This window comes from Nicotiana tomentosiformis, chromosome 2, assembly GCF_000390325.3.
Source record: "Nicotiana tomentosiformis chromosome 2, ASM39032v3, whole genome shotgun sequence".
Lineage (NCBI taxonomy): Eukaryota > Viridiplantae > Streptophyta > Magnoliopsida > Solanales > Solanaceae > Nicotiana > Nicotiana tomentosiformis.
The window spans coordinates 27681454-27825632 of record NC_090813.1 but is presented as its reverse complement, the minus strand read 5'-3'; the positions used below and the strand labels follow the sequence as shown (position 1 = coordinate 27825632).

At 38.0% G+C, this 144179-nt stretch overlaps 4 protein-coding genes and 1 long non-coding RNA gene across 7 annotated transcripts in view; 3 read left to right on the top strand and 2 right to left on the bottom strand.

The window, feature by feature from the left end:
* Positions 1 to 70659: 70659 nt before the first annotated feature.
* LOC104109691 (nicotinate N-methyltransferase 1) lies at positions 70660 to 74613 on the bottom strand. Its single transcript, XM_009619035.4, has 4 exons — positions 74232 to 74613; positions 73255 to 73676; positions 72334 to 72398; positions 70660 to 71229 (listed from the first exon to the last, which is right to left on the bottom strand). Exons 1-4 carry the CDS (start codon positions 74540 to 74542, stop codon positions 70927 to 70929), a joined length of 1101 nt encoding a protein of 366 aa, XP_009617330.1. The 5' UTR covers positions 74543 to 74613; the 3' UTR covers positions 70660 to 70926.
* A 12966-nt stretch (positions 74614 to 87579) lies between these two features.
* LOC138906405 (uncharacterized) lies at positions 87580 to 131505 on the top strand. Its single transcript, XR_011413749.1, has 2 exons — positions 87580 to 87718; positions 131338 to 131505. It is a non-coding gene; the product is annotated as an uncharacterized lncRNA (long non-coding RNA).
* LOC104098079 (uncharacterized) lies at positions 89868 to 91856 on the top strand. The gene is made up of 4 exons (XM_018771432.3): positions 89868 to 89949; positions 90039 to 90100; positions 90179 to 90241; positions 90971 to 91856. Exons 2-4 carry the CDS (start codon positions 90064 to 90066, stop codon positions 91618 to 91620), a joined length of 750 nt encoding a protein of 249 aa, XP_018626948.1. The 5' UTR covers positions 89868 to 89949; positions 90039 to 90063; the 3' UTR covers positions 91621 to 91856.
* A 5124-nt stretch (positions 131506 to 136629) lies between the features above and the next one.
* LOC104087898 (uncharacterized) lies at positions 136630 to 139598 on the top strand. Of its 3 annotated transcripts, none has more exons than XM_009592470.4 (3): positions 136630 to 136918; positions 137622 to 137896; positions 139150 to 139598. In XM_009592470.4, the coding sequence occupies exons 1-3, from the start codon at positions 136717 to 136719 to the stop codon at positions 139249 to 139251; spliced, it is 579 nt and encodes a 192-aa protein (XP_009590765.1). In that variant the 5' UTR covers positions 136630 to 136716; the 3' UTR covers positions 139252 to 139598. The 3 variants fall into 3 exon arrangements, with proteins under 3 accessions (XP_009590765.1, XP_009590766.1, XP_009590764.1); XM_009592471.4 differs by having other exon boundaries at positions 136631 to 136918; positions 137625 to 137896; XM_009592469.4 differs by having other exon boundaries at positions 136631 to 136961; positions 137566 to 137896.
* A 1902-nt stretch (positions 139599 to 141500) lies between these two features.
* LOC104087899 (vacuolar protein-sorting-associated protein 37 homolog 1-like) overlaps positions 141501 to 144179 on the bottom strand; it is a 6483-nt gene continuing 3804 nt past the window's right edge. Inside the window, exons 5-7 of the mRNA XM_009592472.4 lie at positions 144092 to 144138; positions 143848 to 143968; positions 141501 to 142039 (exon numbers count right to left, since the gene is read on the bottom strand). Of these exons, the coding sequence (XP_009590767.1) occupies positions 141876 to 142039; positions 143848 to 143968; positions 144092 to 144138 (332 nt within the window). The 3' untranslated portion in view covers positions 141501 to 141875. The remainder of the gene's footprint in view (positions 142040 to 143847; positions 143969 to 144091; positions 144139 to 144179) is intronic.

The following is a 144179-nucleotide window of genomic DNA, read 5'->3' as shown; positions in this document are numbered from 1 at the left end:
TGAACGCATTAAGGTTTGCCAGTGTTATGGTCTTCTTTGATTTACCTTCGGGGCGGGGTGTTGTGAAATGGTACCTGAGAAGTGGTTGTCAGAAATAGCGGTGTGTAGCAGTTTTAGAATCAAATCGGTGTTTCGAATGCTGATAGCTCAAGAAAGATGATCTTCGAGGAGTCTTAGAGTTTGTAGAAATTTATTAGTTCAGGTGCTACAGAGATGGATTTTGATTTGATATAATATTTGGGTAGCGAAGGATGAGGAAGGACATTGCGGAAGGTGTCTCGCGGTGGTTGAATTGCTAGCGGGTCAAATATGAAAAGCAGAGGTCGAGAAGTTTCTTAAAAGAGATGGTTTAACCAAAGTGGGAGCGGCAGAGTAGCATATAGATTATGCGGTAGGATAGCCACATGCCCCTAGAAGAATTTAGAGTGATTTGGGAACCATGGTGGACAGTGACTAGGTCTATGGATTTTATTTGGGGTGATAACTACTGTACTGAGGAAGATTGAGTTTGGCAAAGAGGGGGGTTTGCTTAAAATGAAGAACAGTGTGAAAAAACACTTGCTTATCATTTTTGGGATGCAACGTGACTTTGAGTTTGGAATGTATTGTCGGACTTTCAGTTGATGTCAATGGGGAATGAACAGACTCTTACAGCTAGCGGGTGAGCATGGGCTCAGGAGGGTTTACTAATTTTGCGATAGTTGTACCCTGTGCAGCATCATTGGAAGATGTCAGTATGAAATTCCACATGTGGGCAATTTTCCGTGGACAAGTTACCGATTGCGTGATTTTGATGAACTTTCTACGAAGAGCTCTACTTACTACATGGCAGAGGGTCAAATATGCGATTGTGGTTATCTTTTTAATTGATTTTTAATGCCACAAAACTAAAAATTAATTATATCTCCTAAGATTTTATTAACTGATTTTATCTCCTAAAATTTCGGTAATTGATACATATGGATTAACTTATTTTTTTGTAGATTTTGGCTATCATTTTAATGGATTTTTAATGCCATAAAATTAAAAGTTTATTATATCTCGTAAAATTTTAGCAATTGATACATATTTAGTAACTTAGAAAATATTTCAAATAAAAATTATTTTCAGTTTATTGTTGTTTGGTCCTCCTTTCATCTTATTAGTAACTCGAGAATATCAATTCAGCTAAATTTTGTGGGTAGTTTTCACGTGGAACTAGGATTTAAAAGGATAAGTACACATTTTATTTTTAAAAAAAAGAAAAATATTTTTTTTTTAAAAAGAGAAAAAATAATTAGCTTACCTAAAATTAACTACTCAGACGTAGGTGAGGATTGATTTAGGTTAGTTAATTTCTTTGTTTATTTTTTTTATAATCATTTTCTTTATTCTTTTTAAAATAAAAAGTGGGGTCGGGTAGTAATGGTTTGAATCAGCATGATTGTGGCAATGATCATTTCCTTCGGTGTGTTAAGGTATACAAGTGGGTTGTGGTTGTACGTACGGGCTCCACAGCCATCATAATTTGCTTGATTTGGGAGGTATTTGATTCAAATGGCTTTGTTGTGTAAACGAATTTTCGGAAGGGTAATGGCGGCTTAGACCACGATTTGAGGTTTGTACTTTCTACTGTTATGGAAATTCAGTCGCGTGTTACAATGATTCTTCTGAAATGAGTTAAGTGAAAGGTTTCTAGATGATGAAGTGTTTATTCTATTAGTGGTTAAGGAGTCATGATGAAGTTCTTGTAATGTCGCGTAGCGGCATGACAGGTGCAGTGAGCGATATGGAAATTGAAAGTTGAGGAACAAGGTTACGGTTCAGTTTTGTTAGGGATGTACCGAGCTCGGAGGAGCGGGGGTGGGGAAGATTTAAGAGGTTCAAAGTATGCTGGCATTATTTTCGGGCAGTCTCAGGATGGTCTATTTGGGGAAGAAGTGTTGGCTATTGATATGCGGATGCTGGACTAGCACTATGGGTTTAACATTGCCGATAGCCATTGATGTTCAGATTTCACTACCTGATGCGTAATGTTGTGGGGGTATATCCCATGAGAAGATCGTATAAAGGTAACGTGTTAGCCATTCGATCGTTAGATATTTAAATCAGGTATGGAGATTTTGGTACTGTTGCCAATGGGAAAGGTTATGAATGGGAGGCGCTCTATTCCTTTGGTTGTGGACCATGTAGGTTTGTTCCGAATTTTACGACTGTCCTTATGTGTCATGAATAGGGTTATTGTGGATCCTTGAAAGGTTATTAGCCCAGCATGGGATAAGCAGAATTAGCTTGAGGTCCGGTGGTAGATTTACATCAAATCGGATGTGTTCATTCAGCATAGTACTATTATGGAGGAGTCTTTGGGCGTTGGATGTTATTCTCGTCGTCAGCTATTCCGTGTAATACTCTAATGTGCTAGGCGGGTTGTGAGATGGCTTGATTATTCGCACATGTGTTGTGATCTCGTGTAGTTTGTGGTGTTATATGAGCAAGATTGCTCTCGAGATGCAGGTCATTTATCGCACCTTAGTCGTCCTTGGGTTTTTGTAGCATATGGCGTTGTCCGTCTCCCCAGAATTGTATTATGCACTTGGCGTGTTTGTGGTCGATATTCTAGCATGTCGTAAGTATAGGCATTTTAGCTTGATGGGTGTTTCCTTATTGATTGTTATGTGTGGATCGGGTGGAACGCCACCACGGGTACATTGTTTGGATTGGGTGATACGCTACCACAGGTATGTTGTGTTGATCGGGTTGTACACTGCAACGATTTCATATTCGGATCGTGTTGCACGCCATAACAGTGTCATATTTGGATCAGGTTTCATGCCGCAACAACGTCATAGTTGGATCGGGTTGCACGCTGCAACAGTGAGGTGCTAAGTACGGTTCCTTATACTTATTTTGTGTACCTTGTTTCCCATCTCAAAGATAGAGCCATACTATCGGTTTGGCCATTTTATTCCTTACGCGGGGCAGGATGGTTCGTTGCCAGAGTTCGTTCTTCCTTATAGGTCATATTCGAGTGGTAGCTTGTTGGCGCTTTGATGGCGCCGTATGAGATTTTAGATGGTGTTTGAGGTGGCATATTGACCGAGCAGCTTATACTAGGTGAGACAAGATTATTGGACCTGAGATCAGTGCGATCGAAGTTATGTAGGGTATGGTAAAGAGCAAATATCGTTATTCAGTTCAGAATGGGGTAATGGTTCTTGTCCGGAGGAGAGATTCCATGACAAAAGTATGTTTGAGTGGTGGAGAATGTAACGACCTGACAGGTCGTTTTGAGCTCTAGCGCGTCGTTAGACGGTTTGAGGCCTCGACTAGCTTCACTTCAGATTTTATGACTTGTGCGCATGGTCGGAATTGAATTTCAGGAAGTTTAGAGTGGTTTCGGAAGGAAAAATTCTCAGTTCAGAAGCTTTAAGTTGAAAGAGTTGAACAAGGGTTGACTTTTGAGTAAACGACATCAGAATCAGGATTTGAAGGTTTCACTAGGTTTGTATGATGATTTTGGACTTGGGCGTATGTTCGGGTTGAGTATCGGGTGGTCCGGGAGCGTTTCGGCGCCTATTGTGGAAGGTTGGTATTTTAAAAGTTTAAGAATTTGTTAAGTTTGACTTGAAGTGAATTTTGGTGTTATCGATGTCCGTTTGGGGTTCCGAGCCTTGGGATAGATTCGTATTGTGATTTATGACTTGTACGCAGAGTTTGGCATAATTCTGGAATGTTTCGATATGATTTGGACGTGTTCATCGAAGTTTAAAAGTTTGAAAGTTTAAAGAAAGGTTTCGATCGTCAATTCGAAGTTTTGATGTTGTTTGGTATGATTTGAGACCCCGAATAGGTTCGTGTTATATTTTGGGACTGGTTGGTACGTTTGGATGGGGTCCCGGGGGCCTCAGGTTTGAAACAGATTGAAAATGGATTGAAACTTGGAATTTAGGACATACTGGTTTTGGCCAAGTTCTGGTGCAAGCGCACCAGCGAAAATTTGGCCGCAGGTGCGAGCCGGTGAAGCAGCAGACGAAGTACAAGAGCGCAACAGGAGCTGGGAGCAAAGGATCGCATGAGCGAAATTGGACTGGAAGGAAGGTGATCCGCAGTAGCAGAATGCTGGGCACATCTACGCGTCCGCAGGTGCGAGAGATAGCCTCCAGTGCTTCCCAGTAGAAGCGAGGTTTTTGTCACAAAAGCAACGCCGCAGGTGCAGGTAGATATCTGCTGGTGCGAAAGCTGCTGTGTAGAAGGGTTCTTTTAAATCGAGACTTAGCTCTCATTTCTCACTTGGATGGCCGATTTTGGGGAGCTATTTTGAGGGGGCTTACATCAAGAAACTCGAGGGATGTTTTTAACATGGAAGTTCATGGAAATTTAAGGAGAAACCTAGAATTGATAGTTTTGGATTTTTACCACGATTTTGGATATGGAATGAGGAATAAATTATATATTTGAGTTTGTAATGTTATGGGTAAAGCTTATCTTCAAAAAGTTTTGGAATCCGGGTACGTGGGCCCGAGGGTTGGCTTTATTGACTTTTCGAACAGAGTTGAGAATTGTTATAAACTGATTAATTATGAGTTTTGGAGTATATTTTTATTGAATTGCATATTATTTTGACTAATTTCGGATTGTTTGGCTTTGTGTCGAGAAGTTAAAGAGGCATTGGAGCCGGTTATGGAGCTTCGGAGCGAGGTAAGTCTCATGTCTAAACTTGTGAGGGAGGAACTACCCCCTAGGTGATGTAATTGTTATGTGCTACTAGTTGTGGGTGCTACGTATGCACGAGGTGACGAGAGTCCGTACATAGCTAAAGCATGTTTAAGTCTGGTGTCACGACCCAAAACCCTCTATAGGTCTCGATGGCGCCCAATGTCGCTGTTAGGCAAGCCAACAGTGAACTAATAACTCCGTTATTCATTTTATTATTTTCGAAATCATAATCGTAATTAAGTAAGGAGGTTTACACCTATAAAATCATGGGTACGTACAAAACTAGTAATCTGAAAAAGGAAATTAAAGGTGATAATAATATACAAATCCGTAGTCATCAACTAGAATATCCCAAAATTCGGTGTCACAAGTTCATGAGCATTTACTAAGGAATACAATAATGATACAACATCTGTTTGGAATGTAAATATGACAGGATAATGTAAGTAATACGATGGAGACTCTGTGGGCTGCGATACGTAGCCTGGAATTTGCAGCTCACCATAAAGTCCCCTCAGCAGTTGTGCCTATGCGCCAAGGTGACCACCAAATAAACTTGTCAGATTCTGCACATTTAGTGCAAAAGTATAGCATGAGTACGTAAATAAATGCATACCCAGTAAATATCTAGCCTAACCCCGAAGAAGTAGAGATAAAGGGTCGACATCAACACTTACTAGAGGTCGAATAAAGCAATATAATGAATATTCGGGCTGCCAGCGAAATAACGCACGATTATGCCGAGGTCGTTCGGCCCAATCCAAAATAATATGTACACTACCGAGGGTCAAGCGGCACGAACCATAGATGCATCTATCATACTACCAAAGCATTCGGCCCGCTCCACAAGAAAGTAAGGAAATTATCAAATTATGAGACACGTGCTTACAATACAGTACATGAGTACAAAGTGAATATAACCTTTACCATTTCTCAAGTAACTTGCCAAGTGATAATGCTCATCTCAAATAACTTGCCAACAACTCAAGGTGATAATGCTCATCCCATATATATATATATATATATATATATATATATATATATATATATATATATATATATATAAGGAAGGAATTTATCGAACTACGAGACACGTGCTTACAATGCAGTACATGAGCATAAAGTGAATATAACCTTTACCGTTTCTCAAATAACCGTTTCTCAAAGGTTTCTCCTTTCAATTCGATTTCGATCTGTTTCAAACCTGAGGCCCTCGGGACCCCATTCAAACATGCCAACACATCCCAAAATATGATATGGGCTTAGTCAAAGCCTCAAACCATGACAAACAACATCAAAATTATGAATCGACGATAGAAACCTTTTTTTAATCTTTCAAACATTCAAACTTCGCCGAACGCGTCCGATTCATACTTAAACATCTCGGAATGACGCCAAACTTTACGCACAAGTTATAAATCATGATACGAACATATTCTAAGGCTCGCAACACCAAACGGTTATCAATGACATCATAATCCACTTCAACCCAGATTTATGATATTCTAAAACCTTCAAATGCCAACTTTCCACAACAAGTGCTGATATGCTCACAGACGGTCCGATACTAAACCCGAACATATGCCCATGTCCGAAATCATCATATTAACATATTGGAACCTTCAAATTTCGATTCCGAGGTTGTTTACTCAAAAGTGAAACCTTTGTCAACTATTCCAACTTAAAGCTTCCGAATTAGAATTTTCCTTCCGAAACAACTCCGAACTTCCCGAAATTAAATTTCGACTATGCATACACACTAGAGCTTAAAACGGTTGGTCGGGTCGTTACATCCGGGTAGACTTAGGACTTTATCATGTAATATTTGAATTATTTGAACTCGTTCTGCTGGCTTAATTAATTGAATTTATAATTAAAATTGATTTTGAGATATATATATATATATATATATATATATTGGGATGAGCATTATCACTTGGCAAGTTATTTGAAAACGGCAAAATTTATATTCACTTTATGCTCATGTACTGTATTATAAGCATGTGTCTCGTAATTCGATAAGTTCTTTCCTTTCTCATATATATATATTGGGATGAGCATTATCACCTTGAGTTGTTGGCAAGTTATTTGAGAAACGGTATATATATATATATATATATATATATATATATATATATATATATATATATATATATATATATTGGGATGAGCATTATCACTTGGCAAGTTATTTGAGAAACGGTAAAGGTTATATTCATTTTATGCTCATGTACTGTATTGTAAGCATGTGTCTCGTAATTTGATAAGTTCCTTCCTTTCTCTTGGAGTGGGTTGAACACCTCGATAGTATAATAAATGCATCTATAGTTCGTGTCGATCGACCCTCGGTAGTGTACACATTATTCTGGATCGGGCCGAACGACCTCGGCATAATCGTGCGTTATATCACTAGAAGTCCGAACACTCACGAGATTATCTTTCCACTGATGCCCGGCATTTTATATGGAACTTCTTATCTGCTTGTTACCGTGACTTGATACATCTGAGTTGTTGATGTAGAATACAAGACTGAGAAATTCATACTTTAAAAGAAATATTTGGAAGATTAGGTAACTCACAGATTTACCCCATTATTGCTTTGTGCTTCACATCTACTTGTGATTTGTTATATTGCTTTGTTGGACCTCTAGTAAGTTAGATGTCGACCCTCGTCACTACTCCTCCGGGTTTAGGCCAAATACTTACTCAGTACGCGTTGATTTACGTACTCATGCTATAATTCTACACTAAATGTGCAGGTTCTGACAAGTTCAATTGGTGGTCATTTTGGCATGTAGGCGCATCTGCTGAGGAGACTTTATAGTGAGATGCATTCCAGGCTACGTATTGCAGCCCACAGAGTTTCCATCGTACCATTTACTTTATCCATATTATCTACATTCCGGATAGAGGTTGTATTATTATTGTACTCCTTAGTAAATGGTCATGCACTTATGACACCAAGTTTTGGGGGTGTTCTAGAATTTATTATGGATTGTTTTACACTAATTAACTTTCACTTATTATTTTAAAGAAACTATACATAACTACGATCTATTGTAATGCAATAACCTCGTTATCTAAGAAAGATTTATGCTTTTAAAAATGATAAAATGAATAATTAAGTGTTGACTTGCCTGACGACGATGTTGGGAGCCATCACGGCCAATAGTGGATTTTGGGTCGTGACAATACTAAACATTGGATAATATAATAAAGAAAAATACATCACAAAAAAGTTATTTCATGACTATATAAGTCTTATTTAATTTAATAGAGATTTTATTATTAGGTATATCGTATTGACAAATAAGATGATAATTAAAATTTATTAAAGCAATACGATCTAATACGTTCAAACAAGCCCGATCATAATTTAATTAAATTAATATTTTTTTAATATTGACCGCGCATCGCGCGTGTACGACTACTAGTTTCAACTAATAACCCAAAATTTAAAATATATCATAGACCCACTAGGTACTTTTTTAATATACTACACTACCTTATATATAATAAACTCCTTTCCACTAACTTAGTACTTGGGCAAATAGCTACAAACTAATTTAATTATCTAATATCACAATTAATAAGTATAAAAAAAATGAGTTATCACACTTTCAAAAGAGATATCAACGTCGACAATCAGAGTTTTAGTCATAACAGAGTAGCCAAAGAAAGATAGGAACATACACAAAATGTAACGACCCGACTGGTTGTTTTGATTTTTAGATTCCCCGTTCCACTAATTATGACTCTCCGTATGTGCTTTTACTATTTTATGACCTGCGGGGATGGTTGGTTTAGGTTTGGAAGGGTTCGGGTTGAAATTGGGACACTTAGTTCCTTAAAAATAACTTATAATGTTTAAGTTTGACTTGAGCCAACGTTTTGAGTAAACGACCTCAGGATAGGGATTTGACAGTCCCAATAGGTTCGTATGATAATTTTGAACTTGGGCGTGTATTCGGATCGGGTTTCGGATGACCCGTGAGCATTTCGACACTTAATATTGAAAGTTGGCGCGTTGAAGGTATTTCAAGTTCTTTAAGTTTGGTTTGGAGTATACTTTGATGTTATCGAGGTCCGTTTGGGATTCAGAGCGTGAGAGTAGTTCTGTATGGTGATTTATGACTTGCACACAAAATTTGGCGTCATTCTGAGTTGATTTGGTAGGAATCAGACGTGCGGAAGTGTTCTTTTAAAGGTTTTTGAGTTTCATGATTTAATTCATGCATTTTGGCATCCGATTTGTGATTCTAGATATTATTTCGATGATTCGATCGTGCGAGCAAGTTCGTATGATATTTTTAGACTTGTGTAGACATTTGGTGTGGAGCCCCGAGGGCTCGGGTGAGTTTCAGACGTGTTCGGGAGGGGAGTGGAAGGACTTCAGTTTTCTGGTTTTTTTTTTGCTGGTGCCTCAGGTATCGCGAGCTCGCATTTGCGAGGAACCTTTCACATTTGCGAAGTTGGGAAGGCACTGAGGATTTCGCATTTGCGAAGATCCTGCTGCTTTTGCAAACCTGCCCTCTTCGCATTTGTGAAGTTTTTGGTCGCATTTGCAACCATGGTAGAGATGGCCAGCCTTCGCATTTATGATGGTTTTGTTGCATTTGCGAAAAAATGACTGTTGCAAGAGCTTTTTATTACGGGACTTAGCTTTATTTTCCTCACTTCCCACTTGGTCTTAGGCGATTTTGAGAGCATTTTGGCGAGGGATTTCATCAACATCAAGAGGCAAGTGATCCCTATCAATTCTCTAGCTAAATACGCGAATCATAGGTAGATTTAACATGAAAAATGAGTGAAATTAATAGGATTTTGAGAAGAACCTGGGATTTTGGTAAAAATGCGATTTGATCATGAAATTGGTTATGGAATTAAGTAAAAATTATATATTTGCATTCATGAGGCTACATGTGATGTTTTTCTTCAAACATTTTACGAATCTGGGGACGTGGGTCCGGGGGCAAATTTTAAGAATCTTCCAGTTTGGGTTGGGTAATTACTTTAATAGCTAAATTATGAACTTTTGAGTATATATTAATTAAATTATACAATATTTGACTAGTTTCGGATTGTTCGGCATCGATTTGGAACTTTTAGGGTGGATTAGTGGACTGGAAGGTAGCTTGGAAACGAGGTAAGTCTCTTGCCTAACCTTGTAAAAGGGAAACTTATCCCTTTAGGTGTATCTTTGTTGTGTATTACTTGTATGGGGAACTACGTACGCACGAGGTGACGAGAGTCCGTGCGTAGCTATATTCCATGATATGTCCAGGTAGTCTTAGATCTACATCATGCATTTAATCGTACTGTTGTGTTTATCATGCATATCAACTGTCTTGAATAGAGCTGAGACTAGGGATTTAAAGTTGCAATTTTTGACTTAGCTTTCTTATTTTGGAAAATTGAGGAATACTTAATAACTATGAAAAATCCATGTCCTCTCGCATCGCAAGTACTTCCGCGATCAAGGTAAACTTCTCTACTCTAATGGGATCGGACTGTTCACCTCGGCAGTATAGTAACGCCACACTAATAGGATCGGGTTGTTCGCCTCGGTAGTATAGTAACACCACTCTTATGAGATCAGGACGTTTGCCACGGCAGTATAATGGTAACACTATTCTTATGGGATCGGGTCGTTCGCCTCGGCAGTACTGAGTACCACTATTCTTATGTGATCGGTCTGTTTGTCTCGGCAACTTCGTGCTTAATAATCGAAACGGGTTCCAGTTTGGATATAATTTAGTTAGGGTCTTCACGGACAGTTATGAGATGTTGGTGATGTGTTACGGACTCATGTTGTATTTATTGTAGTTGCTTTTATGTCTTTCATTGATACCTGTTGTATGCTCACCATGTCTACTTTATGCCCTTTTGTTATTATCATTGACCTCTAGTAAGTGTCAAGTCGACTCGTCACTATTTCTTCAAGGTTAGACTAGATACTTACTTGGTACGCGTTGTTCTTCATACTCACGCTACACTTTTGCACTGATGTGCAGGTACTGAGATAGGTTCCACCATTGGTCACGCGGGCGCGTAGCCGATCATCTACGGAGACTTAGAGGTGGGCTACTTTCCTTGCTACGATCTGCAGCACCGGAGTCTTCTTCCATCTTTTTTACTATTTTTGTCTATTACTTTCGGACAATAATATTAGTAGTTTTGTATATTCTCTAGATTTCTCATGTACTTGTGATGATGGGTTTTGGGATTTGTAGCACATATGTACTGTTGTACTTTGTCATTTCTATCACCGCATGCTATGTACTTATGATGTTGATATTTTGTTTAAAAAGACTCATCACAGTTGCATGAAATTTAGTGTAATTAAAAATATGTTGAAAAGGGATAAATAAATAGTAGATTCGCTTGTGGGCTTGCCTAACGGCGGTGTTAGATGCAGTCTCGACCTAGTGCAAAATTGGGTCGTGACACAAAATATATTGTCTATAACGACCACATTGCATATTTCTCAACGTACTACTTATTTCTTTAGTAGAAGTAATAATACTACCGATATCACATTTAACTAAACGAATTATCTTTGTTGGTTCAGAAGATTTTTAATCCTTTTGATGTCAAGTATTATATTTATATTAATGTAATAGTATTGATTTTTAGCATTCAAAAGATTGTTGTATTTTATCCACGTCAATTGCTGTAACGACCCGACTTATCGTTTTAAGAATTTATGCCCTATTCAATGACTTAAGGTTTTGAGCAGTCTCGCAATATATATTATGACCCGTGTGTGTGGTCGAGTTTGATTTACGGATGATTCTGAGTGATTTGGGACACTTAGTCCCTAAGACGGAAGCTTAAGTCTTAGGATTTTGACCGTAGTCAGAACTGTGTGAAGACGTCTTCGTAATGGAGTTCCGACGATTCCGTTAGGTGATTTTGGACTTAGGAGCGTATCCGGACTATGAATCTGAGGTTTGTAGCCAATTTAGTCTTGAAATGGCGAAAGTCAAATTTTTGGAGAATTGGACCGGAAGTGGAATTTTTGATATCGGAGTCGAAATGCGATTACGAGAGTTGAAACAGCTCCGTTTTGTTATTTGGGACTTGCCTGCAAAATTTGACGTCATTCCGGGTTGGTTTGATAGGTTTCGGCATGAGTTTTAGAAGTTGGAAGTTTTTGAAGCTCATAAGTTCGATTTGTCGTGCGATTTGTATTTTTGGCGTAATTTGATGTGATTTGAAATCTCGAGCGAGTCTGTGATATGTTGTGGGACTGGTTGGTATGATTGGACGGGGTCCCGAGGGGCTCAGGTGTGTTTCGATGTAGTTTCGGACCAAATTGGAGTTGTTTGGACTGTTGTTGCTGAAGTCTAGTTTCCTTCTTCGCGAACGCGAAGGGAGTCCCGCGTTCGCGAAGAGGAATTTGAGGGGCTGATGATTTGTCCTTCGCAAACGCGAAGCTGTGAATGCGAACGTGAAGAAGGAGCAGGGCAAGCCTTCGCGAACGCGGCCCAGGCAATGCGAGCGCGAAGAAGAAAGGAAGATAGGGGCCTGGGGTCGTTTGGCCTTCGCGAAAGCGAAGAACAGAACGCAAACACGAAGGAGTTGGTCAGCTGGTCATCGCGAACACGACGAGGACTTCGCGAATGCAACGAGGACTTAGAAATGATGGGGCAGAAACAACTGGCCTTCGCGAACGCGACAAGTGTCACGCGAACGGGAAGAAAGATTGGAGGCAGCTGGATTTTGGCGTTCGCGAACGCGAAGGAATGGTCACGAACGCGAAGAAAGTGTATCTGGGCAGAATTTTAAAAGTCCCAAAAAAATGGGGGTTTGAGTTCATAACTCAAAATCAAATTGGGAGCTCGGTAGAAGGCGATTTTTGGAGAGATTCTTGCGTGGGTGTTTGGGGTGAGTGATTCTTATTCAGTTTTGATTATTTTCCATGATTATGTCTTTGAATCCATCATCTAATTTGGATTTAATGGAGGAAAAATCAAGATTTTTGTAAAATCTTCCAAAAATAAAAATTTAAGATTTGGAAGTCGAGTTGTTATTGGAATTCGATAAAATTGGTATGGTTGAACTCATATCGGAATGGGTTTTCGGATTTCATGAAAATTTTGTCGGGTTCCGAGAGGCGGGTCCCGCGTTGACTTTTGTTGACCTTTTGGAATAAAATTTTAAGTCGACGTATTATTATCCGGAATTGTTTCCGATAAATTTTAATGAAGTTATACAATTATTTTGGATAGATTTGAGCTGTCCGGAGGTCAATTCAAGCAAGAAGGCTATTTTGGAATATCGGCCTAACTTCAAAAAAGTAAGTGTCTTGCTTAACCTCGAGTGGGGAAATTGTCCCTTAGGCATTGAGTCTTATGTGCAATTTGTGTAACTGAAAACCATGTACGCGAGGTGACGAGTATGTACTTGGTTTATATGTAAAAATTTTATTAAGTTAAAGTCTAGAGCATATTGTGTAGTAAATCGGATAACTGTTGGCATGTATTTAATCATCTACTTGTCGTGCCTAAATCCTTATTGTTGACTCTGTTGTTATATGACAAAGTGATGCGATTGTTATTTGATTATTATGAAATTTTGTGAATTTGCTGTTTGATAATTATTGGAACTTAATTTCATTTTGGATTTTTTCCTCTGCAAATAATTAATTAAATGAGCTTAAGAAGAGATGTTTATATAATTATTGAAAATTTGATCTTTATGAAGACTTTACTTTATGTTGAGTAATTTCTATCTCTATTTGATTGTTTTTGGGTGTTGTACACATTGTGTGGAGTATTTGGCTATTTGTTGTGAAATTAATTGACTTGGTTGTAGCTTTGGAATTTGGTTGTGGCCATTGGAAAAATTGTGATATGAATTGATTTCGTTATGTTGTTGTGATAATTTTTCGTGTAAAATTGTTGTGTTGTGTGAGTTGTTATTTTGGGGAGATAAGGGTGGCATTTCACCATTGATATTATGTGGTTATAAGGGTGGCATATCACTGTTGTTGTGTTTGTTAGAATATTGTCTGGGTGGAGCGATAAGGGTAGCTATAGGAGCGATAAAGGTGGCAATAGGAGCGATAAGAGTGGCTATTGATATTGTGTGGGCGGAGCGATAAAGGTGGCTATAGGAGTGATAAGGGTGGCAATAGAAGCGATACGGGTGGTTATTGTCAGGGACGATATGTGATGATGTGAAGTTGTGGTGTTGATGATTTTCATGTGATGTTGTAATTTTCTTGTGTTTATTTTTATACCTTGTGCATTTTGTCTTATTGTTGGTAAATTGACAATAATCTGATTTATGTTGAAATTGAGAGTCTATGGGCACGAGGTGCCGTGAGTAAATAATGAGGATATTTAGCACGTGAATTGTCCGTGCAGTTGAGATATCAAATGTGGGCACGAGATGCTGTGATAAAATGATAATGATATTTGGCACGTGATTTGTCCGTGCAGTTGTGATATGAAATGAGGGCACGAGGTGCTGGGGAAATATGATGATTTAATTATGGGCACGAAGTGTCGTGAAAACATGAAAAATGGGCTGAGACCCGTATTTATGAAAAATATAAAAATGGGCTGAGACCTGTATTTTTATTATTATGAAATGAGGTGTCACATGGTGACTTTTTAATTGAAAGAATTATATTTAAAATATTTATTTGGAAGGATTTATACTTAGAAAGTATTATATGAAAGAATTGTATTTGAAAGATATTTATTTGAGGAAATTATATTTGAAAAGATTTATTGAAAGAATTATATTTAAAAAATAATTATTTGAGAAAATTATATTTGAAAGAGAATTATTTGGAAGAATTATATGTGAAGACATTTATTTGAAGTACTTGATTTAATTGGGTGTAATTGTAATTATTAATAGTTGAGCGATATTAATTATATTCTTGTTGTCTGTTGTGCATATTACTGGTTGTTTCATGTTGCTCTGTTGTTATTATTTCCTATTATTTTGTATATTATATTGTACATGTTATTAGACTAGTGAGTGTCATGACTGTACCTCGTCTCTACTCCATTGAGGTTAGTCTTGATACTTACTGGGCACCGCTGTGGTGTGCTCACTCTACACTTCTGCACATTTCTGTGCAGAGCCAGGTATTGGAGATATCGGACTTGAGCAGAGTTAAAGCGTGATCATAAAGGTTCAAGGTAGAGCTGCTTGGCCGTCGCAGTCCCTTGGAGTCTTTTCATTTCATTGTATTGTTAATTTGTAATCAAACATTATTGTATATTCACTCATCGTGATCATTCCATGTATTCAGTTAGAGTTCGTGACGCAGTACTACCAGTCTTGGGAGGTTGTATATTCATATTTATTCCGTTGTTAGTTTTGGTTACTTATTTAATTTTAAAAACAAATGGCTTCAAAATGTAATAGAAATCGGCTTACCTAGTCTTAGAGACTAGGTGCCATTACGACGCCTGTGGTGGGATTTTAGGTCGTGACAAGTTGGTATCAGAGCTCTAGGTTCATAGGTTCTACGAGTCACGAATGAGTCTAGTAGAGTCTTGCGGATCGGTACAGAGACGTCTGTACTTATCTTCGAGAGGCTACAGAACTGTTAGGAAATTTCCATTTCTTTCAGTCATGTCGTGCGGAATTTGTTGAATTTGGAATTTGAACCTTTGTATCTCCATTATCTCACAGATGGTGAGGACACGTACTACTGGGTTAGCTGAGCAGGCATCCGCACATACTGCTAGGGCTGCAAGAAGCCGGGGCTGAGGTAGAGGCCGAGGAAGGGCACGTGATACGACTAGAGCACCTATCAGAACAACAGTTGAGGAGCCACCAGTAGCTCCAGTTGGGGGACAGGTACCAGAAGCACCTGTTGTTACCCCGGACTTCAGGAGACTTTGGCACAGTTCCTAAGTATGTTTGGTACATTAACTCAGGCGGGATTGATCTCTGTTGCACCAAACATTCCGCAGATTGGGGGAGTAGCTCAGACTCCTATCACAACTCCAGAGAAGCAGGTTCACGTTGGTCAGGTTTCGGGTGTAGTACCGGTACAACCTGTTATTCTGGTTCGGCCTGAGTTCGGGCCTGAGGCATCAGAAGAAGAACAAAAGAGACTTGAAAGGTTTAAGAAATACGATCCACCAACTTTTAGTGGCACAGCTACAGAGGATGCACAAGAATTTCTAGAAAATTGTCACCATATTCTCCGCACCATGGGTATTGTGCAGGTGAGCGGAGTTGCCTTTACTATATTTCAACTGTCAGGTACAGCGTATCGGTAGTGGCAAATCTATGAAGAAGGTAGACCAGCCGATGCCACACCACCAACTTGGGCTCAATTTTCGAAAATGTTCTTGAAAGAATTTGTTCCCCAGACTCTCTGAGATGCGTGGCGCATAGAGTTTGAATGGTTACGTCAGAGCACTATGACAGTGTCAGAATATGCTATCAGGTTCAGTGAGTTAGCCCGCCATACACCTATCTTAGTTCCTACAATCAGAGAACGAGTCCACAGATTCATTGAGGGCTCGGTTATGATATTAAAATATGCATGTCTCTAGAATTGCAAACTGATGCTTCATTTCAGCAAGTAGTGGAGATTTCAAGGAAGATTGATGGTGTTTTAGGTGAGGAAAGGGGGTCTAAGGAGGCCAAAAGGTCTCAAAAATCTAGAGGGTTCAGTGAATTTTACTCTTCAGCTAGAACCCATTATAGCGGAGGCTCGAGCAGTCGGTCAGCTCAGTCTGCCCATCAGAATACTCGGAGTGCTCCAGTTTACAGTGCACCACCGACACGAGATTTTTACAGTGGTTATTCCAGTTATCCGGCACAGACTCAGTACGAACAGCCGCGACCTCAGAGGGGTTGTTATGAGTGTGGTGATACTAGTCATATCATGAGAGATTTTCCCAGACTTGGGAGGGGTGGATTCCATCACAACACTCCAGCTACAAGCGTTATTCCAGTTGATACTCCACGTGCACAGTCAGCTAGAGGTGGAGGACAGGCGAGTAGTGGGCGCCTAAGAGGTGGAGGCCCGACCCATTGATATAATCACTATGATTTGGCTGGGGCCAATACACCAGATGGTGTCGTTACAGGTACGATCATGATTTTTATTATAAAAAATAATTTCCCTTAATTTGATTCGGTTCTAAATATTAAGGTAAGTCCTCCTATTATGCTCCACTTATGGGTGAGCTTCGTAAATTGGTGACCCACTTATATGTTATCCTTGTTGGGAGATTTGAAGGTGTGAGCCATGTCTGTCATTTTATTTTTGGTACACCATTGAGGGCTATAAGCCCAAAAGTAATTTTTATTATTCATTATAGTGGGTTTAATGTGTTTCGGAATAATTGATTCCAAATTTTTTTTATGTATTATACGCCCTACCGGTATGAGGGTTCATTATATGTTGTGAAAACTGTTTATGAAATATATTGAAAAGAAGAAAGAAAGGAAATTGAAAATTTAAGTTGGCACAATGTGCAACATAATTGTGATTCGGATTTGAGGACGAGATCCTCGCAATTTTACATGATGTGAAATTACGCAATGGAAGTTATGTAAGGACGAGGTCCTTGTGGTGAAATATTTATGAGTTCAAAATTTTCCCTTTGTGAAATTTAATTATACAACAGTATTAATAGGGAGTCATGCCTTTCAGGCTTATTGGATAATTCTTGTATATTGTTTTTTTGCATATTCAGCCATTTTGGTGCTGTAAACATTGATTTTTAACCTATGAGATGAGTACCCAGGTGGCATTAAATGTGACTCATTAACCCGAGTAAGCAATCATGAGGTCTTCATGCCTCACATTCTATTGTAAGTGTTGTAAAAATTGAAATGAGGTGGTGGTTAATATGAGGTTAATTGACGATGCTGGAATTAATTATAAACAGCTTTTAAGACCAGAGATATGATGATGAGCATACATATGATGTGCTTCATGTCCTGATATCATTATGATAAGGCAATGCTGAGATTAATGTTATTGATATATACCATGTGGTATTTTGTTGAATTATGGATATGTTGTTAGGAGTTGTTTGGGTGTTACTCTGGCAGGTGGATAGGGCTAATTACATGGGAGACTTTGCCGAAATTTCTGAAAATTTTGGGAGTTAGTAAAATTTGAAGGATTGAGAATTTGCAAAAGAAGAGATAAATATGTTATGTGTTTGAGAGCGAATGATCCTAAGCGGGGAATAATATAGCACCCCAGAGAAAGTTTTGAGTTACTTCAACACTATTGAGGAAATTTATATGTGCATAGGCACGAGTTGCTATAGCCAGTTGAGACTAATACTGTGCGTTGTTGTGAGAATTCATGCATTTTTGGAAATGATTGGAGAGTTAGGGATTTTGCTTTAAATCTTATAAGAATGGAGAAAAGAAATAATCTCAATTGAGATGGTGTTGTCGGACCCGTGTTAAATTGCGGGAATGTAAAATCACTCAAAAGTATGTGTGCAAGAATATACTCAGTAATTTAAAGTCCTCAGAAAGATTCTTAGCACGTTCGAGGACGAACGTTTGTTTAAGAGGTGGAGAATGTAACGATCCGACTTGTCATTTTAAGAATTTACGTCCCGTTCAGTGACTTAAGGTTTCGGGCAGCCTCACAATATGTATTATGACCCGCGTGTGTGGTCGAGTTTGATTTACGGATAATTCGGAGTGATTTGGGATACTTAGTCCCTAAGATGAAAGCTTAAGTCTTAGAATTTTGATCGTAGTCGGAACTGTGTGAAGACGACTTCAGAATGGAGTTCTGACAGTTCTGTTAGCTCCGTTGGGTGATTTTGGACTTAAGAGCATGTCCGGACTGTGAATCTGAGGTCTGTAGCCAATTTAGGCTTGAAATGGCGAAAGTCGAATTTTTGGAGAATTGGACCAGAGGTGGACTTTTTGATATCGGGGTCAGAATACGATTCTGAGAGTTGGAACAGCTCCGTTATGTTATTTGGGACTTGCCTGCAAAATTTGACGTCATTCCAGGTTGGTTTGATAGGTTTCGGCACGAGTTTTAGAAGTTGGAAGTTTTTGAAGTTCATAAGTTCGATTTGTGGTGCGATTTGTATTTTCGGCGTAATTTGATGTGATTTGAAACCTCGAGCGAGTCCGTGATATGTTATGGGACTGGTTGGTATAATTGGATTGGGTCCGGAGGGGCTCGGGTGTATTTCGGGGTGGTTTCAGACCAAATTGGAGTTATTTGGACTGTTATTGCTGAAGTCTGGTTTCCTTCTTCGCGAACGCGAAGGGAGTCCCGCGTTCGCGAAGAGGAATTTGAGGGGCTGACGATTTGACCTTTATGAATGCGAAGCTGTGAACGCGAACGCGAAGAAGGAGCAAGGCAAGCCTTCGCGAACGCGGCCCAGGCAACGCGAACGCGAAGAAGAAAGGAAGATAGGGGCCTGGGGTCGTTTGGCCTTCGCGAACGCGAAGCGCAGATTGAGAACGCGAAGGAGTTGGTCAGCTGGTCATCGCGAACACGACGAGGACTTCGCGAATGCAACAAGGACTTAGAAATGATGGGGCAGAAACAGCTGGCCTTCGCGAACGCGACACTTATCACGCGAACGGGAAGAAGGATTGGAGGCAGCTGGATTTTGGCGTTCGCGAACGCGAAGGAATGGTCACGAACGCGAAGAAAGTGTATCTGGGCAGAATTAAAAGTCCCAAAAAAATGGGGGTTTGAGTTCATAACTCAAAATCAAATTGGAAGCTCGGTAAAAGGCGATTTTTGGAGAGATTCTTGCGTGGGTGTTTGGGGTAAGTGATTCTTATCTAGTTTTGATTATTTTCCATGATTATGTCTTTGAATCTATTATCTAATTCGGATTTAATGGAGGAAAATAAAGATTTTTGTAAAATCTTCCAAAAATGAAAATTTAAGATTTGGAAGTCGAGTTGTTATTGGAATTCAATAAAATTGGTATGGTTGAACTCATATCAGAATGGGTGTTCGGATTTCATAAAAATTTTGTCGAGTTCCGAGAGGCGGGTTCTACATTGACTTTTGTTGACTTTTTGGAATAAAATTTTAAGTCGACGTATTATTATCCGGATTTGTTTTTCGATGAATTTTAATGAAGTTATACAATTATTTTGGATAGATTTGAGCTGTCCAGAGGTCAATTCAAGCAAGAAGACTATTTTGGAATATCGGCCAAACTTCAAAAAAGTAAGTGTCTTGCTTAACCTAGAGTGGGAAAATTACCCCTTAGGCATTGAGTCTTATGTGCAATTTGTGTAATTGAAAACCATGTACGCGAGGTGACGAGTACGTACTTGGTTTATATGTGCAAATTTTATTGAGTTAAAGTCTAGAGCATATTGTGTAGTAAATCGGATAACTGTTGGCATGTATTTAATCATCTACTTGTCGTGCCTAAATCCTTGTTGTTGACCATGTTGTTATATGACAATGTGATGCGATTGTTATTTGATTATTATGAAATATCGTGAATTTACTGTTTGATAATTATTGGAACTTAATTTTATTTTGGATTTTCCCCTCTGTAAATAATTATTTAAATGAGCTTAAGAAGAGGTGTTTATATAATTATTGAAAATTTGATCTTTATGAAGACTTTGCTTTATGTTGAGTAATTTCTATCTCTATTTGATTGTTTTTGGGTGTTGTACACATTGTGTGGAGCATTTGGCTATTTATTGTAAAATAATTGACTTGGTTATAGCTTTGGAATTTGGTTGTGGCCATTGGGCAAATTGTGATATGAATTTATTTTGTTATGTTGTTGTGATAATTTCCCGTGTAAAATTATTGTGTTGTGTGAGTTGTTATTTTGGGGAGATAAGGGTGGCATTTCACTGTTTATATTATATGGTTATAAGGGTGGCATATCATTGTTGTTGTGTTTGTTGGAATATTGTCTGGGCGGAGCGATAAGGGTGGCTATAGGAGCGATAAAGGTGGCAATAGGAGCGATAAGGGTGGCTATTGATATTGTGTGGGCGGAGCGATAAGGGTGGCTATAGGAGTGATAAGGGTGGCAATAGGAGCGATAAGGGTGGCTATTGTCAGGGACGATATGTGATGATGTGAGGTTGTGGTGTTGATGATTTTCATGTGATGTTGTGATTTTCTTGTGTTTATTTTTATACCTCGTGCAATTTGTCTTGTTGCTGGTAAATTGATAATAATCTGATTTATGTTGAAATTGAGAGCCTGTGGGCACGAGGTGCCGTGAGTAAATAATGAGGATATTTGGCACATGAATTGTCCGTGCATTTGAAATATGAAATGTGGACACAAGGTGTTGTGATGAAATGATAATGATATTTGGCACGTGAGTTGTCCGTGCAGTTGTGATATGAAATGAGGGTACGAGGTACCAGAAAAATATAATAATTTAATTATGGGCACGAGGTGTCATGAAAACATGAAAAATGGGTTGAGACCCGTATTTATGAAAAATATAAAAATGGGCTGAGACCCGAATTTTTATGATTATGAAATGAGGTGTCACATGATAACTTTTTAATTGAAAGAATTATATTTAAAATATATATTTGGAAGGATTTATACTTAGAAAGTATTATATGAAAGAATTATATTTGAAAGATATTTATTTGAGGAAATTATATTTGAAATAATTTATTGAAAGAATTATATTAGAAAAATAATTATTTGAGAAAATTATATTTGAAAGAGAATTATTTGGAAGAATTATATGTGAAAGACATTTATTTGAAGTACTTGATTTAATTGGGTGTGATTGTAATTATTAATATTTAAGCGATATTAATGGTATTTTTGTTGTCTGCTGTGCATATTACTGGTTGTTTCATATTGCTCTGTTGTTATTAGTTTTCTATTATTTTGTATATTATATTGCACATGTTATTAGACTAGTGAGTGTCTTAACTGTACCTCGTCTCTACTCCATTGAGGTTAGTCTTGATATTACTAGGCACCGTTGTGGTGTCCTCACTCTACACTTCTGCACATTTTTGTGCAGAGCCAGGTATTGGAAATATCGGACTTGAGCAGAGTTAAAGCGCGATCGTAAAGGTTCAAGGTAGAGTTGTTTGGCCGTCGCAGTCCCTTAGAGTCTTTTCATTTCATTGTATTATTAATTTGTAATCAAACAGTATTGTATATTCGCTCCATGTGATCATTCCATGTATTCAGTTAGAGTTCGTGACTCAGTACTACCAGTCTTAGGAGGTTGTATATTTATATTTATTCCGCTGTTAGTTTTGGTTACTTATTTAATTTTAAAAAAAATGGATTCAAAATGTAATAGAAATCGGCTTACCTAGTCTTAGAGACTAGGTGCCATCACGACGCCTGTGGTGGGATTTTGGGTCGTGACAATTCCTTTACATAAATTCTTTTTTCTTGTATATTTTAATTAATTTTATCTTTGTTCTTTCCCATAATAATTGATTGTAGACCTACGTGCAACGCACGTGCATAGAAACTAGTTATTATAAAATTACGAATGTTCTACGCTAAATGTTGAACGATAAAAATATTCTTAAATATTAGCTGCCTATTATGCTCCTCCATAATTAAATTATATCATAAATAGTAATGCCTAAAAACGGAAAAGCAATTCAAATATCATAGAGTCCAAGTCCAAATATCATTCTTAGAGTCCACTTCGTAAAGAAAATGTATTCATACATTCATTATTTTAATGGACATCAAATTCTATATTCATTGTCTATAGTTCTATACTATAAATATTAGACAATCAAGTGTGCAGAAAATATTATCTATAGTTTGGAAGGTTAATTATGGGCTGGAACCAAAACAAGTCAAATATTAGATATATTTCAATTCTTCTCTACAGAACCAAGTATAATATTCACCACAAATAGCAATGTTTACGCCTCAGGTTATCAAAGTTAATTCACTATGTGACATGATCACAAATTTTGAATATAACTTCCCATACGTGTTTGTTATATTCTCGAAGTGATTTTAAATCTTTTAACTATAACGACCCGACCGGTCATTTTGAGCTCTAGCACATTGTTCATCATTTTGAGGCCTTGAGTAGTTTCACTTTATGTATTATGACTTGTACGCGTGGTCTGAATTGAATTTCGGGAAATTCGGAGTTGATTCGGATGGAAAATTCTAAATTCGGAAGCTTTAAGTTGGAAGAGTTGACTGAGGTTGGAATTTTGAGTAAACGACCTCGGAATCAGGATTTGAAGGTACCAATAGGTTCGTATGACAATTTCGGAGCTGGGCGTATGTTCGGGTTAAGTATCGGACCTCCCGGGAGCATTTCAGCGCTTATTGTGGGAAGTTGGCATTTGAAGGTTTTAGAATTTCATAAGTTTAGTTGAAGTGGATTATGATGTTATCGATGTCCGTTTGGGGTTCTGAGCCTTGGAATAGGTTCGTATCGTGATTTGTGACTTGTACGTAATGTTTCGCGTCATTCCGGAATGTTTTGATATGATTCGGACGTGTTCGTCGATGTTTGAAAATTTGAAAATTTAAAGAAAGGTTTCGATTATTAATTCATAGTTTTAATGTTGTTTGGTGTGATTTGAGGTCTCGAGCAGGTTCGTGTTATGTTTTGGGACTGGTTGGTGTGGTTGGACAGGGTCCTGGGGATCTCGGGTGTGTTTCAGGATGGTTTCGGACCAAGTTTGGGTCCTTTGGATGTTGCTGGTTGTTGGAGTTGGTGTTGTGCATCGCGATTGCGAGGTGATGTGCATGATCGCGAAGAAGGAATTTAGGGGGCTACTGGTTTGTGCTACGCGATCGCAACTTAGGAACCGCGATCGCGGAGAAGGAATGATGGACTATGGATTTTGCCTTATGTGAACACAGCTTTTGGTTTGCGAACGCGTAGTTCTGGGAGGTAAAGCTTTGCGATGGCGTGTGGATGTTTGCAACCGCGATTGAGGAATATTGGGCAGTTGGTTGTTTTCTTTCGCGATCATGAGGGGATTTCTGTGATCGCGAAGAAGAACGGGCCTGGGCAGAATGATTTCAAGTCGGGGTTTATGCCCATTTCACTCATTTTATACTTGGTTGGGCGACTTTTGGGGTTCTTGAAGAGGAGATGTTTGTCATCCATTGTGAGTTAAGCTATTCTCATCTATTGTGAGTTAAATATATGAGTTATATACGGATTTATATATGAAAATTTATGGAAATTGTGGAATTTCAAGAGAAAACTTAGAAATTGATATTTTTGGATTTTAACCACGGTTTTGGAAATGGAATTAGGAGTAAATCATATATCTGAGTTCGTAATGTTATGGGTAAAGTTTATCCTTAAAAAGTTTCGGAATCCGGGCACGTGGGCTGACTTTATTGACTTTTCGAGCGGAGTTGAAAATTGCTATAAATTGATTAATTATAAGCATTAGAGTATATTTTGATTGATTTGCACATTGTTTGACTAATTTTGGGTCGTTTGGCTTTGAATTGAAGAATTGGAGAGGCATTGGAGCCGATTATGGAACTTCGGAGCGAGGTAAGTCTCATGTCTAACCCTGTGAGGGGGAATTTACCTCATAGGTGTTATAACCTTATGTGCTACTTGTTGTGGGAGCTACGCACATATAAGGTGACGGGTGTCCGTGCGTATGCTAGAAATCCTGATTATGTCCGGGTACACTTAGGTGCACACCACGCTATAATTGTACTATTTGAGTTATCTTTGCTCGTTTAATTCCTTTATTTCGCATTGTGACTTGAGACTAGACTTGCATAGGGTGATAGACTTGCTATTGTAGAGATGTGACGAGATACTTGATAATCCGCAGAATAATTTGTGTTTTCTCTTATGAAATTCTCGCATGTTGTGCGTTTTCATTGAAAAGCTTCTTTAAATTTCATAACTCACATGTATCTTCGTGAGTGGGGTCAAGGACCCGTTAAAATATTATATTCTCATGGGAGCGAATCGTTCGCCTCGGCAGTATAATAGATGCATCTATGGTTCGCGTCGTTCGATGATGGTAAGATATAATCTTGTGTTTTAGTCACTTATTACATTCCAATTTACTGCACTTTAATTGAGTTTGAGCGTTAACTGCTAGTGTTTTGCACTAATTGTGTATTTTATGCCTTGTAGGAGTGATTCCGGGCTATGTAGATGTTATGGAACTAATTCGAGTTAATTAGAGCTTTGAAGTCTGAGTAAAAGCCCAAAAGAATAAGCTGAAATCGTGTTCGGAGGTCGAGGATCACTTCTGGGTGTCAAAATTCAAGGAAGAATAATCTGCTGAAAAAAATGCAAGGTTGCGACGCACTGGGCGACGCATCAGTGTAAAAATCTGTTAGAAAATAGCAAACTTCAGAGATTGGATTTTTTGGGTCTGTCAGGAAAAAGCACTAATGTTACGCACCCTGCTACGTACAGTGCAACGCATGAAATACAATAAGTTTGCAAGTTTTTCTATTTCGGCTAGGAAAGGGTGATTTCGTTTGGGCCCGACCCTACTTGGTTTAAATACATAAAAAAATGTTATTTTGAGGAATTTTGACATATCTAAGACTTGAGAAGGCTAGAGAGAAGGTGGAGAAGACAAAGCACAAGGAATTCATCATTCAATCCTCACTCAAGACAAGAGTTTGGATCGTTTAATGCTTTTCTTTATATTTGTGATGAATTACTCCATATCTATAGAGTAGTTCTCTTTAGGGATTGATGGATTTGGTGTTCTGATAATTTTTTGTGGATAATAACTCTAGTTTTTATGTATTGAATTGTTTTGGGTGATTTAACTATTGCATCTATATTCACATGTTCATGTAATCGAGAGAGGCATAACTTGTGATATTTTTGCATCATCTTGTTAGTTGAATTCATTGATTCTTCTTAATAATCGAAAGAGGCTAGTTGAATTATTGTTTAAACCTAGTTAGGAGGATAATCGAAAGAGGATCTCAAAAATACCAATCCATTACGAATTCTTGCTTATCTTCACCGAGCTTAAATTAGTTCATATTGTGAGGTTGAGACTTGATTGAGAGAGGAGTTTTTACGAAACGTTTGAACTAATAATTGAGTGAATTCGATAGATTCACTTGAACATTAGGAGTAAATTAACTAGAGTTAATCCCAGACAATTATCTTGCACCTATCCAAACAACCCATATTTTCTCCTTTTGATATCTTCTTTGCTTACTTTTGTTGTGATTGTCATAGTCAATTAGCTCTAGATTCTTAGTTAATTTTAGTTTTTAATCATATAATTCTCAACTGTTGATCATCTTGGATAGCAACCAAGCTATAAACTACGAAAATTCAAGAATTAAGTTTTAGTTTGTAGTGATAATTCAAGAATTAGGTTTTAGTTTTTTTTCTTTTCTTTTTCCTTTTCTATTTTATTTTATTTATTAGTTAACTTCTTTTCAAGATTTATTTTGTAGTTCCTAATAAGTTGGAGAAGACACTGTAGATATTGAACTCTAAATGCTGTGAAGATGGAGTGCAACCAGCCTAAGAAAATATTTGAAGAGTTAGCAGCTGAATATTATTAGTGGTCTGCTATGTGTTTTAAATGTGGTGGAAATCATCTATGGGTTAATTTTCAAGCAAGTATATATTCTTCCTATGGTTCGTATTTTGAACAGTCTCACTCTATTTCTAGTCCGTACAGGTATGAGAATTCATATGGGCACAATCTTGACTTTGGTTGGGATGAATACCCTTATTATAACTAGAATGGAAGCGGAGTGAGACAACCACCTCAAGGGGAGAATGTTAGTTTGGAAGAGCTTGTGTATAATTTCATAAATAAGCCGGTAGAGGGATTTACACAAGATGATGAAGCATGAACAACCTAATAATGCAAGAAAGTCAAATAATAAGTACACTTTCAGAAAGCTTATTGCGTTGTGATGGTGAATATATAGAGGAGATACCCTGTGAGAATGAGCCTACCCAAGAGGATGAGCATCTACATAGAGAGCTTTTCACTGTTCAAGATGACTCTAATTCAATTGAGATGATTGAAAATAAGGATGTGGTTGAGTTAAGAGCAACGAAAGAAGAGTTCAAACCCCCATCCACCTTTCAACATTTGCAACATTTGGTAGAAGAGAATGAGAAACAAATAGTCTTGGACATACTAGAGGAATATTCACTTGACCTTTCTTCTTTGTTTTCTGATTCTAACCTTGATCATGTGGATTTTATTTTTGGGGATTTACATGAATATGTATGGATTGATCCTGTGAAAGAATGCATAAACAAGTTAAGGATCATCATGAATGAGCAATTCAATGCTCAAGATGAGGACAAGAAAGAAAGAAAAGAGCGGGTCTTGCAGGTATCCTTAGAAGAATTGGGCTTAATGAGCTCTATAAAGAATCCCAAGGAGCGAAAACGAGGAATGAATTCAGAATTAGGTGTGGAGTTCATAAGTTCTCGGAAAAGAAGAAAATTCAGGGAAGTTTTCTTTACCTTATGCTTTTTAATTATGTGTCATGGGGACATGCCACAACTTAAAGTGTGGGGAAGGGGATATTTGTATGTTGTATGTATATGTATTTTAGTTTTTGTTAATTTTAGTAGTTAGAGATAGAAAAAATTGAAAAAAACATAAAAAATTTTACTTTTCCCGATGATGGATATCATTCGACAGGTTTCTTGAGGGATTTAAGTCGAAAGAAAAAGACAAAAAGATTTTATTTTGTTAATAATTCCCATTGGTTTTTCTTTGTGTCGCAGTTCTTTTTCAAGAGTTTTGTTTGAACCGGGTGTAGTTAGTTTTTGTTTTTGGAAGTAGGAAACCTTGTGCTATAATTTGAAATGGAAGCAATATCTCTTGACTTGATCATTCCTTGAGAATAGTGAGTACTTTAGTTGTGACGCTTAGACTCAGTTTTTGACTCTTGCATAAGCACCTTAAATTGTATAAGTTTAACTTTGCTTAACTGCTTTGACTAGAGAGTCTTGATCATCCAATCTTGAGTGAGTTATGTGCCATGTGTGTGTGAGGTTTTTGTGTTATTCTGTGCATTGCATTTGATGTCTAGAGCTTGCCCCGTGTGTGTGCAAAGCGAAATAGTAGTTTGTTCAGTCTGGGAAGTGATATAGGCATTTCTTTGTTGGGCCAGTTATATGCTTTTACCCACCTAATTGTTATGTATCTTAGTTAACCCCGTTGATCCTGTAATCCTGTTTCTTTAGGCAACCACATTACAAGCCTTACCCATTTGTTTGAATTGACCATCTATTTGAACCATTTACCTCTTGTGAGCATTTGAAATTGTATGAACTTTGTAAAAGTTGAAGTGTGGGGTGGTTGGTTTGGCTTTTGAGTGGAACTATTAAAATAAGAAAGAAGGTGCACTGAATTGAAAAAGTAAGAGCTACTTGAATTGAAAAAGAAAAATAAAAATTTCTGTAGTTGTATGATTGTGAAAAATGATCTTTGATAAGTGGTAACTCTTGATGTAATTGTGCTTAAAGAAGAAGGGAGTTAATGCATATGATTTGAAGGTAGAGTTATGGTTTGACATAAGTGTGGGGTTTTGAATGTTAAATTGTTTGTATTAAAGTGCTTAGGGAGGTGTAGTCACTCTTATATCTAAATGTATCATACCCGTCCCGCAGCTTACATTACAACCAATGAAAGTCCTAGTTGATCCTTGACTGAATGGGCTCGATTAGTTGAGTAGTACACTACGAGCAAGCCTATGGTGCATCTTTTGTGGCATATGAATGTTATTTCTGAGAGTGAGTGAATTCTTTCTATCTTGAGTTCCTAATTATTCTTAACTTTTATTGTGTGTGGAACTACTCTCTATTATTGTGAGGGCACTTGATTCATGAAGGACATGCAATGTTGTTGACTTCTATGTTAGAGTAAGTGAGTGAGTTGTAAATAATGCATGAGGCTTTTGAGTCAATTCTTGAGGTGAAGATATTATACTATTGTGCTTAGTCTATTTTAAATATTCTTGGTGTAATGAGTTAGGAGAGTTGCTTAGTAAGGTTGTGTCTATAAAAGGTGTGGTGTGATTACTCGAGGACGAGCAATGGTTTAAGTGTGGGGTGTTGATGGTAGGCTATAATCTTGTGTTTTACTCGCTTATTAAATTCTAATTTACTGCACTTTAATTAAGTTTGAGCGTTAATTGCTAGTGTTTTGCACTAATTGTATGTTTTATGCCTTATAGGGGTGATTCCGGGCTATGTAGATGTTATGGAACTAATTCGAGCTAATTAGAGCTTAGAAGTCTGAGTAAAAGCCCAAAGGAATAAGCCAGAATCGTGTTCAAAGGTCGAGGATCACTTCTGGGCGTCAAAATTTAAGGAAGAATAATCTGCAGAAAATATTCACTGGTGTGGCGCACTGGGCGACGCACAGTGCAACGCATCAGGGTAAAAATCTGTCAGAAAATAGCAAACTTCAGAGACTGGGTTTTTGGGGTCTGTCAGGAAAATCACAAATGCTACGCACAGTGCGACGCATGAAATACAATAAGTTTGCAAGTTTTCCTACTTCGGCTAGGAAAAGGTGACTTCGTTTGGGCCCGACCCTACTTGGTATAAATACATGAAAAAATAGTATTTTTAGGACTTTTGACATATCTAAGACCTAAGGAGGCTAGAGAGAAGGTGGAGAAGCCAAAGCACAAGGAATGCATCATTCAATCCTCACTCAAGACAAGAGTTTGGATTGTTTAATGCTTTTCTTTATATTTGTGATGAATTACTCCATATCTATGGAGTAGTTCTCTTTAGGGATTGATGGATTTTGTGTTTTGATGATTGTTTGTGGATATTAACTCTAGTTTTTATGTATTGAATTATTTTGGGTGATTTAATTATTGCATCTATATTCACATGTTCATGTAATCGAGAGAGGCATAACTTGTGATGTTTTTGCATCATCTTGTTAGTTGAGTTTATTGATTCTTCTTAGTAATCGATAGAGGCTAGTTGAACTATTGTTTAAACCTAGTTAATAATCGAAAGAGGTTCTCCTAAAGACCAATCCATTATGAATTCTTGCTTATCTTCACCGAGTTTTAATTGGTTCATATTGTGAGGTTAAGACTTAATCGAGAGAGGAGTTTCTACAAAACGTTTGAACTAATAATTGAGTGAATTTGAGAGACTCACTTGAACATTAGGTGTGAATTAACTAGAGTTAATCCCAGACAATTATCTTGCACCTATCCAATCAACCCCTATTTTCTCCTATTGATATCTTCTTTGCTTACTTTTGTTGCGATTGTCATAGTCAATTAGCTCTAGATTCTTAGTTAATTTTAGTTTTTAATCACATAATTCTCAATTGTTGATCCTCTTGTATAACTCCAATCCCTATGGATATGATATTATATTATACTATATTTGACTAGCGAGCATATTTAAGTATGTGTTTCGCGCTCGTCATTCGACCCTCGACAGTGCACACATTAATTTGGGATTGAGCCTATCACAACCCCAATTTCCCTCCGTAGGATGTCGTGATGGCACCTAGTCTCTAAGCATAGGTAAGCCTAAGAAATATGCGGAATAACTGAAATATTAAGCTAAAACTCAAATGTCAACAACTGTAATAAATATAATCTGCAACTCAAGTATAAACAGCTTCCAAAACCCAGTAGATATAAGTCACAAACTCTAAAGAGAAATACTAAATATCCCCATACATCATAGTCTAATGAGAATAAGAAACAACATAATAAAGACAGAGAGGGACTCTGAGGTCTGTGGACGATGGCAGATGTACCTTGAAGTCTCCACGTATGAACTAGCTCACTAGTACCTGGTCTGGTACGTAGTACCCGGATCTACACAAAAGGATATGCAGAAACATAGTATGAGTACACCACAACGGTACCCATTAGGTGCCAAACCTAACCTCGGTAGAGCAGTGACGAGGTCAGGTTAGGGCTCTACTGGAAATAATAAGAAACAAGGTAGAAGATAAAATAATATAAATAAATGACAGAGAAGTGAAACAATGAGAATTTACAAAAGGTAATAACACTGAATCAAATAAAGACAAATACAACATGAAAGGAAAGCAAAAACCTTACGAGTTAAGGAAAGACAACTAATACAGCAAATAGAGGAAATCAACAGGGGAACTCCCGAGTCCCAAAAGTTAATATCTCACAATCTTTTCATATATCACCGCGGGAGCCTTTATATTTTGTTTTGAAAATTATTTTTCCGAAATAGCATCCCGCATTTTAGCCAACCTTATCACACCGCAAGACTTCTAGTAGTTACCCTACTAGCCACGCGTATCAAGCTCATCTTATCTCACTGCATGCGTTTCAATACCCAGACCTTATACCACCACATGCATATCAATAATCACAATGGTACGGCAGAAATCTCATGCAAACAATAACAACAGCACGGCAAAAACCTCCGGTACATTCCGTTTTGTTTCTCATCCCAGTCTTTCGCAACACTTCAGGTTTACTTCTTTTGTTAGGTCTCGACTTCTTCGCTATGATCTTCCCAGTAGTTTATATAGGAGCTATAGCCGTTTCATTCCTATTCGTTGTTATGATGTTCCATATTCAAATAGCGGAGATTCACGAAGAAGTATTGCGCTATTTACCAGTGAGTGGTATTATTGGACTTATCTTTTGGTGGGAGATGTTCTTTATTTTAGATAATGAAAGCATTCCATTACTACCAACCCAAAGAAATACGACCTCTCTGAGATATACGGTTTATGCCGGAAAGGTACGAAGTTGGACTAATTTGGAAACATTGGGCAATTTACTTTATACCTACTATTTCGTCTGGTTTTTGGTTTCTAGTCTTATTTTATTAGTAGCCATGATTGGGGCTATAGTACTGACTATGCATAGGACTACTAAGGTGAAAAGACAGGATGTATTTCGACGAAATGCTATGGATTCTAGGAGGACTATAATGAGGAGGACGACAGACCCACTCACGACAATAAGGAGAAGCAGTGGTTCGAATCCACATCGTGAGACCAGGACAGTGTGGAGAAGCATCGATAAATGCTATTAACATTGATGATACGGCTTAGAGGAATTCCTCTCTTGCTGCCGGACTGATTCCTTTCCTTTTGATGTGGACAAATGGGCATCCCTAGAATCAGCTGCTCTCCTTCCTGTTGGAGGAAGACAATGCGAAAAAATGCATATATTAGTAAGGCAAGGTGATTGTTAGGTAAACAGGTGAAATTAGGCTAAACATGATGACTATACATGCTAAAGTAACTCAGTTAAGGCATAAAAAGGAAACTACTTAGATAAAATCGGAATTTCAACATTTATCCCGTATACGCACTCGTCACCTTGCGTACACGGCCCTCACATATCACAAATTGTCACAACAATACCAAATCCTAAGGGGGGGACCCCACACAAAGTTAGGCATTCACTTACCTCAAACCTCGCTCAGTCAATCAATAAGAACGTCTTTCCCTCGACTTTACAACTTCAGTGAGCTCGAATCTAGCCAAAACAATTTCATACTATAAATATAACTATAGGAAACTAATTTAAATAATAAATTGATTATTTTAGCAAAGAATTGAAAAATCGCTCCAAAAAGTCGACCCGGACCCACATCTCGGAACCAGACCAAAATTATAAAAGCTGAATACACATTCGATATCAAGCCCAACCATACAAGCATTACTCAAATCTGACCTCAAATTGCCTTTCAAATCTCCAAATTTTAGCCTAAGAGGTTTTTCGAATTTCCCCCCAAATTTCCAACTAAAAACACTAATTAAATGATCAAAATAATAATAGATTCGTGTAATTTGACCTAAACCGACTTAGAATCTCATACCCCAATGATTTCCTTTCAAAACACTCAAAAGATCACCACAAACCGAGCTCTCTAGGTCCAAAAATGGATAAAGAAATCAAACCCTCGAACATAGGCCTTTTCTGCCTAGCGATTTTGCATATGCGAACCCTACAGCCGCATTTGCGGCTCCGCACCTGCAGAATTTCCATCGCAGGTGCGGACTACACTTAAGTCCAATAAGTCCGCTTCTGCGAGCAAAGGACCGCACATGTGCATGCGCGTCTGCAACAAAATGTGTTGCACCTGCGACCGCACTCGCTCTTGCACATTTCCCCACCGCAGAAGCGAAGCCGCTTCTTCCGAGCCTTTTTCGCACCTGCGAATAATGCCTGGACTACCCATTTTCGCACCTGCGAATAATGCCTGGACTACCCATTTTCGCTTCTGCACTTCAACCTCCGCACCCGCGATTCCGCACCTGCGGTCAAACCCTCCGCAGGTGCGATGACACCAGCAGGCCTAGGACTTCAGCAATTGCACAAGTCTAAAATATGTTCCGGATTCAATCTGAATCACACCCGGGGCCCCCGGGACCCCGTTCGAAAATACCAACAAGTCCTAAAACATCATACAAACTTAGTCGAGCCTTTAAATCACATCAACCAACACTAAAATCATGAATTGCGCATTGACTTAAGCCTAATGAACCGTAGAACTTCTAACTTCCACATCTGATGTCGAAACCTATCAAATATCAAATCAAGTCCGATTGACCTCAAATTTTGCATATAAGTCATAATTGACATTACGTACCTACTCCAACCTCCAGAATTGAAATCCGACCTCGATATCAAAAAGTACACTCCCGGTCAAACCTTCCAAAATCTTCCAACTTTCGCCAATTAACGCCGAAATGACCTACGGACCTCTAAATCAACATCAGGACACTCCACTAAGACCAAAATCACCATACAGAGCTATTGGAACCGATGAAAGTCCGTTCCAGAGTCATCTTCACACAAGTACAACTACGGTCAACTCCTACGACTTTAACTTTCAATTTAGGGACTATGTGTCCCATTCCACTCTGAAACTCTCCCGAACCCAACACCAAGCACCCTAGCAAGTTAAGTAACCAAAAAATGTGATAGAGGGAGCAATAAAGACGGGATCAGGTCTAGAACTCTCAAAACGACCGGCTGGGTCATTACATCCTCCCCCTCTTAAAACAAACGTTCGTCCTCGAACGAGTATAGAGACATACCTGAAGTGGTGAAAAGATGAGGATAACGGCTGCGCATATCATGCTCGGTCTTCCAAGTCGCCTCCTCTAATGGGTGACCCCTCCACTGAACCTTCACTGAAGCAGGACTGAGCTGAAGTCTAACACATGAGACGGATCGCCGTGATACTTCCGGAGCATGGAAATATGGAACACTGGATGAACTGCAGAGAGACTAGGTGGTAGTGCAAGTCTGTAAGCCACCTCTCCAACCCTCTCCAGAATCTCAAAAGGCTCAATATACCTAGGGCTCAACTTGCCCTTCCTCCCGAGCCTCATAACGCCCTTCGTGGACGAAACACAGAGCAAGACCCGCTCCCTAACAATGAATGCAACGTCACGAACCTTCTGATCTGCATAGCTCTTCTGTCTGTACTGGGCTGTACAAAGTCGACCCTGAACAATTTTAACCTTTTCCAAATCAACCTGAACTAAGTTTGTACCCAATAGTCTAGTATCACCCGGCTCGAACCAACCCATCGGGGACTGGAACCACCTACCATACAAAGCCTCAGACGGGGGCATCTGAATGCTCGACTGATAACTGTTGTTGTAGGCAAACTCCGCAAGTGGCAAGAGCTGATCCCAAGAACCCCCCAAATCCATCACACACGCACGAAGCAAATCCTCCAATATCTTAATAGTACGCCCGTACTGTCCGTCCGTTTAAGGGTGAAATGCTATACTCAACTCCACCTAAGTACCCAACTCATGTTGTACAGCTCTCCAGAACCATGATGTAAACTGCTTACCCCAGCTTAAGATGATAGATATCGGCACGCCATGAAGCTTGACAATCTCGCAAATGTAAACATAAGCCAGTTTCTCCGAAGAGTAAGTAGTAACCATAGGAATGAAATGAACTAACTTGGTCAATCTATCCACAATTACCCAAACTGCATCGAACTTCCCCTGAGTCCGGGGGAGCCCAACAATGAAATCTATAGTGATCCGCTCCCATTTCTACTCTGGAATCTCTATCTTCTTAAGCAATCCATTTGGCCGCTAATGCCCATACTTCACTTGTTGACAATTTAGGCACCTACTTACATACTCCACTATGTCCTTATTCATTCTCCTCCACTAATAATGTTGCCTCAGGTCTTGATACATCTTCGCGGCACCTGGGTGAATGGAGTATCGTGAACTGTGAGCCTCCTGGAGAATCAACTCACGCAAGCCATCTACATTGGGCACACATAGCCTGCCCTGCATCCGTAATACACCGTCATCTCCAATCGTGACCTCCTTGGCATCACCATGCTGAACCGTGTCCTTAAGGACAAGCAAATGGGGGTCAATCATACTGACGATCTCTGATATGATTATAAAGTGAAGACTGAGAAACCACACAAGCCAAAACTCGACTCGGCTCGGAAATATCCAATCTAACAAACTGGTTGGCCAAGTCCTGAACCTCCAAGGCTAAAGGCCTCTCTACTACCGGTAGATATGCTAAGCTGCCCAAACTCTCCACCTTGTGGCTCAAGGTATCGGCCACCACATTGGCCCTCCCCGGATGATATAGAATGTTGATATCATAGTCCTTAAGCAACTCCAACCACCTCCCCTACCGCAAGTTAAGATCCTTCTATTTAAACAGATGTTGAAGACTCCGGTGATCGGTGTAGACCTCATAAGGGACACTGTACAAATAGTGCCGCTAGATCTTCAAGGCATGAACAATAGCTGCTAACTCGAGGTCGTGGATAGGATAGTTCTTCTCATGTACCTTCAGCTGTTTAGACGCGTAGGCAATCACCCTACCGTCCTGCATCAACACCGCGCCGAGACCAATGCGCGATGCATCACAATACACTGTATATGACCCCGAACCGGTAGGCAATACCAACAATGGGGCTGTAGTCAAAGCAGACTTGAGCTTTTGAAAGCTCTCCTCACACTTCTTGGTCCACCTAAACGGGGCACCCTTCTGGGTCAGCCTGGTTATAGGTGCAGCAATAGATGAGAAACCCTCTACAAATCGACGGTAAAACCCCGCCAAGCCAAGAAAACTCCGAATATTTGTAGCTATGGACGGTATGGGCCAACTCTACACTGCTTCAATCTTCTTCAGATCTACCTTGATCCCCTCACTTGATACTACATGATCCAAAAATGCCACTTAATCTAGCCAGAATTCACACTTCAAAAATTTTGCATATAACTTCTTTTCTCTCAATGTCTGAAACACGGTCCTCAGGTGTTGCTCATGATCCTCCTGGATCTAGGAGTACAGCAGAATGTCGTCAATAAACACAATGACGAACGAGTCAAGATAGGGCTGAAATACACTGTTCATCAAGTGCATAAATGATGCTGGGGCATTGGTCGGCCCAAAAGACATCACAAGGAACTCGTAATGACCATACCAAGACCTGAAAGCAGTCTTCGGGATATCTGGCTCCGAAATCTTCAACTGATGATAGCTTAAACGCAAGTCGATCTTAGATAACACTCTGGCACCCTAAAGTTGATCAAATAGGTCATCAATATATGGCAATGGATACATGTTCTTAACTGTAACCTTGTTCAACTACCGATAATCAATACACATTCGCATAGAACCATCCTTCTTCTTTACAAATAAGACTGGAACACCCCAAGGCAACACACAAGGCCAAATGAAGCCCTTATTAAGCAACTCTTTCAACTCTGCTGGGGGCATACAATAGTGTGGAATAGAAATGGGTTGAGTGCCCGGTAACAAATTAATACCAAAGTCGATATCCCTATCGGGCGGCATGCCCGAAAGATCCACTGGAAATACGTCTGGATAATCCCTCACTATCGGAACTGACTTGACGGTAGAAGTATCAATAATAACATCCCTCAAATATGCCAGATACGCATCACACCATCCGTTGAGCCTTTATAAATGAGACAATCCTGCTAGGAACATAATCTAAAGTACCTCTCCACTCTAGCCGCGGTAGACCTGGCATAGGCAACATCACCATCTTGGCGTGACAATCAAGAATATCATTATAGGGCGACAGCCAGTCCATGCCCAGTGCCTCGGCTGGACTACCCAACTCATATGCTTGCAACCACTAATAGGTCACTCCTCTAAGCTAGAACGTAGTAAAAGAAACTGCACTAGACTCCTTAAGACCCATCATACGGAGGATACGGTGGAACTGCTCAAGAAAACCCTGGGCATCCTTTGACGCCAAGCCACTAAAATTAGGAGGGTGGTACTTCTTGTACCTCTCGAGCCTGAGCTACTCCTCCTCAAAAACTGTTGTCCTAACCTCGGGCTGACCTGTTGCTACCGGCTGCATTGGTATGACTTCTGGAAACTGGTCGACCTGGACCCGCTGCTCTATGTACGGGTGGCGGGAGTCTATGCTCATCCCCTGGCCTGAGATGTGGCGGGAGCAAGTGGTATCAACCCTGCCTGAGCCAAAGTGCTGAACATGCTCAGAAACTGGGCGAGAGTCTCCTGGAGGGCTGGTGCACTAACAGGCATCTCAGGTTCCTGCCCTCCAACTGGAGCTATTAGTGGCTCCTTTGTAGCAGCTCGTGTGGGTGCTCTGGCTGCACCGCATGGACGTCCTCAGTCTCTAACCTAGCCCCGGCCTCTCGCGGCTCTAACAGGAGTGTGGGTGTCTAGTCATTTGATCCAGCTGTACGTGTGCTTACCATCTGTGAGAGAATAGAAAGACAGAAATTTTGAATCCGAAGTCAAATATTTCGCACGATAAGGAATCAAAGAAGTGAAGCTTTTCCTAACAGTTCCATAGCCTCCCGAAGATAACTACAGATATCTCCGTACTGATCCGCAAGACTCTACTAAACCTGCTTGTAACTCATAACACCTATGAACCTAGAGCTCTGATGTCGTGACGGCACTTAGTCTCTAAGACTAGATAAGCCTAACAGGTATGAGGAATAACTGAAATATTAAGCTAAAATTCAAATGTCAACAACGGTAATAAATAAAATCTGCAACTCAAGTATAAACAGCTCCCAAAACCCGGTAGATATAAGTCAAAAGCTATAAAGAGAAATACTATATATCCCTATACATTAGAGTATAATGAGAATAAGAACAACATAATAAAGACAGAGGGGGACTCCGAGGTCTGCGGACGCTGGAAGATGTACCTTGAAGCCTCCACGTACGGACTAGCTCACGGGTACCTGGTCTGGTTGGTAGTACCCGGATCTGCACAAAAAAAGGTGCAGAAGCATAGTATGAGTACACCACAACGGTACCCAGTAGGTGCCAAGCCTAACCTCGGTAGAGTAGTGACGAGGTCAGGTCAGGGCCCTACTGGAAAAAAAAAAGAAGGCAGAAGATAAAATAATATAAATAAATGACAGAGAAGTGAAACAATGAGAATTTACGGAAGGTAATAATACGGAATCAAAGAAAGACAAATACAACATGAAAGGAAAGCAAAAAGCTTACAAGTTAAGGAAAGACAACTAATACAGCAAATAGAGGAAATCAACAGGGGCACACCCAAGGTACTGCCTCATAGTCTCAAAAGTAAATATCTCACAATCTTTCCTTATATCACCGCGGGGGCCTTAATATTTTGTTTTGAAAATTATTTTCCCGAAATAGCATCCCGCGTTTTAGCCAACCTTATCATATTGCATGACTTCTAGTAGTTCCCCTACTAGCCATGCGTATCAACCCCACCTTATCTCACTGCATACGTTTCAACACCCAGATCTTATACCACCACATGCGTATCAATAATCACAATGGCACGGCAGAAACCATGTGCAAATAATAACAACCGCATGATAGAAACCTCCGACAACAATAACAACTGCACGGCAGAAACCATGTGCAACAACCAAACAATCATCTCAACAATAATCACGGAAACCAAAATACAACAACTGAAACAATGATACTTCAAGGATAGAAATTTCAAGTAAAGAATCTCACAGTTAAATAAAGAATATGGAATCAAGAAAGCAGGTAATTCAACTAAGCATGTAGTACAAGTTGAAAATAAGATATAAGACAAGTAATTAGGTGAAATTAGGCTAAACATGTCACGACCCAATTTCTCATATACGTCGTGATGGCGCCCAACGTTGCCGCTAGGCAAGACAACGGTGAACTAGCTACGTGATTAATTCTTTCAATAGGTTTTCAAGTAATTAAATTCCATTTATTAAGAGATTTAAGAAGTAGAAAGTTTAATAAATAAAACGAAAGCAACTAAGTGCAATCATAGATATATAAATACTCCAAAACCATAAAGTCTACTAGAGTGTGTGCCAAGACCTGGTGTCACAAGTGTATGAGCACTAGTAGAATATACAAAACGCTATCTACTGTCTGAAATAACATAGACAAAAAATAAGTACAAAAGAAAAGGGCTCTAGGTGCTGTAGAATGGCTCAGGAAGCAACTCACCACTAGGCCTCAGGCTATCAGGGATGTGACCGCCAGATGCACCTGCCTCAGATCCAGTACGGTTAGTGCAGAAGTGTAGCGTGAGTAAATAAACAACATCTACCCAGTAAGTATCAAGTCTAACCTCGAAGAAGTAGTGACGAGGGGTCGACATCGACACTTACTTTGGGCGAACATTAAAGAAATACAGAATTCTGAATAAGCATGGGCTATGTAAATAATAATAATAACTCAATAACAAGCAGAAAGTAAATAATTCTTTCACGCATGGTAATTCCCAAATAAATTTCTGTCTTATATAATTTTTAGCCTCTCAAGCCAGGGAAAAATATCAAACATATAATTACACTTCAAGTGTTATCACGTACGATTATGCTGAGTTCGTACGGCCCGATCCAGAATAATGTAAACACTACCAAGGGTCGAGCGGCATGAACCATAGATGCATTTATCTACTGTCGAGGCATTCCATCCGCTCAACCAGAAGAGAGGATACTTTATAAACAGCTGATTTAAGAGCTAGTACAAGGCTAATGTACAACGAAATACAATTTTATAAACGGTCAAGTAACCCGCCAAAACTCAAGTAAGTGAAATTCGGTCTTTTACAATTCCTCTAACAAGTTCTGATAAAATTTGTGCGCTTTAATTAACATGTAGGGTGCAAACATTACAAGTATTTCATGATTCGGGTCCTAAACTACTCGGACATAAGCATAGTTAGTAGCTACGCACGGACTCTCGTCACCTCGTGCGTACGTAGCCCCCATAATTAGAAGCGAATAGCAATTTAAATCTCCTATTGGGTAAATTCCCTCTTACAAAGTTAGGCAAGAGACTTACCTCGTCTCAATGCTTGCTTTCCTGCCTCAAATTCACCCTAAAGCCTCAACTCGATGTCGAACAATCTGAAACTAATCAAATATCGTATAAATTAATTAATATACGTTCAAAAGTTAATCATTTAGCTATTAGAGTAATTACCCAACCCAAATTCGAAGATTCTTAAAATTCACCCCTGCCCATGTGCCCGGATTCCGGAATTTTTTTAAGAAAGTTGTTACCCATAACCTCACAAACTCAAATATATAATTTTCACTCAATGCCATAATCATTTTCGTGGGTAAATCCAATTTGTATCAAAACCTAAGGTTATTCATCTAAACTCATAATTTTCAAAAATTTACATGTTAAAATCTACCCATAATATATGTATTTAACTTACATTGAATAGAAATTACTTACCTCAAATAGCGAGTGAAAACCCCTCTCTAAGAGATCCAAATATCGCCCAAGGAATGCAATAAATGAAACCAAAATGTTTGAGTCCAGACTTAAATGAAGGTTCTGCCCTGCAGGACTTTCGCATCTGCGGTCCCTGGGTCGCATCTGTGGTCCCTAGGCCGTATCTGCGGTACCGCTTCTATGGAACTTAGTCTGCTTCTGTGGAATTCCACAGGCCCAGCGCTGGCCGCTTCTGCGGACGGAACCTCGCTTCTGCGGTCCCACTTATACGGACGGCGAAGCGTATTTGCGGCCCCTTTGTACCTGCGGTTGATCCATCGCAGAAGCGGCATGTGCTTCTCCGCTTCTGTGGACCACTGGCCAGTTGACCCAAAGACGCTTCTGTGGCCAAAATCACAAATTTGCGGGCTCGCACCTGCGGCCAAAAGCTCGTAGGTGCGGGCACACCAGAACTAGTGCACCAGCAGGCCTTTTGTGTCCTAATTCAATCTGTGCATCGTTTGGATTTCACCCGAGGCCCCCGAGGGCTTGTTCAAACATACAAACAAGTTTCTAAACATAAAACGGACTTGCTCCCACCCTTGGAATATGGCAAACCGCATTAAAACTAAGAATCGCAACCCAAAACCAATAGGATCAACTTATGAACTTCAAATTCTTCCAACTTACTCTGAACGCGTCGATTCGTACTTAAACTACTCGGAATGGCACCAAATTTTGAGTGCAAGTCTTGAACCACCATACGGTACTATTCCCAGGCTCGGAATCCTAAACAGACCTTGATAACACCAAAACCTACTACAAACCAAATTCAAAGGACGTTTAAACCTTCAATAAGCCAACTTCCAACATTAAGCGTTGAAACTCTCCCGGGTCATCCAAAACCCGATATGAATGTACTCCCAAGTCCAAAATAATCATACGAACCTATTGGAACCATCAAATCCTAGTTTCGAGGTCAGTTACTCAAAATATTGACCAAAGTCAAACTTGGCCTTTTAAAAGCCAAACTAAGGAACCAAGTATTCCGATTTCATCATGAACCCTTCCAAATCCCGAACTAAGCATAAAATAGTAAAAGCACATATGGGGAGTCTTATTTAGGGGAACAAGGATCTAGAAAGAAAAACGACTGGTCGGGTCGTTACATTCTCCACCTCTTAAACAAACATTCATCCTCGAACGGGTTTAGAATCATACCTGGAGTGCTGAATATGTGTGGATATCTGCTCCACATATCCTCCTCGACATCCCAAGTCGCCTCCTCGACTGGTTGGCCCCTCCACTAAACGTTTATCACAGAAATCTTCTTGGACCTCAACTGGAAAACCTGCCTGTCAACAATGGCAACTGGCTCCTCCTCATAACCCAGGCTCGCATCTAGCTGAATCGTGATGAAGTCTAACACATGCGACCTATTGGCGTGATACCTCCAGAGCATAGACACGAGGAAAACCGGATGAACTCCCGATAGACTAGGAGGCAAAGCAATCTCATAAGCAACCTCCCCAACTCGTCTCAACAACTCAAATGGACCTGTAAACCTTGGGCTCTACTTGCCCTTCTTCCCAAACCACATGATTCCCTTCATTAGCGAGACTTTCAAGAGAACTTTCTCGCCCACCATAAATGATAAATCACGCGCCTTCTGATCTAGTAACTCTTTTGTCTGGACTGTGCTGTGCGAAGCCGCTCCTGAATCAACTTTACCTTTTCCAAGGCATCCTTCACTAAATCAGTACCGTATAACTTAGCCTCACTGGGCTCAAACCATCCGATGGGCGAACGACATCGCCGACCATATAAAGTCTCAAATGGAGCCATCTCGATGCTCGACTGTTAACTGTTGTTGTAAGCAAACTTGGCCAAAGGAAAGAATCGATCTCATTGCCTTGCGAAGTCAATCACACATGCTCTGAGCATATCCTCCAAGATCTGAATTGTCCGCTCCGACTGCCTGTCGGTCTGCAAATGAAAGGCTGCGATGAGCTCTACCCGGGTCCCCAACTCACTTCCTGAAATGCGAAGTAAACAGAGGGCCTCTATCTGATATAATTGAGACAGGCACACCGTGCAACCGAACAATCCCCTGAATGTAAATCTGAGCCAACCTCTCTGAAGAATACGTGGTAACAACTGGAATAAAGTTTGCCGACTTGGTCAACCTGTCGATAATGACCCAAACTGTATCAAACTTCCGCAAGGTCCGCGGCAACCCAACTACGAAGTCCATAGTAATGCGCTCTCATTTCCACTCAGGTATAGTCATCTTGAGTAGGCCACCTGGCCTCTGATGCTCATACTTAACTTGCTGGAAATTAAGGCACCTCGCTACATACTCAACTATGTCCTTCTTCATCTGCCGCTACCAATAATGCTGCCTCAAGTCGCGATACATCTTCATAGCACCTGGATGAATAGAATACCGAGAATTGTGTGCCTCCTCTAGGATATTCTCCCTCAAGCCATCAACATTTGGAACACATAGGCGACCCTGGAGTCGCAGAACACCATCCTCCCCGATAGTAACCTCCTTGGCACCACCCCGCAGTACCGTCTCTCTGAGAACCAACAGGTGCAGATCATCAAATTGGCGAGCCTTGATCTGCTCGAATAGTGAAGACTGGGCGACAACGCATGCAAGAACTCTACTGGGCTCTAAAATATCCAACCTCACAATTCTGTTAGCCAAGGACTGAATGTCCAAAGCTAGTGGCCTCTCCTCCACTGAAATGAATGCCAAACTACCCATACTCTCCTCCTTTCTGCTCAAGGCATCTGCAACTACACTCGCCTTGCCCAGATGATAAAGGATAGTAATATCATAATCTTTTAGTAACTCGAGCCACCTGCACTGCCTCAAATTGAGATCCCTCTGCCTGAACAAATTCTGCAAGCTGCGATGATCGGAGTAAACCTCACAGGATACCCTATAAAGATAATGCCTCTAGATCTTAAGTGCATGAACTATCACAAACAACTACAAATCGTGTACAAGGTAGTTCTTCTCATGGGGCTTCAGCTGATGTGAAGCATATGCAATAACTCACCCCTCCTACATCAATACACAACCCAAACTAACACGTGAAGCGTCAGAATACACAGTATACATCCCTGAACCGGAAGGCAACACTAACACTGGTGTTAAAGTCAATACGGTCTTGAGCTTCTAAAAGCTTGTCTCACAATCATCAGACCATCGGAAAAGAGCACCATTCTAGGTCAATCTAGTCAAAGGAGTTGCAATAGATGAGAAACCGTCCACGAACCGACGATAATAACTGTTAACCCCAGGAAGCTCCTAATCTCAGTCGCCGTGGTAGGACGAGGCTAACTCTGAACTACCTTGATCTTCTTGGCATCTACCTTAATACTCTCGCTTGATACTACATGTCCCAAGAATGCCACATAATCTAACCAGAATGGTCCATATGTAAGGTCTTCAACTGTTGTTTAAGCAACTTTAACTTCTTAACTACTTAGAACATTTTATACCCCTCAATACTCTGAGACAGAAGACGGCAATTGAGTTGATTGCTTCTCCTTAAGTTCAACTTCATCGGCCCATGATAATTTCCTCCTATCCCCTGATGATTGTATAGATTTCTCCCATTCAGCCAACCGATTCTTTGTTGAATTGTTTGCATGCATTGAAGGACCTGGTATCACCGCTTCCGGAGACCAAGTTCCATACCTAATTATTTCAGCAATTGCCCATAATTTTCCCCATGTGTTTTGGATTTCAACATGAAACGATGGATTAGCTACTCGTCCCACCTCTTTCTGAGTCGATTCGGATACAGGGATTGATATCTTTGCTCTCCTTCCCATGGATGGCGTACGTTTAGCTTACCGTGCACCGAGAGAGTTTTCAGACTTCATGCCCTTCAGTGACACTACCACTACTACTACTACTACTTCATGCCCTTCAGTGACACTACCACTACTATTACTATTACTACTACTACTACTACTACGACGACGACGATGACGACTACGACTACGACCACTATCACCACCACCACCACTACCACCACTACCACCACCACCACCACCACTACCACCATTGTCGCCGCCACCACCACCACCACTACTACTACTATTATTTTCTTGCATTTATTTCAACGAATAACAACTCCTTACTTTTTCCCTTTACAGAGCTAGATGCAATTAATATTCATTACTTAATGTTATACCTAATATTTTTGTACAATAAAATAAGTAATGGAACAAAAGGAAGAATGACGAGAGCGAACCAAACTCAAACATGATTAACATTTATCATTTTCAAGAGTTCATATTTTTTAATAATTTTTATTTTATAACGTAAATATGTCTTTTAAATATATTTTATGTTACTTTTAAAAAGCTTATTCTTATTGATATAAGGTACGCGCATTTCGTGCATATCCTAAGACTAGTTTATCTAATAACATCTCTTCCCATAATTTGACGATATAAGAATTGCCTAGAACTTTACAAAATGATATTATCTTTTTCACTAGATACTTATTGCAATTTGTAGCATGTAAGGCATAGAATTGTACATTTGTACTAGCCTACAATTAGTAAGTTAAAAAGTGAAAATTAAAACTTTTTTTAACACAATATAATATTAGTTTCGTTTCAATCTATATGGCATTGTTTGATTGACTAGAGAATTTTTTTTTACTTAAAAAAAAAAGCCTTTTAGCACATAGTATTAAAATACTATTAGAAATTTTGATCTTAAAATAATAAGTCATGATATTTTTCCTGAATTTACTCCCACGAATCGAGGTTTCGTGGCAGAAATTGAGAACATATATATCTCCTCTTCAAGACCAATAGTATAGTACTCCTTCCAGTCCATTTTATCTGATTTTTTTGTCTTTTTTTATGGTCAAAAATATTAATATTTTTAAATTTCAAGAATAAATATTTTTTAAAAAAAAATTGTCATTGGAGTAAATAGTGTTAGAATATGTGTTTATATTTATTTTTCAATGCAATTGAATTAATCCATCTCTTTCACTTCTCTAGTAGTCCACGTACTACTTGTTATGTGATGAGATTTGATTATTTTGTCTTGTTTCCATTTTTATTTCAAACTAAACCTTCTTTTATAAGATAATTCTTGGTGGAAAATGTTGAAAATTTTTGGCTCCATTTTATATTTCATTGACGTTTTTAATTTGAAATTACATGACAAATTGATTCTTGCTGAAAATTTGAACTAGTCGAGTTCTGCCTGTTGCTTCGTTTACTGGGAGATAAACGAGATAAAGGCATTTATTAACCCTTTCTTTAAAAATAAGGTTCTATGTTTTATCAATGTGATACATTACAGCCTACATAAATGACGTATGCCTTACCAAATAATATACACCCCAACTTCAGACAATAATCCAATAAGATCTAAATCATATACACAAAAAATATAAAATAATGTAGGAATATATAGTATCTGTGATAAAATCTTATCATGTTATCAATTATAATAGCTATCATATAGATTTATCAGTAATTAACTTCAACTTCGTGAGAAACATAATGGTATGACAAAATCAGTCATTAGACAGTCTTAAGCATTAGAACAAACACAATACTCTTATTTGGGCAAGAGGCCTAATACAAAAACATGAACATAAGTAGCTAGCTAACAAAAACACACACAACAATATTTATTGAAAATTCAATAAAAACTAAGTAGAGATAGGATAAATATAATCTGCCTTGCACTTGAGATTTCTCTTCAAATTATTATTTCCTTGAGCCCATTAAGTGCCGACTCAAAGGGAAATTGAAAATGCCAAAGGATAGAAGTTGCCCTTTCCAACCAGAAAACCCACCACCAACAGAAGAATCAATGGCCATTTTCCTTACCATCTCCAGTGAGGGACGACCACCCTTTTGCCTGGCAAAAAGGATGGCCGCCCACCAAATAAAGGAGGCCTTCACATGAAAGGGGGAGAGAGGGTTTGTTTCGAAAGGTTTGGCTGAGTTTTTATAAGGGTGGGCTTGGTTCTTTTGTCGTTGGACATGAGGACAATAAAAAAACTCAAAGTGGGATTCAGAAATTAAAATTTATTGAGTTCTATTTTTAGATTTTTATTACCGAATCTATTACACTTTTAAAATTATGAGTTAAAAATTTGAAATTTGTTAAAATTTTAGTTATATAATTCTATAGCATGTGTGGCCAAGCTTCTACAATTAGCTTATTTTGAAAAGTATTCTTTTAAAATTATTTTTCAAAAATAGTTTTCGTGAGAAAAAATTTGTGTTTGACTATTTAATTTGAAAACTACTTTTAAGCATCAATTGTTGTTTGACCAAATTTTTAAAAAAAATACTTTTAAAATATATTTTTTTCTCAAAAGTGATTTCAAAAGAGTGCTTTTGAGAAGAAATTACTTTTCAAAAACTGTTATTAACTTTTGCTCAAAAATACCTTTTTTCGTTCTAAATTCTTAGTCAAACGCCTCAACTTTGGGAAAAAATACTTTTAGTTAAAAAAAAAAATTGACCAAAAAATCTTGGAACTGCTTATTTTCTATATCAAAAATACTAGATTCAGTTGAACCTACAAATTATATTTTACACACGTCTATGTCCGTACTGACAATATACAATTTTTTTACACCATCAAATTGTGATGACTTACACCAAAAAATAACTATCTACAGTAATCATGAATTGATAACCTAAAATGCAATAAACAACATATTAAAACCAATTAAAATATACCCTTTTTTTTTGTTAGTTATAAGTTAAATATTTAAAAGAATGTGGTGACATGCGCAGGTAGTGTATTGTCACTTTTGGTAAAGGAGTAAAAAGGTAAGTAGGAGTGGGATTGGTGGAGAGGGGTTTGGCAAGTTAAGAATCTTCCTCAGGATATGCCATTGACGCTATCACTGCTCCACGTCACAGATCTCATTTCTGTAATATACTTTTTTCATTTACTCTTTTGACCCCATGGATGTTATTTAAATTGTAACACTTTACTTCTTAAAGCTAGTTATTTGATTATATAGTCAAATTTCTCTATAGCAATTTCGTTTATTCGGATAACTCTTTGATTGCTATAATGAAGTCTTGTTACAGAGGGCATATATTATCAAAACATAATATAAGAATCAGTTTCGAAAAAAACTTAATATTTATAGTAAATGACAATTATATATAAAGGTTGTTATACAAGCAAAAGTTTTGTTCTATAGTTAATTTTAAAGGGTGAAATCATCATGCACGTGGCGTGATTTAGAAGAATGTGAACAAATAATTACAAGCAAAATGTTTTTCTTTTCTTGCGGATATCTTTGAAATATTTTCCAAAACCAAGCTATGTTTGTAATTAAGTGGATATTCAGAATTCTCAATTACAACTCAAGTTTATGGTACTTAGGTTATGGCCTTTTTATGCGCATGTTCAAATTTTGCCATATTTAGCCAGCTTCATGACAAAGTAGGCTGAAATTAGGCTTATAGCCTTTTACACTTCTCTTGTTGATTCGCTAAGCAAGTAACTTAACCTTACCTAACATGTTGTGTTACATTAATTTTTTATTCTTAATTAATTATTAGCTTTCATAAAGTTAAGGTTGAAAATATCATTAAGCAAATAAAAGTATTCTCTCTTTAACAACAGCAACTTTTAGATTAGACGTGGTACTAAAGCAGACATAGGTCATGCCGTCATGGTTTGCACTCTTACCATATATTACCTGTTATTCAAAAGAAATCACGTGTTTGGCTCGTAATGAAAAGAACCATGTTGTCACATAAGAGATACCGTAGACATTATTAAATAAATAAAAATGTGCTCTCTCGAGCAGTTTAACCTTTCATATTAGAAGGATACACAATTCAATAAAACTAAGATTGCAAACAAAAACGACACCAGAAAGCTCGCTAATTATCTTGTGCCAAGTGAAATTATCTCTGTTTGAACAACCTCAAGCATATCTGCATTTTCTTTTTTCTTTTTTTTTCTTATTGTAATTTGCAAGTGCGAAGCCTCAATGGATATGCATTGTCCTCTTTTCAACACACTTTTAGTGCCACCATAAAAGATTGTCTGTCTGTTTTTTTTTTCTAGCATTTTCTGTACGGAAAATCGAAAACAAAAGCAGTAAAAATATCAACAAAAAAATAAATCGAATTAGGCCACATACTTAGCCATGTTTGAAAATAGTATTTTCAACAGAAAATACACTTAAACAGGTAGGTAATTAGGTATTAGCTGTTGAATTTTTATAGTATTAAATAAAGTTTTATACGCTCTTTCTCAGGTGACACAATCAGTACTATCTCTTGTCCGATCTAACCTTCGATAATTTGTCAAGAATAATATTTTTCTAATTTAAATTTTGTTTGGAGAAAATCTTTGTTACCCCTTTTGTTAGATTGATGACATGTGAAGAAAACAAAGGATACTAACGCCAATCATATTAACGAGCGGTTTTAATTATGGGAGAGTGACACAGTTATCCACAAAAATAAAAATTATTTATCTGTAGCGGATCTAGTCCGTTGGGCTAAAGAATACATGAAGGAAAGGGGTCCATTTGGTATTGGGCCTATTTTGAAGATTTGAATATAGTTTTGTAATTTTTATTTGAGTCCTCTTAGGTTAGTAGTCTTTTAAATTCCCATAAATTATTGTTTTCCTTATAACAACACGTGTATTTTCTTTAGCATTTGTAACGTTAGAATAGTACCTAGTCTGTCATATTTTCATTGGTCCAGTACATTAGTCACAGCTGGTGATAGTAGCTATATAAAGTCCTTAAAATCAGTGTAAAAGGCATCTTTTGGAATGAAAATTTGTCTTTAATTTTTCTATCAATTTAATTTCCTTAAATTTCATCTTTTCAGTAGCTATCATGCTACATTTGGTATCTAGAGCTAGGCTTTCCATCCGAATTCTTTTCAAAAAATAGTAGATAAAGATAAAGCACCTGATGATGGTTGGAAAAATATAGAGCTTCAATTACAAGCTTTTATGAGTGAATCAAAGAAAAGAATGGAGGTCTTGGAGAAAAGCCAAGCTCGTTTGAATGTTGAAGTAGCACAAAGGCATGAGGAAAACAATCGACGTTTAGATGTGGTAATAAGCTAAATGGAGTTCGAAAGAAGGATAGATTTAACCACTTCTGGTAGGTCTGTTGTTGCCTTAACCTTGGGTGATTCACCAGCATCAAGAGGAGAATCTTCAATAGGAGGAAGTTTTAGACCAACTCAGTCACCAGTGACACCAGCTTCTTCCTTTGCTGGAAGGGGTATGTCCTTCACTGCAGCTCCCCTCAATCCTAATATAACCTTGCCCAGAAGTCAATTTTTATCTTCATCTATGTATCCCCCAGCCCCCATTTCTCTTACCAACTCAGCTATAAGCACCAATTTTGCTTCATTACCCGTTTCTTTTTCAAACCCAGCTGTGTCAATAAATTTTACAATAACATACCCCAATACTTATGTTAACCCTGTTACCACTCAAGGACAGTATGTACCCACCACTTTTCTTCCCCATTTAGCTTACCAGGCTATTATGAATACTTCTTTTGTGCAACCCAACTCACAAACTAATATTCCAACAAACTCCCTAACACCAAACACAAACAACACTTTTCGAGGGCCAAAGGTTAAGCTAACCTTCCCTGAGTTTGATAGTAATAATCCCCGAGGATAGATTAGGAGGTGTGAGAAATATTTTGAATTATACTAAATTTCACCTAGTGATAAGATGAATTATGTTGCTGTCCACATAAAGGAAAAGATGGATACTTGGTTTGATGTGTATATGATGGAACACAGAGGGGTTATAACTTGAAAAAACCTTTGCTTGGATGTGTGCCGTAGGTATGGGAACATTAGGCCCATGGACATTGTTATTGAGTTCAATAGATTGCAGCAGTGGGCTGATGTGAAGAGTTACTTTAATAAGTTTGAAGAATTAAGATTCTACTTGTTATTAGTTAACACTTCACTCATTGAAGCTTATTTTGTGTATTGCTTTGTTGGTGGGTTGAAATATTATTTAGAACCAATGGTAAAGGCCTCAAATCCTCAAACAATGATGGATGCAGTCGAAATAGCCAAAGTTCATAAGAAAACCCTTACAGCCATATACAAGAAGGTTCAACCACCTAGAAATTCAAACACCATACCTAGAATCACTTACCCTCCAAGCCCAAAAGCATCTGTAACCCAAGTCCCCAAAATCTTACCCCCAGTTGTAACCTACAACCACTTGAAATTAAGCAAGGCCCCAACGTTGGAAAATTTGAGGGAAAATAGGTTATGTTACAATTGTCATGAAAAGTATTTTTCAGGACACAAGTGTAGAACCAAAGCACTCAATACTTTAGAATGGAATGAAGGAGAAACAATTGTGGAAGTTGGGGAAAGTTCAGGGGCTAAGAATGAAAAAAAGACAGGGGGAAATGAAAATGAAGTTAAGGTAGGGTAAGTCTAATTGAAGACCAATTGGATGAAGAAGAAGCTGTCATTAGTATGTTGGAAGGCCTATTTCAAAGCCCAACGACCATTTAAATTTTTGGGTTACTTAAGTATAAATCAATTGTCGTCCTAGTAGATTGTGGGGCTACTCATAGTTTCATAGACCCCAATATGGCCGAAAGTTTGAACCTAAATATACAACTGTTGCACAGACCCATGAGAGTTAGAGTTGCTAATGGTGATGTAATGTTAAGCAAGGCAATTTGTAGAAAAGTACGTTGGCAAATGCAAGGGAAAGGATTCGAATTTGAATTTAGACTAATAAAAGTGGGAGGTTGTGATTTATTGCTGGGAATGGACTGGAGAGACATGGTAGCTCCAGTAGTTTTGTACACCAGGCCCCACAGTTTTACTTTTATGAGGGGAAGGAGGATGGTGACTCTTATTGGCTATCAAGACTCTTCTAGGTTGGGCCAAAACGATGCACGACTGATATATGGGCTTCTGCGAAATGGAGGATGCAATTGAGTGGCCCAGACTTTCCATATGGAATCGGGAGGTGATGATTCTGAAAATATTCCAGCCCAAGTGCAGGAGATTTTGAACCAATTTGCATTCATTTTTAAAGAGCCAACTTTATTACCTCCAACTCGTCCTTATGACCATGCAATATAGTTAATTCCCAACTCAAGGCCAGTCAACCAAAGACCTTATAGGTATTCACATGAGCAGAAAAATGCCATAGAGAGGAGCATCAAGGAGATGCTGGAAGCAAAAACAGTGACCCCCAGCACTTCATCTTTTGCTTTACTAGTGATTTTAGTCAAGAAAAAAGATCTTTCATGGAGGCTATGTGTGGACTACCGAAGGTTGAATGATATGACCATCAAGAATAAATACCCAATTCCGGTGGTGGAAGACCTCCTTGATGAGCTCAATGGGGCTCAATGTTTCTCAAAATTGGATTTAAGGTCGGGATACTGTCAAATACGGATGAAGGAAGGTCATGAACACAAGACAACTTTTAAAATACATCATGGGTTGTGGAAATTCACTGAGATGCCTTTTGGGCTCACTAACGCACAACAACCTTTCAAGCACTAATGCAAAGCATTTTCGGCCCTTACTTAAGAAAATTTGTGCTTGTATTTTTTGATGACATCCTCGTATATAGCTCATCATTGGAACAAAACTTGGAACATCTACTTATTGTATTTAAAGTATTGGAAGCAAATCAATTGTTTGCCAAGTGGTCAAAATGCAGTTTCGCTCAACCCAAGGTTGAGTATTTGGTTCATGTCATTAATGGAGAAGGTGTGAGCACAGATATGGCTAAGATTAGGCGATGATAAGCTGACCCAAACCTATGTGCATTAAGAGTTTGCACGGATTTCTTGTATTAACGGGATACTATCGAAGGTTCATTAAAAATTATGCAATTATCAGTAATCCATTGACGTTACTATTAAAGAAAGGAGGTTTTGTTTGGAACAAAGGAGCAGATAAAGCTTTTGAGGCTTTAAAGTTAGCTATGACCCAAGCTCCAGTTTTGGCGCTGCCAGACTTCAATGTTCCATTCGTGATTGAAGTGGATGCTAGTGGGCTAGGTGTCGGAGCAGTCCTCTCATAACATAACAGGCCCATCGCATTTATGAGTCAAGTTTTAAGCCCAAAGCACCTTGGTTTGTCAACATATGAGAATGAACTAATAGCACTTTTGCTAGCAGTAGAGAAATGGAGACATTACCTTCAACCCAATCACTTTGCAATTAGGACTGATCACTTTTACCTAAAATTCCTAAGAGATCAATGCATCACCACATCTTTACAACACAAAGGAGTGACAAAACTAATGGGGTTAAGCTACGAAATACATTAAAGACAATGGAAAAAAATATGGTAGTAGATGCGTTATCTCGAAGAGGTGAGGAGACCAAAGTGGATGGTCAGATTGCTGATTGTTTGGGTCTAAGTATAACACAACCAAAATGGGCTCAAGAAGTGTTAGATAGCAATATAGGGGATGATGAAGCCCAGGAGTTAATCACTAAAATCAGCATTGACCCAAATGTTGTCCCAGATGTTTCCTTGCAAATGGGTCTAATGAGGTTACAAGGCAAAGTGTGAATAGGCAATCAACAAAACTTAAGGTTCAAATTAGTCAATGATATGCATTCATCCGCATGAGGAGGGAACTCATGTATTCATGCAACCTACCAAAGACTTAAGTCAATTTTTTATTGGCCCAAAATGATTAATGATGTTAAGTTTGTGATTAGAGAGTGCAAAATATGTCAAAGAAACAAGGATGAAAGTGTGGCATATCCGGGATTGTTGCATCCTTTAACAATTCCTAAGAGGGCTTGGGAACATATTTCAATGGGCTTCATCGAAGGTTTACCAAAGTCGCAAGGGAAAGAAGTCATACTGGTAGTAGTCAACTGTTTCACTAAGTATGCTCATTTTATAGCTTTAAGCCACCCATACAATGCCTCCCAAATAGCTCAAGTGTTCCTAGATTGTGTGTGTAAACTACACGGAATTCCCTGCTCAGTGGTCTCGGACAGAGACCCCATATTTGTGAGCTTATTTTGGCCGGAGTTGTTCAAGAATATGCAGGTGCAACTAAAGCTGAGTGCAACCTATCATCCCCAAACTGACGGACAGACTGAGAGGCTAAACCTCTGTTTGGAATCTTACCTAAGGTGCATGACAGGCCAAAAACCAAAAGAATGGAGCAACTGGCTTTCTTTAGCTGAGTTTTGGTATAACACTAACTTTCAATCTGCTATTGGGATGACATCATTTCAAGCTCTCTACGGATATGAACCTCCGCAGCCCACATTTGAGTTAATTGCTCAATCCAAGGTAGAAACAGTGGATCAATTACTGAAGAAAAGGCAAATAATGAGCAAATAATTGAAGGAAAATCTCATTAAAGCACAAACGCATATGAAACAATACGCGGACAGCAAAAGAAGTGAAAGAGAATTTGAGATTGGGGATCTAGTCTTTATCAAATTACAACCTTACATGCAATCATCCGTAGCTGTGTGAAAGAATTTGAAGTTAGCTTCAAAGGTCTTTGGCCCCTACCCTGTAATTAAAAAGATCAGCCCAGTGGCTTATGAGCTTCAACTTCCAGATAATTCACGTATCCACTATGTGTTTCACGTGTCCCAACTCAAGAAGAAGCTAGGACCCAAAGTTTTTCCAACAAAAAATCCTCCTCTAAGCACTCCAGATGGTCAATTGGTTGATGAACCTTTAGCAATTGTTGATCGCCGAATAGTTTAAAGAGAAAATCGGGCGGTGACCCAAATGTTGGTACAATGGGCTAATTTAGCTCCGGAAGATACAACTTGGGAAGATTACTCCTTCTTAACCTTGCAATTTCCAGATTTTCAACCTTGATTAAAAAGGTTCTCGAAGGAGAGTGGGATGTAGCGGATCTAGTCCGCTAGGCTAAAGAAGACGTGAAGGAAAGGGGTCCATTTGGTATTGGCCTATTTTGAAGATCTGAATATAGTTTTGTAAATTTTATTTGAGTCCTCTTAGGTTAGTAGTCTTCTAAATTCCCTTAAGTTGTTGTTTTCCTTATAATTTCATTTACTGTTTTCACTATTTTTTTTTATACAATAAGAAAAAATAACTAATATAGTAAATATTTGTTCACCATTTTTTAAAAATTATAACTAGTATAATATACCTTTTGTCTTTTTTCTTATTTTTAAAATTTAATTATTAAACTGAAATAATATCAGTTATCACTTGATCTAATTCACTGAATATCACGCTGACCGATGCTGAGCATCATAAATTACATAATCAGATTCTAAGAATCACTACGTGATTGCCATGCAAATTTTGATCTTCTTCCCTATAAATATCAGTACACACTCTATCATTAACAGTAACACAACCAGTTATGGAGCAAGAAAATATAATCTACGACCACCAAATCTCCATATATACTAGTTAGAATAGAAATGATCATAAAATATTAGAAAATACAATAAAAGTATAAGTAACAAAAAAGACTTCTAGTACCATATGATACCAATATGGTATACATGTATACCAACAGAGTATATGATTGCTATAGAATATTGATACAACTATCTGCGACTATACTTCTATACCAAAACATTAAAGGATGCAATAAAAGCATGAGAAAATTACATGCTCGCATTGCAAACTAAATATTCTCAAAGCAACTTGCTCATTCCGTATACTAACAAGGTATATAGTTGTATGAGGTCGTTCCAACAATTGCCTATAACTATAAAAACTATTACATAATATACATAATCAATGTCCATCGGCACAAAAAAATTTCCAGCACTGCAAATCATGTTCATATAAATAATTTCAGAATAGTAATCACTTAAAAATGTAGCTAAAACAACCAAAAACATATTCAAACTACCATATGATACCAATATGGCATATAACTATACCAACATGGTATACAGCTTTACTGGTTAATTTTCGGCAACTGTATGACTATACTACTATTACATAACACACATGCATAAAGAGAAAAATAAAAAAAAAATAGTGTACCACATATTAATATAATAAAGTATTTCAAGATATTGTACTATATTACTATTATTAAAAAAAAAATCAAATAGTGTACCAATTAAATGCAGTTAATACAACCAAAAAATGATTCAACTAGCATATGATACCAATATGGTATATAACTATACTAATAGGGTATATAGTTGTACGGGGTCGTTCCAACAACTGCATATAACTATAAAAACTATTACATAATACACAAAATCTATGTCCATAGGTACAAGAAAATCCAACACATCAAAACATGATCATATAAATTATTTCAAAATAGAATTCACTTAAAAATGCAGCTAAAACAACAAAAAAATATTTCAAGTATCATATGATACCAATATGACATATAATTATACCAATAGGGTATACAGTTCTACGAATTAATTCCAGAAAATTATATATGACTATATTACTATTACATAATACACATGCATAAAGTGAAAAATCAAAAAATAGTGTACCACATATTAATATAAGAATGTATTTCAAGATATTGTATTATAATACTATTATATAAAACAAACGCATAAAGGAAAAATAAAAATGATTACATAATACACATGCATAAAGGAAACTTTTTAAAAAATCAAGATATTGTATTATTCTACTATTACTAAAGAAAAATCAAATAGTGTATCAAATAAATGTAGTTAATACAACCAAAAAATATTTCAATTAACTTATGATACCAGTATAGTATATAACTATACCAACAGGGTATATAATTGTATGCAAAGAGTTTAATTTTTTTTTAATTCAATTATTAAACTGAAATAATATCAGTTGTCACATAATCTAATTAACTCAATGAGAGCTTATGCAAAGAATAATACCTCCATGGAATTCCATTAATGTTAATAAATATTATTATTTATTTATTGAAAATTTGTACAACAATTGGACAAACATTCAGGACAATCCTTTTGAAAATGTGGTATGCACGGCAACCAGGAGTTTCTCCGATCAACTTATTCCTCTTGTCCATTTTTCTCACTGCAAATATCCTATTTCATTTTTATTTTTATTTTTTAAATAATTATTAATATATGTTTCTACAGTCAAAGTACATATCATAGACGGAAAGATAGTCAAAAGTAATATGATTCAAGTCATAAAATAAAACAAAAAGGGGAATAGATTTGCATTTTCCACATGCCTCTCACGTGGGGTAAAGCAAATAAAAGGGAAAATAGAAAATTGAATAGTTTGGTAATAATTTTATGTTGTATAGGTAGAAATTGTAATTAATTTCTAAGTGGACAACAACAGGTAATTATTTTGGCCTTGACAGGCTAATTATCTAGTGTACTTTTATTAATATTTGGGCAGTACGCAATGCTCTCTGCAATTGTTAATTTCATTACAAAGGTTATTCACCTCGATGAAGTAGTGACGAGGCTAAGACATGTCACTTACATTAACATGTACGCAATAATAATAATAAAAATAATAATAAAAATAAATCAGGTAACTCATTTTAACAGTTGAAGTTAACTCGACAGTCATAACCAATTATTATTTCAATCAACTTTCGTTGCGGCATGCAACCCGCCCCAACAATATAATTCCTCAATAAATTTCCGTTGCGGCATGAAACCCGCTCCAACAATATAAACTTTAAATAAATCTGTTGTGGCGTGCAGCCCGATCCCCCAATATAAACTTTAAATAACTCTGTTGCATTGTGCAACCCGATCCCCCAATATATTTATTTTTATTTCCGTTGCGGCGTGCAACCCGATCCCCCCGTATATTTTAACAACTCTTAAACGTAATAAAAATATTCTAATAAATATCACGTTCAATGAGAAACTATTAGGCATCAAGGCATACAATAATTATAATTCATTTATGAAACAAACAATGACAAGTAGTAATTAATTGTGGAAATTTGGGAGAAAATAGGCAGTATAATATTTAATATGCTAAATGTCAAGTAGCAATTAAGACACATAAATCAAATAAGTATGTGACAATTATTATAGAAATTCAATAATTAATATTTAATAAGGAATAAGAGAGAAACAATTATTATAATAATTAATTTGTGTCTTAAAATAATTTAAGATATTTAAATAATTAGGCAAACAATTAAATTGACAAAGTATAGGCACTTGTCACCTTGCCTATACATCGTTGCACATGAAATTCACATAGCAAATAATTCAAGGGTTCTATCCCCTCAAGTCAAGGTTAACCACGACACTTACCTCGCTTCGCAACCAAATTCAAGTTTTCAATACACCCTTGCCTCGAAAATTAGTGTCTGGAATCCTCCAATCTAGTAATAAATAATTCAATATATTCAATACAAATCGTAAGAATTAATTCCATATGAATTTACTAATTTTTTCGGATTAAAATTCAAAATTTATTTCAAAAATCAAAAGTGGGACCCATGTCTCGAATCCCGGAAAAACTCACGAAATCCGAACACCCGTTCCGATAAGAGTTCAGCCATACAAAAATTATCGAATTCCGACATCGGATTGGCTTTTAAGTCTTCATTTTACATTTTTGGAAGATTTTATAAAAATCTAATTTTCTTCCATAAATTCACGGATTTATGCTGTAAATGAGTATGGAATTATGAAATATAATCAATATTGGATAAGGAACACTTACCCCAATATTTTTCCGTAAAAATCACCCGAAAATCGTCTTACCCGAGCTCAAAATCAAAAATGGTAGAAAATGGGTCGAAATCCCATTTATAGAACTTAAGTTCTGTTTGTCCAGGTTTTTAACTTATGCAATCGCGAAAATTCCTTCGCGATCGTGTAGCATGTCTTTGCCAAGTTCCAATTTACTCTTCTCGATCGCGGATAATTCTTTGCGATCGTGAATCATATTTTAGCTGCCCAGATTTTTAACTCTACGTGATCGCGTAAATGGTCATGTGATCGCGGAGAACATTTTCTCAGCCTTACGCGATTACGTACTGACTTGTGCGATCACGTAGCACAAATGGCGTGCCCAGCTTCTACCTTCATTCTTTCTACACGGACGCGACCAACTCTACGCATTCGCGGTGCACTAGGAGCTAACCTTCCGCGATCGCGTGCCTATGTTCGCGAATGCAAAGGGTTAAAATCACGGCTCGCAATTTCCTCTTCGTGATCGCGAAGCACCATGTACCAGATGACAGGTGAAGCTCAAAAACCAGATTTTTCAAAATTTCAAAAGGTCTGTAGGCTATCCGAAACTCACCCGAGCCCTTGGGTGTAACGACCCGGCCGGTCATTTTGAATATTATAACCCCGTTCTCCCATTTACTTCCCAATTTATGTCTTGAAATTGATTTATGAGTTATCGGGTTAGTTGGTTCGGGTCCGGAAGGAACTCAGAGTGAAATGAGACACTTAGTCTCATAATTGAAAATTTAAGTTAGAAAAGTGGACCGGATATGGACCTATATGTAAACGACCTCGGATTTGAATTTTGATGATTCCAATAGCTCCGTATGGTGATTTTGGGCTTAGGAGCGTGTCCGGAATATTATTTGGAGATCCATAGTGGAATTAGGCTTGAAATGCCGAAAGTTGAACTTTTGGGAAGTTGGATCGGGGATTGACTTTTTGATATCGGGGTCGAAATACGATTCTGAAAATTTGAGTACCTCCGTTATGTCATTTATGACTTGTGCACAAAATTTGAGGTAAATCGGACATGATTTGATAGGTTCCGGAGTCGTTTGTAGAAATTAGAAATTTCAAAGTTCATTAGACTTGAATTGGGGTGTAATTCAGGGTTTTAGAGTTGTTTGAGATGATTTGAGGGTTCGACTAAGTCCGTATGATATTTTAGGACTTGTTGGTATATTTGGTCGAGGTCCCGAGGGGCTCGGGTGAGTTTTGGATGGTTAACGGATCAAAATTTTGGACTTGAACAGCTGCTGGAATTTTCTGATATCTGATGATGTTTTCCTTCTACATGATCGCGTGAATGAGTCTGCAATCGCGTAGGCTTATTTGGTCAGTGGGGGGGGGGGGGGGGGGGTTTGTTCTACGCGATCGCGTGGGAATATCTGCGACCGCGTAGATTTAATGTGAGGCAGTGGCATTTTGTGCTTCGTGATCGCTTGAAGCGGGATGCGATCGCGTAGCTCTGGAATTTTGTGACTGGCGAACGCGTGAAGAAGGCCGCGTTCGCGTAGAGTAAGTGGAGCGGAGTAGAAGTCATGTGTTTTGTGCTTCGCGATCGCGTGGACTAGTCCGCGATCGCGTATGTCTATGATGTTGTGCATCGCGATCGTGTGGGAAAGTCCGCGATCGCATAGAGTAAAATCTGGGCGATGAAAAATTGTTCTTCGCGATCACGTGGGAATGTTCGCGATCGCGTAGAGCAAATGTTTGGGCATAGAGTTTAAGTTCTGAAATTTTTGACGGATTTGAGTTCGCGAAGAGGCGATTTTTGGGAGTTTTTCAAGGAAAACAATGGGGTAAGTGTTCTTAACTCAATATTGGTTAAATTACCCGAATTCATGATTGTTTTATCATTTAATTGGTGAATTAAGTTGGAAAAGTTTGAAAACCCTCTTATTTTTGACGGACAGTAAATCATGCTTAGGCTATGTGATAGTACTGTTGGGACCCACAGAGGTCGCGTACTTGTTTAATTGCCTGCTAAATGCTATATGTACTCAGTCTCAGCTTTTACTTGCACATTTTATCTCAGTCTCTATTATTATTATTGATACATCATATCATTGTTGTTTGGGCTGATTTCATGATTATTAAGAGCCCGAGAGACTGGAGAGATTTATGATTGAGTGAGGTCGAGGGCCTGATTGTGAGATATTGATACTATAGCACGTGAGTTGGTCGTGAAGCACGTGATTGGCCGTGCGGATCCTTATATTATACTATAGCACGTGAGTTGGCCGTGCAGCACGTGAGTTGACCGTGCGGATCCAGATAGTTATATTATGGCACATGAATTGTTTGTGCAGCACGTGAGTTGTCCGTGCAAATTATAGCACTTGGGCTGTAGGATCTCCTCCGGAGTCTGTACACCCCCAGTGAGTGCGGGTACCCATTGAGAGTGAGTGATGAGGGTTGGGAGCCCAGTGAGTGATTGTTGTCCTAAGAGGTTGTACTTGATTTCCATTTGTTGTTGCACTTAGTTGCTATCTGTCATTGCTGTGAAATCTCTGAAATATTTTTATCTACGGATTACATGAATAGGAACTGTATAAAAATTGATTTGACATCAAACTGCCAGATTTGATAACATATCTATTCTTTGCTGGAATTACCAGAAATGAACCATAACTGTGCAGCTCGTTTCTATCTTCAGTTCCTTATTTATTATTGTTACTTGCTGAGTTGGTTGTACTCATACTACACCATGCACTTCATGTGCAGATCCAGGTGTTCCCGGACATAGCGGGTGTTGATCCTTTCGTGCGGTTGATTTTTAGGAGATTTTGAGGTAGCTGTCGTGTTTCGCAGACCTTATCTCTCCTTCTCTATCTCTTTGTTACTGTATTTGGTCTCAGACTATTATAGACTATATTTTCCAGACTTGTATTCATATTAGATGCTCATGTACTCATTAGCACCAGGTTTTGGTGAGTGTTTGTATTGTATTTAAATATTATATTTTCAACCTTAAAGACAAATTTTGGTTTATTGAGATTATCGGCTTGCCTAGTATCGAGATAGGCGCCATCACGACAGGTTGAGATTTTGGGTCGTGACAAGTTGGTATCAGATCCTAGGTTACATAGGTCTCACGAGTCATGAGCAGGTTTAGTAGAGTCTTGCGGATCGGTACAGAGACGTCTGTACTTATCTTCGAGAGGTTGCAGAACCCTTAGGAAAATTTCACTTTCTTGTATTCTGTCGTGCGAGTTTATTGATTCTGGAAACTAAATTTCTGCTATTCTATTCTCTCACAGATGGTGAGGACACGTACTACCGGATCGGATGGTCAGCCACCAGTTAGGGCCGCGAGAGACCGAGGCCGTGGTAGAGGCCGAGGTAGAGGTCGAGGTGTATCTTGTACCACAGTTGGAACAGCACCTGTGGTACCACCAGTTATTCCAGCTCAGGAGCAGATTCCAAATATAGTTGAGCTGATACGATCAACTCAGGCACCAGCTGTGGCCATTGAGATTACAGGCATTCAGTAGACTTTGGCCCAAATATTGGCAGCATGCACTGGTCTTGCTCAGGTGGTTTCGACTCAGGCTGCACCTGCTACTTCTCGGGCTGGGGGAGGTACTCACACCCGTGTTGCCCTGTACTCCAGACCAGGTAGTACAGGGACTTCAGATACCGGGAGCACTACCAGCCCAGCCGGCTATAGTTGCTCAGGCCCCGGTAGTTTTTGTTATGGCAGATGATGAGCAGAGAAGACTTGAGAGATTTGAGAGGCTTCGACCTCCACCATTTAGCGGTAATGAGTCAAAGGATGCTCATGATTTTCTGGATAGGTGTCAACGGATGCTTCAGACATCGGGTATTCTGGAGACTAGTGTGGTCTCATTCACTACTATTCAGTTTTTTGGGTCTACACTCAGATGGTGGGAGACTTACTAGAGATGTAGACTTGTTGGCGCAGCACCCCTTACTTAGCATCAGTTCTCCGTGGTCTTTTTGGAGAAGTTCGTACCTCAGTCCCGCAGAGAAGAGCTGCGCAAACAGTTTGAGCAGCTTCACCAGGGTGATATGTCCGTGACGCGGTACGAGATGAGATTTTCTGAGTTGGCTCGTCACGCAGTCTGGTTGGTTCCCACGGATAGGGAGAGGATTAGGAGGTTTATTGATGGCCTCACATATCAACTGTGGTTAATTATGACCAGAGAGAGAGTATCTGGTGCTACTTTTGATGAGGTAGTGGACATTGCTCGGCAGATAGAGATAGTTCGTAGACAGGAACGTGGAGAGAGAGAGAGGCTAAGAGGCCTCGTGGTCCGGGTGATTACAACGGTGTTCCTTTAGGGGGTCAGTTTCACCGTGGTAGGATCGTTCTTACAGACTTGCTCAGACGGGTCGTCCAGCTCATCGTGGTGCATCAGCTAGCCATGGTTCTTATAGTGCTCGCTCAGGCCAGTCTTCATTCAGTGCACTACCAGCGCAGAGTTCTCATCATGCCTCGTCCGCACAGGCTTCTGCAGGTCATTCCTCGGGTTATCAGGAGCAACAGTTCCGTCAGAGGAGGGGTTGTTTCGAGTGCGGAGAATTTGGTCATTTCAAGAGAGAGTGTTCTAGGCTGTTGAGTGGGGTTTCACAGTAGAGTTCTTGACTGACGGCACCAGCACCAGTAGTTACACCACCCGCCCTACTATCTCGGGGTGGGGGTCAGGCAGCTAGGGGTCGCCCAAGAGGGGGAGGCCGATCAGGAGGCGGGCAGGCTCAATTCTATGTTTTTCCTTCCAGGCCAGATGTTGTTGCCTCAGACGCAGTGATCACAGGTATTGTTTCAGTGTGCCATAGGGAGGCTTCTATATTATTTGACACTGGTTTCACTTATTCATATGTATCATCATATTTTTCTCATTATCTGGATATGTCATGTGATTCCTTAGTTTCACCTGTTTGTGTATCTACACCGGTGGGCGATATTATTACTGTGGATCGTGTGTATCAGTCGTGTGTGGTAAATATTGGGGATCTGGAGACTAGAGTTGATTTTTTATTACACGGTATGGTTGATTTCGATGTAATCCTGGGTATGGATTGGTTGTCTCCATGTCATGCTATTCTGGACCGTCACGCAAAAATCGTGATGTTGACGATGTCGGGGTTGCCAAAGGTTGAATAGAGGGATTCTCTAGATCTTGTTCCTAGTAGGGTAATTTCTTGTTTGAAGGCCCAACGAATGGTTGGACAGGGATGCTTGTCATATTTGGCCTTTGTGAGAGATGTTGATGCAGATGCTCCTATTATTGATTCAGTACCGGTCGTGCAAGACTTTCCAGATGTATTTCCTGCAGACCTGCTGGGTATGTCACCCGACAGGGATATTGATTTCAGTATTGACTTGGCGCAGGGCACTCAGCCCATTTCTATTCCTCTGTATCGTATGGCACCAGCTGAGTTAAAAGAATTGAAAGAAAAACTTCAGGAACTCCTTGAAAAGGGGTTTATTAGGCCTAGTGGGTCACCTTGGGGTGCACCGATTCTGTTTGTGAAAAAGAAAGATGATACTATGCGGATGTGCATTAATTATAGGCAGTTGAACAAAGTTACAATCAAGAATAAATATCCATTGTCGTGTATTGATGATTTATTTGACCAGCTTCAGGGAGCGAGGGTATTCTCCAAATTTAATTTGAGGTCTGGGTATCACCATATAAAATTCAGGATTCGGATATTCTAAAGACGGCATTCAGGACTCGTTATGGCCACTATGAATTTCTTGTGATGTCTTTTGGGCTAACCAATGCCCCAACAGCATTTATGCATTTGATGAATAGTGTATTTCAGCCATATCTTGATTTATTTGTCGTGGTATTCATTGATGATATTCTGGTGTACTCACGTAGCCAGGAGGAGTATGCAAAACACTTGGGTATTGTATTACAGAGGCTGAGAGAGGAGGAACTTTATGCCAAATTCTCTAAGTGTGAGTTCTGGCTTAGTTCGGTGGCATTCTTGGGACATATAGTGTCCAGTGAAGGTATTAAGGTGGATCTGAAAGAAAATAGAGGCAGTTCAGAATTGGCCCAGACCATCCCCAGTTATTGCGATTTGGAGTTTTCTCGGCTTGGCCGGTTATTATCGCCATTTCGTGGAGGGTTTCTCATCTATTGCATCGCCTATGACTAAATTGACCTAGAAAGGTGCTCCGTTCAGGTGGTCAGATGAATGTGAAGAGAGCTTTCAGAAGCTTAAGACAGCTTTGACTACAGCTCCAGTATTGGTGTTGCTTACAGGTTCAGAGTCTTATACTGTGTATTGTGATGCATCACGGATTGTCTCGGCACAGTACTTATGCAGGACGGTAGGGTGATTGCCTATGCGTCCAGACAGTTAAAGGTACATGAGAAGAATTATCCAGTCCACGATCTTGAGTTAGCAACTATTGTTCATGCCTTGAAAATTTGGCAGCATTAATTGTACGGTGTCCAATGTGAGGTATATACCGATCATCGGAGTCTACAATATTTGTTTAAACAGAAGGATCTTAACTTGCGGCAGCGAAGGTGGTTGGAGTTGCTTAAGAATTATGATATCACCATTCTCTATCATCCCGGAAAGGCCAATGTGGTGGCCGATGCCTTGAGTCGTAAGGCAGAGAGTTTAGGCAGCTTAGCATACTTACCGGTAGAAGAGAGGCCTTTAGCCTTAGAGGTTCAGGCCTTAGCTAATCAGTTTGTTAGATTGGATGTTTCCGAGCCGAATCGAGTTTTGGCATGTGTGGTTTCTCGGTCTTCTTTATATGATCGCATTAGAGAGCGCCAGTATGATGATCGTCATCTGCTTGTCCTTAAGGAAATGGTTCAGCACGGTGATGCCAAGAAAGTCACTATTGGAGATGACGGTGTATTACAGATGCAGGGCAGGCTATATGTACCTAATGTAGATAGTTTGCGTGAGCTGATTCTCCAAGAAGCTCAAAGTTCGCGGTTCTCTATTCATCCAGGCACCGCAAAGATGTATAAGGATTTGAGACAGCACTATTGGTGGAGGCGGATGAAGAAATATATAGTTGGGTTTGTATCTCAGTGTTTAAATTGTCAACAGGTAAAGTACGAGCACCAGAGACAGGGCGGATTGCTATAGAGACTTGAAATTCCGGAGTGGAAGTGGGAGCGTATTACCATGGACTTCGTAGTTGGACTCCCACGGACTTTGAGAAAGTTTAATGTTGTTTGGGTGATAGTAGATCGATTGACCAAATCTCTGCATTTTATTCCAGTCGGTACTAATTATTCTTCGGAGCAGTTGGCTGGGATTTATATTCGCGAGATTGTTCGCCTATACGGTGTACCGGTGTCCATTATTTCAGATCAGGGTACGCAATTTACCTCACAATTTTGGAGGGCAGTGCAGCGAGAATTGGGCACACAGGTTCAGTTGAGTATAACATTTTACCCTCAAACGGACGGACAGTCCAAGCGCTCTATTCAGATATTGGAGGATATGCTACGCGCTTATGTCATTGATTTTGGGGGTTCTTGGGATCAATTTCTGCCACTCGCAGAGTTTGCTTACAATAATAGCTACCAGTCAAGCATTCAGATGGCTCCGTATGAAGCTTTATATGGGAGACGGTGTCGGTCTCCGGTGGGTTGGTTTGAGCCTGGTGAGGTTAGGCTATTGGGTACTGACTTGGTTCAGGATGCTTTAGAGAAGGTCAAAGTGATTCAGGAATGGCTACGCACGACACAGTCTAGACAGAAGAGTTATGCCGACAGGAGGGTTCGTGATGTTGTTCACATGGTTGGGGAGAAGGTGCTGCTCAAGATTTCACCCATGAAGGGTGTGTTGAGGTTCGGGAAAAAGGGCAAGTTATGCCCTCGGTATAGTGGGCCTTTTGAGATACTTAAGAAAATTGGGGAGGTGGCTTATGAACTTGCTTTGCCACCTAGTCTATTAGGTGTTCATCCAGTGTTCCATGTATCCATGCTCCGAAAGTATGTTGGGGATCCGTCTCACATTCTGGATTTCATTACAGTACAATTGGACGGTAATTTGACTTATGATGTGGAGCCGGTGGCTATTTTAGACCGACAGGTTCGAAAGCTGAGGTCAAAGAACATAACATCAGTGAAGGTGCAGTAGAGAGGCCAGCCAGTCGGAGAAGCTACTTGGGAGACTGAGCAGGAGATGCGAAACAAATATCCATACTTATTTGAGACTCCAGGTATTATTCTAAACCCGTTCGAGGACAAATATTTATTTAAGAGGGGGAGAATGTAACGACTCGGCCGGTTGTTTTGAATATTATAACCTCGTTCCCCCATTTACTGCCCAATTTATGTCTTGCTATTGATTTATGAGTTATCGGGTTAGTTGGTTTGGGTCCAGAAGGAACTCGGAGTGAAATGAGACACCTAGTCTCATAATTAAAAATTTAAGTTAAAAAAGTGGACCGGATATAGACCTATATGTAAACGATCTCGGATTTGAATTTTGATGATTCCAATAGCTCCGTATTGTGATTTTGGTCTTAGGAGCGTGTCCGGAATATTATTTGGAGGTCCATATTGGAATTAGGCTTGAAATGCCGAAAGTTGAATTTTTGGGAAGTTTGATCGGGGGGTTGACTTTTTGATATCGGGGTCGAAATCTGATTCTAAAAATTTGAGTACCTCTGTTATGTCATTTATTACTTGTGCGCAAAATTTGAGGTAAATCGGACGTGATTAGATAAGTTCCGGAGTCATTTGTAGAAATTAGAAATTTCAAAGTTCATTAGGCTTGAATTGGGGTGTAATTGAGGGTCTTGGCGTTGTTTGAGGTGATTTGAAGGTTCGACTAAGTCCGTATGATATTTTAGGACTTGTTGATATATTTGGTTGAGGTCTCGAGGAGCTCGGGTGAGTTTTGGATAGTTAACGGATCAAAATTTTGGACTTGAACAACTATTGGAATTTTCTGATATCTGATGATGTTTTCCTTCTACGCGATCACGTGAATGCGTATGCGATCGTGTATGCTTATTTGGTCAGTGGGGGGTTTTTGTTCTACGCGATCGTGTGAGGATATCTGCGATCGCGTAGGTTAATGTGAGGCAGTGGATTTTTGTTCTTCGCGATCGCGTGAAGCGGGATGCGATCGCGTAGCTCTGGAATTTTGTGACTCGCGAAGAAGGTCGCGTTCCCGTAGAGTAAGTGGAGCGGAGTAGAAGTCAAGTGTTTTGTGCTTCGCGATCGCATGGACTAGTTCGCGATCGCGTATGTCTGAGATGTTATGCATTACGATCGCGTGAGAAAGTCCGCGATCACGTAGAGTTAAATCTGAGCGATGGAAAATTATTCTTCGCTATCGCGTGGGAATGTTCGCGATCGCGTAGAGCAAATGTCTAGGCATAGAGTTTTCCCATATTCAGTGTTTGATGGATTTGAGCTCGGGAAGAGGCGATTTTCGGAGGTTTTTCAAAGAAAATAATGGGGTAAATATTCTTAACTCAATATTGGTTAATTTACCCGAATCCATAGTTGTTTTTATCATTTACTTGGTGAATTAAGTTGGAAAAGTTTGAAAACCCTCTTAGTTTAAATTGAAGATTTGAGGGTCGAGTTGGGGTCGGATTTTGATAAAATTGGTATACCCATGGTTGAATGGACTTTCGAATTTTGTAACTTTCGTCGAGTTCCGAGACGTGGGCCCCACAGGCGATTTTTGAGCTAAAATTCGGATTTTTATGGAAAATTAGCATTTTCTTATGGAGTTAATTCCAATAAATTTTATTGAATGAAACGAATTATTTGTGACTAGATTCGAGGCATTCGGAGGCCGATTTGCGAAGTAAAGGCATAGCAGAGTAAAGAATTTCACGTTCTAAGGTAAGTAACAATTTTAAATCTGGTCCTGATGGTATGAAACCCCGGATTTTGGTATCAAGTGATTATTTTGGAGGTGACGCATATGCTAGGTGACAGGCGTGTGGGTGTGCGCCGAGGGGATTGTGACTTGGTCCGTCCCGAAAAACTGTAAAGTTGAATAATTTGTTGTTAGCTACATGCTCTCTATGTGTTGATAAAATTTGACTGTAAATCGTGCGTAGGCTATGTGATAGTACTGTTGGAACCCACAGAGGTCACGTACTTATTGAATTGCCTGCTAAATGCTATATGTACTCAGTCTCAGCTTTTACTTGCACATTTTATCTCAGTCTCTATTATTATTATTGATACATCATATCATTGTTGTTTGGGCTGATTTTATAATTATTGAGAGCCTGAGAGACTGGAGAGATTTATGATTGAGTGAGGCCGAGGGCCTGATTGTGAGATATTGATACTATAGCACGTGAGTTGGTCGTGAAGCACGTGAGTTGGCAGTGCGGATCCTTATATTATACTATAGCACGTGAGTTGGCCGTACGGATCCTTATTTGGCCGTGCGAATCCAGATAGTTATATTATGGCACGTGAATTGTCCATGCAGCACGTGAGTTGTCCGTGCAAATTATAGCGCTTGGGCTGTAGGATCTCTTCTGGAGTCTGTACACCCCCAGTGAGCACGAGTACCCATTGAGAGTGAGTGATGAGGGCTGGGAGTCCAGTGAGTGATGAGGGCTGGTAGCCCAATGAGTGATTGTTGTCCTAAGAGGTTATACTTGATTTTCATTTGTTGTTGCACTTAGTTGCTATCTGTCATTGCTGCGAAATCTCTAAAAGATTTTTATCTACGGATTACATGAACAGGAACTGTATAAAAATTGATTTGACATTTAAACTGCCAGATTTGATAGCATGTCTATTCTTTGCTGGAATTACCAGAAATGAACCATAACTGTGCAGCTCGTTTCTATCTTCAGTTCCTTATTTATTATTGTTACTTGCTGAGTTGGTTGTACTCATACTACACCCTGCACTTCGTGTGCAGATCTAGGTGTTCCCGGATATAGCGGGTGTTGATCCTTTCGCGCGGTTGATTTTTAGGAGATTTTGAGGTAGGTGCCATGTTCCGTAGACCTTGTCTCTCCTTCTCTATCTCTTTGTTACTGTATTTGGTCTTAGACTATTATAGACTTTATTTTCTAAACTTGTATTCATATTAGATGCTCATGTACTCAATGACACCAGGTTTGGGGAGTGTTTGTATTGTATTTAAATATTATATTTTCAAGCTTAAAGAGAAGTTTTGGTTTATTGAGATTATCGACTTGCCTAGTATCGAGATAGGCGCCATCACGACAGGTTGGGATTTTGGGTCGTGACATTGGGGCTCTAAACCGTATATGCACACAAGTCCAAAAATATCATATGAACTTGCTCGCATGATCAAAATACCCAAAAAAAAAATGCCTAGAATTACGAATCGGACACCAAATCAAATAAAATAAAATTCTTAATAAACTTTAGAATTTCTATTTTAACAACAGGACGCCCGAATCACGTCAAACCAACTCCGTTTCTCACCAAATCTGGCATACAAGTCATAAATATAGTAATGGAGCTATACCGGATTCAGAAATAAAAATACGGACCTGGTATCAACAAAGTCAAACATTAGTCAAATCTCTTAAGTCATTAAACCTTTAAACTTAAAAATTTTGACAACATGCGATAACTCGAGTTAGGGACCTCCGAATTCGATTTCGGGCATACGCCCAAGTCCCAAATCACGATATAGACCTATCGAAACTATCAAAATACTGATCCGGGTTCGTTTGCTCAAAATATTGACCAAAGTCATCTCAGTTGAGTTTTAAGGCTCTATTTCACATTTTAATCAACTTTTCATATAAAAACTTTCCGGAAAATTATACGGACTGCGCACGCAAGTTGAGGAATGATGAATAGTGATTTTTGAGGTCTTAGAACACATAAATAATTAATAATTTAAAGATAATCTTTTAGATCATCACAGAAGAAATAGACAAATAGTGAGAAATGCAATGGCTCAAATATGCTGCAAAATAAACTTGATTTTATATTACTTCTCTTTTTCTTTATCTTTTCTTTATTATTGTTGTTTCAGCAAATATTCAGCACCTTCACAGGCATATTCAGTCATTTCAAGCATCTTTCTCGAACCTCCTTTTTCTTGTAGGGAAACAATGTTTTAAAAGACGGGATATTATTTATTGTATTTAAATGTTAAAAAGGAAAGGATAAAAATACAAACAGAATATGAAAATAATAACTTATTAAAATTCTAAATGAAAGAATATATTCGAAAACCAATATAAATATCTCATCTTAACATACAATATAAGTGCATAAAAGACAGCCAATCATCAAATTCTAATTTTGAAAAAGAAAAAAACTATTAAATGAGTAGTATGCCAGTCAAATGTCAAAGAAAATTTTAAAATAAAATTGAAAACCGCTCCAAAAAATAATACGTAGTTGACAAAATGTATATTGTTTTTTGTATATATTTGTTACTCCCTCCGTTCCAATTTATGTGAACCTGTTTGACTGAGCGCGGAGTTTAAGAAAAAATGAAGACTTTTAGAATTTGTGGTCCTAAACAATTCAAAAATGGGACCAGAGTATTTATGTGGTTATAAAAGCTTCTCATTAAGGGTAGAATTGTAAGTTTAAGCAAAGTTGTTTCCAAATTTAGAAAATGGTCATTCTTTTTTGAACGGACCAAAAAGAAAATAGGTTCACGTAAACTGGAATGGAGGTAGGATATACATATAATATAAATATACATATTTCGCTCAATAAAATATCATTTTAGTACGAAGTGCAGAGCTGAACTCTGACTTGGGCCAGACCCATTGTTTAATTTTGGCATAAGATCCATTACACATAATACAACTTGTTTAGTTATTAAGTACACGCTTGTATGTCTTCTCCTGGATTCTAGAAAAGGCACGTCACTGGGTTCTTTAATGAATTTTTAAATATGAATACACAGTTTGACTAGAGTTATATGGTTCTAACGAACCTGTAAGCGGAACTGTATAGCTAGCTTCGCCGTTGAATTTAAGTGACCCATTTATAACTTTTGAAATTCAAGAATGGTGAAGAAATGATCGATGTAGAAACCTCGGCAATCGGCGAAACCGGCCGATCGGCCGAGCTGCCGATATTCATCTTCAGTGCGGTGCTTACCTTTGGCACGGTAGATAGTCATGACAAAGATGTCACCTTCAAGAAGTGCTCGAGTTCTCTTGCTATCATCAGTATGGTGTGGCAAAACTGGCTCACAAGCAATCAATTTCCCTTTCTCAGGAAGTGCGTTATAGCAACTCTTCATTATTTGCTTGCATTCATCGTCAGTCCATGTTGTTAGCACCCACTACATATCACAACCAGAATTCAAAGATCACTTTTAATGGATGTTACTTAGAGTTTGTGATATAAATAATGTGTAGTAGTTAACTACTACTACTACTATGTATCATTTAGTGTTAATCATGTTTGTGAAGACATGTGTCATATATTTTTTGGATTGGTGTAAACACTCGATGTTGGTAATAATACCTATTACCGGGGCGGATCTAGCGTAGCGGTGTCAGGTTCAACTGAACCAGTACTTTCGACATGAAACATAAATTTATATATATAACTTATTTAAAATTTGAACAAATAATAAATATGAACTCATAACTTTAACAATATAATGAATTAAATATTAAATAATTTAGAGATTAAACCCATAAAATTTAAATATTGGATCGGCATCTACCCACAACAATACACTTATCTGCCAATGGAAAAGAAAAATTAGTATATGCAACATATGACAGTGGAGATTAGACAGGTGCGGTCTACAATTCAAAAACCCAATGCCAAATTGTACGTCCATGTGTGTTCAAAATTATCAAGTGACAAAGTGGTCCAAGAAGAGGCCGATGATTCACAAATTTTTAGCAAAGTACAGAATGTATCGTCAAATATTCAATATGATTCCACAAGATCTAGTTTCGTTCAAGTAACGGATTCTAGCCAACTGAAAGGATTCATGGGACGATTTGATCGCAAATACTTACTATTTGAAAGCAACAAGTCATCTAGCTCTTTCACAATATTTCATTCATTATTTACGTACGTTCTTCGAAAAGAAAAACAAATGTTCGAAATATAATAGAGCAATACCAACTCGAAGAAGTTGAAAACAATAGCATGATGGAATATTATTTTTAAATTTTTTAGCCAATATGGAAAGGGTACTGCATGCAGTGGTGGACCTAAGTTGAAAAAAGAGGATAATTGAATCCCCTTACACAAACAGGGTAAAAATAGGGTAAAAATAATTTTTTTGTTATATATAAGTTGTTGAACTATAGAGCACAATTACCCCTTACTTAGGAAATTAACTCAAATTAAATAGAAACAAACTATAGAGCACAATTACCCACACAAGAAAAAAAGGACAGGTTTGAGAAGGAAAAAAATGCACCTTCATGAAAATAGCGTCGCCCTTTGGTACGTATTTGAACATGTCACCACCAATATGATTTATACCTGCACGGCAAAACTTAGAGGAAATTTGGCCACATATTTTTTATTCAAAGATATGAAAGAGATTTAAAGTTATACGTAGTAGTCAGGCTCTTTGTCCCGATTTTCACGTCTGTCCATTTAAGGTTACTGAAAAAGACTGGCGTACGATTTGCTAGAAATTCGTACTTTGAAATAGAAAGATCAATGGGAAACACCTATTTACATCTGTAAGGACTTATTAATTTGAGGTTTACTTCTCCTAATCGTAATTGGTTTGAATCGTGTAATCAGTCACTTAAATGATACTTGTATTAGAGTATATTGCATGCATTATATCTCTTGGAGTGTGGCCGAGTATGTTGCATGCATTATATCTCTTAGAGTGTAATCTTTCCCCGTAACCTGCATAAATACAAAATGTTTTGTGCACCGAACATCATTTTTTTTTTCTTCAGAGCCTACTGTAATACTTCCTCTGATTGATCTATATTATTTTTTCTTTAAAATTGTACTTAGTATAATAAAGATATTTAATAGTATTAATCGTAAGAATATTTGTCTAACTACCCTTTACTCTTACTTAAATGTTTTATTTAATTATCGTTCCACTAATTAAAACAATAATTAATATTTTTGATCGGAGGGAATGCATTTTAGCTACATTCTTCTAAGTAAATTTAAGAAAATTGAAATCCTTTTATATTAAGAAGCGGCCCCTTAAATTTTAAGTAACGTTTTTATTTCATCGTTTCTGACATGTTCTTACAAGAATAAAACCGTTTGTTCAAGATTATAAAAATTTAAGGTGATTTCCGTGCTTTATATTTTAAAAAAAAATAAAAGAGAAGAAATTAAATACAAGTGTGATCCAACTTACGAGGAATTTTGGGAGCTTTTCCAACAACCTCAGGCAAATCGAAGTTAATTCCTAGTTGAATACTTTGATGTTTCTCTAAAATCATTTTCAAGCAATCTCCACCACTTCCCCCAACGTCAACCAATATTTTCACTCCTTGAAACCCTTCATAACTCTCTAAAATTGCCTTCATAAATGGCACAGAAACTCCAGACATTGCATTTAACATTAGGTTATTCATTTCTGGTCTTTTTCCGTAGTAATTGTAAGCTGGTTCACCATTTGCCTTCGCAAATGGCTCAGTGGACGAATCGTTGACGGCCTCATCAACCATCGTCCACGCACTCATTAAAGCATCTTGGTGGTGCTGGAGAACATAGGAGCCGTAGGATAAGCCGTTCTCGTCTGTGACTAGGGTTTTGCCCACCTCTGTCAACGAATATCTGTAAAATAAAAAAAATTGACTCTCAAAATCCAAATATATCACATAAATTGAAATAGAGAAAGTACTATCTTTTTATGAACAAATTTTTCAAAGAAAAATGACTTGCGTCGTACCAAACTCACTTCTGCTCCTATATTTCATTGCAGTAACTAGTCAAAACAAGCTCTCAATGTTGTTTTGGTAGCTTAACTAGCTAGATGTGATTTTAACGTAAACGACATATTTTACACAGTTAAGTAGGCGTTTGGACATAAGATTAAAAAAAATAATTTTTGAAGTTAAATTGAAAGAAATATATTTGAACATTAAAATTGTGTTTGAACATGCATTTTTACTTAAAAAAATATCACAGTTTTGTAAGAGTAACAATATACTTGAAAAAAAAGGTAAAAATCACTTTTTCAAATTTGAAACTCATCTTAAAAAAAAAAGAACTCCTCTTAAAAAAAATATTTGAAACGCATCTTCAAAAATTTAGTTAAAAGTATAACCAAATAATGTTTTAAAGATAAGTTTCAGAAAAAAGAAAAAAAAATTATGGACAAACAGATACCTTCTTTGAGAGCCGTCATCAACTATGTGCTCAGCAAATACATCATAGCTCGTGAGCATGCGTAAAATCCTCTGAAGATTCTCAGCGTCACCACCACCGCCACCACCGCCGCCTTCGGAAGCTCGGATTTTAGAGAGAATTTCGGTTGGAGAGAGTGGCGCGTTCGATCCACCTTCCCAAATAGCATCAGCTACTTTAAGCCTAACAATGGCATTTAGAGACATAGGTACACTTATCATATTGGCTAATTCCATTATAGCCAACCTTGCATTATTGTTATTATTGCTAGCTTCGCAATTTCCATTTCCCATTGTTTCTATACTTTGTTTTGGAATCTATAGGTATTATCTTTCAGTTGGGGATGTCATGTGTTTACTATGAGAACCTACTGGCCCAATTTATTGGTGTTTGTTGGGGTTTGTACTTGCAACCTTTAGCATGCTTGTTGTTGCGACCAAACACACTCACGCAAGTATACGCAGTCGTCAAGTAATAAAGTGACTAAAAGTCGGATGTCGAACTCACGAGGACTTATGATTAGCTATTAACTAAATTAGACTATCCTAATTATCTAAACAAGAATTAAATCTAAAAATATTTTATTCTAACTAATTAAATAAGAAAAATATAAATAATAAACTTTGAACAGAGAAAGAGCAGATTTTAATGATATCAATGTAATGAAAACGATCTAGGGTTATGGGCTATCTAACAATCCTATTGTATTCTTCAATTGAATTGACCGACTAATTTATCTAGCTTATTGGTTGACAGGGTTAATATTGCTCATAAGAATCTGTCGAGTTCTTACTCGCCTATTCCAGCTAACTTAACGCCTATATGTCTATGGAGTGAGAATCAACAAGAACGCATTTATAATTCCTGTAAATCAACCAAGCAAGGCAATTAGGTATATGTCTATCCTAACCACGAATCCGTTCCCCGATGCCCGAGTTCAAGAACTTGCCCTACTCAATCCTGTATGCAATATAGAATTCCCACTTTCGAGTTCAATTCTAGATTCGTAGATAATATTCAATTGGTGATCAAGCAATTAAATAATTAAGTGCAAGATTGAATAAATAAACTAATATGATAAATCAAGAAGTCAAAATCAATATCCGAATAACAATAGTCATGAAAGAACCACAACCCTAGAACGTGAAGTTTAGCTCCACATAGACATGGTAGCCAAACAACAAATCATACAAAGAAACATAAAAATTACTAAGTTTGGTGGGAGAAAGATGAAACTTGATGAATTCCGGCCTCCACAGCTTTTCGTGGCTTTTTCCCCCTTCCCAATATGTTCGATGACCTAAAAGAGGCGTTTTTAGCTTATATATTGCGTACCAAAGTCGTGGGCCAAAGTTCTCCTATTTCTAATCCAAATCAGCTTCAGGGATTGATGCTAAGGTGGATGCGACGCATCCACCTCGTCCTCCATTTCAATTTTGCCTGCGAAGGTGGATGCGACGCATCCACCCTTCTCTTCTTCTTCCCAGTCTCGGATGCTATGGCGGACGCTATGGGCCGACTTCACTGCTAAGGGTGCACGAAATCTGATTTTTTTCTAGATTGGATGCGACGCATCCAACCCCTCTTCCTCTAGCTAGAGCACCTTTTCTTCATATTTTTGCACTCCAAACACCCTAATTCACCACACACAACTCAATTAGTCATAAAACCAATAATTAAACCATATTGGGCATTTTAAAGATCAAATAGCATCAAAAAGCGGTTAAAATATGGGTAAAGTAACATCAACACATATCGAAATATGCCAAACATCACTACCCCACACTTAAACCTTTGTTCGTCCTCGAACAAACCATCATATAGTAGACGAAACAAAATTAAGCTCTTATCATTCAAAGCACACTGCACCTATGACCGTGGTTATTTGCAACAATTAGGCTCTAGGCTATGCATCACATACCCTTCCCTTTACTTATGCCATTCTTTAAAAATATTCGAACAAAGACAACATGCTCACAACAATCCTAACCTCAAAAACCGACTCAATGTCACTATGCACTCATGGCTTGAACACCCAACATCATAGAGAAGTCTAATAACGTTACCTATCCCTCGTGAAACCATGTGCCCTCACAACAAGAACAAGAGAGCGAGTTCAATCCACACATTCGAATCTCATGATCAAATATATTTTAATGACTCACATATATCAAAGAAAATCGCTCACTCTCACAAAGAAGTCACATGCATGAAATTAGTACCATAGGCTTGCCCTTAATGTAAATCTCTACTAATGTAAGCTCGCTCGATCTAAAATCAATTAGGACTTTTTCATGGTTGTAATGTGGGCTAAGGGACGGGTAGGATATATTTAAGGAATAGTGACTCACCCTCCTAAGCACTTTAATACATCACAAAATTACTTTAAGCATTTTTTTTCTTCAACCCCACTTCAATTTCACAAACAATATCACCCCCAAAACAGTCCCTTTTTCTTTAAGCACTACTTTAGTTCATACCCACTAGCAAGAACAAGATAACAATTTATTCATTTATATTTTTCTTTCTTTTTTTTTCCAGATTTTTCTCTTTTTTTTTTCTTTCAATTTCCGCTAGTGGTGTATTATTTTACAAAATAAGTGCACCCTTCTTTCTTTCATTGATTCCACTCAAAAGTCACCCCACACTTAGTCCCTTCTTACTTCTTTTAGTGCTCATCTAACAATTAAAGTGCTTTAAGAGGTAAAAGGATCAAAACAATGTCAATTAAGAATAAAAAGGGTATAGGCTTGTAATGTGGGTACCAAATAAAAGGTCTACAGGCTCAAAAGGGTTAACTAGGGATAGATTTTATTTGTGATAAGCAATAAGCTCAAAAAGATCAAAGAAATCCTAAAATCATTTTTCAAACCGAGCATCACCTAAAATTTCGCTTCAACTCACATACCGGGCAAGTTCTAGACACAAGTACAATACATGGACAACACAAAAAACCTCACCACACATGGCACATGACTCACTAAGGACGATCACATTCCGACTCTCAAGCAATGCAAGTATTCACGGAGCCACGAGATATTAAGTATTAAACACAAGGTGAACATAAGTCATGTAAACGAGACATAGGCGCCACAAAACATGCTATCCAATTTAACAAGGCATCATCAATAAATTCAAATCATACAGAAGATACTACACATGCGAAAGTATAAATATGTTACTATCAAACAAGTCAAGGGCGCCTAGGTTCATCATTCTTGCTCCTTTTATTCCCTAAATTCCTAATCTACTCGGAAAGAAAAAAACTACCCGGTTCAAACTACATCCCATGGAAAAGAACCGAGGCACAAAGAAAAACCACAGGGGATTATTACTACCTAAAGAAAGCTAAAAGACATATTTTGAATTTTTGTTTAGACTTTAATCCCTCAAGAAAACTGTCTAGGAGATCAATCGTCGGGAAAAGTCCAATTTTTCTACTTTTTCATTTTTTTTTTTAATTTCTTTTTTTCTTTTTTCTTTTTCACAAAAGCTACTACACTTAAGAATGAGTACTACAACTAAGCTAAAATAGCACAGAAACTCATCCAAACGATCTCCTCACCCCACACTTAAAATTTTGCAATGTCCTCAATGCACATTATAAATAATAAGAGGGTAAACGAGACTCCCTGGTAGGCCAAAGGCCGAAGCAATAGCGGCTCACGAGGTACTCAGACTTCCCCAGGCATCGTCCTTTGTGTGGGCACCCCACACTTAGTCCTCACCATCTAGCTCACTTTTGCACTCTTCTAATGGCTTTGCTTCCTATGCTCATAATCCTACAAAACAAAAATAAATACTACAAAATAATAAAAATAAAATAAAATAAAAAGTAAACAAAAATAAAAGAAAGCAGTAACGCTGGGTTGCCTCCCAACAAGCGCCTGATTTAACGTAGCGGCACGACGTGAACCACTTTTTGCCTCCACCTCGAACTTATGAATTGAGCCCCTAACATGGCATCCAGTTTGCGGCTATGCTCCAGTGGTGGGGCTACAAAGATAACCAGGCCAAGTAATAAATTTTTCACTCTACACTTCTCGGCCTTTAGATGAGGAATGTATTTTTTGCTTTTTGGCATGACACATTCAAAAATATAGGCATCATGTTCCTCTTCCATTGACTCCTCCATAGGCTCAGATGTCTTGATTACTATCTTACTATCTAAACACAATGTGGAAAAATGATTGGAATGAGGACCAATACGCCCTAACTCTAGAATTGTATTACTCTTTACATCCTCATATTTACATACACAAGAATCTTCAAATATAACATTATCTACTTCCTCACATGGCTCTAGTGTACTTTTCTCAACATGGGCATCATCAACAAAAATATTCTCGAGTGATTGGCTCTCCACTTTTAGCTCCTCAATTTGGCATATAAGCTCATTTTCAGCTTTACACAACTCATTACTATTTTGTTGGGCATTAGACGCATCAACCTTTGTATTCAATTGAGCCTCTAAGTCGTGAATAGTAGTACCAAATTTATCGATCTCTTGTCCCAATTTGGCTCTTCCTTCTATAAAGTATCTCATCTCATTTGTAATTTCCTCATGTTGAGCCTCATATATTTCTAATCTTTCGGATTGTTTCACCAGCGACATATGGCTCAAAATCTCCACTTTTTCAAAATTATCTGTTTGCTGGTACTCGCTCTCGTCATTCAATTCTTCCATATTGGCCTTCATTCTTGTGATTGCTGCCCTCATTCTTTTCATATCTTTTTTGAGTTCATCATGTTGCTCTGCTACTTGCCTCAGAATATCCCTAATATATGCATCAGGCTCCATATCCTGCACTTCATTGCCCCTATCAAACTCAGAAACATCATTAGAAAGATTATAATAAGGGCTCAGAGAAGGATGAACAGGATTAGGACAACCATCCCAATGGCCATCTTGACCACCACACATATTACAAATATTCCACTCAAAGGATTGAGATTGTGCGCACAAATCGGTCCCGGGAATATTCTGACAATTTTTCCACCAGTGGGGTCTTCCACAATATGGACAAGGATCATCAAAATAAGAATAACCATCATTCGAATAATTTTCATTCCAAGATGCCATGTTAAAATAAATAACAAATACTAACTAAACTAAAAAAATTGAATAGATAAAAAAAAGCTTAACTTAGTCACGTAGCTAATTTCTAAGTCCCCGGCAACGGCGCCAAAAACTTGTTGCGACCAAACACACTCACGCAAGTATACGCGGTCGTCAAGTAATAAAGTGACTAAAAGTCGGATGTCGAACCCACGAGGACTTATGATTAGCTATTAACTAAATTAGACTATCCTAATTATCTAAACAAGAATTAAATCTAAAAATATTTTATTCTAACTAATTAAATAAGAAAAATATAAATAATAAACTTTGAACAGAGAAAGAGCAGATTTTAATGATATCAATGTAATGAAAACGATCTAGGGTTATGGGCTATCTAACAATCCTATTGTATTCTTCAATTGAATTGACCGACTAATTTATCTAGCTTATTGGTTGACAGGGTTAATATTGCTCATAAGAATCTGTCGAGTTCTTACTCGCCTATTCCAGCTAACTTAACGCCTATATGTCTATGGAGTGAGAATCAACAAGAACGCATTTATAATTCCTGTAAATCAACCAAGCAAGGCAATTAGGTATATGTCTATCCTAACCACGAATCCGTTCCCCGATGCCCGAGTTCAAGAACTTGCCCTACTCAATCCTGTATGCAATATAGAATTCCCACTTTCGAGTTCAATTCTAGATTCGTAGATAATATTCAATTGGTGATCAAGCAATTAAATAATTAAGTGCAAGATTGAATAAATAAACTAATATGATAAATCAAGAAGTCAAAATCAATATCCGAATAACAATAGTCATGAAAGAACCACAACCCTAGAACGTGAAGTTTAGCTCCACATAGACATGGTAGCCAAACAACAAATCATACAAAGAAACATAAAAATTACTAAGTTTGGTGGGAGAAAGATGAAACTTGATGAATTCCGGCCTCCACAGCTTTTCGTGGCTTTTTCCCCCTTCCCAATATGTTCGATGACCTAAAAGAGGCGTTTTTAGCTTATATATTGCGTACCAAAGTCGTGGGCCAAAGTTCTCCTATTTCTAATCCAAATCAGCTTCAGGGATTGATGCTAAGGTGGATGCGACGCATCCACCTCGTCCTCCATTTCAATTTTGCCTGCGAAGGTGGATGCGACGCATCCACCCTTCTCTTCTTCTTCCCAGTCTCGGATGCTATGGCGGACGCTATGGGCCGACTTCACTGCTAAGGGTGCACGAAATCTGATTTTTTTCTAGATTGGATGCGACGCATCCAACCCCTCTTCCTCTAGCTAGAGCACCTTTTCTTCATATTTTTGCACTCCAAACACCCTAATTCACCACACACAACTCAATTAGTCATAAAACCAATAATTAAACCATATTGGGTATTTTAAAGATCAAATAGCATCAAAAAGCGGTTAAAATATGGGTAAAGTAACATCAACACATATCGAAATATGCCAAACATCACTTGTCCTTTAAACTTCCAATTTCGGTTAGTAATTATTACTCCCTCCACTAGTGTCAAATTACCTAATTTTCGGTATGAATTCGGATATACAATCTTTAAAAAAATTTAATAAAATTTACATATTAAGATATTACAAAAAAATAACCCACTATATGTCACAATAGTTAGTCATTAAAAATATATAAAAAGTATTTGAAAAAATTATGATTAAAAAAATTCATTTGCGTCTCTAAATTGTAATTGTGTTACATAAAGTGGGGAAAAAAAAGAATTAATAGGCTTCGAGTGTATTAAAGAAACTAAAGTGTGACTCATTCTTTGATTCAATATTATCAATTTGTAACATACTAGTAAATTAAATGGTTACTTTGTATAACAAATATATGAGGTAATATCGGAACGATTCCGCATTTTAGTGGTTGAAAACAAAACCCACTAGTTCCGACAACAATTAGAAATCTAACTTGTACTATACATTAAAGAGCGGAGGAATGATAAAGGTTCATTCACCATTTGTTAGACATAGGGGTTTTCAGCAAAAATTAGAAAGAAAAAAATCGACTTATAAAATTGATATATATTTGCTTTGCAGGAAAAATTAAATCAAACCGGCACATAAATATATCTATTTTTACTGATAATTTAAATTTTTTATAATTTTTCTTTATTAATTAGTGTAGACATATTTGTGATCTTTATTTGAGATGTAATGTTTAATACAACTTTAAATAACCTTGACCGAAACCCTAGCTTACTTTGTTCTTGAAATTTATCGAATTTTAGACCACCTCACCACCCGATGTCCACATATTTCGGTAGACCTCTTTAAGATATGAACCTTTCCCGGTGACAGCTGAAATCCGATAAGGGCCTTCCCACGTTGGACCTAGCTTTCCCGTGTTGAGCTACCGGATATTTTGTGTTACTGTTCTTAGAACCAAGTCTCCTACTTTGAAAAAACGGAAGTTGGCTCTCCGATTGTAATATCGCTCCATCCTCTGCTTTTGAGCTGCCATTCTTACATGCCCCAAGTCCCTGCATCCCTCGAGCAGTTCCAAGTTGATTAGCATTGCTTCGTCGTTTGATTATTCATTTGTCTGAGAATATCTCAAAGTGGGTTCGCCCACTTCAACCGGGATTAGGGATTCAGCACCGTACACGAGGGAAAAAAGAGTTTCTCCTGTACTTGATTTGGCCATTGTTCGGTAGGCCCATAGGACTCCGGGCAACTCTTCGGGCCATTTGCCTTTTGCTGCTTCCAACCTTTTCTTGAGGTTTTAAATGATCACTTTATTTGTTGACTCCGCTTGACCATTTGCGCTCGGATGATAAGGTGAGGATGCGATTCTCTTTATTTTCAGGTCTTCGAAGAACTTTGTAATTTTTGCACCGATAAACTGTGGCCCATTGTTACATGCTATTTTTTTGGTATTACGAACCTGCAAATTATATTTTTTCACAGGAAATTGACTACTTCACGTTCTCCGATTTTCTTATAAGAACCTGCTTCCACACATTTAGAAAAATAATTAGTCAAAATTAAAAGAAACCTTACCTTTCCGGGAGCCGGTGACAGCGGTCCGACGATGCCCATTCCCCATTTCATGAATGGCCATGGAGACATAACCGAATATAAAGGTTCTGTCAATTAATGTACTAGTGATGCGCAGCGTTGGCACTTATCACATTTTCGTACGAATCTTTGGCGGCTTGTTCCATGCGAGGCTAATAATATCCTGCCCGTACCAATTTCAGCACCAAAAACTCTGCGCCTGAGTGATTTCCGCATACCCCTTAGTGGATTTCTCTCATGACATAGTCAACTTCTGACGCTCCTAAACACCGAGCCAACGGGCCTTGAAAAGATTTTCTATACAATTGGCATTTCCTGAAGCTATAACGTGCAACTTTGGTGCGTAATGCCCGTAATGCTTTGGGATCGTCGGGCAACTTTTTGTGCTCGAGGTAGTTGATTATTTCGTTCCTCTAGTCCCAGACTAAAACCGCACTTACCGTAACTTTTGAAACCACGAGGTAGACTAGCAATGTTTCACCTTCTTTTGGTTTAGAGAGCAATTGAGGGATTGATAAGTACTTCTTCAAGTCCCTCAAAGCTTGATGGCACTCCGGCGTCCATTCAAAATTGTTCTTCTTTTTTAGCAATGTAAAGAAGCGATGACATTTTTTCGACGACCGGAAAATTAACCTGCTCAAAGCTGCTAACCTTCCTGTGAGTCTTTGGACTTCTTTCACGTTTGATAATTGATCCGGGATATCGTCTATGACCTTGATTTTGTCGGGTTTTACTTCAATTACCCTTAGTGAGACCAGAAACCCCAGGAACTTACTAGAGCTGACCCCGAATACGCATTTCTCGAGGTTAAGTTTCATGTTATACTTCCTCAGGATATCGAATGATTCTTGCAAATTCTTAAGGTGAACACCTGCATTCAAAGACTTAACGAGCATATCGTCTATATAAACTTCCATGGTTTTTACTATTTGCTTTTCAAACATCTTATTTACGGTTGATAAGTGGCTCCTGCGTTTTTCAACCTGAAAGGCATTACATTGTAACAATATGTACCGAAATTTGTTATAAATGAAGTATTTTCCTGATCTTTCGGGTTCATCTTAATTTGGTTGTACCCGGAATAAGCATCAAGAAAACTCATCAGTTCGTGCCCGGTCGTGGCATCAATCATTTGATCGATATTTGGAACTGGAAACGAATCTTTCGGGCATGCCTTATTAAGATATCTTTCGGGCACGCCTTATTAAGATCTTTATAGTCTACACACATACGAAATTTATTGTTCTTCTTAGGAACTACTATTACATTGGCTAGCAAGTCTGGATATCTTACTTCTCTGACCGAAATAATTTTAAGCAAGCGGGTTACCTCTTCTTTGATGAATTTATTTCTGGCCTCGGCAATAAGGCACTTTTTTTGCCATACCGATGGTACGTTGGGATCCAAACTCAGCCTGTGCACGACTATTTTTGTCGGGATACCTGTCATATCCTCGTTCGACTATGCAAAACAATTAATATTAATTTTAAGGGATTTAATAAAACCAGACCTGAGCGCGGGATGCAGTCTTGTCCCCAAGTGAAATTTTTTTTCTAAGAATTCTTCAAACAATGCAACTTGCTCTAGTTCCTCTGCCGTGGATTTTGTTGCGTCCGTTTCTTCCGGAACTTGGAAATATCACGGCACCTGATATTGTTTTGACGATTCTTCCCCTGAAATAACTTCTTCTAACTCGGTAGTAGGCGTCAGTTCCTGTAATTGCTATCTCTTACGCTCCTTCCCTTTGCTACTGGAAACCGAGATTGCATTTATCTCCCTCGTTGTCGGTTGGTCACCTCTTATCTGCTTGATTCCTTCGGGCGTCGAAAACTTCAGCAATTGGTGATACGTCGAAGGTACAACCTTCATCTCATGTAACCATGGCCTTCCTAAGATGATGTTGTATCCCATATCACCATCCACTACTTCGAAGAGAGTTATTTTCATTACTCCTTCAACATTCGTGAGCAGCAAGATCTCTCCCCGGGTCGTCACGCTTGCAAGGTGGAATCCAGCGAGGAGTTTTGTCGCCAGAATAATGCTTCTAGTGAGTTTAGCTTGTTCCAATACTCTCCATTGTATAATATTAGCCTAACTTCCTGGATCAACTAGAACACGCTTAATTTTAAAATCTAACACATTTAAAGAGATTACCAGTACGTCGTTGTATGGTAACAGCAATCCGTCTGCGTCTTCCTCTGTGAAAGTGATATCGTCATCTCGGAGTCTTTTGCTGTGAGTTATCGATACTTTAGTCTTCTTTGTCGCCGAAAAGGTGATCTCGTTAATCTCTTCCCCCCCAAAGATCATGTTGATCGTTTGGCGTGGGGTTTCTTCTCCTGCTTTCAAGGATTCCGTGTTGTCTCTATTGCGACCATAATTGTTCTTAGCTCGATCACTCAAGAATTGTCGGAGATGACCATTCTTCAATAGTGTTGCCATCTCCTCCCGAAGATGTCAGCAATCCCTTGTGTGACTGTTTGTCCCTTGGTATTCGCACCATAAATTAGGATCCTTCTATCCGGAATCGGATCTCATAGGTCTCGGGAATTGGGCTTCTTTAATGTTCCTCATGGATGACACCAGTTCCACTACATTGACGTTGAAGTTCTATATATGTATGTAACCATTGTATGTTTTGAATCAAATAAACGTTGAATTATAAAACGAAAAAGGGTCAAATATACCCATATACTTTCGAAAATGGTCTAAAAATACTCTTCGTTATACTATTGGGCTATATATACCCTTCCCGTCATACTTTGAAATAAATATACCCTTATTTTGGATGGAGAGCCACATGGCAGCACCAGATGAAAATGACCTATTTCGTTTTTTACCCGATCCGTTTTTAAAAACCCACCACCCGACCCGTTTTAAAATCAGTTTTTTTAAAGCATATATTTTATAAAAACTGGATTTATTTTTTGTAAAAAGTGAAAAAAAAGGAATTTGCAAAATATATATTTTAAAGTCTTTTCAGTTTTTTTAAAGTATTATTTTTGTAAAAACTGAAAAACAAAATATACTTTTGTAAAAACTGGAAAAAAAGACTCTCCTAAAGCAGTGGACTGCATATGCATTAGTTTTTAAAAAATAAAAATATTATGCAAAATCTTTTTTTTTTCTAGTTTTTACAAAAACAATACTTTAAAAAATAAAAAAATAATATATATATATATATATTGAAAATTCCTTTTTTTCAGTTTTACAAAAAAATATATTTTTTAAAAATGCTTTAAAAACTTAAAAATATATATTTTGCAAATTCCTTTTGTTTTTTCAGTTTTTACAAAATATATATTTTTTAGTTTTTAAAGAATTTTAAAAAAAATATTTTTTTGTAAAACTGAAAAAACAAAAATTCAAAAAATATATATTTTAGTTTTTTCAGTTTTTTAAAGTATTATTTTTGTAAAAACTGAAAAAAAAAAAAAGATATTGCAAAATATTTTCATTTTTTAAAAATCAATGCATATGTAGTCCAGTGCTTTAGGAGAGTCCTTTTTTTTTTTTTTTTTTCAGTTTTTACAAAAATAATATTTTAAAAAACTGAAAAGACTTAAAAATATATATTTTACAATTTTTTTTTTTTTTTTTTTTTTAGTTTTTACAAAAAAAAATTTAGTTTTTACAAAATATATGCTTTAAAAAAACTGAATTTTAAAACGGGTAGGGTGGTGGGTTTTTAAAAATGGACCGGATAAAAAAAGAAATGGGTCGTTTTCATCTTGTGCTGCCACGTGACACTCTATCCAAAATAAGGGTATATTTGTTCTAAAATATGATGGGAAGGGTATATATAGCCAATAGTATAACGAGAGGTATTTTTAGATCATTTTTGAAAGTACAAGGGTATATTTGATCCTAATTACCCAACAGATAACGTTTTTAGTTAAAAGTAATAAATGGAATTAAAAAAAATTAGACACTGAAGGTTTGAAGTAGTCTCCTTTCAAACGAATTGAAGAGTAACATTAATTAAGTAGTGCATTTAAAGAAGATAGTAAGGTTAAATTGGAAGTGAGGTCCACTGAAGAATTCAATAGTTTAGGCCACATTACTTTTGTTTTTTTTAGTGAATAGAAACCAATAATCAAGCTTTTGAGCCTATTATACAATGTAGTTATATTTTTGAAATGACCATGATGTCCTTGGTCGACCTCCTCTTCTCTCTTCTATATAATATATATATTTTAGTTTTTAAAGAATTTTAAAAAAAATATTTTTTTGTAAAACTGAAAAAACAAAAATTCAAAATATATATATTTTAGTTTTTTTAGTTTTTTAAAGTATTATTTTTGTAAAAACTGAAGAAAAAACAAATTGCAAAATATTTTCATTTTTTTAAAACCAATGCATATGTAGTCCACTACTTTCTTCAGTTTTTACAAAAACAATATTTAAAAAAACTGAAAAGACTTAAAAATATATATTTTGCAAATTTCTTTTTTTTTTTTTTTAGTTTTTACAATTTTTTTTTTAGTTTTTACAAAATATATGCTTTTAAAAAATTGAATTTTAAAACGGGTCGGGTGGTGGGTTTTTAAAAACGGACCGGGTAAAAAAAGAAATTGGTCGTTTTCATCTTGTGCTGCCACGTGACACTCCATCCAAAATAAGGGTATATTTGTTCTAAAGTGTGACGGGAAGGGTATATATAGCCAATAGTATAACGAGAGGTATTTTTAGACCATTTTTGAAAGTACAAGCGTATATTTGATCCTAATAATCCAACAGATAACGTTTTTAGTTAAAAGTAATAAATGGAAGAAAAAAAAATTAGACACTGAAGGTGTGAAGTAGTCTCCTTTCAAACGAATTGAAGAGTAATATTAATTAAGTAGTGCATTTAAAGAAGATAGTAAGGTTGAATGGGAAGTGAGGTCCACTGAAGAATTCAATAGTTTAGGCCACATTACTTTTGGTTTTTTTCGTGAATAGAAACCAACAATCAAGCTTTTGAGTCTATTATACAATGTAGTTATATTTTTGAAATGACCATGATGCCCTTGATCGACCTTCTCTTCTCTCTTCTATATAATATATATATATAATAGATAGAAATATTTGTTTCACGTCAGAAATCATGTAACCATTTTCCAGCGAAGCTGCCAACCACCACCATGCTCGTTGCCGCCCCTGAAACACCCAACCAACCCATGTGAATCGTCTTCTATCTTTAAATGCGACTCCACAGTGCCGTTTTCTAGTTGGCATGACTTGGAATCAATTTCGGTGCGTCGGAATTCTTTTTCCAGTACATGCCGTCGAGAAAACAACGGTCGGGGAGTCGATTTTCTATGATTCGCATTGGCTTTGAGACTCTAGGATAACCTGATTTTTCCCGTCCGGTATAACCCCTAACCTTTCTTTTTCTTTCTTTTCTTTCTCTGTTAGTTTCTGATTTTTATTCTAGTTTCTGGTTTTATTTGTTTTGTTTTGATCGATTACTGTTAATTAGAGTTTCTGTTTAGCTATTTGTATTGATAGGCGGATTGTTGGATGATTATAGATCAAACGTGATCTTGTATAGTTAAATCATTTGCTTAGTTAGTCACTGTCGGATAGTTAACAATACTCATTAATTTATGTTTCGCACTTTAATTGGTGAATTCAGTTGTTTTCGATGTTAGTTTGCACAAATCAATCGTTTTAATCTAGTTAGTTTGAGTATTAGTTCTATCGAAAGTATTATTTCTTCTTTGGCAGCCCATAATTGTTTGAATCTGATTTGTGTGTGAGCAAGTAGGGTGGTACTATTATTTGCTGAAAAGCTGAAGAGTAAATATGTTTGATCATGATAGTAGAGTACTTGTTTGGTTGCTCTTTACTGTTTAAAGGCTGTTGGGATTATACTGCTCCTAGTACTATTCACACTTGGTGAAAAAATTATCCTTTGGACAGATTTTTGAACCAAAAGTTTGTCCTTTGAATAGTTAGTGCAGATTTTTGGTGAAATATATGTCCTATGGACAGATTTTCATTCATGAATTTATTGCCTTTTTTCATATAAAAGACTACACATCTTTACACTCTATCTTATATGGAGGGATCATCTTTTGCACTCTAAAAAAGACATATATCTTTGAGAAAAATCAGCATTTTAATACATATAGCAAGCTAAAATTTCAGAGCTTTGTGAGTATTATTTGAGTGTAAAAATTTTCACAAAAAATAGAAAGATCTTTTGGGTAATTTACGGAGTTACTAGCTTCTAGTTTCTAGTGCCTCTTGTTGGGTTTTTCTGGGGTATTCTTGGGTGCTGCTACTGCTGATTTGCTGTTGTCTTTGTTGCTGGTTTTCCGCTTGTTCGTTGATGAATTTCTTTTTATTGCAAATCAGGTAACTCTTAAACCTTAGTATCGCTGATTCTTGATGATAGTGAAAAAGATTTGAACCTATTTGGACTGTTGGAATAGAGTTGGTTTCATTTTGCTAATTGTTTCAAGTGTTTTAATACAGTATGTATGACTCAACTATGTGAATTTGTAACTGCTAGTTGAAGCTTTTGTTCTTCCTTTAATGATAGTTGAAGTGCAATGTTAATCTTGTTTAGTCACTCTAAAGATCATAGACTAGGTGTTATGGTTCGGACTTGCTACTTTGTCTAATTCTCAGAAGAAGAGTGTATATGAGCATGTACTACCGTTAGGTATTGCTTGAAAGTTCATGCCATCACTGTTCGGATACTAGAGCTAAACAAAAATTGATAATCAAGCTACATTGGTTAGAGTTAATATGATACGAAAACAGGGGTGTTTGAAGGATGATAGATTTTAGTATAATTTCATTAAGTTCGACTTTCGGGTGTTGATTGAACTGGTTTGTCTGCAATGTTAGTGTACTTTAATATGTTAGTCAAGTATATAATCTCAACAAGTGAGTAAGCATTTTTCAGTTGCGTTGGATGATTTGATTTGGGTGGTAACAATTGCTAAATAAAAGAAATGCATCCTTTTTTGTTCGTTTTTGCAAATCATTTTTGCCATGTTTGTTTGATTTCTTGTTCCTGGTGTAGCTTAAAGTTTTCTTTCATTTTTTTTTGAAAAAAAAAAAGAATCATTGATCTTTTGAAAGGGCACAGAACTCTATATTGGCTAAGTCATACGCGTGCCTCAACTTAATTGATATTTTGTTAAAATTCAGAAATTAAGAAGAAAGTTGGACCAAAACTAAAAAATTTGCTATGCCCACTCTATTTTAAATCAAGGAAACATGCCCAAAGCTTTTAAAGTTCATTTGCCCATTTCTTCCCAAAAGTTGTGGCCCATTTGTATATTTTACCTCCTGTAACAGAGGTATACATCCTATTTATTATAAATTAAAATTATTTTAAAATATTATTTTCTATAACTATCTTTTATTTTTTATAGCAAAATAGGCATTTATGGTATATACTACCATTAAGGCGTTAAATATGCTACTCCTGTTTTTCTCTCTTTCTTTCAACTATTCTCTCTCAAAATCTTAGCAAAATACGTCTTCCTTCTCTCTCCACGATCTCTATCTCACAGCAAGATTGTGCTAATTGTTTATGCACGATTCTCTCTCGCATTCAACGTTTTTGCTCCAAAAATTCATGGTAAGTATTAAAGTTTTTGACTGGTTCATGCTTCTTCTTTTTCTCTTCACTTTTTTCTTTTTTAATTTTCACCATTGTTGGGTTTTTAGCAGAAAACTTCAAATTTCGTCTTCAATGGTCGATTCAACAACTTCGAAGAGGGTTACACGAGGTATACCCACTAAAGCACTCAATTTTGATGGGTCATCTTTCGATTTGAGAATTACTCAAGAGGAACCTGTATTTGCAGGTTTATCAGCAACCATGGAAGCCGAAAGGCGAACAAAAATACGAAATTACTCTATGAAACAAGGTCAAGATGAGAAATCTTCGAAAAAATCGACATTTCTTGATGTTCCTCAAGTTTTTTGTACAAAACTTAGATGTATATATATGTATTTGAGTCTGCATACGCTGATTTTAGTTTGTACAATGATTTTTATTTTTTATATTTATATATATTTGAGTTCATAAAATAATAATCTAAATACACCAACAGTTCTATCATTATTGCCATAACAAAGTTTTTTTTTGTCATAATTAGTGTATTTTGATGTATTCATATCTGAGTTTTGTATTCATGTATTCACTGTTTTGTATGTACTGTATTTTGTATACAATGAAAATAATGTATTTCATATATACATGTATTTATGTGTATTTGAACTCATAAACAACCTACATTAAAAACAATTAAAGTAATGTATTTTGATGTATTCATGTCTGAGTTCTGTTTTTATGTATTCACTATTTTGTATGTACTGTATTTTGTATACAATGAAGCAACTAAATCATTGTACGAAGTATACTCCTTTGTCAATATCCCCTCAATCGAATAATCGGCATAACAATTTTTATTGTTTCACTTCCCAGGATGATGAATTAGCACTGTTAAGCTTGCCATCTAGTAAATCGAATTACTAAATATTATATAAATACTTGTATCAATGCCGGGCAGAAAATATTCCTATCAATGACGGTCAAATCAAAACCTCGACTGGTTGCAGAATATTGCCTCCTAACTTGTTTTCTAATTTTGCAGGTTGCAGTTATAGGGTCAGCTTTTTAATGCATATGCATGGAGTGGATCCAATTGACATTTTGCTACAAGTTATGGTGTCTTCAACAAGAATAAATGAGTATTCACTCAACCTGCAACTGCATATGATTCTATACACATTGGTTTTAACCTTAATTAATGCACATTGTGTGTTTGATGCATCTGTTCACTGGAAGCTACTGTTCATATACTTCTTGAAGAATACATCACACACTTATTGCTTGGTTATAGCTGCTTATTCAAAAATACATTGCAATGTATTTGGACTAATACTTCTTCCTTGGTGCTGTGATTACTGCCCCCTCATGTTCTCACTGGAAACTACAATTAGTACATGGAGATATCTTAACAGTGTGAAGGATAATAATCACCAAAGGGAACTATATACCTTTATCACTACTCACAGAAAACATTGGTTGCAAAAACCCAATATAGCAGTGGGATTATCAATTTGGATGCTAAGTTTAGGATTAGCTACTGCTTGGTGTTCAAACAGTACTATTTTGGCTCACCATGTTACTCAACAAAGTTCAATTCTCAAGCAGCCTGCTTTGTTCAGCAATCAGCTGTACTTACACAGACAGTTGAAGCAACTTCTATTGAGGAGACTTACTACACTGGTTTCTTTATGATTGTATTCTTTGTGTTTGGAGTTGTTTCAACACTCAGTGGTATTAGCATTATATAATGCTCAGCCTGTGGTTGTTACAACACCACATGGAAAGATACTAGTCAGCTTCTCCAGGTTCTGGTTTCCCATGTTACTGCTTTGTTTCCAACCAATCTACAGGTCGAATCTCAAAATCAACTAATATCCGTTGTCTGTATCTACAATGCTACTGGAGCTTTTCAGACCAAAAAACGAAAATGTCCAAACTAATTTGCTTTACAACTTGTGAATTTATACACACCTATTCCTTCTGGATTGCAACAAATGGTGCCTAGCTTTGTAGGTGCTACAACAAAATTGTTTGCAATTGCTTTGTGAAGTCACTGTCGTCGGCAACAATTGGATATTCCAAATTACTAACTTTGTACTTTTTTTATTTATCATTATGCTACTACTGCATTGTATTTGGTAGCAGTAGTCATTGGCTTTCTTTTTTATATTTTTTATGTTTCACTTGAACAATGTGTAACTTTGACCCAATTTGAGATTTATTAAATATAACAGCTACTAGATGAATAACCTAGTAGTATATTTTGCTTTAAAAAAATCAAAACCTCTAACTATATCGGAGAAAAAAATTGACTGAATCTATGAAGCTTTGTAGATTGTATTATGTTGAAGCTGAATATACAATGCCCTGTTTTATGTGTTTAGCGTCTGAAAAATCATTCTAATTAATTGGGTTGATAATGAGACGAGTTAGAATTGATTTTATTGACTTATATTAGGAGTGTATCACACTAATTGATCCTATTTCCGTTCTTAGACAGCTGGACAGACCTATTTTTAAGGTAACTGTCGTTACTGTATTTATGAATACATGACGCGAATACATGTGAATACAGTCGCGTACAGCTGGACTCCTCTAATTTTAGGCGATTTTTGCTAGTGTATTCATGAATACAGTAGCACGAATACATCGAATACACTACCGTAATAACTAAATAGTAGCTATACAAAGTAATTATGTATATAGTAGCTATAGAAAATTAATATCCACTAAACAATAGTGGTTTCTGAAAATCCCTCTTAAATTAATGGTTGCCCACTCTTTAAAATAACAAGTCGACCCATTTTTTTTCTTAGTTAATTAATCTCAATAAATCAGATTTTTTTTATTAAAATAACTTTACAACTCAATCGCCTTAGTAATTAATTTTAAACGCTAGGCAACTAGTATGCGCGCTTAACCTTTTTTTTCACGGACTCGCTTGCGTAGCATGAGGTTTAACACTTAATAAATTAATCCAATAATCTCAATAACTTAATTAATTTTCTTTTTAATTAATCTCTTGCTATAATCGTGGATTCTCTTGCGTAGCGCGATGGTGGCATTTAATAATTTCCTAAACTAATTTTTCAAGCACAAATATAGTAAATTCTCGAAAGTACTACAAATAATTGATTGTCATGATTTCGGAATCGCTTGCGAGGCGCGATTATAATAAGTTAACTAATTTTGTTTTCAATCACACATTCGCTTGCGTAGCTTGATCATGACACTGTAATATTCTCCAAGTCATTCTTTAGTAATTCTAATAATCAAGCAATAAAAGCGGACATAGAAAAAACATGAAAATCATATAATAAAGTTTGTCCAAAATTAATTCAAGCCAAGTATAAGTCAATGAAAGCGAAGTTGCTAGAACCACGGAACTCGAGGAATGCCTTACACTTTCTCCACGATCAACATAATTCCTTATCCGGACTTTATTTTCTCAAACCAATAATAAAAGAGTCAAACCTTCCTTTGACTAAGGATTCAAATAAAAGGTGACTTGGAACGCCAAAAATCAATTCCAAGTGGCGACTCTGAATACTAAAATAATCCCTATTTCAAAATTGTCACTTTTATTGGAAAGACTCTTAAACCCACAATCCATAACATATGTCTTTTGTGGGGGGAGGGGGGAGGGAGGTAAAAAGGGGTGTGACAGCTCTGGCGACTCCGTTGGGGAACAACCAGAATTCGAACTTGTACATTGACTTTATTTGGCTTTATCATTGGGCCTAATGTGCTACTTGTCCGCTTTTTACCGCTTTGATATTGTTGAACTGTACATATAACCTATCTTCTCACGCAGCCCTCTGAGTCTTCTTGAAATTAAAATTGGGCATTTGCTTGAAATAGCCCGCTTTCTTTGAGATAGCTGAGGTGCTTGCCACTCGGTGGAGGATTTTAGTCACACATATTTTAGGCGGGGAGCACCACCAGCTAAGCCGAAAAGCAATGCTATCGGTACACTGACCCTCCTCGGCTCGAGTTGTCCGCTCGAGTAAGCTAGTCTAGATACCTTCTCCACTAGGATTTAAACCTAGAAGAACAAATCTCATGCCGGATATCCCTAATAAGTTCGCTTTATTTACATCACGTGCATTTGACTTAGCGAAGCTCGGCATAAGGGTCGGGTCCGTATAAGACAGGTATCCTCTTTCAGACCATCATGTTCACTTATGTGCTACTTGCAACATCATTTGGAAGGCTTGCTTGCATTGTTGACCGGCTTTAGAAAATTAATTGAGCGGAATTAAAAACAATTCTCCTAGTTTAGTACAAATAATCCATTTTTACTAAGATTTTGTAGTAGTCTGGTGTGAGGTGTAATAATTAATTTTCATAAAAATCAAAAGAGAAAAATAGTCGGTTTCACTGAACTACGCGAGTTTGATTCTCAATGGATGTGAGATACATAGGCAAACTACATCGGGTTCGGCCCACATTAAAAAAAAAGGCATAAAAATTACGCATGCACATAAAATTTTAGAATAAATAAAAATAAAAATAAAAATTTAAAAAAATGCAATTTTTGGTCACCTTTTACTGTTTTGCCCTCGTATTCAGCCGTTTTGCCAAGACAACCTTAAAATCTTCCTCGGAAGTGCTAAAGGGTCATTTTTGTAAAAATAACTACTTTGTCCATTCTTTTTTGCTTTTTTACCATTTTGCCCTTATGTCCAGCCAATTTGCCGAGACAACCTAAAACCTTCCACGGAACTGCCGAAAGGCTGTTTTTTAAAAATGACTGTTTCGTCTGTTTTTGTCTGCTTTTTACTGTGTTGCCTTTGTATCAGGTCGTTTTGCCGAGACAACCTTAAAATCTTTCTCGGAAGTGCTGAAGGGTCATTTTTTGTAAAATAACTATTTTGTCCCTCTTTTTTTACCTTTTATCATTTTTGCCCTTATGTCCGGCCATTTTGTCGAGGCGGCTTTAAACCTTCTACTAGAGTACCGAAAGGTTGTTTTCGCAAAAATAGCCATCTTATCTAGTTTTGTCCGGCCGTTTTGCCTAGACAACCTTAAATCTTCCTCGAAAGTGCTGAATAGCCATTTTTGTAAAATAGCTACTTTGTCCATCGTTGTTCAACTTTTATCATTTTGCCCTTATGTCCGGCCATTTTTGCCGAGATAACTTTAAACTTTCTACGGAAGTACCAAAAGTCTGGTTTCGCAAAAATAGCCATCTTATCTTATTTTGTCCGGTCATTTTTTCGAGACAACCTTTAACCTTCCACGGAAGTACTCAAGGGATACTTTCATAAAAATGGCCATTTTATCTAATTTTGTCTGGCTATATTTGCCGAGACAACCTTTGAACCTCTCTCAGGAGTACCGAAGGGTGGTTTACCAAAAAATAGCCTTTTATTAATTTTGTCTACTTTTTACCATTTTGTCCCTATGTTTGGCCTTTTTGCCAAGACATCCTTTAAGCCTTCCGTGGAAGTATCAAAGTGCCGTTTTCGTAATAATAGCCATTTTTCCTACTTTTATCATTTCACCTTTTGTGTCTGCTAATTTCAAAGAAAATAATGAAAGCTAGATCGAGTCCTAAATTGGCATTTAAAAAAAAAAATAATCAGAATTTTTATATAGTTTAGGTTGGCCCCCTTTTTATCTTATTCTTAGGTTCACCATGAATTTTCCACAAAGAAGCAGTCAAAAAAGGGTAAGGGATGAGAGACACCTCCTATGTTCTTGATCAGAGATAGGACCCCAAATAGTCTCTGTAATTGGTGGGCTAGTTTTGCTACATGGGAATGAAATCAAGTATTTAAACACCTCAAGTTCCTCACAAACACCATGGTAATTAAGTCTAACATACATTTAATCGAGGCCCTAGTGGGATTTTGGGACCCCGTAAACAATATCTTCAGGTTCAAAGATTCTGAAATGACGCCTACATTGGAAGAATTTGGTGGGTTTACCCGATTGGGAGAGACATTCGTGGGAAAAAACTTGCGGCTCCGAGAAATGTTGGTGTGAACAACTTTTTGAAGAAGTTATGCATCCGTCGAATTCCAATGGTTTGTTTGAATGAAGGTTGGGTTCCGTTGGAATATATCTATGACAGATTTGGGGACGAGAAAGGGTTTGGGAACTTCTCGGGCACAAAATTCGTCAACTATTTGAGTTACGACGCCTGGAGGAGGTTGAGAATCTTCGCGTTCATGATATCATTTCTGGGGATCATGGTCTTTCCAGAGCGTAGTGGGTGCATCAGAATTCGATTGGCTGCAGTAGTCTCAGTTTTGCAAAGTAACGAGGATCATACCATTCTTCCCATGATTCTAGGAGATATTTTCCGAGCTTTGACCCGCTGCCAAGAGGGTAAAGATTACTTCGAGGGATGCAATATTTTGCTGCAGATATGGTTCATAGAGCACCTTTATCATTATCCAATAGTAATAAATTTCAATGACAATTGGCTGAATTACATTGGATGTCACCCAGACAGGGCCGCGAGTTGTAATCTTCCAGAGGGGGTGAGGGCCCGTGGACATTACTTGGTTCATTGAGTGCTGCTAGAATCACTTGGAACTATTATTGGATCCCTTCTTCTAGGGTCATGAGTATGTCGACGTATCGCCCATTCTTCATACCCATGGATTTCAGAGGTTTCCAACCCTACGTACCCCTACGCGTCATGCGCCAGCTAGGGAGAGAGCAAAAGAGGCCCCCGATTGAGGACATGCGTCCGTTCGTGTGGGAATTCAAAAGGGAGGAACTTCCAAGGGAGTCATATGCACAAAAGGTTTGGTCGGTGGTCGATTTTCCGACTTGGACGAGATGGTAGTTGATCATGAACGTGAGGAGGTAAGCCTCGCATACCTTGAGTGGTTTCAAAACTAGGCTATCCCGGACCAAAGTCCAGAAAGATCTATATGGAGTGCATTTGATTGGGAGGAGTAGATCGAGGCCAGAGTTAGTGAAACCGAAAGGGAAGTGGCACAAGAGTTCCAATCCCATATTGGTATTTTACAAGAAGATAAAGGCATTCTAGAGTAGAGGTGGGCGTCAGCCATTGCGGTGAGGTTTGCAAGAGGTTCGGTTCGTTGTTCGATTATTGATTTGGTGTACCGATAACCGAACTAATATAAATTTGGTTGGTTCGGTATTTGAAACTACGGTTCGGTTGGTTTTTGGATTTGTTTGGTTGGTTCTACTTGTTGTTCCTATGATTAAAAGATAACCATATCCTTTGGATGGTTTACATTGATAAAAGAATATATTTTTAAGTTTTGATTTCTGATAGCATAGAGTTTGTATGGGTAGTGTGAACTTTTAAATCAAATGGTCTAATGTCGAACATTTCAGTAACTAAAAACTTTATGCAACGGCATCCTAATTAAAAGTAACTGGATTCATCAGCAAGGAAAGAGAGCATCATCATCACCTTTACACTGCTTCCCGTGAATCAAGGTACCAACACCTATAGTTTGATTTGGATATCTCTAAGAACTCATTTGGCGTCATTTTCTCATGTGCCATGGATTTCCATGGATGAGAGATACTGCTACAACTTGGGGATTTATTTGGTAGCCTCGTGGTCCCTTCCATCGCATGCTCTTTTGAGCAGATCTTTTTATACAACTTCATGACTGACACAGAATCTTGGTAAGAATCATGGAAACCAACTTGGATAACACATCTGTTGGGCGAAAACTTTCACTACAGTTGAAAAAGCGAAGGGCTTTGCAAAGATAAACTTCGATTTTTCGGTTAACCAAAAAATTACAACCGCAAAATCGATCACCGAATCGAACACCAAACTTTAAAAATTTATAAACCGCAATAGACTGAATAAACCAAACCGAATAAACCAAAATTGTCGGTCCAACAGGTTTTTCCGATTTAGCCAGTATTATGCCCACCCCTATACTGGAGACAGCCATGGACATACAACATGCTGATTTCGAGCGGGAAAAGGCTCAGTGGGCATAAGAGAAACGATCACTCAAAGCTCAAATTAGACAGAAAAAAGTGATCACTACCGCTAAACAACTAGAAAGAGAAGCCTAGTTCAAGGTGGTCCGTGTTCATGAGTGCAGAGGTTTTGCTCCATTAATCCAAGAACTGAGGGATCAGATAGGGGGATTTGAGTCAAGCAACGAGTGCCAGATCGTGGAGTTTGAAATAGAAAGACATAACTATCAAAGTATGATCAATTGGTTGGAGGGGGTGTTACTAGAAATTCGGCGCAATGGAGATATGACCTTGGAGCACGAGCATGATGCACTGGATCTAGCTATGACCCGTAGTCAGCAAAATCAAGAGTTGTATTTGGATCAGGAACACATTAAGGGAAAGATCTTTGAGGTAGCCACATATACCTCCCGAGCATGCAGGAGTTGCCAAGGAATCACGCATGAGCAATTTGCAGAAGTATCATTGAACGTCGCTCGTCGCATATCTGAAGACTTAAAGAGGATATACCACAATGTTGGGGGTCAACCGCATGAATAAGTGCCTTGACTATAGTGATGCCGGTGGATTCTACTGCAGAGATCAGAGTCTTCTTTACTTGGCAGTCCACTTTGATTGTTCTTTTGTTGTCTTTAAGTCTATAAGAGTCTTTTGGTATTTGAGTCTTGTTGTTTTACTTTTTTTCTTAAAAATATGTTTGAGTCGAGTCTGGTCTTGTTTAAATATTTTTCTTTATGTAATTTTTGCTTTTTAGTCTTGTATTAAAAAAATGAAAATCAATTAAAAGGTTTTGTTTTAGAAAAATTCTAAAATGAACCAAAACCATTTTTGTTTTTGTAAATATAAGTTATAAAACAAATTGGTCATGTCCCTGATCTATGTAATGATCTAATTCATGCGGTAAAATAATACGTAGGCAACCCCCAAAAGGTTCGATCAAAATATTTTTCAACGACTCTAAAATGAGGCGAGTGAAAAGAAAAACGAAAAAAAAGAGAAGAAAATAAGAGCGTCAGTGTCACACCCCGACCTCGGGGAGCGCGACCGATGCTCAACCAAGATAACCCAGTCGAGCAAGCCTGTTGGATTTCCTTCTACCCAACTCACCCATAAACAAAGATAATATAATTTTCATTAATTAAGTCTCCATTAGTTACTTCATTTATAAGTCCCCAAAATAATACATTTTGCAACCATAGTTTTATAGTGGAAGCATGAGATACAATTACGACATCTTTAGTTTAACTTTCCCACACTAATACACAACCCACATTATGTCTACGGAGCTTCTAATAGATATAAAAGAGTACAATGATGGTTCCGGCAACAAGGCTCCGGCTATACCTCAAAACATAATACACATGGAACAAAAAATGCACAACCCCGGAATGAAGTGGGGCTCACCAAGTCAGCTGGAAAAAGTGTACCGCTATCACTGGTCAATGCCTCCCGATGTGGAACCACTTGCATCTATTAAAGATGCAACGCCTCCGGCAAAAGGGACGTTAGTACATGTCGAATAGTACTAGTATGAAAATCAAAACATCTATTCAAGGACTTGGAAATACAACATGAATATGATGAATCATGGTAACAATAATAGGGCTCACATAGCCATACAAGTAAAAACAGATGTTATTAAGAACTTCCCATAACATTATAAATTTCAAGTCGGGGATCCTCTACAGCCATCCTTACACAAAGCAGCCTTGCCGCCTCACCCCAAGGTATGCGGGTGGAGGTGCAATCACAATACTACACAAAGCTGCCCCGCCTCCTCACCCCAATGTATGCGGGTGGAGGTATACTCACAATACCATAACTTTACACAAAGCGGCCCCGCCGCCTCACCCCAATATGTGTGCGGGTGGTGGTGTAACAATAATACCAAAATCCTATACAAAGCGGCCCTGTCGCCTCACTCCAATATATATGCGGGTGGAGATGTAATCCCAATCACAATCTCAACACAATTTGGCATAATAACTTTCATTTGAAACACGACTTGAAGTTATAACATGAAGATACACAATCCATACTTTGAACACATCCTCAATTAGTAGCACAACATAATAAGAGCATTTGAAACATGTATTGGACATATATCTTTGCCACAAAGCTTATTCGGAACAATCGATTTATGATGATCAACTCGGAACTTACAAGGGTAATGTGGGGTTCAATTCTAAGAGAAGAGTTTAGCCAATATACCTTGCTTTGAGCTTCCTTAAATTACTACAATGTTCCGAAAACTTAGCAAACTCAATCTATTTAGAAACATAACAAAATTAAACCATAATTAGGAAGATATTCGTGGGTTCACCTTATTTGAGAATTTTATCAAACACTAGGTGTGCATCATGATTTCAATATTCTTCTATGGTGGATTCCTTCATCCCACAACCCAATCGTTACTCATTTGAGCTCAACAACTTTCCCATACATCTTGTTGGTACATGCGTGTATAATAATACTCTCTCAGATAATAATCACACTCCCTATTACCAAAAATCCGTAATTGAAGAATTGTGGAAAGAAATTATTACCTTTTAGAAGCCCTAACAAGTTCCTCTTGATGAGATTTCAAGGCTTGACTCAAGTTGAGTAGTGAAATCCTTATCCCTCCCTTTCCGCTCTCTAGAATAGCTCTCTCCTCTCTTTAAAATAACAGGTAATCCCCCATAAATGAACCCTTAGGCTAGATAAATGAAATGGGAGTTGGGTTATAAAATTAGAAAAATGAAGCCCCGACGCTGATCTGCGGTCGCATATGCGACCACATAACACTTCTGCGGTTCGCAAATCGACCGCACAATTGGTGCTCCATGTTGATACCCAATTTTGCCTTAATAAACAAATAAGCTAGTGTTGATACCCAATTTTGCTCTCATATTTTTCAAAATATATATATACCTTCAAAATAGCATATTTGCATCATTATTTAGTATACAAACCTATACAAGCATTTTCTATAATATTTCATAATTGTTAGAGCTTTAGATTAATTTTTCCTTGTATTTAAATTATCCTTTTAAATTATTTTGTGATGACTTAGTTACCTAAAATAATTATTTTTGCACCTATGATATATGTTTCAAATATTGTGTTTCATTCCATATAATTATAGTAGCATTTTCAAGCAATTTAACTAATTTTGTAATAATGGCCTATATTCATACATAAGGGCTCTTTATTTTATATTATTTATGTCAAAATAGTATATTTTATATTTTTATAATACTAAGTTATTATTTTAAGCATTTCAGTGCATAAATAATATTTTTATTTATTTATTAAGCATTTTTTATAAATCATTTTGATAAAATTTTGGGTATTTAAATAATAGCCCATTCTAACCAATTTTGGACCACATTGGTGGCCCAAAACTACCCAAACCTTAGCCCAGTCCATCCCAGCCCAAAGCCAAACGACCCTTAGTCTCAAACCCGGATGGAACCCGTCTCAAATAACCCGCCTTGTTTCCCTTTGTGATCCTGGACGATGATCTCAAATGATCAACGACCCATAATTAACCTACCCGTTTTATATTACCCCTCACCCTCTAACCCTAATTCCCGTTTCCCTAAAGACCGCCGCCCTGTTTCCCTCCATCTGTGTTCTCTTCTCCTCTCAAACCCTAGCAGTCGCCTCTTCTAAATCTCCCAACTCCAGCTCTAATATGGAATCTCTCCACAATTTGCCTACCATATCTACTCCATCTCCGTGTTACTTACATGATCTTTGGTATCACTTAGTACTTGCCTAATTTTGGCAAGTACTAGGCCCAAATCAGGTGAAAAACGACTTCAATCTTCAAGATCTAGACGTTATTCCGTCTATATACATTCATGGCAAGGCGATATGAAGCCGGTTCACCGAAACCTTTGGTCGATTCCTTGATTTATGCCGAATTAGGGTTCAGAATTTTATACTTTTCCTTTTACCCGTTCTATTAGTGATTGCATGTGATAGTTTCTTTCCTTATTTGCGCTTGATTGACTATTTTCCATGTTTGTTCGTTCAATTCCTACTACTATATAAATCCCTCCACATTCCCCTTTAAGACAGATTCTTTTACCCGGATTCACTAAAAATTGAAGCTATTACTCTATTGTTCTCTCTTTTTCTCTTGTTCTATACTCTGATTCTTGGCCGACTGAAAGCCAGTGCCATTAAATGACCTCTTCCAGTGCAAGCACTGCTCAGAGCCCATTCTCGAGGCTCTTGTGAACTTTGAAGCATCAGAGATCTGGGGTTCTTGCTATTACACTCTTTATTACTCTTTTGATTTTGCTACTAGTTAGTGCTTTTAACCCTCGCAATGTTAAATTTCTTTCCTTCTGCATGCCTATATGAGTTTGAATTACATAATCATGATTTAATTGCTAGTCCCTAATATCTCACTACTGTTATAATGCTCAATACTCTTTGTCATTTTGTGTTAGTTGAACGCATGGGATAGTTTACTGCTTTGTCCTTAGTTTGTATTAGGCTAATCTGTAATCTTCACTACGGTTTGCACTTCTATGTTGATCCTTTGTTTTTCTGGAATGAGTTCAGTACCTCTAGCATCTGAATATGTTCAGTTTTGAGTTTCAATGCAAGTCCATTTTGATATGAATCTGACTACTGTGACCATATGATGCTAGTTACAACGTTTCTGCATATTTTGTTTTTGATACCACCCTAACTCTATGGAAGCCACCCCCAATTGAATGAATCCTTTAGTGCTAAGCCATGTGTCTACTTGACTGCTCTTTGTGTATTAGTCCCAACTATATGGAATACTGCATCAAAGTTTGCTCTAAATATATTTCCTTGCTATCCTGATTTTAAGATAAATACTCCTTTTTTTTATCAACTATGACCTTGCTTCTATGCTAATATGTTTTCCCAGTATGCCTTTGGCTCATTTGCTACCCTATCCTTTTAGTAAACATCACAATGTGTCCCCCTATTAGGTCTACATACTGATTAACATGGTACTAGGATGTATACTTAACTTAATTTGGATCTTTAGGTCTCAACTAGTTTGACTTCATGTATCTGTACATGACAATCTATGCATGCCTGTAAACCTGTTCTTCCCCTAATTCTTTCAATATGAGGTTATCTATGTAGTACTTTGCTATGTGTGAAATCCTGCTGAACCTACTAGCATGCTTGACTAGTTGCTCTGTATGCTCAACTTAGTGTATTACTTGATTTATGTCCCTCTATCACTATCCACTCTCCTTACTTGCTACTCATGATATTCTGAATTCGCATTCTTAGCTGGCTGAAAGCCAAGACTATCTAGGTTCTATTGTTGGCCTCCCTAATGTGAGCACTACTCAAGGTCCAATTGAGACCCTTGTGAACTCTGACACACTAGGGCTTGGTCCTTAGTCACTCCCTCAATCTCAAACCGTTCCTATTCACTATAATTAGCCTTGTTATGTGATGTGTACTTGAATTGGCTGATTTAAATGGTACAACACTTGGTGCCATGGTTGAGTAAACTGGTTTTAGACTCCTCTATAGATCCCTGAGTCGTGTATTGAATATGGCTCTTTATTGAAGGCCTGGGTATACTGTGTAAGAGCTATTGAAGGCCCAGGCAATGTTGGGTATTTATTAGGCCTATTGTGGGCCTCTTATCATTGTTATGTAACACTGCCACTTTTACTCATTATTGGGCCTGTAATAACCTTTGTATAAACAATTGGGGTGTTAGTAAAAAGGAAATGGGTAAAATTCAATATGCAAGATGGGTAGATGACATGCCTATAAGACTTGATAATGTGTTTGCCATATGTTATGTTCAATTGCATGAGCATTGTAGAGATCATGACATTAGGAGAAGCACACACACACTACTTGTTTACCATAACAAATGAGTTCAAATTCTATGTCAACTGCTACACGTTTATAGGCAGCATGCCTATAGGAAGTGAGCACCCCTTCAACTTGCATGATTACTTTCGAATATATTAGAAACCTGCCTATAGGAACATATGAATTTTCCTTCAATTCGCTTCAGTTATTCACTAGAAATTATGCCTATAGGATTTTTGATCACTTCATTTGCTATTGTACCACATTCATCATTAGAAATCTTGTTTATGGGACTAAGTATAAATAAAACAAGCTCTGAGTACTATGCATTAAAGATCCTGCATATAGGAAATAATTGCTCGTTATAATTGGTTAATGCTAGACCATTCACACACTGCTTCATACACGTCGTATGAATAATTTTGGGACTCTTTCCCTAGAAGATTCTGTTGTACCCAACCGCGTAGATCACTTAGGCATCGCTTATATAGGATTGGTAACTTAAAACTCTCAACAATTAACTTATGATACCCGCATGATTCTATCTATAAGCTATATCCTGCATCCAAAATTACTTGCATGCTTTGATCGCCTAGAAAGCATGTCTATAGGATTCTGCAAATTCCTGATTGGCATATGTGTTTGCGTGCATTTACTGCTTAAGTGCGGAGGCAAACTCGAGCCCCCTTTATTGCCATCTTTGAAGTCCAATGTGTTTTGTATGTCGCCTAGTTTATCATTTTAAGCAGCTTAAGTTTAAGTCTAGAACCACCCTAAAGAGAGGTCCAATTCCCTCCTGAACCATAGGTATGTGACTGGTAGTGCACGCATAAGGTACGACTTACAATTGAATTAGTGCGCTTTAGGTAACAACTTTAACATAGTAATCGGGTAGCAGGAGATGATAGTCTGTGCCCGCTGAATAATGCGAGTAACACCCCATCTTAAGGGAGTTACGAAATATTATTTATGTTGCACGGAGTAATCCTTTAGGTTAAAAAACTTAGGTCCCCCTCCTCTTTGTATATTGTTATTAGATCTAAATAGTTGTATCCCTATACTCGCACTAAGATCTGATGTTGTAATAAAGTTCTTTGACTTCTGAATTACCTTTGTTTATTTGATCACTTAGCATAATCGTAATCCACATAATCTTAAGTTCGGTCGGGACCCAAAGTTGTGGACCTCGAGGAGTGCCTAACACCTTCTCTTTGAGGTAACTTGAGCCCTTACCCGATCTTTGGTGACGTTGATTAGTAAAATAGAGTCATTTTTATAATAGGTGCCCTAACGCACCTTAAACCATTAGGTGGCGACTCTCCTCTTTTAATACATCCTTAAAAGAGTTGTCACATGTCGAAACCCAATTTTGCGAGAAAACGGGGCACGACACTCCAAAATTGGGACATTAGGGTTGGGTCTGTGACAGTTCTGCGGCCCGCAAACATGTTCTGTGGTCGCATAATACACCTCAGACTTGTTTTGCGGTCGCATAATGAGCCACAAAACTTCCCTCCGATAATCTCCATGTTGCTCTTGTGATTAGTGTGTGGCCCGCAAAACTATTTTACGGTCGCATAATTGACCACAAAATGTCATCCAAAATTTGCCCAGTTTTTTGCTTCACTCTACGGCTCGCAGAGTGATTCTGCGACCATTCTATGGCTCGCAAAGTGATTCTGCGGCCGCATTGTGGGATACAAAAATGCTCTATTCTGCCAATAGTTTTCTTCAACTCCCCAACTCACTGTTCAACCCAAAATGTCTGTCTCCACAATCATTAACACATAAGTCTACCTCGGCACCACGAAATTTCTGGTGTTAGGTAAAATTTTACATGGCCTTACATCCTCCCTCACTTAAGATCATTCGTCCTCAAATGAGGGTCTAAGTTAACCTCTAGCATCCAATGTGACTCAGCTGCTACACCATGCACCAGTAGTTCCAAATTTTTCTAACTCTCTAAATTTCCAAAAAAATTGCCAGAGTCTCCCATGTAATTGGGCCTATCCACCTGCCAGAGAACCCCAGAAACAGATCCTAATAACATATACATAATCCAATGACGTAACATAACACAAAACAATACCAACCGTAGGCTCATAGGCAACAAGAACACCATTTAACATCAACTATACAAGTGATACATAATTCACAGGCAACAATTTCATAGATACAATTATATAGCTATTCAAACAAATGAGGGTACTTCTTCTTCATTTCTTCCTTGGCCTCCCAAGTAGCCTCTTCAACCTGTTCGTTTCTCCATAGCACTATCACGGAGGCAATCTCTTTATTTCTTAGCTTTCGTACTTACCTATCAAGAATGGCAACTGGAATCTCTTCATAGGTCAGTTTTTCATTAACCTCAATAGTCTCAACTGGCACCATCAGCGACAGATCTCCAACTACCTTCTTCAACAAAGACACATGGAATACCGGGTGCACTAATGACATCTCAGGTGGTAACTCAAGCTTGTACGCCACCTGACCAATTCTCTAAATGATCCTATACGGTCTGACATACCTCGAACTCAATTTGCCTTTCTTACCAAACTGCATTATGCCTTTCATGGGGGAAACCTTCAAGCATACCCAATCATCTTCTTTGAACTCCAAATCCCTATGACGCATACCTAATAGGACTTTTGATGACTTTGGGCAGTTTTCAACCGTTTTGTAATGATCTTAACCTTCTCCAAATCCTGATGCACAAGGTCTAGCCCTATCAATTCTGCTTCCCTAATCTCGAACCACCCAATGAGAGATCTACATCTCCTACCATATAAAGCCTCGAACGGTGCCATCTGGATACTAGCATGATAACTGTTATTGTAGGCAAATTCTATGAGTGGTAAATGATCATCCCATCTACCCTTAAAGTCAAGAATACAAGCGCGCAACATATCCTCAAGCATCTGAATAGTCCGATATGCTTGCCCGTCAGTATGCGAGTGAAAGGTTGTAATAAGATTCACCTGAGTACCCAAACCTTGCTGAAACTTCTTCCAAAAATTACACGTGAACTGTGCCCCCCGATTTGAGATAATTGAAATTGGAGTGCCATGCAACCTGACTATTTTCTTGATATACAACTGAGCATACTATTCTGCTGTGTCGATAGCCTTAACAGGTAAAAAGTGTGTTGATTTTGTGAGTCGGTCCACAATTACCCAAATCGAGTCGAACTTGTGAGGAGTGCGAGGTAGTCCTACCACAAAGTCCATATTTATCATCTCCCACTTCCACATTGGGATTTCTATGTTCTGTGCCAACCCACCCGACCTTTGGTATTCGGCATTCACTTGTTGACAATTTGGACATCTTGCCACAAAGTTCGATACATTCCTCTTCATATCATTCTACCAGTAGACTTCCTTAAGATCATGATACATCTTTGTGGAGCCCGGGTGCATGAAATACCTAGAAGTGTGAGCCTCGGTCATGATTCTTTCCTGGAGACCATCCATATTTGAAACATATAGTCACCCTTGGTACCTTAGTGTACCATCATCCATGCCAAGAGAAAAGGCCATGGTCTTATGTTTATAAATTCCCTTCTTCAATTGTACCAACAACGGGTCATTGTATTGCATTTTCTTGACTTCCACAACAAGCGATGATTCAGCCCTATTTTGCACAATCACTCCTCCTTCAGTAGAATCCGCAAGACGAACTCCCAAACTAGAAAACCGATGAACGTCCTTAGACAACGGCCTTTGATATGCCTCCAAGTGAGCCAAACTGCCCATAGATTTCCGGCTAAGAGCATCCGCTACAACATTAGCCTTCCCGGGATGATACATAATATCGATGTCGTAATCCTTGAGTAATTTAAGCCACATTCTCTGCCTCAGATTCAACTCCTTCTGTTTGAAAATGTATTGAAGGCTCTTGTGGTCCGTGAATATATCCACATGGACTCCATACAAATAATGACACCAAATCTTCAATGCAAAGACCACCGCTGCAATCTCTAAATCATGTGTTGGATAGTTCTTTTTATGATTCTTGAGTTGCTTAGAAGCATTAGCTATCACCTTTCCATGTTGCATTAATACACACCCAAGTCCGATTCTTGAAGCATCGCAATATACCACAAACCCATTTGTACCCTATGGTAGGGTTAACACTGGTGTCGTGGTCAACCTCAATATCAACTGTTGAAAGCTCCTTTCACAAGCATCTAACCATTGGAACCTAACCGTCTTCTGTGTCAATTTAGTCAACGGAGAGGCAAAGGTAGAGAATCCCTCCACAAACTTTCCGTAATACCCAGCTAAGCCTAAGAAACTACGAATATCTGTTGGGGTAGTAGGTCTACGCCAATTTCTCACCGCTGAAATCTTCTTAGGATCAAACTTAATTCCTTCTCTGTAGACGACATGACCCAAGAGTATAACAGATTCAAGCCAAAATTCACATTTCAAAAATTTTGCATACAATTTGTGTTGATATACTGTCAGTAGAACTGTCTTGAGATGATCAGCATGGTCCTCTCAACCTCGTGAGTGAATATACCAGAATATCATCAATGAAAACTATCACAAAAGAGTTAAGAAAAGGCTTGAAGACTCGATTCATCAGGTCCATGAAAGTTTTTGGGGCATTTGTTAGCCCAAAAGGCATTACTAGAAATTTAAAGTGCCCATACCGGGTCCTGAAAGTTGTTCTCGGAATATCCTTCTACCTGATCTTCAATTGGTGATACTCGGATCTAAAATCAATCTTGGAGAAATACTTAGCATCCTGTAATTGGTTAAACAAATCATTTATCCTTGGCAGTGGGTACTTATTTTTGATTGTAACCTTGTTGAGCTGTCGATAGTCAATACACATCCTTAGCGACCCATCCTTCTTTCTTACAAATAGTACTAGTGCGCGCCAAGTAGACACACTCGACCGTATGAAACCCTTTTTTAACAAATCTTTCAATTGCTCCTTTAGCTCTTTCAATTCTGCTAGTGCCATTCTGTAGGGTGGAATAGATATAGGTTGCGTGCTCGGCATCACATGAATTCCGAAATCAATCTCCCTGTATGGTGGGACCCCAGGGACCTCATCCGGAAAGACCTCGAGAAATTCATTCACAACAGGCACATACTCAAGTGTAGGTGCCTCAACATCGGTGTCCGTAACCTGGACCAAATGGTATATACACCACTTGTTAATCATCTTCGTGGCCTTAAGGTAATAAATAAACCTACCCTTCGGCACCACTCCTCCCCCTTCCATTCAATCACTGACTCATTTTGAAATTCAAACCTAATGGTTCTAGTTCGATAGTCAAGCTTAGCGAAACATGAATAAAGCCAATCCATCCCCATTAATACATCAAAATTGACCATCCCCAATTCGATAAGGTCGGCCATGGTGTCTCGACCACGCACCATGACAACACAATCCCTATAAACCCGCACAGCCACAATAGACTCACCAACCAAAGTAGAAACAGAGAACAACTCATGGAGCTGTTCCGGTTCTATCCCAAATTCCATAGCAACCTAGGGAGTGACATATGATAACGTGGAACCGGGATCAATAAGAGCATACACATCATGAGATTGGATAGTCAATATACATATGACAACATCTGGAGAAGCCTCTGAATCCCGACACCTCAGCATAGCATAAAATTTGCTAAGTTCTCCCGAATTCTGTGCACCACCCCTAGCTGCACCACACCCTGTAGGTGATGGGGTGCCTCGAGATGGAGGAGGTGCTATGGATGTAGTAGCTGTAGAACTAGCTGGCTGCGCTGCACCTCTACCCATGATCCGGCGGGACAAGCGGAAATCCCTCTAAATGTGACCCCTTAAACCGCACTCGTAGCATATATGTAGGTCCATGAAATAGACCCCAAAGTGCATCCTCCCACACTTAGGGCATGTGGGCCTCCGCTGCTGTTGGAATCTCCCTCCAGGCCGACCCTGCTGGTGGGGTCCCTTGTTGCCCTGACTGGGCCCGGATGGTGGTGCACTCATCGAAGAATGAACGAATGACTGAGATGGCTTTGATGACCCTCCCTTAAATATCGACCTACCACCACCAGAAGAACCGCCCAAGTTGCCCCTGGTTCGGTCCTTGCTGCTACCCTCACGCTCCATTCTATTTTTTAGTTTACGGTTCTCTGTAGCTTGAGAAAATGCCACCATCTTCCCATAGTTCATATCAGAATTCAAGGCAGCAGTAGCGAGCTCATTAATAACCAAGGGGCTAAGGCCCTGCACAAATCGGTGCACTCTAGCCTCCATAATTGGCAACATGTGAATAGCATACTTGGACAGGTGTGAAAATTCCATATGGTACTCCTACACACTCATTCTACCCTACTTCAGTCTCTCAAACTCAGCAGCACGGGGCGCCTTAGTCTCGGCAGGTAAGAAATGATCCATAAAGGCATTGGTGAACTCAGTCCACCTCACCGGAGGGCTCCCCTCCTCACGGGACTCCTCTCACATCTCAAACCAAGAATAGGCCACCCATTTCAGGCGGTAGGAGGCCAACTTCACTCCCTCCATCTCAGTAGCACGCATAACTCGGAGAGTCTTGTGTATCTCATCAATGAATTCTTGGGGGTCCTCCTCGGGATCAGTACATGTGAACACTGGAGGATCCAATTGGAGAAATATGTTCACCTTGGAAATCCCTTGGCTGACTAGAAGAATTAGGTGTAACATTTGATCTCTGGGCCTGGGAGGTCACTATCTGAGCCAACATCTGTATGGCTACCCTAAGATCCCCATCAGAAAAAGTGGGAACAGAAGCTAGAGCTGGAGCTGGAACTAGAATATCAGTTGGAGGGACAGTTGCACCCTCAGTAGGTGTAGGAACTGGTGCAGTTTGAGCATGAATAGTAGATTCAGCCGGTGTAGTAATTGGGGGAATATTCTCACCCCTCGGGTGCTCACCCGCATCATCACATATCGAATCAACTGCCACTCCTGGGGTGACATTGTCTCCTTGACCAGTTCTTGCCTTTTTTCTATGCGTCATGTGCTAAAAGTTAGAGTAAAGCACGAGTTAAAGGAGGAACAATCTTACAATAAACTTTATCGCACGATCGAGAACATCAAAGAAGGGTATTATTCCTAAGTGCCCAAGTAGCCTCCTAATTATAGATGTGGTTGGCAACACACTGATAATAAGGACTCTACTAGATACGACTCCGAGAAATCCTAGGACACTTTTAAAACCTTAGGCTCTGATACCAAGTTTGTCATGCCGCGACCTCGGGGAGCGCGACCGACACTCAACCGAGATAACCCATCCGAGCAAGCCTGCTAGATTTCCTTCCACCCAACTCACCCATAAACAAAGAGAATATAATCTTCATTAATTAATACCACGACAGTTCATGAACAATACTAGTTCTATCACCATTAGTTACTTCATTTATAAGTCTCCAAAATAATACATTTCACAACCATAGTTTTACAGTGGAAGCATGATATATAATTACGACATCTTTAGTTTAACTTTCCCACACTAATACATAACTCACACTATATCTACGGAGCCTCTAATAGATATAAAAGAGTACAATGATGGTGCCGAAAATAAAGCTCCGGCTATACCTCAAAATATAATACACACAGAACAAAAGATGCACAATCCCAGAATGAAGAGGGGCTTACCAAATCAGCTGGGAAAAAGTGTACCGCTATCACTGGTCAATGCCTCCCGTTGTGGAACCACCTGCATCCATTAAAGATGCAGCGCCCCCAGAAAAAGGGACGTTAGTACATGTCGAATAGTACTAGTATGAAAACCAAAACATCTATTCAAGGAATTGGAAATACAACATGAATATGATGAATCATGGTAACAATAACAAGGCTTAGATAGCCATACAAGTCAAAACAAATGTTATTAAGAACTTTCCATAACACTATAAATTTCAAGTCGGGGATCCTCTATAGCCATCCTTACACAAAGCGGCCTTGCCACCTCACCACAAGGTATGCGGGTGGAGGTACAATCACAATACTACACAAAGCGCCCCCGCCGCCTAACCCTAACGTTTGCGGGTGGAGGTGTACTCATAATACCACAACTCTGCACAAAGTGGCCTCGCCGCCTCACCCCAATGTGTGTGCGGGTGGTGTTGTAACAACAATACCAAAATCCTACACAAAGCGGCCTTTCTTCCTCACCCCAATATATATATATATATATATATATATATATATATATATATATGCGGGTGGAGGTGTAATCCCAATCACAATCTTAACACAATTTGGCATAATAACTTTTATTTGAAACACGACTTGTAGTTATAACATGAAGACACACAATCCATACTTTGAACACATCCTCAATTAGTAGCACAACATAATAAGAGCATTTGAAATACGTATTGAATATATATCTTTGCCACAAAGCTTATTCGGAATAATTGATTTATGATGATCAACTCGGAACTTACAAGGGTAATGCGGGGTTCAATTCTAAGAGAAGAGTTTAGCCAATATACCTTGCTTTGAGCTTCCTTAAATTACTACAATGTTTCGAAAACTCTAGCAAACGCAATCTATTTAGAAACATAACAAAATTGAACCATAATTAGGAAGATATTTGTGGGTTCACCTCATTTAAGCATTTTATCAAACACTAGGTGTGCATCATGATTTCAATGTTCTTCTATGGTGGATTCCTTGATCCCACAACCCAATCGTTACCTATTTGAGCTCAACAACCTTCCCATATATCTCGTTGGTACATGCATGTATAATAATACTCACTCATACAAGAATCACACTCCCTATTATCCAAAATCCAAATTTGAAGAATTGGGGAAAGCATTTCTTGCCTTTTAGAAGCCCTAACAAGTTCCTCTTGATGATATTTCAAGGCTTGACTCAAGTTGAGTAGTGAAATCTTTATCCCTCCCTTTCCTCTCTCTAGAATAACTCTCTTATCTCTCTAAAACATCCGGTAATACCCCAAAAATAAACCCATAGGCTAGATAAATGAAATGGTGGTCGGGTTATAAAATTAGAAAAATGAAGCCCCGACGCAGATCTGCAGTCGCATATGCGACCGCATAACACTTCTGCGGTCCACAAATCGACCGCACAATTGATGCTCCAAAACTGGGACCTTCGGGTTGGGTCTGTGGCAGTTCTGCAGCCCGCAGAACTTCCCTCCGTAAAATTTCCATGCTAGTTCTGCGATTGGTGTGCGGCCCGTGAAACTATTTTGCGGTCGCATAATTGACCTCAAAATGTCATCCAAAATTCACCCAGTTTTCTGCTTCACTCTGCGACCATTTTGCGGCCGCATTGTGGGCCGCATAAATGCTCTATTCTACCAAAAGTTTTCTTCAACTCCCCAACGCACTGTTCAACACAAAATGTCCGTCTCTACAATCATTAACACATAAGTCTACCTCGGCACCATGAAATCTCGGGTTTTAGGTAAAATTTTACGGGGCCTTACAATCAGTAAGCAGCAACCTTATAAGCCAGAATGAAACATGAAGCCTTCCAAAAATATGTTACAGAGTGTGATAATTTTAGGAGCATAACATATTTACATGTGATTCGTATTTATAAAATGCTTAACCCTAACATGTGTGTTGCCTCTTATATAGTAAGCTTAAGGTGGTTGGTTTGTGGTGAAACTGGCAATACATCATTACTTCACCAGATCTAAGGGAAAGGTAGCAATGGCTAAAAATGATGAAATCGAGTTGGTTAGTGATGACCCCCAGGGTCAGCCAGTTGAGCAAGAGTCAGAGGAAGTAAGAAGATTGAAACAACAACTGTCTGATGTGTATCAGGCTTGGGTCTCCGGTCAGCCTCTGCCTCAGGGTCCCTCGGAAGGAACTTCCATCGTACCCCTATCTACTCAACCACCGCTCCATGCAACGAGCGATCGCTTTCTACCACCAGGGTATGTGCCAAACTACAGCTTCCATGGCGTCCCTGGTACCTCTAATGTGCGACCTCCAGTCGCACCAGTCAAGATCAACCCTCTCGTCGTGTCTGGTGCGCTGGCATATACAATCCCGCCACTACCTCCTGTAACGAGGCCAAACAACGAGCCACCATCTCATTCTTATGTTGGCCAATACTACTCTCCAAATATGGCTTTCACCGTCTCAGCTCCATACAATCAGACTCCTCAGTACGAGTCACTAGTGGAAACTGAAAAGGTTGCCAAGATAGGTGAGCCAGATGGGATGGACAGAAAAATGAAAAGTCTCGAACAGAACATAAAGAATATACAAGGACTAGGTGGTCCCAAAAGTGTTTCATTCAGTGATCTATGCATGTTCCCTCACATCCATTTTCCACCAAGGTTCAAGACCCCAAAATTTGAGAAATATGATGGACACTGTGACCCTATCGCCCACTTGAAAAGGTACTGCAACCAGCTGAGGGGTGCAGGAGGAAAAAAATAGTTGCTGATGGCTTATTTTGGGGAAAGTCTTGTGGGGTAGCCTCCGAATGGTTCATTGACCAAGATATCTCTCACTGGTATATCTGGGACGACATGGCCTAGACCTTCATCAAATAATTCTAGTACAACAATGATATTGCACCAGATCGCAATTCCCAATCCAATATGAAGAAAAAGCTGACTGAAAGCTTTAGGGATTATACCATCAAGTGGAGGGAGCAAGTGGCTAGAGTTAAGCCACCCATGGATAACCACGAGTTGATCATTGTTTTTTTAGAGGCTCAAGAGCCTGATTACTTTCATAACATGATGTCCGCGATGGGTAGACCTTTTGAAGAAGCAATCCAAATAGGGGAGATGGTCGAAAATGGCCTAAAAACTGGCAGAATTGTAAGTCAAGCTGCTCTCAAAGCCACCACCCAAGCAATCCAAAATGGGTCGGGAAGTTTGGCAAATAGAAAGAAGAGAGATGAAGGTCCATGATGACCTTGGGATCCAGGGAAGTTCAAAGAGGGGCATCACACCTTTATGTGCAAGTACAACACGGGCAATCCAACTACCCTCAACATTATTATCCCCCACTAATTCCTCAATACTCTATGGGACCACCACAGTATACAGTGTTTAATGCTCAATCCTATAATCAACCTCCCAATCAACAGGTACATGCACCAGCTCCAAGGATCGCCCAACCTTAGCAGCAAAATTTTTGAGCACCCTACAATTCTCGTCCCACACGGGATTACGGTCGAGAGTAGAGGCCGGTGGAAAAATTCACTCCATTGGCTGAATCATACACGAGTATGTTCTAGAAGTTGAAGCAGATGGGTGTGATTGAACCCATCGCTCCCCACCATATGCATCCTGATTCACATGGATTTCAAGCAAATGTTAGATGTGAATATCATTCAGGTACCCGGGGAATAGCACTGATGATTGTTGGACTCTAAAAAGATCCATAGAAAGACGCATTGTTTAAAAACATATTGTAGTGACAAATGGCGAGGATCCTCCTAATGTGACAAATAACTCATTGCCAGCACACAATGATGTTCATTTTGTGTGAATGATTGACCGAGATCAAGAATACAAGCTAGTTGGTGGAGCAGAATGGGCAGTGGGAACGATTCAAGAGGGAACCAAACTGGAAGTAAGTCCAGGCCGAGATGCGTCGTTGATTGTGAAAGGCGCTCAAATCTTAGAGAAGGCAACTTTATTTTTCCAAAAATCTCGAGAATGGAAGTCCGATCTAGTGTTCCAAGCCCAAAGTTGTATGTCCTGGGGGGCCACCCCATCGTGAGGCAGAAACAAGGTGATACAAAAGGTATAACAGAGCCGATCCTAATCAAACCCGCCATGCAACCCCGTGTGACAAACACAAAAACCATTCCTTGGAACTATAACAAAACTGTGGTGACCTACAAATGCAAGGAAATAAGTGAGGGAAACTATGAGTTTGACTCGATCAAGGAGGTGTTACTCTCCAGAAGAGTTGAGGAAGTCTAAGCAAATCAGAGAAAGCCAAATGTCAATAAAGAAACCAGTCACTCAAGAATAGGCGGAAGAGTTTTTGAAAAAGATGAAGGTCCAGGATTACTCAATCATTGACCAGTTGAGAAAGACTCCTGCCTAAATCTCTCTACTATCTTTGCTCATTCCATCAAAAGAGCATGCCCGTGTACTAATCAAGATCCTGAACGAGGCACATGTCTCAGAGAAAACTACAGTGAATCAGTTAGAGAAGATGGCCAATGGGTTTTTTGAGGTGAATAGAATCACCTTTACTGATGATGAAATCCCCGAAGAAGGAGCCGGGCATAATAGGGCTTTACAACTGACTGTCAAATGTGAGGGGCACTACGTAAAGTGAGTCATGGTTGATGGAGGCTCGAGCGTATATGTATGTCCTTTCTCCACCTTGCAAAGCATAAAGATCAATACAGACAGAATTCGACCCAGCAATGTCCGCATCCTAGATTTTGATGGATCAACGAGGGATACCATTGGGGAGATCCACCTCACCATGACAATTGGGCCAGTTGATTTTGAAATTGTCTTCCAGGTAGTGGACATAGATACATTTTATAACTTTCTTCTTGGAAGGCCATGGATCCATATGGCTCGAGTTGTGCCATCCACCTTGCATCAGATGCTTAAGTTCGAACATGACATGCAAGAAATAATTGTTCACGGAGAAGACGAGTCATCAATTTATATAGATCCGTTAATCTCTTGTATGAGGCAAAGGAAGGGTGTAAGTCCATTGTCTATCAGTTTTTCAAAGTGGTTGTTGTGGACCATGTTGAGGAAGGAAAGCCCATTCTGCATCCTCATCTTTATATCACATCTGTAATGGTGGTTGCACTTATGCTGAGACAAGGTTATGAGACAGGAAAAGGCTTGGCGTCATCATTGAAAGGAATTTCGGAACCCATTTCTCTGTTCAGTAACAAGGGTACTTTTGGCTTAGATTTCAGTCCAAGACAAACAGATAAAGACAAATCCAAGCACTGCAAAAAGCATGGGTTGGTCTTGCAGCAACATATCCCTCATATTTTCTACACTTTTGTCAAGCCACGACTCCAAGAGGGTCAAAATTCCTCGGCGCAGACAAACATTGATGAAATTTTCCATGGCCTCAGCCAGATGTTTTCTGAAGTGAATATGATACAGGCTGGTGAAGGCACTAGTCATGACGATATGCAACTAATTGACCCAGACACCATGCTCAACAATTAGGAAGAAACCTCTCTCCCCACAAGGAAGGAGTCTTGGTAGTTTGCTTTTGCAACTTCTTTTTTGTATTTTGGTTACTTTCAAGGTTGTAATCCAAACATCTCAGTATGATTGTTTTGTTTTGATGTTAACCCTTCTATCCTTTCAAATTCAATGAAATGCAGTTCAGTTTCGTATTAAGTTTTGTATCTTTTTGTTTTCCTAATTCTTGTCATTATTTTCCATTTCAGTTCTATTAATATTGGCTTTAATAACATGACATGCATGCGAAATTCATGCCCAGATCTTTAAAAGTTGTCTAATTTCAAAATAATGCATCAAGAGGTTGAATATGATGAAGATGAGGTTGTTGAGGAAATAAAAAGAGCGTTGGAACAATTTGAAAACAAGCCTAAGCCCAACCTCAATGAAACTGAGCCAATTAATATCAGAAGTCGTGAAGAAGTTAGAGAAACAAAGATAAGCATTCACACTGAACAAAAAAATAGAGATGCCTTGATTCAACTTTTATTTGAATACAGAGATATGTTTGCGTGGTATTATGATGATATGTCAGGTTTAAGTGTTGACCTAGTGGTTCATAAGCTTCCCACGTATCCTAATTTTCCACCTGTCTAACAAAAGCAACGAAAATTAGACATGAGTGACAAAATCAAAGAGGAAATAATGAAGCAATTAGCGCCAATGAAGTCAGAGTTGTCTGATACACCACCTGGGTGGAAAATGTTATGCATGTGCCAAAGAAGGATAGAAAAACCAGAGTCTTGACTACAGGAACCTGAACAAAGCAAGTCCAAAGGATGATTTTCCTTTACCAAACATCCACATTCTTGTAGATAATTGTGCAAAGCAAGAGAAACAATCGTTCGTAGATTGCTATGCTGGGTACCACTAGATTCTAGTGAATGAGGATGATGCAGAAAATACCGCTTTCACCACTCCATGGGGTACTTATTGATGAAAAGGATGTTGTTATCAAGTGTACGAACGATTGCCAAAAAGCTTTTGACAGGATCAAAGATTATTTATCAAAACCCCCTATACCCGTCCCACCAGAACCTGGTAGGCCTTTGTTTTTATATCTATTGGTGATGGATAATTCCTTTGGATGTGTTTTGGGGAAACATGATGTGACATGCATAACGGAACAATCAATCTATTATTTGAACAAGAAGTTCGCCAATTTTAAGGTTAATATACACTTTCAGAAAGGACATGTTGTGCCTTGACTTGGATCACCCAGAAGCTGAGGCATTATCTTTTGGCCTAAACTACTTACCTCATATCCAGAATGGAGCCTTTGAAGTACATCTTCCAAAAGCAAATGCCCACTAGAAGGCTCCCAAAATGGCAAATTCTGCTCATAGAGTTCGACATCGTCTATGTCACTCGCACCGCAATGAAAGCACGAGCTTTGGCAGATCATTGAGTCGAGAATCCAGTTGATGATGATTACAAGCCATTGAGCATGTACTTCCCAGACGGAGAGGTCAACTCGATAGAGGAAGTAGTTCCGGACGATACAACCATGTATGGAAAATATATTTTGATGGGGCTACCAATATCAAAGGAGTTTGGATCGGGACAACCCTCATTTCACCTATTGGACAACATTACCCTGCAATGGCCCAACTTCGGTTTTTCTGTACCAATAATACGGCAGAATACGAGGCTTATATCATGGGTCTGGAAATAGCCCTCGATCTGGAGGTGCATGAACTATTGATTATGGGAGATTCTGACTTGCTTATCCGATAAGCCCAAGGCGAATGGGAGACTCGAAATATCAAGCTTATTCCATACAAACAATGTGTGCAATACCTAAGAAAAAGATCCAAGTCCATCAATTTTAGGTACATTCCCAGGTTTCACAACAAGCTAGTTGATGCCTTGGCTACCTTAGCCTCGATGCTCCCTTATCCAGGCAACACTCATATTGATCTGTTGGAAATCCAAGTTCGGTATCAAAATGGTTAATGTAATACAATTGAGGTTGAACCAGATGGCGAACCATGGTATCATGACATAAAACGATTCTTGAAAATAAGGGAATACTTAGAGCATACCAAGGGAGATCAAAAAAGAACTATAAGGCGGCTCGCTAGTATTTTCTTCATGAATGGGGAAATTTTGTACAAAACGACCCCAAATTTGAACTTGTTGAGATGTATAGATTCCATAGAAGTAGAACGAATCATGAGCGAAGTGCATTCGGGGGTATGTGGACCTCACATGAATGGATACATTTTGGCGAAGAAGATTCTGTGGGCAGGGTATTATTGGCTTACCATGGAGCGAGATTGCTTCAGTTTTGTTTGCAAGTGTCACCAATGCCAGATTCATGGCGACCTAATTCACTCGCCTCCGTCTAAATTTCACCCTATGTGCTTTCCTTGGCCTTTCGTTGCATGGGGGATGGATGTTATTGGGCCAATCGAGCCAAAGGATTCAAATGGGCATAGATTCATTTTGGTCACCATTAATTACTTCACCAAGTGGGTGGAGGCAGTTACTTTTAAAAAAATCACCAAGAAAGCAGTGGTTGACTTTGTTTATTCCAACATCATATGTCTCTTTGGTATCCCGAAGACCATTATCACTGACAACGCAGCCAATCTAAATAGTCATCTGATGAAGGAGGTATGCGAGCAATTTAAAATTGTGTATCGCCATTCTACCCTTTACCAATCAAAAGCCAATGGAGCCATTGAAGCGGCTAACAAGAACATCAAGAAGATTCTCAGGAAGATGATCCAAGGGTCTAGGCAATGGCATGAAAAGTTTCCTTTTGCTCTTTTAGGATACCGCACAACTGCTCGCATATTCGTTGGAGCAACTCCTTATCTGCTAGTATATGGAACTGAAGCTGTAATACTGGCAGAAGTCGAAATTCCCTCTCTTCAAATCATTGTGGAATCAGAGATTGAAGACACTGAGTGGGTCAAGACCCGATTAGAACAACTAATGTTGATTGATGAAAAATGGCTAGCAGAAGTGTGCTTTGGCCAGTTATACCAGCAAAGAATGGCACGCGCTTATAATAAGAAAGTGTGTCCAATGCACTTTGAGGTAGGCCAGCTCGTTTTGAAACGTATCCTTCTGCACCAGGTAGAAGCTAAAGGAAAGTTCGCTCCGAACTGGCAAGGACTCTACATTATCAAGAAAGTGTTACCAAAAGGGGCCTTGCACTTGGTAGATGAAGAAGGACGGGTACCAAACATGACTATTAACGCTAATGCAGTCAAAAGATATTATGTTTGATATATGCCCCATTGCAGAACCTTCATGCATGATTTTCTCAGATCAAGATGACGACGGCTATCATTGCTCATTATCCCAAATAGGTGTCACCCTTTTGTTAACCCTTTTGATTCATATTTGTTTTCTTTGTTTTCCCTCTTTTTAGAACCTATGTACTTGTAAAAACAAATAAAGAATAAAAGAAAAAAGAATCAAACAACAAATCTTTTGAGTTGGTGAACTACGTTCGACCTGATTCCGAAAGGATACGTAGGCAGCCTTACCCTGGCTTCGGTCCCATCACAACAAAAAGTCCATTTCCCAACACTCCAAAACCGGGGTAGAAGTTTGTTTTATTTTTATGGTAATTCTATAAAAGGTTCAAAAGGTTGTAATTTAGTTCCAGGTTCTTTTCACCTTTTCTTGTTAAGACCTTCTAACCGATCTTTAAGAATGTCGAAGTCACCATGCCAAGGGTGTTGGACAACCTTCCGCATGCAATATCTTAGTCAAGGGCGACAAAAAAAAGGAAATGAGAGAGTCTTATCGGTAAAAACCTGTAAGGGCACTGTAAGGTGACAGTGAGCAGAGAAACGCGAGAGTCTTATTGGTGAAAACCCATATGGGAACCATAAGGCGATGGTGAGTAGAGAAATGAGAGAGGTCAGTTAGCGAAAACCCGTAAAGGGCGCTACTAGTCGAATGAGGGTCTTCGATACTCCGGCATGAGAACAACCATGACAGTTTCAAGATGAACATTTGTGATGGATTTTGAGAATTAGACAGCTTAGACGGATCAGGCGTCCAGTCCAAAATATATGTCATGATTCATTGAAGTTGGCACATACCTCCAGATAAGTCTCCCTATTCCCTTCCCCAAAAGGGACACCTTTTGTTTAGACACAATTCCTTTTTCTCTTTCAATTGCCCTTCTATCTTCCCATAATTTTTCTTTGAGTCCCTTTCGGTATAATCTTGCATCAAAAGCGAATCAAAGAAATGGCTGCAAAACTAGCTACAGTTTTCCCGTAATATCGAGCACAATTTGGGGCATATATGGCATTGGCGAAGGCACAAATCCATATGTGATCTCTTTTGATAAGGCGAACAAAGTGTCTCAAAGAAACTGAAAATGTCGCCTAAGCAAGACTTGCTTCATGAAAAAATTTGATAAGCACTACGGACACGAACTGGTACTGGATGCAAGACAACTAAGTTTGATTTTAAAGGAAAATTACCTTGCCTTAGGGACAAGGGTTAGCGCTACCATAGACATTCGGGTATGAAACAGTCGGGGGCAATGTCAAAAAGCCAAGGTCTCTTGGAAGCGATACAGAGTATCCGAGCATCTTGATACCGCACTGACAGAATCAGTTCTTCGATAGCAGTGGCCATGAATTCAAACTACTCAGAGCATCAATGCTACAAATAGACCACCACTTTGCAACTTACAAATATTTCTTTGTTTGAAGCAGGAACAAAGCAGTACAGAATAGCGATTAAAGAACAAATGTCACCAAATGTAAGCTCTTTAAAATCTTCATTTTCTTTTATTTTCAGCATGCATCACTACTGTTCACACCTCCCATTTTCGTAGCTTAACTTAGGTAAAACCTTTTCTCCTAGGGGGATCCATCTCATAGTTTCGGGTAGAAGTACTCTTCGCTCAGGATGTTTTACGTAGCTTAACTCAGGTAGAACCTTTTCACCTAGGGGGATCCAGCTCATAGTTCCGAGTAGAAGTACTCTTCGCTCATGACATTTTACGAGCTTAACTCGGGTAGAACCTTTTCGCCTAGGGGAATCCAGCTCATATTTCCGGGGAGAAGTACTCTTCGCTCATGTTGTTTTACGTAGCTTAAGTCGGGTAGAACCTTTTTTCCTAGGGGGATCAAGCTCATAGTTTCGGGTAGAAGTACTCTTCGATCAGGTTGTTTTATGTAGCTTAACTCAAGTAGAACCTTTTTGCCTAGAGGGATTCAGCACTTTATCATAATATAATGTGCCAGCCCCTAGTTATATTTCCTTCCTAGTAATACAGGGCGCCAACCCTTAGTTATATTTTCTTTCAGTAATATAGAGCGCCAACCCCTTGTTACATCCATCCTAGTGATGCAGGGCGCCAACCCCTGGTTACATTTTCTTTTAGTAACACAGAGTACCAACCCTTGGTTACATTTCCTTATCAGTAATATAGGGTGCCAACTCCCGGTTACGTTCTCTTAGTGATACAGGGTACTAAACCCTGGTTATATTTTCCTTGTCGATAATATAGGGTGCCAACCCCTGGTTACATTCTCTTAGTTATACAGGGCGACAACCCCTTACATCCATTCCTAGTGATATAGGGCGTCAACCCCTAGTTACATTCCTTCTTAGTAATACAGGGTACCAATCCTTGGTTACGTTCCCTTAGTGATACAGGGTGCCAACCCCTGGTTACATTCCCTTTCAGTAATACAGGGTACCAACCCCTGATTATATTTGTTTTCATTAATACAGGGTACCAACCCTTGTTTACACTCCTTCCTAGTGATACAGGGATACAACATCTGATTATATTTCCTTTTAGTAATACAGGGTACCAACCCCTAGTTACATTCCTTCTTAGTGATACAGGATGCCCACCCCTGGTTACATTCCTCCTTAATGATACAGGGTACCAATCCATGGTTACATTATCTCTCTTTAATACAGGGTACCCCCTAGTTTCATATCCTCGTATAGCTAGTTTATAGTACTGTATTTGTCTTCCTTTCATAGATTAGATAATTTTTAGCTTTCTCTAATAACTCACAAAATATTTCTAGTACCAAACTTGGGCAGAAAATTTTGTTCGTTTTGTTTATCTTTGATGACTTTGCAGGCCCCTACCGTAGAGCACAGACTGTGACGATCAAAGCTTGCAGTTTCAGTTCTCATCAGAAGAAATAAATCTTTCAATCACAAGATAGTTGGAGTTAGTTTTGATAATATGCCAGCAACTCAGCGTCTCATGGTCCGTCTTCTCAATTTCAAATCTAGAAAGCAAGCAACTGAGATTGAGTCATAATCTTTTCTTCAAAGAGCATCAAGATCCAATCTAAGGTGAACACAAGTGAGCAGGCCAAGAATCAAGATTTGACTCAGAAGACACATAGATAGGAAGTATGTACTCTTAGTTTGCAGACATATGTAGTGCTCTTCTCTTTTTCTTTTGATGTATGAAGCGAGTAATAGTAACAGCAATAGCAGCAACAACAACAGTCTTAACTCCAGTGCCTGGTAGTCCCAGCTACCAAATTTATCCAAAACTACACTGACCTAATTTCTTTACAGTCAAGGATATGTAGGCAACCTCGGAACCAAGGTTCGGTCACCTTTTTTAAAAAAATGCTTTCATTAGAGTCATATGTGAACAAAAATTAGTCATGATATTCACTATCTTTGCTCAAAAACTCTTCATGTTCACGAGAAAAGAGGGGCAGCTGTAAATGCCTAATTTTGCACTTTCCTTTTCTTTATTTTTTATGTTTATTATGTGTGTATGTGTAGGAGTTAGGAGTTGTTTATAGTTAATTAAAAGAGAATAAGAATGTGGGCTAAGTTGTGTTCTTAGCTAAGTTGGGCCAAAATTGGTCCCAAAATCGGAGGCCAACAGACTACAACCCCGTCCAAATGGGTTGGCCTGGAAGACACCCAAAACGGCATCGTTTTGGCCAAGCTATTGAGATGCAATCTCAGCCGTTCAAGCTCCCAAGATCCAACGGCTCAAGATTAATCTCCCACTCAGGTATACCCCTAATTCCCCAAATATTTGCCCCATTTCCCCTTATTTCCCCTTTTCTTCTTCTCTCTTCTCACTCTCTCCTCTCTTCCTCAAGACCTAGCCTCCGCCACCTATATCCACCGGCCAGCCACCTCCAAATCACCCCAAAATCATACCATGGCCTCCTCTCACTCCCCTATTTCCAAATCCATAAACCAAATCCCTAAAATCCTCACCAATCACCTTAAATATAGCCTTGACCAAAACCCTAGCTTACTTTGTTCTTGAAATTTATCAAGTTTTAGACGACCTCACCACCCGATGTCCACATATTTTGGTAGACCTCTTTAAGATCTATTCCTATTTGTTTGTTTCAAGTCCGAAATCTGGCAACCATTTTTCGACAAAGTTGTCGGCCACTATCATGCATGTTGCCGCCCCTGAAACACCCAACCAACCCCTGTGAATCGTCTTCTATCTTTAAATGCGACTCCACAGTGTTGTTTTCTCGTTGGCATGACTTAGATTCAATTTCAGTGCGCCGGAATTCTTTTTCCAGCACATGCCATCGAGAAAACAACGCTCGGGAAGTCAATTTTCTAATATTTGTTGTAACGATTTCCATGTTAGAATTGTCATAAGAAAGAAAAACAAGAACTAAAAAAGAAAGAAAGAAACTGTTGAGAAAACAAAAGACTCAATTTTCATTCAATATACTAGAAATGAACAGTACACGAAATTATAAAAGAAACTAAGACAAGAAAATAACAGAATGGACACGTAGTGCCTAGCTAGACTATCCAACTTTAGGGATCTAATACTAAATAGTAAAGGACTTAACAACAAATAATAAGACTCCAAATGAAAACCAAAATGGCACTTATTAAGGCCTTTTTTCTTGACAATTAAACCAATAATTCAACTTTGACCATGGCGATATTCAATCGCAACATTCCTTCCCCCTTAAAAAAAATCTTGTACTCAAGGTTAAGCTACTGCAGATTGCAAGTTTACAACTGTATAATTTTTTAGCAAAGTCAAGTTTGGACATAGACACATAATGAGTGTAACTTTGACCACAAGCACCAGCAACCTTGTTGAGCTCTTCTACTGCATGATTCAAATTGCCATTGACATCCATAACACATGCAATATCAGGAATAAGAGCAGTTACATGCAGGAGATGGGTATCTTGGGATTCTTGAGACCCCCTTTTGCTGAGAATAACCTTTTGACTAGAAGAAATATAAGCATGTTCAATACATTCTATCTTCCACCGAGTCATACTGTGAGTTTGACCAACACCTTTCAAGATATCCATGGTGCCACTTCCAAATAGAGATGTCATTAACCAGTGGTTGTGCATAATTAAAAGAAACTTAACAAGGCAAGGTGACAAAATGATTCCACCATTTAAAGCACTCTTAAGAACTAGCAGCAAGAAACCAAAAACAACATCAAGTCCATTTAAATCTTTCTTCAGTTGATCCTTGTGAAGGGAAGAATAAGTATGGGCCAGCTTAACAGAGTGACATGGAGTGGAAGACTTGAAAATAGTGGTGATGTGTAATACTAGAAACACTAGTGTTATGAGACCTTCAACGTGGCTTCCCAAAATTTCACCGCCAGCAATTCTAGGATCAAGTGTTGCCAAGCTTATCAATGTCATGGTAGTAAATACAAGCTCACTGAGGGACACCTTATTAGCCTCAAGCATGTGATTAAACATACTTGGAATTTGCTTGACTTTTATCTTTTATTGCTCATTTCTAGATTTGATATTTACCTCTGTATATCCTAATACAACCAGAGAAAATAAGAAATCTATATCACTTGACATACCCGAAAAACCTTGGGAGTGGTGCAGAGTACCTCCAACATCTATAGATTAAGGGATATTGTTAAAAGTCCCAAGTATTACTCCACTTGTGGAGCAATTCCATTCCTAACAGCCCCACATGGTTTACATGATGACTTGGCATATGCATCATCATCCTAAGAAGTAATATTATTAATTTTAATAAGCAAATCCATCTCAGTACCCTTTAATGAAGATATATGGTGCAATAACTCGTCCATAACATTTTTCAAAAGGACAACATTTTCACTCATAGTCGCCCCATATTTCTGGTTGGTAAATAGGTAAACAAAGAAATGTAATGCTAACATTTCCTTCATTCTCCCCAATCTAGTTATATTAAGGCAAGTTGCCCCAAGGCCATCAGATACACATGTAACAACCTTTGAAGAAAGTAATATTCCAGACACAACTGAATATGGAAAAGCAATAAGAAGACCCAACTCACCCCAAAGCATGAGCATATGTAAGGTATTGGTGAGTTGTTTCACTCTTAACAATCTAGTGGATAACAAACAACTAGAAAAAATTTCGCATTATTAAGAATTAGACACCTAGTGGCAAGAAGGTGTACATCATTGGACCTCAGAAACATTAGCTTACTATTTTGAGCTAGCATGCAAAATGACATGAGTGACTGTTTTATGGCTTCTAAGCTACCATTAATTTGACCAATCATTCCAAATTGAAAACGCTCATGTTCACAGTTTAGTACCTCACCTTCTCCATAATCTTGGATCAAGGTAAACCCATTGTCCCCAGGAATCAGTTTAGAGTTAATTTTTTCTTACATAATTTAGAGTCATTGAAGTTGCATACAATTGAAGTTGAGTGTTGGTGATCTCATCAGAGTAAATTTCCACTATCTCATTTATGTCGGGACTTTTATCAAATAGTTGGTCTTCATTGCTTCCTTTCTCCCTATCTATAATTTTCGTAAATGGATAGTCATCAAAGACAACAAAATCTTCTTCTTCATCCTCCAGTATTACTTCCTCTACGATGTCGTTCTGGATAGATGATGTTCCTGCCCTTTCTCGCTCACACAATTTCCTGCATTTGCGAAGATATCGCGTACGTACTTTCTCCAAGTAACCAAAATGATATTTATCAAAGTGAATTTTGTGCTGCTTCATTTCATTGGCGTTTCCTCTACCGCCATGATGTTTCTTGTACTTTCTGATACGATCACAGCAGGCACCAAGGAATCCTCTCTTCTTCGTATGCTTCTTGAATCTTATCGACATTGTTGATTGATTCCTAAGTATAAGAGAAGTTATAGTATCACTCACTAACACCACAGAACCATCACCCAACTGAATGAAATATGACCCCTGATAGTTACCATCAAAATGATGAGCATGTGGAACCTGTGAGTGAGCATTTGTTGGTGGATCGAGGTAATTTCATCCTCCATTCGTCGAATTAGAAATCCACCAGTAAAATCATCATAGGAGTCTCGATAAAAACTTGAATTTACACCAGAATACTGATGACATGCATATGAGTCACTGGAAATTCGTTGCTCCCTCTCCAATCTTTGAACTTCATACTGATTTGGTGAACTCTAGAAGGTCTGAAAATGGTTTTGATACTATTCTTCAAGATGATGCAGTCTTCTGTTCGATCTATCCATAAAAGCTTGAATTTGTTGCTCCAACAGATTCGAACCTTCATCGGACTTTGTCATTAACACTGGTGAATAGCCGAAAATCGTTGGCTTTGATACCAATTGTAATGATTCCCACGTTAGAATCGTCATGAGAAAGAAAAATAAGAACTAAAAAAGAAAGAAAGAAAATGCTGAGAAAACAAAAGACTCAATTTTCATTCAACATACTGGAAATGAACAGTACACGAAATTATAAAAGAATCCAAGACAAGCAAATAATAGAATGGATATGTAGCGCCTAGCTAGACTATCCACCTTTAGGGACCTAATACTAAATAGGAAAGGACTAAACAGCAAATAATAAGACTCCAAATGAAAACTAAAATGGCACTTATTAAGGCCTTCTTTCTGAACAACTAAACAGATAATTCAACTCTGACCATGGCGATGCTCAATCGCAACATTCGCATTGGCTTTAAGATTTGAGGATAATCTGATTTTGCCCGTCCGGTATAACCCCTAACCTTTCTTTTTCTTTCTTTTCTTTCTCTGTTAGTTTCTGATTTTTTATTCTAGTTTCTGATTGTATTTGTTTTGTTTTGATCGATTACTGTTATTTAGAGTTTCTATTTAGCTATTTGTGTTGATTAGCGGATTGTTGGATGATTATAGATCAAACGTGATCTTTAGTATAGTTAAATCGTTTATTTAGTTGTTGTTAGTCGTTGTTTCATAGTTAACAATGCTCGTTAATTTCTATTTCGCACTTTAGTTGGTGAATTCAGTTGTTTTACATGTTAGTTTGCACAAATCAAATCGTTTTAATCTAGTTAGTTTGAGTATTAGTTCTATCGAAAGTATTGTTTCTGCTTTGGCAACCCATAGTTGTTTGAATCTGATTTGTGTGTGAGCAAGTAGGGTGGTACTATTATTTACTGAAAAGCTGAAGAGTAGTTATGTTTGATCATGAGAGTAGGGTACTTGTTTGGTTGCTCTTTATTGTTTAAAGGTTGTTGGGAGTATACTTCTCCTAGTACTATTCACAGTTGGTTAAATTGTCCTTTGGATAGATTTTTGAACCAAAAGTATGTCCTTTGACTAGTTAGAGCAGATTTTTGGTAAAAAATATGTCCTATGGGCAGATTTTCAATCATGAATGCATTGCCTCTTCTCCTATAAAAGATTACACATCTTTACACTCTATCTTATATGGAGGGATCATCTTTTGCACTCTAAAAAAGACACATATCTTTGAGAAAAATAAACAGCTTAATACATATAGCAAGTTGATATTTCAGAACTTTGTGAGTATTATTTGAGTGTAAAATCTTTCACAAAAAAATAGAAAGATCTTTTGGGTAATTTACGGAGTTACTAGCTTTTAGTTTCTAGTGCTTCTTGTTGGGTTTTTCTGGGGTATTCTTGGGTGCTGTTACTACTGATTTGATATTGTTTCTGCTGTCTTTGTTGCTGATTTTCTGCTCGTTCACTGCTGAAGTTCATTTTGTTGCAAATCAGGTAACTCTAAAACCTTTGTATTGCTGATTTTTTATGATAATGAAAAATATTTGAACCTGTATGGACTGTTGGAATAGAGTTGGTTTCATTTTGCTAGTTGTTTCTAGTGTTTTGATGCAGAATGTATGACTCAACCATGTGAATATGTAACTGCTAGTTGAAGCTTTTGTTCTTCCTTTAATGTTAGTTGAAGCGCTATGTTAATCTTGTTTAGTCACTCTAAAGATCATAGAGTAGGTGTTATGGTTCGGACTTGCTACTTTGTCTAATTCTCAAAAGAAGAGTGTATATGAGCATGTACTACCGTTAGGTATTGCTGGAAAGTTCATGCCATCACTGTTCGGATACTAGAGCTAATCGAAAATTGATAATCAAGCTACATTGGTTAGAGTTAATATGATACGAAAACAGGGGTGTTTGAAGGTTGATAGATTTTAGTATAGTTTTATTAAGTTCGACTTTCGGGTGTTGATTGAACTGGTATGTCTGAAATGTTATTGTACTTTAATATGTTCGTCAAGTATATAATCTCAACAAGTGAGTATGCATTTTTCCAGTTGAGTTGGATGATTTAATTAGGGTGGTAACAATTGCTAAATAAAAGAAATGCATCATTTTTTGTCCGTTTTTGTAAATCATTTTTGCCATGTTTGTTTGATTTCTTGTTCCTGGTGTAGCTTAAAGTTTTCTTTTTTTTTTTAAAAGAATCATTGATTTTTTGAAACGGCACGGAACTCTATATTGGCTAAGTCATACGTGTGCCTCAACTTAATTGATATTTTGTTAAAATTCAAAAATTAAGAAGAAAGTTGGACCAAAACTAAAAATTTTGCTACGCCCACTCTATTATAAATCAAGGAAACATGCCCAAAGCTTTTAAAGTTCATTTGCCCATTTCTTCCCAAAAGTTCTGGCCCATTTGTATATTTTACCTCATATAGCAAAGGTATACACCCTATTTATTATAAACCAAAACCATTTTAAAATATTATTTTCTTTAGCTACCTTTTATATTTTATAGCAAAATAAGTATTTATGGTATACCCTCTCCCTTGGGTTTTCTTTCTGTCGCGGTTCTTTTTCAAGGGTTTTATTTGAACCGGGTGTAGGTAGTTTTATATTTTTTTGGAGTAGGAGCCACTGTGAGATGAATTGAATTAGAGTAATATCACTTAACTTTGTTATGCCTTGAGAATAGTGAGTACTTTAGGTGTGACGCTTAGGCTCAGTTTTTGACTCTTGTATAAGTAGCTTAAATCATATGATCTTAACTTTGCTTAACTGCTTTGACTAGAATGTCCTGATGAGTCCAATCCTAAGTGAGTTATGTGCCATATGTGTGTGAGGTTTGTGTGTAATTCTGTGCATTGTACTTGATGTCTAGAACTTGCCCCGTGTGTTTGCAAAGCGAAATAGTAGTTTTGTTCAGTATTGGAAGTAATATAGGCATTTTTTTGTTGAACCAGTTATATAATTTACCCTCTTTATTGCTATGTATCGTAGTTAACCCCTTTGAGCCTGTAATCTTGTTTCTTTGGAAACCACATTACATGCCTTACCTATTTGTTTGAATTAACCATCTATTTGAACCTTTTCACCTCTCATGAGCACTTGAATTGTTATGAACTTTATAAAAGTTAAAGTGTGGGATGGTTGGTTTGGCTTTTGAGTGAAACTAATGAAATAAGGAGAAATGTGCACTGTTTTGAAATAAAAAATAAAAAAATAAGAAAAGCGACTTGAATTGAAAAAGAAAGAAAAGAAATGAAACAATAGTTGTATTGCTGTGAAAAATATTCCTTGATAGTGGTGACTCTTGATATAATTGTGCTTAAAGAAGTATGGAGTTAATATACATTGATGTGAAGGTGGAGTTATGGTTTGACATAAGTGTGGGGTTAAATGTTAAAGTATATGTATTAAAGTACTTAGGGAGGTGTAGTCACTCTTATATCCAAATTTATCCTACCGACCCGTAGCCTACATTACAACCAATTAAAGTCCTACTTGATCCTAGACTGAATAAGCTAAATTAGTAGAGTAGTACACTACGGGCAAGCCTATGGCGCATCTTTTGTGGCATATGAATGTTATTTCTGAGAGTGAGTGAATTCTTTCTATCTTGAGTTCCTAATTGTTCTTAAATTTTTATTGTGTGTGGAAGTACTCTCTTTTGTTGTGTGAGGGCACTTGATTCATAAAGGAAAGGTAATGTCATTGACCTCTATGTTAGAGTAAGCGAGTGAGTTGTGAATAAGGCGTGGTACTTGTGAGTCAAATTTTGAGGTAAAGAGGTTATACTCTTGTGCTTAGTCTATTTTAAAGATTCTTGGTGTGATGAGTTAGGAAAATTATTTAAAAAGGTCGTGTCTATATAAAGTGTAGTTTGATTGCTCGAGGACGAGCAAGAGTTTAAGTGTGAGGTAGTGATGTTTGGTTATGATTACATATTTTTAGTGCATTACTTACCTTACATTTTGGGGCTTTAATGCTAAACTATACTATATTTGTGCTTAATTGACTCTATTTTATATGTAGGTGAATTGGAGATGAAAGTAGAAGACAAAGGAGACCTACAAGTCGAAAGCGTGCGTAAGAGCAGTCGGTCAATTCAATTGAAGAACACAATAGGATTGTTAGATAGCCCATAACCCTAGATCGTTTTCATTACATTGATATCATAAAAATCTTCTCTTTCTCTGTTCATTATTTATATTTTTTTATTTAATTAGTTTAGAATCAAATATTTTTCGGTTTAATTCTTGTTTAGATAATTAGGATAGTCTAGTTTAGTTAATAGTTAATCACAAGTTCTCGTGGGTTCGACATCCGACTTTTAGTCACTTTATTACTTGACGACCGTGTATACTTGCGTGTGCATTTGGCCGCAACACCCAATCGTAAATGGTGGGCTCCCCTACTTAGCTTTATGCTACAAACATATAGATCCAAACTCCACAACGACCGCTTCTGCCTAGTTACCATGATCCCACACCGTTGCTCGGCCAAAATGCTCATAAGTTCTTGTTGCACCAATCATAACACATCCCAAATTATCAGCCACCATCGCACGCTCAACCCCTTAACAGTCATACCATCTTCTTCAAGCGATCCAATCTCACATCGTAGTACATGCATACCATGTTGGGCCGAAAGTAGAACTCTTCATAGGAACCTCATCAAAACCATGCAACTGCTAACCTGCTCACAAGAGATAGCCCACCTGTGTAACCTCATATCGACCTCCTCCAACATCATTGTTATGGTTACATCCATCATGAAATTAACTAATCTCCCAGGGTCCACACTGGTCCGCCATCCATAAGAATCCCTTCAATCCTTAACATCACCCGAAGGTCCAACAACGTGTTAGAAACTCAAAGCTGTATTGCACCCAAGACAATGATCGAATACCTCATTTTTTCTTGCACTCAATCAGGCCCTCCTCGTCACTTTCAAAATTCCTAAGCGTAGAAACCACCTCAGAGATCAACTCCCTTATACCATCAACACTGGAAATGCCGACTTGATCCTGATATCGCAACACACAACCATCCCTGCTACCTTCTTATTAGGTTCCATCTCACCTAAATGGAACCTTCCTATTAGGTTCCATTTAGGCGTGATATACGTTATTCAAAAATTTTTTTCCTCTCTTTCTTTCAGTTAACACACGATTCTCTCTCAAAATCTCAGTAAAATTTTCTTCAATCTCTCTCTCCTCTCCTTCGAGCAAAATACTTCCTTCTAATCTGGCTGAATCCTTCATTTCCTCTCGTTGGTGTCTAAAATTTAAGCATAGTTAATCTAAAAACATTCAAATTTTTAAGTTATGAATCCCTCAGCTCCAAGTGATTATGTTTCAGAATCTCCACTGCCTGATTACGGTGAAAAACCGGCAACTAGAATCCCTGTGGCAGCAGCGAGCTATCCTCTTAGGCGAATAGATCTGTCCATGGCTACGCCGGAGAAGATTTGAGGGCCGAATTTTTTGTTCGTCTCTTTTTTAATTTTAATACAATGTATACAGTATTTTGCTTGGCCAGAAAACGCCATCTCCGATGAACCTTTTTCTCTTTTTTGCTATTTAGTCACATACAATGATACAAATATATTGTATTTTATACAAATTCACTCAAACACATTGTATTTTTGTATAATACATTATTTTTTTGCCTGTATTTATGTATTTTGAAGGTATGTATTTTTTTAATACAACTGAATACACATATATTCATATACAATATGCATGAATACAGGATATAAATATTGAAATATATTGAATACAAACATTGAAATAGAACAGAATATAAACAGTGAATATATTTAATTTTAAAATACAGTGAAATACAGTATAATATATTGAATACAAATAGAAATACAGTGAATACAACCAATAAAATATACTAAATACAACAGTAATAACAGGTATTAGGAATAACTAAAAATACTGTTAATACAAATACATTTGAATACACTGAATACAAAATAGTGAATTCAGTAAATACAAACATTGAATGTTAAAAAATAAATATTGAAACACACTAAATATAACAGTTATATACAACTGAAAAATTATTCTAATTAATTGGGTTGATAATGAGGCGTGTTAGAATTGATTTTGTTGAGTTATATTAGGAGTGTATCATGCTAATTGATGTTATTTCCGTTATTAGACAGTTGGCATACCTATTTTTAAGGTGATTGTCGTTACTGTATTCATGAATACCTTACGCGAATACATGTGAATAAAATCGCGTACAGTTGTAATCCCTTATTTTTTAGGCGACTTTTGCTACTGTATTCATGAATACATTAGCGCGAATACTGCGAATACACTATCGTAACATCTGAATAGTAGTTATAGGAAGTAATTATGTATATGATAGTTATATGAAGTTAATAGGCACTAAACAATAGTGGTTTCTGAAAATTCCTCTTAAATCAATGGCTGCCCACTCTTTAAAATAACAAGTTGGACCATTTTTTTTATTTTTATTTTCTTAGTTAATTAATCTCAATAAATCAGATTTTTTTTATTATTAAAATAACTTTGCAACTTAATCGTCTTAGTAATTAATTTTAAACGCTAGGCAACTAGTAGGCGCGCTTAACCTTTTTTTTCACGGACTCGCTTGCGTAGCGTGAGGTTTAACACTTAATAAATTAATTCAATAATCTCAATAGCTTAACTAATTTCCTTTTTAATTAATCTCTTGCTATAATCGCGGATTCGCTTGCGTAGCGCGATAGTGGAATTTAATAATTTCCTAAACTAATTTTTCAAGCGCAAATATTGTAAATTCTCGAAAGTACTACAAATAAATGATTGTCATGATTTCGGATTCGCTTGCGAGGCGTGATTATGATAAGTTAATTAATTTCGTTTCCGTTCATGCATTTGCTTGCGTAACGTGATCATGACAGCGTAATATTCTTTAAGTCATTCTTTAGCAATTCTAATAATTAAGCAATAAAAGTGGACATAGGAAAAACATGAAAATCATATAAAACACAGTTTGTCCAAAAATAATTCAAGCCAAGTATAAGTCAATAAAAGCGACTGTGCTAGAATCATGAGACTCGAGGAATGTCTTACACCTTCTCCCCGGTCAACAGAATTCCTTATCCGAACTTTATTTTCGCAGACCAATAATAAAAGACTTCCTTTGACTAGGGATTCAAATAAAATGTGACTTGGAATACTAAAAATCAATTCCAAGTGGCGACTCTGAATAAAAAAATAATCCAAATTTCAAAAAAATTTACTTTAATTGGAAAAACTCTTTAACCCACAATCCATAACATATATCTTTTGCATGGGTAAAAAGGGATATTGCAGTGATATAATTGAGAAGCCATAGAAAAAATGGCCAAGACAAAATCCCTATATAAGCACTTATACCGACAGAAGTCTCATTATACCCGAAGTGAAAATAATATTGTATAATCGCTCCCAAAAAATAAGTCTGATCGGTCAAATGTTTAACTTGCTCTTACTCGAATTCAAGAATGGGATTTTTCATTCCTATACACTATTTGAAACCCTATTACGAAAAATATCCATATTTTGGTATTTACCCGACCTAAACACATTCAGTTACAAAATATATATGATCCACCTTAAAAGGCTCTCAATCCATTATTTGTGTCTTCAATCAAGGGATTTAGTTATACCCTTTTCCTTTTTTCTCTCATCTCTCCCCTCTTCTCTCCAGATTGAACTTATATTTAAGGATTTAGGTATAAGAAAACCAAACAATTAAAGTTGCAAAAGTTCCACGAGTAAAACTGTACCTTGATACAAAGAAGTGGACAATACAAAAGCCATTGCTGATGACCTCCGCACAACTCACTATACAGAAGTGAACTAGTCCAATATTAGTCATATACCTCTACCCTCAATTATGGACTTTATATAAAATACAGAACTCAAATTACCATAACAATATGCTCATCAAAACTAGAAGCAAGAAAATCATAAACCAGAGATATGGATGGAGGGAAAGGGGTTACAACAAGATATTCTTTAGCATCGAGAGTAGGAGTAAGCTCGCAATAGGAAACGAGCCCAGATATAATCTCAGCATCTAAATCAAGAGTCGTCTCTATCTTGTTACATAGCTCCAGTATTGCTCTTTCTAGCCATTGCCCTCATGATTCCATTCTTTCGCTTTCTCTTATATATTTCTGTCTTCCCGCCTCACTACCGCGTTATATATTATACAACTTATCTACACTTTCATACATTATTTCTACCCAATTATATACAACTACAATATCATACCACTTAAATACAGTTTGTATATAAATTTTATACAATGTCTTTTGTATATTTTGTATCTGATTTATACATAGTAAAAATAAATTTCATACAATTAATTATATATTATACAACTTATCTACAACTTTCATATATTATTTCTACCTAATTGTATACAACTACAATATTATACAACTTAAATATAATTTTTATACAATATTGTTTAACTTTCATACAATATTTAAATAAAAATGTATATATAAACAATATAATACAATTTTTCTACAATTCTACTACAACTTTACTACAATTTTGTAAATATAATGTATGTCATGTCTTCTTCTTCTTCGAGTTTCAATCTAAAATTCAGCCAAAATCAAGTCTAATCTTCACCAAAACACCATCAAAATTGAGATATAAACTCCAAATAATATTCCCAATTGTTTGCAACAATACCCAATCCAAACAAATAATGGTTTTTGAAAATTCAAATTCGAATTCAAAGTTTCGAAGCTTTTTAATGGCTGTCAATGATGGAATTGTTGCTCTCTTACTGAAATTAGGGCTTATCTTCGAAAGTGTTTTCTTCTTCAATGAAAGTTAAACAAGCAACATGCGTTAATGGAGGTGTGTAGTAGAGTATTTAGAGTTTGAATCTATAAAAATGGAGAGAAATTTTTAAAGAAGAGTGAAAAAATGTAGAAGGATTTTTGAAGAACAGTGAAAACGGACGTTAATGGAGGGAGATACTGATACGTTTGGGGGGGGGGGGAGGGGGAGGGATGAAGAGAGAAACGTTGGTGGAGTGGGATATAGACGTTAGAGTGATTTTAGAATTTAATTATTATCATTAAATGTCTAAAAATGTACATAATTGATAATTTTGTATATATTATGTAATTAGATTAAAATTTGAATAGAAAAGGTAATAAAATTTGAAATAGTATATAGGATTGTAAAAATTTCTTGAAGAATTAGACCAGGAAAAGGTCCAATTATAACTGAGTTTCGTTTAGTGATACATAATAGGCCACGTATAGCAAATATTTTGAGTCGGCCGCATAACAAAGGAAGATTGTCAAAATCATTGGACCCCTGAGGCCCAAGCCCAATTAGCCCAAACAGTCTGAGGGAGGGATTTTCCCTCCACCGCCATGGCAGCTCGTTTCGCGAGATCGATCGGAGCTTTATCGTCCTCAGTCGCTCTTAGATCGGCAGCCGGAATTGAAACCTTCAGTCATGGCGCGTTTAAGTCACGATGTTCATCTTATTCTTCCTCTTCTGAGAGTGAATCTCCTAAGCCTACTAAGAAAATCACCGATCGTCTCTCCAGTGTTATCGACTCCGTCAACGACCGTAAGCTTCCGCCCGAACTTCGTGGTCAACGTAACTCCGTTAGGTAATATTTTTACTTACTTTCGTATTCACTCACGTATTCTACGTAGAAAAATGGCAATTGAAATATTGCTTTGTGTAGTAAGTGAATTCATTTCTACTGGCTCGTTTGTGTTCCAAATTATAGTTTCCGTCACCTAGTATTTGAGGATATGATAATGTGTTAATTCGGCTGCTAAGGTAATGTGTTGAATTTTGCGCATGAATTGCTATTACAAAAAAAATCAGTGATGTTGAGTGTTAAATGGAGTGCCTCCTTAGAATACTTTCCACCTCTGTTTGTTAAAAAGAGGAGAACTTGTCATCTTAGTGTCATGACTGGTGTTTGCCATAATTGAATGGAGTTCTCTATCCAGAATCAATATGTTCTTAGTATGTAACTTCATTTGTCTTGAAACAATAGTCAGACGAATGTTCTTTCAATTCATGGAAGTATGTTGCATGATTCTCTAGCTTTCGCTTAGTTACTATTGCTGTTTTTGGCTGGAGCATCTGCATTTGTGGTTAATAGGATTCTGATTTATCCTGAGTGTTAAAAGACAATCGTACATTTTTTTTGGGGGGGGGGGGGGGGGGGTGGTTTTTAATCTTTAATGAATATTGGTCAGGTCGGAAACTGACATCATAAATGTTGTTGAACAACGAATTTGGCATTCCATGGAAGAAGGGCAATTTGAGAACTTGCCAGGGAAGGGGAAACCCTTGGACCTCAATACTAATCCTCATGCTGATCCAGCTGAAGATACCTTGTATAGGATTCTCTCCAGAAATAAATGTGCACCTGAGTGGGTTGAATTGAACAAAGAAATAAGAAGTAATGTAGTTGATTGGAGATCAGCACTTAAAAAGGCATGGACACATAAAGACTCTGTCGGTGATTCTAAATGGATCGAGGCATCCGAGTCTCTAAAGCTGCAGATGCGTGACATCAATAACAAGGTGAGCAGAGTGAGGAAATGATTTACTTTTCAATTAGCTTTTAGGTTCTTTTTTCCCCTATTCCGTGTATGGTGAACTGCTACTCCTTTACCCCGTTGTTATTGTCAAAGTATGTCCGGTATTTTCTGCGTGCACATAGATGCATCTGGATTTTCCATATTTGATGCTTTATCAGATTTTATACCCTGTTATGCGAGATGGTTGAGCTAGGGTACTAGTGTCAAAATTTGTTAAGCTTTGATGGACAACGTCACTAAAGATTCATAACAGCCATGCCCATTTAGAAAAAGAACTCTCTTCAGGTTTTCTGGTTGAGGGATGGTCACCTAGCTGGATACATGAGATGAACTGTTTACTGTCCTTCGACAACTAAGTAGAAGGTTTTGGAAAAATGAGATAACGATCCATGCAGATATATTGCATATGTGTACGAACCTTTCTTCAATTTTATCCCCTAGGATGATTTTTGCAGCTATATCTTTCTAAATGTTTTGTTGAGAAAAACAATTTGGTTTTTGGTTTTGGTTTAGGGATCTCTAGTTTTTTGGGTTTGATTTTTGAAAACAACCTACAGATTTGGATTTAGTTTAGTTAGCAAATCAGTTGTGTTGAAAAAACATCACTTAAACCTGTTAAAGACATAATTAAGTAAATAAAAGTATGCTCTCTCTAACAACTTAAGCTTTTACATGAGATAGTCACACAGTTCGACGTAGTATCAGAGTAGGCAGAAGTCTTTTGGTTCAAGTCTCATCGCCACCTATTATCAAAACAGAAAAAGAATCAGGCCTGCACATGAAGGGGTGTTTTGAAGGTTTAATTAAGTAAATTAAAATGTGCTCTCTCTAACGCAGGTTTTTAGATGAGATGACCACACATTTCAACAAAGCTTAAAACTTTATTAGTCACTTTCATATAGGTGAAACTTAATAGATCAAAACTGTCTTAAGACATTTAAATGCTACTAAACGTGTTTCATTATAATGGAAAGAAAAGGAAACGGTTTAAAGGCGAAAAGAATTGTTGGTTACTTCTGACACTGGCCCTTTGTTTCAGCCAAAGCTGCTGGACCTTGAGCTGCTCTTTGGTCGTGGTTTTGTTTCTCAAAACCAACTTGTGTTGGTTCCGGAAAACATATTTTTCAAATTCGTCTAGAAAATTGTTCGGCTGGCTCATTTTAGAATTGTTGAGATTTAGCGTAGTAAATTAGAGCTGCTATACTTGCAAGGACTAATACATGGGCGTTGGTGCAGGTTTTCCGATACAACCTTATTGTCCCCTTTGGCCGCGAAATGTTTGGACTCAAGTGGGAGAAGGAAATTGACAGACTGAAAGAGGAAAGTGCAGGGAGCTGAAAATTGTCTGTGTCTTGTTGCTGGTGTAGTCTATACTTGAAAGTGAAACTTCTATGTACAAGGGTGGTTTCTTGTGTTCTTGCTTCTTGTTCTCCTTTCTAGCTCCTAGTCCAGTGTTATGAGAATTGAGGGTTCTCAGTTTGTTGACTTTCTGGGGTAGCCTCTGTAGTCTCTGGCTTAGAAGTTTGATCAAAGGTTTAACAATAACATTCCTATGGCATCTCGCTCTACTCGATACAACAGCAGAAGTTTGAAAAACTGTAGGAAAGGAATAGCTGTTATTTTGTTTCTCTTTGGACGTTTCTGTGCAGTGCCAGGTGATTTGAGCTCCTTTTCGTTGGCTCTAACTCCTTGTCCTTAACCACTTAGCTTTGTACTTGGATGGTCATTACTTTTTGATAATACAATGAGAAACCCATAAAGCTTATAAAGTTGGGTTTTAAAAGCCCCAATATATTCACAGGATGACTGAACAAAAATGTAGTTGATAAGATAGATTCACCGCAGTAATGCACTATGTTAAAATCGATGCGTAGCCATGGCGACGTTAGCTGAGATTAGAAAGGGAAAAGGGTCAAATATACCCCTCTTCTACTTTAGTATATTGGCCACATCTACCCTCCGCTGTACTATTGGGCCACATCTACCCTTACCGTTAGCTAAATTTTTTAAAAATACCCTCCACCTAACGGAATGCCACCAAATTAAAAAAAATATATTTTTAAAAAAATACCTTAACCCACAAACCATGAAACCTGTCATATAAAAATACGGAATCTAAATTTCTGAGACGTCTTAACACATTTTATTCATTTAGAGAGACTGAGAATGATGGTGGCAGTAAAATTAGTAAAAACTTATATTTTTGGTTCTTAGTTGTTCATGGTGCATTAGGATGTCATGTTATCACTTTTGATTTTTTGTGTGGTTATAATATAGCATCCCTTTGTCTAATGTAATGCACACTTGATAGTTAGTTTGTATGTTTACTTTAACAATACTTGTGTTTGGTTAATACATGAAGTTAGTGTACTTACATTGTTAAGTTACTTTCCCAGCTTGTTGGTGTACTTTTTTTCATTATTGATGAATTCCTTAGACTGTAGCTTGATATTAAATTGAATCTCCTCTAATTATTTGCTAACTTTTATTCATTATAAGTTCAGTTGTTACTAAGAATGATGAGTATCACATCCCATAGCTTGGAATCTAACTTTGGTTCTTAAGGAGTGATTTGGCGATAATTACTCGTTGCCCAAATGCTAAAAGTAGAATAAGAAAATCATGGTGCGTAAATACTCATCAACAAAGGCTCACTATTGGAGGAAGAAATACCCCGGTAGATGGCTTAAGACTTCAGAACTGTCAACCTAATAAGATACTATAAACATTCAAATCATGGTGGAAAGAAAATTATGGTGAATGCTCGGTACAGTTTGACATTGTGGAAAAAAATTAAGAGAAAAGCTAGAAGAAGAAAAGAGAAATTAGAAAATGTAGAATATAATATACATACAATAAGGATATTAAAAGAATTGGGACTAAATATATAAATGAATATATGGTTGTCGGTATTTTTATGTCTTTCACTTTTTGAGTTCAACAAGTGACTACGAAGGAGATGACTAATCTGTGAGAAAAAAGTGCAGTAAATAAAAGGGTTTTAACGAGTTATTAATGGGTTTTTAAAAAAAAAAATAAGTCTTTTTAGTTTGGTGGCTTTCTGCTAGGTGGAGGGTATTTTTAAAAAGTTTGGCTAACTGTAAGGATAGATGTGGCCAAATAATATAACGGAGGGTAGATGTGAACAGTATACTAAAGTAAAGTGGTATATTTGACCCTTTTCCTGATTAGAAATTATCACTTCAGAGTTCAGATTGAAGGTAAGCTTATAAATGTGTTATATATGTGCACCATGATAATTGAAGGTGTTAGAACAAGACTAGCTAGACTTAAAATCAAATGAAACAGGTTGTGTGGGAAGACATGCAGTCTCTCAAAATTCATGTTAACTTTGATAAAAACATTAGAAATGAAAATAGTGGGCGATATGAAGCAATTGGGTTTAAACTAGTCATGACTGTACATTTACATGAAGTATTTGCTAGAACTAGAAATACTTCTAATCAGTTTAGAGAGGTGTATACTGTATACAATCAGAAGTGAGGGTGAAGGTGAAGGTGGGGGAGAAATGCGAGTTGTCATATCATTTCTCTAATCCATGGAACATTGTTCACTGGTAAAGGTGGTAAAAACGAAAAGGCATGCACCTTCAGTAGTAACTTTCATAAGAATCAAAACGAGTAACAATCCATGGTTAAAAATGCAATTGTAACAACAAATTTCATGCCTCTGAACTGAGGTGAACATTAAGCCATATCTCTTCCTCTTTCCCTACAAGGATAATTCAGCCAGATGAGGCCTGAGGAATTGGCATACAAAAGCCCGTCTGTGTGCGCAAGGATGATAAGTGACTGATATTTCAACAACAATTAGTTCAATTTGTCCCTGTAGAAAGTTGCAGTGAACCTGAAGTTGATCCCAAAATTACATCTGGAGAATATTTACACTCTATGGTTTCAGTAACGAGCTGCCAAAGCTATAATATCCATACATCAAATCATTCAAGTAGCAAAAGATGACTTAGCAGCAAGATGTGTGAGGGAACGTCTGTGGTAACTGCATCCCAGTTTTTTGTACTTCTGCACAAATGTTGTAAGATCAATTTCTCGATCAAGAAGCTGGCCAAGCATTGTTTCAGATTCCTCCTCTGTTTTCTTCATGGCATCTGTATCAATAGCAACATCAGTTAGCAGTCTTCTTTTTCTGGCAAGTCTGATTTTTCAGCTATCTAATCCCATTAAAAATCCATGCTTAATCATCTCTCCAAAATTCCAAGGGCAATTTCAATTTTGTATCTCAAAAATGGTATTAATTACAAAAAATTTAGTCAAAAGAAAAAATGACATGATCACTGAATAACCGGAGATCCTTAATTACTATAATCCAGCTTTTTATTCACATAATCATTTAGGAAGTTGTGTGGTGGAAAAGAGGCATCTAATAGACACTTCAAATTGGAAATTCTTGGTTGATCTACAAATCAATCCCTTTCCCCAACACTTACCCCCAACATAACACCACCACCGAGAACAAAGTAACAATGTGAAACTAAATTGAGCATAAGCTATTAAGCTAAAATTCCTGATCTTACATATAGTTGCTCACATTACATGGAACTTCTGCAAGAAGTGAGGAAAAGTTTCATTGCCAAATTAAAACCCAATAATCTTAAGATGATCCTTAATACATCTGAGTGTTATATAGGGTGTTCGTATCTACCCATCCTTTTCCAGGTGATGTCAGCTTGAGCATGCAAAAGAATGTTAGCAATTTTGAACTATATCAAAAAGAATGTTAGCAATTTTGATTCAGTCACCCTTCACTAGCAGCTTAAATCATCACTGATAGGACAATTTAGGTCTCTAAACCGCCATCGCAAAAATTTCAAAGCTATTTGGAGCTGGCAAATGTAGGCCCATTTTAACAGTTGAAGTGCTTTGCCCAAAAAGAAAGAAAAAAGAGTTGAACTGAGCTCCTGATGAAGAACGGATAGCATTGAGGTGTAGAAAAGGAAGAAAAAAAAGTTGAAAAAAACAAAAGTTGAACCAAGCAGAATACTCGGACACAATCTGATGATAACATTCATATGGATGGAATTTCATTAGGACATAATGAAATTTTTTGTAGAGTGTACTAATCTAAAAAGTATTTGAATATTGGAGTAGAGCGAAAACTGATCGAGAGAAACTAATGTTTTTGCAAGAAGTTGAGGAAAATAAGCATATCGTCAAAGTAGATCAAGAGGACACCAATGAAGAATGCACCTTAAAAGTTAAGCATTATGAATAGTAATAATGCATTAGTGACATATACTGCTCTTGTTTGTGCATATTGTTATAATCCAATTTGGATATTTCTTTTTTATAAAGGTGGTGTTCGGGCCAGCTTGCGCACACCTCGACCTGCTATCTCCCACCAGACACCAGTTAAAACTTTGTCTACCAAGGCTTAGACAGATAGGAAAAATTACCTAGTGTTTCTTGTCTCTCCAGAGATTTTAACCCTGATCTCCCATGATTCTTTGTTTTAATTAAAGATAAAGACTGGCATATGAAGCGGTTATGAAGAAATACAAAACGTACTTGCACTTGAATTATGACCATTCTGTGGAGCTCTAGCATAAAGCCCTAGAGGATTTGAAGAACATTACGCAATTTCAGATATATCATGCAACATAACCAAGTCAACAAAGCACTCTCTATGTCAAGCTCTACTCTCTATGTTAAGCTCTTACTATGTCTAGACCTGAAAAGTTTCTTTCGACCAGTCTAATTTAAATGCTGACTTGACTCCTACTGGGCTGTTCTCACTCAACGTGTTGAAGTGAAAGCCTCATGAGAATAGTACCCTAAAAGTTTTCTATAGCCCTGTTAATCTAAGAGTAGTTCAAATCATTTTACCCATGCAAAAAGAATAACTAAGAATCTAAAAGAAGGAAAAAAGTATACAAGTTTATGTGCTTCCACTGTTTACCTTGTAGGTGATGGAGGAGTGATAAAGGGGAGTACAACTTCAGAAGCTCTTCTTTTCTCCTTTCTAGCTCATGCAGCTTTTCTTGAGCAGCAGCCAATTCAGTTGTGCGGATGATTCTACACTGTAAACAAAATAATGGAGGGTACATGGAAGAAATTTCCACTATCAGTGCTTTGATGCTGAAAGGTTCAAAATGCTTTTGAAAAAGAAGTCAATACCCTAGAAACAATGTGAAGTATCTGACCTGATTCCTGAGCTCCATTATCCGAGGTTCTTTTTCTAAATTCTCCCCTATATAAAAGAGTTCACCATAAAACTATTTACAATACTAG

What these genes read in the sequence shown, in the direction of transcription:
- LOC104087898 (XM_009592469.4), top strand. Translation starts at nt 136,717, where the DNA reads ATGGCAGCTCGTTTCGCGAGATCGATCGGAGCTTTATCGTCCTCAGTC. An exon ending in GGTCAACGTAACTCCGTTAG is followed by an intron (nt 136,962 to 137,565) that starts GTAATATTTTTA and finishes AATATTGGTCAG; the next exon opens with GTCGGAAACTGACATCATAA. An exon ending in TGCGTGACATCAATAACAAG is followed by an intron (nt 137,897 to 139,149) that starts GTGAGCAGAGTG and finishes GCGTTGGTGCAG; the next exon opens with GTTTTCCGATACAACCTTAT.
- LOC104098079 (XM_018771432.3), top strand. Translation starts at nt 90,064, where the DNA reads ATGGTCGATTCAACAACTTCGAAGAGGGTTACACGAG. An exon ending in TTCGAAGAGGGTTACACGAG is followed by an intron (nt 90,101 to 90,178) that starts GTATACCCACTA and finishes CTGTATTTGCAG; the next exon opens with GTTTATCAGCAACCATGGAA. An exon ending in AAATTACTCTATGAAACAAG is followed by an intron (nt 90,242 to 90,970) that starts GTCAAGATGAGA and finishes CTAATTTTGCAG; the next exon opens with GTTGCAGTTATAGGGTCAGC.
- LOC104109691 (XM_009619035.4), bottom strand. Translation starts at nt 74,542, where the DNA reads ATGGGAAATGGAAATTGCGAAGCTAGCAATAATAACAATAATGCAAGG. An exon ending in GATGACGGCTCTCAAAGAAG is followed by an intron (nt 73,677 to 74,231) that starts GTATCTGTTTGT and finishes TTTATTTTACAG; the next exon opens with ATATTCGTTGACAGAGGTGG. An exon ending in AAAAGCTCCCAAAATTCCTC is followed by an intron (nt 72,399 to 73,254) that starts GTAAGTTGGATC and finishes TTTGCCGTGCAG; the next exon opens with GTATAAATCATATTGGTGGT.